The sequence below is a fragment of the Nuphar pumila genome, chromosome 6 (assembly GCF_984573655.1).
Source record: "Nuphar pumila chromosome 6, dmNupPumi1.hap1.1, whole genome shotgun sequence".
NCBI classification, from domain to species: Eukaryota; Viridiplantae; Streptophyta; class Magnoliopsida; order Nymphaeales; family Nymphaeaceae; genus Nuphar; species Nuphar pumila.
This window is the reverse complement of record NC_143254.1, coordinates 124886777-124997583: the sequence shown is the minus strand read 5'-3', so window position 1 is coordinate 124997583 and position 110807 is coordinate 124886777. Positions and strand designations below refer to the sequence as shown.

At 36.2% G+C, this 110807-nt stretch overlaps 3 protein-coding genes across 5 annotated transcripts; all 3 read right to left on the bottom strand.

The window, feature by feature from the left end:
• Nucleotides 1-4501: 4501 nt before the first annotated feature.
• On the bottom strand, nucleotides 4502-10157 carry LOC149836061 (putative methyltransferase PMT24). The gene is made up of 8 exons (XM_090009695.1): nucleotides 8182-10157; nucleotides 7942-8091; nucleotides 6077-6347; nucleotides 5867-5977; nucleotides 5615-5789; nucleotides 5244-5516; nucleotides 4982-5176; nucleotides 4502-4881 (listed from the first exon to the last, which is right to left on the bottom strand). The coding sequence occupies exons 1-8, from the start codon at nucleotides 9481-9483 to the stop codon at nucleotides 4665-4667; spliced, it is 2694 nt and encodes an 897-aa protein (XP_089865821.1). The 5' UTR covers nucleotides 9484-10157; the 3' UTR covers nucleotides 4502-4664.
• An 18329-nt stretch (nucleotides 10158-28486) lies between these two features.
• On the bottom strand, nucleotides 28487-91103 carry LOC149836060 (Transcription initiation factor IIF, beta subunit). 2 transcript variants are annotated; one of them, XM_090008956.1, is made up of 6 exons: nucleotides 90838-91103; nucleotides 72184-72292; nucleotides 55275-55405; nucleotides 55116-55190; nucleotides 54559-54708; nucleotides 28487-28931 (listed from the first exon to the last, which is right to left on the bottom strand). In XM_090008956.1, the coding sequence occupies exons 1-6, from the start codon at nucleotides 91009-91011 to the stop codon at nucleotides 28812-28814; spliced, it is 759 nt and encodes a 252-aa protein (XP_089865082.1). In that variant the 5' UTR covers nucleotides 91012-91103; the 3' UTR covers nucleotides 28487-28811. The 2 variants fall into 2 exon arrangements, with proteins under 2 accessions (XP_089865082.1, XP_089865083.1); XM_090008957.1 differs by lacking the exon at nucleotides 90838-91103 and adding an exon at nucleotides 90612-90793.
• Nucleotides 91104-97780: 6677 nt separating this feature from the next.
• LOC149836059 (putative protein phosphatase 2C 60) lies at nucleotides 97781-104565 on the bottom strand. Of its 2 annotated transcripts, XM_090008954.1 has the most exons (4): nucleotides 103832-104565; nucleotides 102955-103322; nucleotides 99117-99353; nucleotides 97781-98360 (listed from the first exon to the last, which is right to left on the bottom strand). In XM_090008954.1, the coding sequence occupies exons 1-4, from the start codon at nucleotides 104166-104168 to the stop codon at nucleotides 98085-98087; spliced, it is 1218 nt and encodes a 405-aa protein (XP_089865080.1). In that variant the 5' UTR covers nucleotides 104169-104565; the 3' UTR covers nucleotides 97781-98084. The 2 variants fall into 2 exon arrangements, with proteins under 2 accessions (XP_089865080.1, XP_089865081.1); XM_090008955.1 differs by lacking the exon at nucleotides 99117-99353 and having other exon boundaries at nucleotides 103832-104563.
• Nucleotides 104566-110807: the final 6242 nt, after the last annotated feature.

The following is a 110807-nucleotide window of genomic DNA, read 5'->3' as shown; positions in this document are numbered from 1 at the left end:
TGAAGAGCAAAAAAAAGTGATACTTAAAAAAAAAAACTCAAACGCGAGTAAGAGTATTCCAATGGTACTTTCACAACCAAGGCTTTGATACCATGTCACGAGATAATAAAGAGAAGAGATAATGTCACAAAGTGACTAGAAAATGCACAAGCACACAAGCAATAGGCTACTAATGGGCAAGAATACAACAAGCTAAAAAGTGGCAATAAACAAACATAAAATGAGAAAGAGAGATAAAAAATATAAGAAATTTTATAGAGAAAAGCTTCCAAAAGCTCAAGGAATACATGGGGCTAGGCCACTTATTTATACACAATTGGGACCCAAGTAAGGGCTCACATAGAGTCGTTGGAGCCCCTCCAACGGTCATATTTATGACCGTAAGAGGGGTCCAACAACTCTATGGTGGACCCCTCCAATGATGTCAAAAAGCAAAAGGAAAAAAAAAAGAAAAGAAAAGAGGAAAAAACATGTTCTAAATGAATATGCATGTTATAAGTGAAATGACTATTTTACCGCAAATGGGTATTACAATATATATATATATATATATATATATATATATATATATATATATATATATATATATATATATATATATATATAGGACTGATTAATACAATTTAACATTGATATCCCTGAAATTGCCAACACCAAGATGCGAATTGATGATGAAAAACTTCTTGAAGATCCTACTCCTTACCTACAACTTATTGGAGCACACTCTTATCTTTTAATTACTAGACCTAACATAACACACATTGTACATATAGCTAGTCAATTTTAGCACGCTCTCACTTCTGTTCACATGAAAACAACTTTGCGTATTATTAGATATATTAAGACCTCTTTCTCGAGGCCTCTTTTTGTCTGCTTCATCTTCTTTAGATTTAATTGTTTATATTGATGTTGACTGGGGAGGTGATCCCAATAACAAACACTCAACCACGATTTTTTGTATTTTTTTAGGTGAATCTCTGATTTTGTGGCGATGTAAGAAGCAACAAAAGGTTTTGCTTTCATTAATTAAGGATGAATATCAAGCCATGGCAACTACAACTATGGAGGTAATTTGGCTCAGAAGTTTGTTGGTTGATATGGAAGTTCAAGTGACAAGAGCCTTTATCATGTGTTGTGACAACAAGAGTGAGATCTACATTGCCAATAATCATATTTTTCATGAACGTACTAAACATATCAAAATGGATTGTCACTGTGTCCGAGAAGAGTATCTACATGGGACCGTTGATTTGCCTTGTATTATATCACAATATCAATTAGCAGATTTCTTCACCAAACCTCTCATTGCTCCTCGTTTTCACTTTTTATTAGACAAACTTTCAGTTATTGTACCATAAGTTTGAGGGGGAGTGTTAAAATTATATATATATATATATATATATATATATATATATTTCTTTATTTTTCTTTTATTTTCTTTTTTTTATTAACTAGAAAAAAAAAACTAGGGTTAGTTTTTTATTTTTTTATTTGTAATTGAACTAGTCAACACATGTTGACAAGTCAAAAACATAAGTTGTTGGGGTCCTAACTGCTCTATTTTTTGTCATTGGGATACCAACGACTCTCTATGGAATCTTCCTCCTTTGTGTATAAATATGGGGTAAAGTCCTCACATTATGTATGCTTCTTGTATAAAGGTCATTAATAAAATATTGCTTATTTTAGCCTCTTGTCCTTGCCCTTTGTGTGCATTTTGTGAGAGCTCATTTGTGGCTTTTGGTGCGTACACTTTGGCATTGTGGTGGATCTTGTTGGAGTCTTTCATTTCTTTACAGATACAACTTGCACCTGTGACTTCTCACTAGTTAGTTTCGTACCCTCATTAGTAGCCAATATTTACACTATATATATATATATATATATATATATATATATATATATATATATATATATATATATATATATATATATATATATATATATATATACTAATCATCGGTGCAGGTTGGAGCGATGTTTGAGTTGTAAAATGATTCCTCTAGCAAGAAAAGAATATTTTTGTAATATTAACTTTAATTCTTATGTTGGCCCACAAGGGCTTCGCTCATCTGGCAGGGATGACTTATGAATGTCACCCAAGTGGACAGGATGTCACAAGTTCGAAACCCAAGGATGGCGTCCCTTACTGCAAGCTCAGAGCTAGGTTTACTCCCTGGGCAGGGGGACTATCCAAAAAAAACTTTAATTCTCATATTGCAGGAAAAGCAAGTCTCGTGCTCTTTTTGGGAAGCACAGTTTTTAGGATCTCAAAAAGCTGTATGCAACTGTGGTTGAGGTTGCACCTCCCGTTTTTAAGTCTTAGATTAAATTAATCTGTTAATACATGGTAGGAGTGGATTGGTAACTGAAGACTTGTCGTTAAAAGTGACAAATTGTGGTTTTAAGGTTGGCTCTTGTGAGCAATAATGGAATTTTGGAGGTGTTGGGTCTGGTCGGTGTTGTCAAGCATTGCCGAAGGTGACTTGCTTTTGACTAAGTTGAAGGTTTGCACTTTGAGGTTGATGAATCATGGAAAGCACTAAGAAACTGCAACCCTAAGACAGCGACCTCGGGCCAGGTCTGATTCATGGAGTCCCAGTGCAGGAACTTGTCCTGTGTTTGAATACGAAGACAAACCAGTCTCGGCAGGGACTGCTTTGTCACTTTTCATTATTTTTGAAGGGGTAATATGGTGCGCACCAGCTGCACGTGTCCTGGATAAATGTTTCGCAGACAATTGCATCAAACACGCATGTGAGCACTTGAGTCTCCCAAAAAAGAAATGAAAATGACCGTACTGTACTACAAAAATGATGTGTTTCCCGAAAAAACCTACAATTTTCAAAAATCTGCCCGTGTCCAAAATCACAACTTTTCGGTTGTAAAAAAACCTTTTCACCCTTTGCACATGTGAATTTCCTCCAAATATGTGAACTTTTCTCTCAAATATTCAAATATGTCAAACTTCTCCTTTATTTGTAAATTTTCACCCAAATATGTGAATTTTCCCCACATTTGTAAATGTCCTCATGCATGCTTTCACATTTGTGAATGTTTTGACCTTCACACGTGAATGTCCTCACACATTTGCGAGTATCCTCCTGCCTATGCCCCTTATGTGATTTTTAGTAAAAAGTAGTTTATTGAAAAAGATGCTTGAAAAGCGCGATGGTCATTTAGCTATGTTTTTGAGACACTTCAAAAGCATTGCTAGTCTTTAGTGATGACATTCACACATTTTGGAAAGAAAATCACATATTTGGGAGGGCACATTCACATATTCTCATATTTGAGAGGTAATTCACAAATGTGTGGGAGAAAATTTACATATTTGAAAGAAAATTTGCAAATGAGGAAATTTGTATATCTGGAAAAAATTTGCATGTGTGAAGGGTGACAAAGTCCTTTTACAACCAAAAAGTTATAATTTTGGACACATGCGGATTTTTTAGATTTGTAGGGTTTTTTGAGAAACATGTCATTTTGTTGTACAATACGACCAATTTTCAAAATAAAAAACATAATTATGGCAGCAAAGCAGGCAAATGAGCCAACCAGGACTGTGCCTTCATGGTTAGGGGTGACAATGAATTGTCCTCTCGCATAAAAGGACCACGGTTCAAAATCCATCAGGAACATCCATTGTTGTAAGCTCAAAGCTGAGGGTACTCCCCATTGGGTAGGGTTTTTACCAACCGAAAGTGATGCGGGGCTTTCCTAGGCCTAGTTGAGGAAAAAAATGAAAAATGATCGTGCTGTACAGGTAACTTGACATGTTTTACTAAAAACCTTATAATTTTTTATATTCTCATGTCCAAAATTGTAAGTAGCAAGCATTGAAATGTCCCTTTTACCCTTCACATGAGTGGAATTGAAGAAGTTCGCATGCTATATCGCTTTGCTTCTTAAAATGAGGACCACACATTTTTTTTAGAACTTCACGAAGTTCACATAAAATTATATGTGAACTTCCTATTAAACTTGAAATATGCAGACTCCCTCAAGTTCACTTTTATATTATGCGGACTTAGGAAGTCCGCACATATTTTATGCGGACTTAGGAAGTCCTCATATATTTTATGCGAACTTCCTCGAGTTCGCATAAAATATATGCAAAATTCTTCAAGTCCACATAAAATATATGAGGATTTCCTCACTTCATGAAGTCTACAAAAAAAAATGCGTGGACCTCATTTTAAGGAGCAGAGCGATATATCACGCAAACTTTATAAGTTCTGCGCATGCGAAGAGCTAGCTATTTATGATTTTGGATATAGAAAGAATATCGAAAATTACAGGGTTTTTAGGGAAACACATCAAATTACTCATTTGGTCATTTTCCAAAAAAAAAGCAGGCAAAAGAACATGATAAAATAGGATGAATAATGTAACTATCCTGAAGGAATTGACTTGTACTATTCAAATTTTAAGCATTTTTTGCTTGAATGTTAAATTAAGCATTCTTAAATGCCCAATAAAAAGAAAGGGAAAAACAGAGTTGACATAAGACAACCTTCAAAGGATCAGAACCCGAACAGGTTCCACCAAACAATCAGATTACACAAGGACTAAGCCAACTAATGAAATATATTGTTATAAGAGATGTCGTACCCATTGTTTACGTCTGCCAACTGCTGCCAAAAAATGTGATAAAATGGCGATCAATTGTCACTTGAAAGTTTTGATGGCCTCCAATAAGTTTTCTCTGCACAGAGTATCCCTTCATCTTCCTTGGAAAAGGTCATTCTAACCTCCCAGTGGAGAGATTTAATCACACTCTCCAATTGGTTCACTGTACTAGACTCATCACGCATGATCAGTTTACCACCTGGTCTCAAAATCCGATCAACCTCTGCCATTGCAGCTACAACATCACACCTGCCAGTTCACACGAAAACCAAGTTACATGACTCAAAGGTCTCAGCAGTCAGCACATATAAGAAATTTTGCATATTCAAGAACATGATATAATTTCAACCTGTTCTTAAGGCGAGAAAAAAGGTGATCAGCATGCAGGAGATCGTAGGTTCTAGGGTAGGTACTGAATGATTCGCACCAGTCATGGTAAATACCGAAAAGCCCACGCTCGTAAATGATTGGGAGTGTATCTGGTGAGTCTATAGTCACCACATTCATCACCCAGACTTTAAGGTCTCTTAGTGCTGCAGCAAACCTGCATCCATTCATCATCAGTCCCAAACAACGCAGACAAACAAGAAAATTATTGCGAAGGTTCATACCCTCCATAAACTGCTCTCATGTCCATGACATTTCTCACAGTTGACCAGTCTATGCCCATTCCGTCGATATATGATTTTTTCACAACCTTTTTCCAGTGTTCATAATCTGTTTTAAAATCTTCTGGAGCTGGTTTTCCATAGATCCCTATCTGCGAACTGTTCAACCAATAAGGAGGTGTTTGCAGTCTCTGTGGCCACTCCTTAGGCCACTGTGCGCCCCGTTCCATGGGGTTAACTGGTACCCTATGCATACATGGCCGAAAAGGAACATACCTGCAACAGGCACCAAGTTTGAATAAAGTATAGAAAACCACAGCAACAATACCTTGGTTCAAAAACTTCCAAAAAATATGACCATGATATCAACCCACCATGCTGCATTAGGATCATCCTTAACATCACATAAAACTGGGCTATTCTGCTTTCTGTTGTCATAGCATTCATTGGATGTGGGTTTATGAAAAATAGCAGCACCTACAGAATTCATTTTGTCCTTCTTTATGGTCACCAGATCCCAACACATTGATATTGTAAGGGAAGTCATTGCTGAGACAACAAAATCACAGATATGTTAGCCTCCAGTAACTGAAGGAACAAAGAAAATAGACTAGGAGAGATCCCACCTTTCCATATATCAATATCTTCTTTCAACTTCTGGTACACAGGGGTAGCAGACCAGACAAAAAAACTACCAGGCCGTAAAAGACGATTCAGCTCCAAGAGAAGGGTACCACCTGCATAAACATTTCAGTAAATTTGTTTTAATTCTTAAAGGGATGAAGCTTCTGGTCAGCTGAGAAGCATGTAAGGAAAAGTCTTGCTAGAAGCAATACCATCTGCATGCCAAGGAACCCTGCAACGGGCACAATGTATGACATCAAAGACCATGCTTGGAAAAGGCAGACGCTGTGTGCCCATGACAGCAGATATTGCTGGAATGCCCCTTTCAAGTGCAAACTGAACTTGTGCCTCATGCTCATCTTTTGGTGCAAATGACATTGCTAGGACATCTCTTTCAAAAAGGTAACCACCAAAGCTCGCAACTCCACAGCCAACATCTAATATCACACGTGTTCGTTTCCCCCATGCAATGTGGGGCACAGACTGCACAGTTCCCAACCATATGATCACATTACTAAATGAGCAAGTCTTACAAATTCTCTCTGAAGTTCTAATTTGTTGTTAATCTCATTGTGTGAAATTGACTTCCATAACATAATAAAACAAGCAAAAACCATATTATTAGTACTTGAATTGGCTCTATGATTTAGCAATAACACAGATAATGCACATAAGTAGCTTGTCAAGAACACATGGCTTGGTTCAGATTTTTGTCCTGTATTGAACAATCCAGAATCAAGAAAATGTATTTTATTTCTTTCAGAAAACACCACACACACACACACATTATATATATATATAGAGAGAGAAAATCCAACTGTACAAATTAACAAACTATGTCAGATCATACACATATAAAACTAATTTTTAGAAGCCGGTTGCTTATACAGTGGCAAAAATTGATTGGCTTTGGCCATAGTACTTGTTGGCAGAGCTGCTGATGAAATGATCATGAAATACTGTTATCTCAAGGACACTTGCAATTAGCACATAAAGTATAATGAGATTGGCCATCATCCTCTTTATCACTAGTTTCTCGACAGGTGATTGCATTTATCTTACATACACTAGAAGCCTTTTTACATTGTATACACCAAAAGTAGAATCTTTGGTTCTGCAGCATCTTCATCAAGTTAGACATAATTAATCATTTTCTGATTCTCCAGACTGAGGATGTGTTTATGAGGACAAAAGAAAATGAATAATACTTTAGACTTGTCCATTTCTGTACAGGGGTATTTTTACATCTCAAATTCTTATTTTGAATTGTACATGCATGGTATGAAATCATTCTTCTTAGACAGAAGCTTGCTAAAACACAATAGTAAACGTTTTTTACAGTACTGACCTTGTACCAATGGCCTAAACCCCTTGCTTAAATTCCAAGGCATGACATAAATATTTTGCCTATTAGGAACATTTTCTTCCTAATGAATAAAGAAATCCATCATTTCTGCCCTCTTGACAATCACCATCCAACCTACCCGCCCATTGCCACCAACCCACTCACGTCCACCTATATTTCTACTGCAATTCCTTGCCCCAAGTATGTGCAATCATCAAGAATTAGGAAATCTTAATAATGTATCATGAAACTCAGAGCACTTCTGCACTGTACTCGCCTTGATTTCACCAACATGCATCTATGTAAACCACATTAGCAAGATGTACGGGAGCTAGATATGTGACTATCTCCCATTAATGCTGCCACGCTAGTTTTGGTAGTTCTGACCATGTCTCAATTTGCATTCTTATCCCAAGGTATACCCTTGCATAGAATGTTTGGAAGTAAAGCATACGTAAACAGTAACCGATTTTCATAGCAGATCCACCTAATTAAAATTAGACTAGTTTGTAATCTGAGCTTCAGATAGATGCACTTTTATCTAATACTGCAGTACTGCCTCCAATATTCAACATACCACCTATTGTTCTTTGCAATATATTGTCACTGTAACTTTACAAAATTAGAAAAATAGAAAAAACACTCATGGGGGAAAGGCAAACAATGTATGGAATCACCAGGCTAAGAAATACATAATAGAAATTCAAAAAGGAGAGCAAACTCGAAAGGAACCTTCTGAATAAAATCAATGTAGTGTAATGCGCCATGTATGAACTGGGTGCCACCACCAGGAAAAGTAAGATACTCCCCGCTAACTTTCACCCAGTTTTGGTGCCCCTTTACTACAGCAAGTTGGGTGTGGGGAACATTGTTATACCATATCTGCATGCACATTGAAACAAGGAACAAGGCTACATTTCAAAAGAAAAGAATAAGATAGAAACCTGGATTTGGTGGTTTCTCTTCTTTTACCTTATCCCTGCTTTGGGGCCACACAACGGAACGCTTATATCCTTTTGGAAGAGGAACAAGGCATGTTATGCTCTCTTCAGGGCAGTGTCTTTCTCGATGCTCATAATGTCCTCTAGAGTGTAGGGTCTTCAGAAATGCTTCATTGTCGAGACAAGGTATGTAGTCAGGCCCCGCAGTCGAATTACAAAGTTCCCATGTGTACTCGTATGTGCCACTGCTAGTCTCCTCCCCGCTTTCATTTTTTCGAATGTGAGATGATTCATCTTTGTCTGAGGGATGAATGTTTTGCCTTTCATTTTCATTCTCAGACTGATCAGCTTGAGTTGCCCATGTCCCTTGATCTGCTTTGGTTTCATTTTGTAGTTCAGATTGTGCGCCGTCCGGGAACGACTCGCCGGAGGGACTTGTTTCGTGCTCAACCCGTTCATGTGTTTCTCTTTGCTCATCTGTACTGATCACATTGTTCTCAGTACTTCGTCGATCGTCGACTCTTTCTTCCTGACCTGTTACTGGTGTTTCATCTCCATTCTGCTCCAAGTGTGATTCTGCATTTCCTTCATTTTCTTGCATTGATTGAGTTCCACTTTCCTCCTCACTCCGTTGCATGTTTTCATCCAAATGACTCTCCTGATCTCCATTTGTGTTAATTTCAGTCTCTTCCCTTTGAGGCTCTCCCTCTGCTGTCTGGGATTTGTCCTTCTCAGCTTCATCCCCGTCAGCTGATTGAGATAATCTCAATCCTTTTTCACTGTCATCACCATCCTCTGATTGAGATTTTCCCTTATTAGCATCTTCTCCATCAAGGAATTCTTTCTCCTCTCTCTGCACATTTTCAATCACATTTCCGTCGTCTAGCTTCGCGCCGCCATCTTCGTCCTTCCCTACACTAGATCTGTCCACCAACGTCCCAGCATCTTCTTCATGCTCATTCCCACTCTTCTCCTGCGTACCATCTTCACTCGACAGATCTGCTTTCCTACGATAATTCTCATTCTTGTTATCATTATCACTGATCTTATCATCATCCCGCTTCACCAAATCGTCCGGCAGATCGCCGGTGTTATCCTCAAACACCCGATTCCTGAGCGGCTTTCTTTGTTCATATTTAAACACTGAAGCCGCCCGAACCGAAGTAGAAGAGGAGGGGGAAGAAAATCTCTGCAAAGGAATTACAGAAGAGGAGGAATACATCCACAACCCAACCAAACAAAAAGCCACAAAAACGATCACAGAGACGGTAGAACAGTGATATGACGATGAGGAAGATCTCTTACCTCCCCTCTGATTTTTTCCCATACCCATCCTCTCAATTACAGATTTAAGCAACAATAATCCTAGATCTCCCTAAGATCAAACTTCAAACATGAAACAATTCAAGACACGTCAATGTAGAACCAACACACCAAAAAGTCTCTCTTCCATTTCACAACTCCCTCACATCTACTGCCCAAAATCGCGTTCAGAAACCCCAAATAGCAAGAAAAAACGACTACCCACAACGCTTTTCTTGCATCAACCGACAACCAACCAACATTCAATCAAGAAAACGATGTGGGGTATCAACAAACACCCATTTCCTTCGTCCAAATGGTCGAAAAAACTTCACACAGAGAGAGAGAGAGAGAGAGATGGTAAGAAGAAATAAAGTGGGTCGTTGGGAGCGAAGAGATGTAGTAATGGCAAAAAACGGGAGGAGTTGATTGAGCTAAGACGGTTCGTGTCAGCACCACCGGAAACGACGATTGATTGCAAGAAGAATCGGATTTTGTTTGGAACGCGTAAAACTTGACAAGCCCCTCTCTCTCTCTCTCATTACTACGGTTTTGAGGAGGGACATGCAGTAACGGCCCATTGATCTACAAAGATGGTTCGTGTCACCATCACCAGAAGTAACGGTAAGATGGCAAGAAGAATCGGATCTTTGCTTGAACCTGTAAAAGTTGATAAAAAATGTTATATCCCTCCCTCCCCCCAACACATCCTCTTTTCCTAGAGAGGATCTATGTTCCACAATCAATCATAAGACGGATTTGTCATGTGATTGGTTGTGGCACATGAGGGACAGCTTGAGAGATCCCTGGATAACAAGTTCTCTTTTCATGCTCTACCCACAAAAAGAGAGAAATTTGCTATTTAATATGCCATGTGTTGATTTTTTTTAAGCAAAGCCGGTAGGTCTGGTAAACGAGCTGAACCAATGGAACATAGGGCGTTCAAGCTTGGCTCGTTTCCTGTGTGTTGAGCCGAGTCGAGCTTGAGCTAAGCGAGTTAGGCATGAGGAGGCTCATTTACAAAAAAAATATTTTAAAAAGTTGAAAACAATATAATGTGAACCTAAACCTAATAAGCCAACCCAAACTAGCTTATTCACAAAACAAATATTTATTTCAAACTTGTAACCAATAGGATTTGAACTCTAAACTTATTGCTTGTAGGTCAAAAATTTCAACTATCTTCATTTTATAATTTAATATATACAAAAAATATATTTATTATTAACAAATGAGACTATATGAGCCAAACCGAGATGAACATTGGTTGTTCATGCTCGAGCTTGTCGAGCCTATTTGATGAGTTTGAACCAGCTCCTTACGAGCCGAACATGAGTCTCATTTCCCAAACCTACAAGTTAGAAATGCGTTTCTAGTTTTTAAATTTTATTTATGAGTATTTTACATGTTCAATTACTCTTTTATGGCCAATAAAGGCATAATTGGTATTTTTAGAATTATTTCAGATAAATTATTATTTAAAATATTTAATCTATCATTAAAACTATTTATTTTAGTGAGTCATGACTAATCAAGGTGGTTTCTAAGTGTTATGAACCTAAGTAGATGCATTTTGGTGGTTTTCGGAAGAAATTCTATCAAAGGGTTTTTTGATAATAAATAATTTTTGAAGAATATTTTAATCAAATAAACTATGATTTTTTAATGTGCCAAAGTGATGGTTTAGAATTTATATAGCTATTTCGAGTTAGTATGATGAAAGAACTTATTTTGGAAAAAAAATTAAGGACTTTAGTATGGACCCAAATGCCATCTGGGTTTGGACCCAAATTAGGGTTTTATGGATTTTAGAACAACTTAAAAGGGTTTCTAACTATTTTTTAATATTTTATTTGAAATATAAAATAAAATGCATAGATATTTCAAGGTATTATAATTTGTAATGGTTTTTATATATTATAGAAATTGGATTAGGGTTTTTAGGTTTTATGGATCCAAACCTGATCCAAATAGGACCTAGTTTGGAATGGTATTTCTCTTTTCCTCTTCTTTCCTTCTTCTATCACCCTCCTCCATTCTCCTTGGAAAGTGCACCATAGGAATTCATGCCTCTAGATTTTGGGATTTATGCTAGCCATATCTACTCCAACGTGAAGGTGAGTACCCTTTTCCTCTTCTCCTTCTTCCTATATTTCTCAGTTGTTTTCGGGTTTTTAAACTAATCGATTTCCCTAAACTAGGGTTTTCCTTGATTTTCGTACCTAATCTAGTATTGGGAATCATGTCTCGAGCTAGTGTGCCCTCTCACATCCCTATTGATGCGTGAGGTATGCATTCTTCTCTGTTTTCATTTTTTTTTCATCATTTTTTTTCGATTTTGAGTGTTTTACCCTAGCTGATCCATCTAAAGTGGGATTTCTTGATTTTTGTGCTTGATTCTCAGACTTGGAAATTGTGCCCTCAGTGACACCTCCTCCGTCAGCAATTGCATAGTGAATTTCATTCACTTTGCCATCCTCTTTTTTGATTTATCAACTTTGGATTGATTTCCCCAAGGAAATAAGTTTTCTATTGATATTTAGGTGCCTCGGGTTTTATGCCAGCATTGGAGATGATGGGACTGCATGCAGACAGAGGAGAATGCACTTTTGTGCCAGCATTGGAGACAATGGGAATGCATGAAGACAGAGGAGAATGCTCTACTACAGTAGATCAGTCCAACCTTGGTTCATTTGGTGTTGTTCGGGGCCGATATTGGGGAAATTGCCCAACCCAATTGGAGTACGGGGTTTTTTTTTTTTTTGAGGATTTGCTTCCTAATGTTCCACCAATTTTTATGTTGTGTTGTTGTGCTCTCCATCAATGAGAAAATGCCTAGCTGAATCTGTTGTGTTTTTTTGGTGTTGCACACGCACACCTAGTGTTCGGTGAATTGTCAAAGTTGTAATTCATTGCGGTCTTCACAAAACCCCTTAAATTTTTTTAGTTTTCCCATATCTATATTTCCTAAAAACGGACATGATGATTTGATAAATGTAAGAATGCATATCATAGTCATGAAATGCACATGAGTATGCTCTTTTTTAGAAAAAAATGTGAATGCATATATTTTTCATAAATCGGTATATCTTATTTACTTGAAAAGCATGCGTGTATCAAGTACGCTAGAATGGGACTTCGACATATTTGTCATATACAACGTTATAGATTCATATGTTATGTTTGAGAGGAACTCTGATATCCTGACTTATTTGAAAAGCATGTGTGTATATTTCACGCTGGACATGGTCAAATAGGATTTGACCTATTTATATTATGCAATGATACGTGGATTGCTTAATTATTATTCATTTTTGTGAATAAATGTCATTGTTGTGAATGAATGAATGAATGTCATGAATATGAATGAATGCATGAATACGATGTTAATGATTATTCTGGTGGATTTTCTTGAACCTCATTTTATAAATGGTGTGAATTGCACTTTGATTGTACCATTACAAACTTGATTTGTATTCTTCGAGTTTGGTTTTGGGTTTTCTGTGGGCATATAGTTAATGCCCTACAATATTATAGATATCATCCTAAAGAATTAGGTAAAGGTCGAGTTGTTGCATACTCGATGTGACTCTCTTACTCAATATGATCCCTAGAAGATCCAAACTTTGTTTACATTTTTAAGGGTTATAAAACTTTAAATGAGACTTGTAAATATTTTGGAATGTGATTTTCTTATAAATATTGTTTTTTCTTTTATGCAATAATTGTGTATATGATTTCAAATCTCAAACTTTTACGTAACCCCTCAATTATCTCAACCCTTAAATAAATTTTATCTTTTGCATTTTTATATGTGATGGTCCCTAGAGTAATAACCTCAATCGAGTTGTGTCTAAGGTTGATTTAGTATTGTATATGATACTAGGAGGCTAATATATACTCGTGCTTGCGCTTAGGAGGACCGTCAAGTATTTAGAATGGTTGAAATATGGTCATAGGTGAACTTGTTGACACATTACTCTCGGAAGTCATGTAAAACTTTGTTATAATTGAAAAAAATTTAAATTTTCTTAAAATTTTAAGTTTTGAAAAAAGTTTTAAAAATATTAGATTTTTTAGGAATGTTACAATTGGTATCAGAGCAAGCGTAAGAGTGACCTCGGGTTGCAAGCAAGACAGTCTTCCCAAGTAAGATATCTTTTTGTTAATGTTATTGAGATGCACATATGAGATGTGGTGTTATTAAATGTGAAAAAATATTTTGTGATGTATGATGTTTGCATCTAACCTAGAAATATGCTAGGATTCACAAATTGTTGTTATGTTGTCATTTTTTCTGTCCAGATAACATGCGCAGAAAGGGTGAATGGTCTTATGAATACCCTAACCAATGTGGTTGGGGTAGTACAACGGTAGTCAACAACAATAGAGGTTATGGGGGCTAATATGAAAAACTTGGCAGATCATAGTCAAAATGCGGAGGGGGGACTTTGGATATAAGAAGTTCATGAATATTGACCCTCTCATGTTTAAGGGTAAGGTTGATCTTATTGTGGTCGAGGATTGGGTCAAGAAAATGGAACTTATATTATAAGTGCTTTGTGTTTTTGAGGATTGACAGGTGGACTTTGCCACCTATCGATTGAAGGAGCATGCTCTGCATTGGTGGGAGACAATTCACCAAGTTAGATTTGAGAGTTAGGCAGTCACTTGGGCATAGTTAAGTGATGTGTTCTTCAAGGTTTAATTCTTGAAGCATGAGAAGGCCAAGAAAATATGGGAATTCCTAGAGTTCTAGCAGGGAGCCATGTCTCTGCCAGATTATATCACCAAGTTCAGAGGACATGAGTGTTTATGCTTGCATGTTTATGTTACAGAGGATGAGAAAGCTATGAAGTTTACTCGTGGTTTGAAACCTGCACTTTTGTACCAAAGTGGTAATTTAAGGACCTAAGACACTCGCAAGGCCATTGTGCTTGAGGAGGATTAGGCTTTGTATGCAAAGGCTCAAGGAAGATCATATGGGGGCATCAATCTGATGGAGGTCAGCAGCAAAAGAGAAAGTTTTACAAGAAGCAAAGGTTCACACCACCTACCAAGAAGCCATTTGTGAGGGCTGAGGGCAAGCAGCAGCAACATCAGAGGCAGCCTGCCAATGAGGAGTGATGCAAGAAGTGTATGTATCCATGGTGGCACACCTTATCCCGTTGTATCTGTCACTTGATATTAGTCATTTTATTCAGGCTTGCTTTGAGAAGCAAAAGAGTGAGAGGAGAGCAGTCAATCAAATAGAGAAGGGCAAGCAGCCTCAGCAGCATGGAGAGCAGAAGAAGGCAGTGGGTCGAGTTTACACAAATTTTGGATGTGCCCAACAGGATAGTGACTTGATCCAAGGTAGTATTTTGGTTGTGGGCCGAGCTACCTTGGTGTTGTTTGACAGTAGTGCTACTTATCCTTTTATTTATGCTCGATTTGCTTGTTAGTTACACTTGCATATACAACTTTTAAAACATATGCTTGATGTTAGCAATCATGTAGGTGGTAACTATATTTGTGTGTATTATTTGGCTGATTTATTTGTTGATTTGGGTGGGCAAAATTTGCCGGCTTATCTTGTGTTGCTCGAGATGACCGAGTTTGATGTCATCCTTGGCAAGGATTGGCTCTACGATCACTATGCCATTATTCATTGTCGTGAGGGCATGGTGGTTCTATCATGATTTGAGTGTCCCAAGATTGCTTATCGTGTATTTAGACCTTCCATTAGACATTGCATTGTTTCATCTCTGAAGGCTCAAAAATATATAAGCAAAAAAGATATTGTATTTCTGTTGAGTTTGCCTTCTATAGAGCCTAAGATTTCATCTTTGGAGGAGCTAGTGGTAGTGCAAGACTACTCAAATGTTTTTTCGAACAAATTGTCAAGACTTTCTCTATTTTATGTTGTTGTTGAGTTCGACATTGAGCTTTTGTCGGAGACTGCTCCAGCTTTTTAAGCTTTATATCATATGGCACCAACTGAGTTGGAGGAGCTTAAGTTGCAACTCCAAGAGCTTATGGAACATGGATTTATTTGACTGAGCGTATTTATGTGGGAAGCGCTCATTCTCTTCATAAAGAAGAAAGACAGATTGATGAGGTTATACATCGATTATCGAATGTTTAACCAGGTCACCATTAAGAATAAGTATCCATTATCTCGTATTAAAGACCTATTTGATTAGTTACAAAGGGCTAAGGTAAAGTTTCACTTTAGACTTTCGTACTTGTATCTTTTATGAGTTATGCTTGCTTGTGTGACTTTTGTTATAATATATGCATTGTTTGTGATCTTCTAAGGTCTTTTCGAATATTGATTTGAGATCTAGGTATCATCAACTGTGAATTAAAGTAGAAGATATATCCAAGATTGTGTTTCTCACTCATTATAGCACTATGAATTCGTAGTGATGCCATTTGGACTCATGAATTCCCCAGCTGCATTCATGGATATGATGAATCATATTTTTTGACTATTCTTGGAATCTTTCATGATTATTTTTATCGATGATATCTTGATCTATTGAGATAATGAGAGTCAGCGCCAAGAGCATTTGCATATCGTATTGGAGATTCTTAGGGATCACCAACTCTCTGCCAAGTTTTTCAAGTGCGAGTTTTGGCCCAAGGAGGTTTATTTTCTTTATCATGTGATTTCAGCCGATGGTGTAGCTATGAATTTTGCAAAAGTCAATGCAGTGTTAGATTGACAACAACCTTAGATCATCCATGATATTAGGAGTTTTCTCAATCTGACCAGTTATTATCGTCAATTTATTTAGGACTTTTCTCGTACTGTTTTGCCTATGATAAAGCTTCTGACTACGTGAGTCAAGTTTGAGTGGTCAGTAGGTGCGAGAAGAGCTTCCAGATGCTTAAGTAGAGGCTCACATAAGCTCCAGTTTTGTCTTTACCACCAGGCAGTGGTGGTTTTGTGGTCTATTCATATGCTTCAGGCACAGGTTTAAGGTGCATTTTGATGCAGCATGGTAAAGTTATAGCTTACACATCACATTAGTTAAATGTTCACGAGCGTAACTATCTGATGCATAATCTCATGTTGATCGTTGTAGTCTTTGCATTGAAGATATGATGACATTATTTGTATTGTGAGCAATTCAAAGTGTTCACTAATCACAATAGATTAAAGTATTTTTTTTTCAGAAATAGTTGAATATGCAACAACGAGATGGTTGGAGTTTTCATACAAGATTGTGATTTCTCATTATCCTACCATCATGGCAAAGCTAATGTTGTAGCCGATGCACTTAGTCAGAAGCCTAGTGGTGTTTTATCTTGTTGCCTAAGTGGAGGATGGAAACTACTAGAAGATTTGATTGTGTGGAGGATATTTGCAGTGGGTCAAGGCACAATCAAGCTGACTAGTCTAGTTGTGCAACTCGATATTTTTGACAAGATTGTCTCAACGCAACAGAAGGACCCTTAGTTTAAGAAACTTAAGACCCTTACGCAAGTGAGCAACACTTCTTTTCACCTTAGAGAGGATGAGGGTATTCATTTAAAGAATCATATTTAGGTACCTAATGATCCCGACTTAAGGTGTGACCTTGACAAGGCTCACAAATCTTGATATACTATTCATCCTAGCAATACCAAGATGTTCAAAGACCTTCAACAATGGTATTGGTAAAATGGCATGAAGAAAGACATTGTAGTTTATAATTCAAAGTGTTTGACTTGCAAACAAATAAAGATTGAGTATTAAAGACCTGGTAGTCTATTACAGCCTATTGAGATTCTGCAGTAGAAATAAGAGGAGATCATTATGGATTTTATTGTGGGGCTACCCAAGACTCATCGTCAGCACGATGCCATCTCGGTATCGTAGATAAATTGACCAAGTCAGTGCACTTCTTGCCTCTTCATGTTACTCAGTCCTCTAAGAGTCTTGTAGATCTTTATATTAAGGAAGTACTTCGACTACACGGCATACCGATCTTGATTATATTTGATCATGACACTCATTTTACTTTGCATTTTTTTGGCCAATTTTAACATGCCTTGGGTACGAAGTTGAAATTCAACGTAACTTTTCACCCTCGAACGGATGGTCAGTCTGAGAGGACCATTCAAACCCTCAAGGATATGCTTCAAGCTTGCACCTTAAATTAGAGAGGCGATTGAGATAGTCATGTGACTCTCGTAAAGTTTGCATATAACAATAGTTATCATACAAGCATTGGTATGGCATCATATGAGGCACACTATGGGTGGCTATGTAGATCGCATGTTTACTGAGATGATGTTGGCAGTTGCAGTGTTAGTCACCTATGGTAGTTCATCACTATACTGATTAGGTTTGAGTTATTCATGATAGATTGTGCATAGACCAGAGTCATCAGAAGAGCTATGTTGATCATCATCGTAGAGAGTTTACCTTTGAGGCAGAAGACTTTGTGTTCGTCAAAATCTCTTCTACCAAGAGCATGTTTCATTTTGGCAAGAAGGGTAAACTCAATCTGAGGTATGTTGGTCCTTTCAAGATCTTGGAAAGTATTGGCAAGGCAACTTATCATGTGGAGTTACCACCTCAGTACTCATAGTTCATGATGTATTTCACGTATCAATGCTGGAAAAGTATGTTCACAACCCTTCTCACATCATTTAGTATGAAGATGTAGATATTCATGAAGATCTATCAGTTATCGAGAGGTCAATTCGAATTGCTGACTGAAAAGAGCGAGTTATGCGAACCAAAACCATTCCCTTTGTCAAAGTGCTATGGCAACATCACGGTATCGATGAGTGCATATGCAAACCCAATGTGGGTATGCAAGAAAATTAACCTTAGTTATTTGTATCCAAGTGAAATTTTTTAGTACAAAATTTTCTTTTTAAGGGGGTAGGATGTAAAAACCTATAAAGTTTGAATATTATAAATAAATAAAAAAATCAACTTTATTCACAAGTTAAAAATATGTTTTTAGTTTTTTAATTTCATTTATGTGTATTTTACATGTTCAATTACTCTTTACTAACCAATAAGAGCATGATTGGCATTTTTAGAATTATTTCAAATAAATTACTATTAATTTATCATTGAAACTATTTATTTTAGTGATTTACGACTCATTAATGTATTTTCTAAGTGTTTTGAACCTAATTAGATGCATTTTGGTGGTGTTCAAAAGAAATTCTATCAAAGGGCATTTTGGTCATAAATAATTTTTGGAGAATATATTAATCAAATAAACAGTTATTTTTTAAAGTGCCAAAATGATAGTTTAGAATTTATATAGCTATTTCGAGTTAGTATGATGAAAGAATTTATTTTGAAAAAAAAATTAGGGATTTTAGTATGGACCTGAATCCCATATGGGTTTGGACCCAAATTAGGGTTTTATGGATTTTAGAACAACTTAAAAGGGTTTCTAATTAAATATTCTACTCTAAAAAATAAAATAAAACACATATATACAACATTGTATTATAACTTGTAAAGGTTTTTATATATTGTAGAAACCAGATTAAGGCTTCTAGGTTATATGGATCCAAACCAGATCCAAATAGCACCCAGTTTGGAATGGCACCTAATGGGGGGTCACGTGGGGCCCACTAGGGCACTGACCCATCCCCTTTTACTTCTCTCTTTCTCTTCCTTAGAGGGTTTACACCCTCATTCTCTCTTTTCCTCTTCTTCCCTTATTCAATCTCCCTATTCCATTCTCCTTAAAAAGTGCACCACCTAGGGATTCATGCCTCTAGATTTTAGGTATTACACAAGCCACACCAGCTCCAGCATGAAGGTGAGTACCCTTTCCCTCATCTCCTTTTTCATCCTCTTTTTCTTCATCATTTTTGGGTTTTTACCCTAACTGATTTCACCTAAACTAGGATTTTCCTTTATTTTCATACCTAATTGAGCGTTGGGAATCATGTCCCCACTATAGTGTGCCTTTTCACATCCCTATTGACGCGTGAGGTATGCAATCTTCTTTGTTTTCATTTTTTCTTTATCGATTCTTTTTTATTTTGAGTGTTTTACCCTAGTTGATCCCTCTAAAGTGGGATTTTTTGATTTGTGTGTTTTATTCCTAGACTTGGGAACCATGCCCTGTAGTGATGTCACCTCCGTTAGCAGTTGCAGGGTGGATTTCATTCAATTTTCCATGCTCTTCTTTGATTTACATAAACTTCAAACCCATTTTCCCAAGGAAATCAATTTTCTATTGATATTTGGGTGCATTGGGTTTTGTGCCAGCATTGGAGATGCCTGGGACTGCATGCAGATAGAGGAGAAGGCTCTGCTATAGTAGATCAGTCCCGCCTTGGTTGATTTGGTGTTGTTTGAGGCCGATTTTGGGGAAATCGCCAAACCCTATTGGAGTATGGGGTTATTTTTGTAGAGGATTTGCTTCCTAACATTTCACTGATTTTCATGTTGTGTTGTAGCGCTCTCCGTCAGTGAGAGAACGCCCAGCTGAATCCATTGTTGTGTTTTTTCTTGGTGTTGCACACACACCAAGTGTTCAGTGAATTGCCAAACACTTGGCAATTCGTTACGGTCTTCGTGAAACCCTTCAGATTTTCAGGTTTTGCCATATCTATATTTTTAATCTTCAAATGTAATGTCCCTAAATTGAATTTGATGAATGTGTAATTAAATTGTTTGGTAGTAATCTAGTGGGTTTTAGTGTTATATAGAATGATATGCATAGTGTAGTATCATGCTTAGCGAATTAGGTTTTGAGATGCCTAATTACTTAATTATACTATGATTTAATTATTTAATATAATAAGTATATAATTAGCATGATTAAATTAGGTTATTTAATTCTATATTACGTGTTTATAATTCTGAAAATATAGCTTATGCATTGAAAATTATGTCGCACGCTAAGTGTTAGGTAAAATGCCCAAGTGAGTGAATTTTTAAATTTAGAAACAGTTTTGAATGGAATTTCTAATCAGTTTTTAAATATGAATCATGTGTATTTAAGACTCAGTTTTGAAAGGGTTTTATGCATGATTAGATCATGGTTATGATTATGTATGATATATGTCATAAAAATGCATGTGAGTGAGCTCGAATGTGCGTAATTAACCATGTTAACACGTGCATCATAGGTGTGGTTTTGCATATGCTCATGCATTTTTTATGTTTGTATTTGAAAGTACTTAGAAGCACGTGTAAATTTAGATTATGATTTCCAAATACCTATATGTATGTACCATGCAAATATATAAATTGTCATGCAGGTACCACAAATAAATGATACTTAATGCTAAGTATCGCACTGAGTTAAAAAGCTAAAATTCATAAAAATGCAATGCGATATGCAAATCAGGTAAATACTTGTGGTAAGTGAAATGGATGTTAAAGCATCACACAAATGAAATTTGTAGTTTAGAGATCATGTTGAGCATGATTTGAATATATGACAATAAAAGTATTTTTGTGTTATGGATCAAGAAATCATGCTTGACATGATTTTAAATAATGGAATATGAAGTATTTTTGTTGATACATGTGTGCATATACGTAATTGAATTAAAGATTGTGTGATTGATATGAATTCATGGCTAAAATTGAATATTTGTGCAAATATTGCATGTGAAGTATGTCATATATGTAATGAATGTATCATGCATATGAATTTGAATTGAATGAGGTTAAGGGAACATACCTACCCAAGGGATCCACAGGGTAGGGGAAAAAACTCTGCAGAGTAGAAAAATATGTTTTCTTTTATTTTTAGCTCTGGCGGTGTACGCGAGCATACACCGTTACGAGAACTCTATGTCCATCTCTCAATTATTGCATTGCAGGATAGACCTAGTTAAGCCATATGAGAAAAAATAAAATATATAGAATAATAAATACTTCTATGATTGTTTCTGGGTGACTATACCTTCTTTTGTACCAAATGAGTCTGAATAATCAAGATAAACAATATATTAGATCTATAGAATCACTGATATCATGTGCATAAACATATAGATATAGACATGCAGAGTTGCTAATGTTTACATATGTCATTGCATATTAATTTACATGTGAAAGGTCACGTGATTGACCCATTGTTTCCAAGTCAATAACTTGATTATTGCACATGAGGTGCATGTGTATGAGACACACCGGAAAAGGTCGAAAGTAAGGGCATATTCTTCATTTGATTTAAATGCAAAAGTGCATTAAATGTCCTAAGAAAGGACCTAGTGATTTGATAAATGTAAAAATGCATATCATAGTCATGAGATGCATATGAGTATGTGTTTTTTTAGAAAAGAATGTGAATGCTTACATTTTTCATAGATTGGTATGTCGTATTTACTTGAAAAGCATGTGCGTATCAAGTTTGTTGGAATGGTCAAATAGGACTTTGGCCTATTTGTCATATGCAATGTTATAGATGCATATGATATGTTTGAGAGGGACACTGTTGACTTGTTTGAAAATCATGTGCATGTGTTTCATGCTAGACGTAGTCAAATACGATTTGACCTATTTATATTATGCAATAATATGTGGATTGCTTAATTATAATTTATTTTTATAAATGAATGTCATGGATGTGAATGAATAAATGTCATTGATGTGAATGAATGAATGCATGAATGCTATGTGAATTATTATTGGGGTGGATTCCTTTGAACCTCATTTTATAAATGATAGGAATCACACTTTGGTTGTTTCATTGCAAACTTGATTTATATTATTCAAATTTGGTTTTGGGTTTTCTACGGGCATTTGGTTAATGTCCTAAAATATTACAGATATCATCTTAGAGGATTAGGCGAAGGTCAAGCTATTGCATACTCGATTGGACTCTCTTGCTCAGTACGATCCCTTGGGGATCCAGACTTTGTTTACATTTTTAAAGGTTGTAAAACATTAAACCTTTCAGTTCTGGATCAGTACTCTTTTAAGACTTGTGAATATTTTAGAATGAGATTTTCTTATGAATGTTATCTTTTCTTTTATGCAATAATTACACATATGATTGAAAATCTTAAACTTTTACATAACTCCTCAATTGTCTTAACCATTAAATAAATTTTGCCTTTTGCATTTTTATATGTGATAGTTCCTAGAGTAATAACCTCAATCAGGTTGTGTCTAAGGTTGATTTTGTACTATATTTGATACTGAAAGACTAATATGCACTCATGCTTATGCTCAAGTGAGTCATCCAGTATTTAGATTGGTTGGAATATAAAAATAGATAAACTCATGAACACATTACTCTCGGAAGTCATGTAAAACTTTGTTATAATTAAAAAAATAATAAATTTTCTCAAAAATCTGGATTTTGGATAAAGCTTTAAAAAGGTTGGATTTTTTAATGATGTTACAATATGTTACCGAACTAAGCATTAGCCAAATTACATAAGGATCGATGAAAAATGAGTGTATGATATGATAAAAATAATGTGTTTTCTAAAAATCCCATAATTTGTGATATTCTCTCTATGTCCAAAATTGCAAATAGTCAATGTTGAAATCTCCCTTTTACCCTTCGCATGCGTGGAACTAATGAAGTTTGCGCGATATATTGCTCTGCTTAATTTTTTTGTAGATTTCATGAAGTTTGCATAAAACTATATGCAAACTTTCTGTTGAACTTAAACAAAATAAGAGAGTCTGCATATATTTTATGTGGACTTTTTCAAGTTTGCATATATTTTATGTGGACTTCTTCATCCTGACCTATGTTTGTTGTTTGTATGTTTAAGATGAACATTTTATGTTTTATATGACATTTCTTTTCAATCGTTCATTAGATCAAGGTGATCTTGGTGGCAGTGGAAAGCTAATGTCTCGATCTGTCTCTTTCTTTTTTTTTTGTTTTTTGTTTATTTTCAGTGCAAATGTTTGAAAAATAGCATAAAACAGATGAAAAATGTGCAACCATGGAGGGTGCAAAGCATGTTTCTATTCCGGTTTTGAAACTTAAAAATGAGAAGCCTAAAGAGGGTTTCGATTCTGACTCGAAACATGAAAGTTATAGGCCTTACGACTGAAAAAATACAAGTTTTTGACATATGATCAAAGAGATAGAGACACAGAAATAAAGATTGTTATGTAAAAAATAGTCATATATTTGAGAGAAAGTTTGCATATATAGAAGTTTGCATGTGTGAAGCTTAAAAAGGTCTTTTTAAATTCAGATATTTGTTGTTTTAAACATGAAAAAATTATTAAAATTTGTAGGGTTTTTAGAAAAATACATCAAATTACCTCTTCAGTGCGATCATTTTCCGAAGGATCAATGTGAGGACTCCAATTACAAAGCTTGTGCTTTCAATACAAAATATGTGTTGTGGTGACTGTATATAAACAGGATGTAAATGGGTCAGGCTCTATTTGGATCAATGTTATATCTATATCTAATTGTCTCAAACCCGGGACGCTTCCAACTGAACTCAGGATTTAAGTACCCATCTTTGTTGGATCTCAGTTTTTCCACTGAGTAGAGTCTATTTGGATTCGATCTTCATAGATTCATGAATCAAAAATCGCTTCTAGTTAACAGATTGACAAATGGTTTGGCCAGATTTGGTTTAGATGTGTAAACCCCCTTAGAGGATCTCAGGTCAACTGGATATTGGATTTGAACTATCCTCTTCACATTCAGTGATCTTCAACTTGCAATGGGTGCATTAGGCAACCTGTTCAGATCAAGGTCCATGATAATTGGTGAACTAGGCGGGTTTGAAGATGATTGTTGTTGTTTGAGGACTCTCAACTGACTTGATAGGAGTCTTTGGACCCAGCTTGACTTGATCAACTTGTTGATGCCTTAGTTGGGACTCAGCCTTGCTTTTTGCAGCAGTATATTTTCTGTTTTTAACTAGTTCAGATTCTTGGCCTAGCCATTAGCATCCTTTTAGTCAGCTGGGCTCAATTGGGTGAGGTTTTCTAACCAACTGAATCTAGTCTAGGAAAAGACCAACCTCATATTCCAAACAGGTATGCATTGTTCAGTGTGCTGCTGAATTGTGAGTGATCCAATCCAAGCAAGTTTGTTTAACAATACAAAGACTAGATACAAATCAACAGTATAAGCAATTGGACTTGGATAGCAGTAGTACTAGGTTTATCTTTTCCCCTTTCAGATTAAACAAATAAATAATAAACAAAAACAAAAAGTTTAAAACACAAGGAAAACCCCCCCAAAAAAAAAACAGTGAAAGGGTATATCCATTCATTTCTAGAAATGCAAAAGCAGTGCATGAGATTCTCACCCTCTTTGTTACTTGTGTGCCATGCCAGGGTAATGTTGTCTTGGGTGTCGGCCCTGAATAGTTTGGCCAACGATGGAACTGTATCGGCCTATACCGATACTCAAGTGAATCTTTTTGTATCGGCCAAAAAATAATAAAAAATATTATGTGTCGATCAAAATATGACACGTGTTAAAATTATTAATTTTTAATATTTTTTTGCATTTATTAAAAAATAACCAACATTGTGCCAGGATGGATGTCTTTTAACTTTAGTTGCCTTGTACTGCAGGAATGAAACTAAGGTTTGAAATCTAGGCAATTAGATTCAGGTGAATCCTGCAGATACTGATTCTCAAGTGAATCGTTCTGGCTAAAAAATAATTCAAACATATTTTGTGTCAATCAGAATGTGACATGTGTTAAAACCATTAAAATAATATTTAAAAATTAAATTCAAGTATTTTTTTTATATTTTTTAAAACATAGCCTATTCAGGTTAGTATCGTATCAATTTTCTGCCGATACTGACAACATTGCTTTTAACTACTATGTCTGCAGCTTTGTCCACTCCACGGGCACACAGTGCAGGGTTATGTTACGAACAGACAGGTAGGGCCCACACACGACATGAATTTGAGATAATAAACTTTTTGAAAAGTACATGGGGCAAGGATTTTTTAAACAATAAAAGCTGTTTTCTAAAATTTTAATATATGTAAAAAACATTTATACCCAAATACTTAAGAGTTTACATTGGCACCTCGATGTTGATTCTTCATGAGTGCTTTTTGTACTAGAGATTTTTTTCATCCATTAAAGCGGTGCATGAGCTAAGTTCATAATCAAGCTCTTGTTTTCTTCACTTGATAAGGCTTTTTCATTGAAATTAATAAAATTTTATTTATAGATATCAAATTTTTTTTCATATATAGCAAAATATGTAAACTAGTATGAATCGAGATTTTTATAGGAATTTTTATAAATCTAACCCTACCGATGCACTCTCATCTTAATCAAATAAAGAAATGTGATTTTGTATGCTTGAATATTTACAAAAATTTTAAGCCAGTTGCTTTTCAAGCCTTAAAAGATTCTTCTTATACATTTAATGGGATGATCTAAGAGTCTGTTTCTATAAAATCAAGCATCTAAATTGCATCCATACTATAAAATAAATAAAAAATAAAAAAACGAAAAATCTCCAACATATTTTTGCTGGTTTTACATATTTTGGTTATCCGTGTCGCCTATATGAAAAATGAATTAATGATTATGCCCACCGACATACCAGGAAAATCAAAGCAAGTTCACATTCATGGGGAGTGTTTGATTAGAACAGCTAACAAACTTGATTAACTATGCCAGGGTCATGGTATTTTTCATGTAAAACAAAGTGAGATCTTGGCTTTGTCCATTTACTTGAAAGCAACAGTTGTCTACTGCCATAAAAATCAGCTTTATAGGTGGTAGCAATCTAAACATGTTTTGTGGACTTCTCATACATCCCCTTGTTTTGTACAAAATGAGATTTAGTGGTGGTATGGACAATTGGACATCACTCTTCTTTTTTAATAAAGTTGAAGTTTGTGCTTGGTCTGTACTAAACCTGCCTTTTTGAACGGCCAATTTGTTGGAGGCAATGTTGCCAGAATTGTATCGGGTCTTGATTCGATTTTCAAAACGATTCAGCAAATCGGTTGATTCAGATTCCGAGCTGAATTGAGCTGAATCAACCAATTTTTAATCAGCAGATGACATGTAACAATAAAATAGTAAGATGTTATTAAAAATATTCTTAAGTTCTTTTTAAAAATATTAAAAAAAAAGTCCGGTACCTATTTATGAATCGATTTTTCACCGATACAATTGGTTGATTTGCAACGATTTTTGTAACAATGTTTGGAAGGACCAAATGTGGTGATCTGTTGATCGGAGAGATCTTGACCAAAGATTCTCAAATCCCTAATCTGACCTCGCTCTGCCAGACTTTAAATCCATGGATTTGAATGGGCTTTAATTTGCGGTGTGGATTAATCCAAATTCTTGTAGTAAAAGCCGGATTTCTTGTAGTGATTTCAGATCTGAGGATTTGAGATCCTCCGTTGGAGTGAGGATCTAATAAAATATATGAGACCCATGCTTTGATCCACATGTCCGTGGATCTCCTCAATGGGGCATTTGATCTGCGGACATCCCTGAACAAGGACACCATGTCCTGTCATATCCTATACCTCCTGTCCGCAGGTGTCCTTGTTCTCAAGGATGTCTGCAGACACTTTTTTTCTAAAGGGTACGCCAACCCATTTGACCCGTTTAATAAACAGGTTAGGCAGGCGGGTCAACCCGTTTACACGAACCCGTCAACCCGCAACCCATTTATATTTAAAATGGTTCTTTGGCATGATTAAATTCGCAACCCATTTGTAATCCAAACCGGTAATCATGTCGACCCATTTTAAATATACACAATACTTTTTCATATTTAAAACCCATCTTTCAGAGGTGACAAGACTTGAGAGCAATAACATTAAATGTTCTCATCTAAAAAAAACGCTAATTTTTTTTTAACATCAAATCAAGCTAAAAGTATAACTCTTTTTAATTTCTTCTTACTTAAAATAATCGTCCCTTCTTATTTCCTGCTTGCAATATCTTTTAACGAAGAGATATAATCGTGTCGGGTCGACCCGACCCATTTATTAAATGGGTTAACCGTGTCAGGTCGGGTTACCCGTTTAATAAATGGGTCGTGTTCGTGTTTGCTACATCCGACCCGTTTAATAAACGAGTCGAGGTGTTCTGACCCGCCAACCCGACACGATTGCCACCCCTAATCAGAGGCCACCAGCTTGGGTCTATTGATTTTCTTTTGTTAATGGAGGGGACCCTTGTTCCTCCAGCTCTGCTATAGAAAAAAAAAAGTTAAATAGGTCACTTTTGCAGTCAACGTTTCATTTCTTTCAAAATCCATTGGCTTGAAGATCTCAGGAACTTACCATGTTTGAAAATTGCCTTTTGAGAATAAAATGACTGAAAGACGAACACCAAAGGCTGCATAATATTGTTCTATATTCATATTTTGTTTTGGTTGCTTATTTTTCGGTAAACAGCAAGAAGCCTTCTAGTTAAAGGAAAAAAAAAAGGTTTGAAAGGTTTTAAGAAGCCATTTTCTACTTTGATTGTATGACAGAAATTTTCTTATGATTTTCACAGGATGACAAATGACTAATATCGGCCTTAATCACATCAGTACTTTCCAAGGTTCATTCACATTTACTGGCTTGACAAGGAAATTTTTGTTCAGTGTCAGCATGTGTATGTGCATGCACACACACGCACACACAGATGCACGATAGTTGAATCAGAAAAAGATGATCAAGAAAAGCAGGTAATACATTCAGAAACAGCACTACTTTTTATTTATGAAAGAGTATGACCATAGTTACCAAAGAAGAGAATGAAGCAAGAAGCGAGTGTAAGAAATGACTGGATGCATGCATGAAGCATTAAACATTTACGATGCATAGAGAAAAGCAAGAAACTATAAGAGACAAGAAAAATGATTTAAAAAGATAATCAAACAAGTGTTTTTAATTTAAAAAGAGCTTTCATTCTTTTATCACGATTTTTTTTAGTAATTAAAAAAAAAACACCTATAACAGCTATTTCTTTCAAATGGACATGTAACAGCTATTTGACACGAATACTTTTTTTTTAGATATCAACAAAGTTCAATTTGGTGTAAAGTAAGATTTTCATTTAGAAGCGAGTCTCACAAAAGTAGGGAGCATGAGAGAAGCATGAAGTTTCGCACTTCCAAAGCAAGCTTCAGATAGCTATGAGTATGACAATGTAGTTGAACCATAAACAAATATCCAACAGGCAATACATTCAGATGTTAAAGAAGCAGCACTAGTTAGTCTTGCAAAAAGAAAAAAAAGAAAAAGTTGAAATCTAGCAAGACCATGTCAAGATTGAATTTTCTTCACTTACACAGGCATGCAGCCAACTTCTTCATCCTTGCTGCATGGTCTGCATGGTTTACATTCTGCATTATCGACCACAGGTTATGCCAGAAGGCAAGACAACAAGTATCCATCATTCTCAGGAGCAAAGGATATCCACCAATCTTAAAATTCTCATTTTAAATGTCGGCAGCAAGTGAGTCTAATCAGCATCAACCTCATCAGCTGATTTTTTGTACTCTGGCTTAAGCTCATAGGTTCCCTGATTTGTTCCCCTCTTGTTGTAAACGCACAGCTCATTGAGAATTTCCTTCAAGAATTGCTGAAAGCAAAAACAAAAGCATTACAACAAACCATCATGCCACAATTAAAACAAAACAGTTACAGAAATTCTGATGAATCCACTTCCATTCCACATGACAATTTGATGTAAAAAAGATTATTTGAAGGCACAACAGTTCTTGCTCATATAACCTAGTGTCCAGGTAAGTAATCAACATGACTGTAAAATTGTCTACGAAGAGACAATACATAAACAAGCATAAAAACTTTATAAAAGAAGTGCACGAAAGCACTCTCACAACACTTGAACAAAATACGCAAAAAGCGTATAAATAATAAACATGCAATAATGCATGTATTTCAATATATAAAAGCAAATGCTTGAGTCTCTCAAGCTTAGGGAATTACAAGGGGGAACACCCCTATTTATACAAGAAATGAGAGGTGCAAGGGGGCTCCCCAAAGGAGTCGTTGGGGAGCTCCCAACGGTCACAATTGTGACCGTTGGGGGCTCCCCAACGACTCTATTGGGGAGACCCCCAAGGCACCTTTTTGTAATTACAAAAAGGAAAAATATAAAAAATAAAAGAAATTAAAAATAAAGAAAAAGGTACAACATATTCCAAATGGAATATGCGCAAAATGTAAAAGGACTAAAATACCCTTTGCGGGTAAAAAGGGAAAAATGTATAAATATATATACTTATATATAGAGAGATACGTATACGTATAACATATGTATACGTATCTCTATGTATATAAGTATATATATTTATACTTACAATAATGTTTTTGAGTATACATTTAAACACCCCCCCTCAAACTTACGGTGTGATAACCGCAAGTTTGTCAAGAAGGAAATGAAATCTAGGCGAACAAAGAGCTTTTGTGAAGAAGTCCGCAAGTTGATACTCAGACGTCACGTATGGTAGATCAATGATCTTCTTCAAGTATTCTTCCCTGACATAATGGCAGTCCATCTCTATATGCTTTGTTCGCTCGTGAAATGTGTGGTTCTTGGCAATGTAGATTGCACTTTTATTGTCACAGCAAAGCTTTGTTGGTTCTTTGACAACTACTCCCATATCTTCCAAAAGACGTCGAATCCATACTATTTCCATGGTGGCAGATGTCATGGCTCTGTATTCGGCTTCAGTGGATGATAAAGAGACCTTCTGTTGCTTTTTACATCGCCATGAGATCAAAGATTCTCCTAAGAAAATACAAAAACCAGTGGTGGAGTGACGGTTACTAGGGTCACCTCCCCAATCTGAGTCAGTATAAGCAAGCAATTTTAATTCAGAAGAAGAGGATATGAATACTCCCTTATTCACCGTTCCCTTCAAATATCTGATGATGCGAAGCACAACACTCATATGAACGGTTGTAGGAGCATGCTGAAACTGGCTGGCGATGTGTATAGCATGTGACAAATCGGGTCGAGTAATGCTGAGATACATTAAAGATCCTACCAACTGTCTGTAAGGAGTAGGGTCGATTAGAGGAACACCGTCGTCAATCTTCATTTTTGCTCCCACAACTTCAGGAGTTTCGCATACTTTGTCATCAGAAATTTCTGATCTGTCAATAATCTCACAAGCAAGTTTAGACTGAGATAAAAAATAACCACGTTGCGAATAAGCAACCTCAATTCCAAGAAAATATGTCAGAAAACCCAAGTCTGACATCTCAAATTTTGAAGTCAAGACGGACTTAATACCCTTGACTTCTTGAACATCATCACCTGTAATTAACATGTCATCAACATATAGTAATAATATTACAATCCCTGCCTTAGATTTTCTAGTAAATAAAGCAGTGTCAGTATAACATGAGGAGAAGCCATTTTCCAGCATTACACTGGTAAATCTGTCATACCAGGCTTTGGGAGCATGTTTCAAACCATAAAGGGCCTTTCGAAGACGAAGAACTTTATCTTTAGGGATCTCCATGCCAGGTGGAGCATCCATATACACTTCTTCATTAAGATCACCATTTAAAAAGGCATTTTTCACATCCATTTGAAAGATATTCCAACTTTTAATAGATGCAATAGTGATAAGACATCTAACTGTAACCATTCGGGCTACAGGAGCAAAAGTTTCTTCATAATCAATCTCATACTCTTGCCCATACCCTTTTGCAACTAAGCGAGCCTTATACCTTTCAAGGGATCCGACGCTCTTAGTTTTAACCTTGAAAACCCATCGACAACCTATAGTTTTCTTTCCTATAGGTAGAGTTTGAAAATCCCAAGTTTCAGCCCTTTTAAGAGCATTAAGTTCATTTTGCATAGCTTCTTGCCATTCTATACATTTCTTTGCTTCTTCAAAGTTTCTTGGTTCAAAATAAGAATGAATGGCACTAAGACAAGCCCTATATCGGGGTGAAAATGAATCAAATGAGACAAAACGAGTGGGAGGTCTCCTATTCCTCTCAGACCTTCGGTGATCGAGAACAGGAACAAGTTCACTATATTGGTCAATAGCACTTCTAAAGGTGTCTTGGTTTCTACGAGAGTATGTTATAGGATCACTTGAAATCCTGTCTTCTTGTTGGTTATGCTCTTCGATATTACTCTCAATGTTCTCATCATGGTTCGATGATATATCATCATCACTAGATGTATCATCATTACTAGATAATAAGTCAAAAAGGAAGGAATAATCAAAATTTTCTTGTTGAGAAATATTTTTTTCAAATCCACTTTCATTTTCTAAAAAAGTTACATTTCTAGAAACATATAATTTATCTTCTCGAAGATCATAGCATCGAAATCCCTTTTGAGTTTCGGAATATCCAAGAAAAGCGCAGGGGATAGCCTTGGGAGAGAGTTTGTCATTCTTATCCGTAAGTATGAAACACTTACACCCGAAGACTCGTAACCTATTATAATCCGGTTCGAGTTTATACAAAATCTCAAAAGGGGATATTTTTCCTAATATTCTAGAAGGCAAAAGATTTATCAGATAAACAGAAGCAAGAGCTGCTTCAGCCAAAAAAAAATTTGGGATGTTTTGGGAAATAAGAAGGGTTCTAGTGGTCTCAATGATATGTCTATGTTTTCTTTCAGCCAACCCATTCTGTTGAGGGGTTTTAGGACAAGATCTTTGGTGAATGATTCCTTGATCTTCAAGATATACTTTAAATTGGTTGGAGAGATATTCTCCTCCAGAATCACTTCTAAAAATCTTTATGTTACTATTAAATTGATTCTTGATCATTGAATGGAATGTTCTAAAGCACGAAAAAACTTCATGTTTGAATTTAAGAAAAAAGATCCATGAATATCTAGAGAAATCATCCACAAAAATAACATAATAAGAAAAGCCTCCTTTTGAGACAACAGGTGTCGGTCCCCAAACATCGGAATGAACAATTTCAAAGGGTTTTGATGAGAACATAGTTCTTTGCTCAAAAGGTAAACTTTGTATTTTTCCGAGAATACAGTCATTACAAGAAAAAGAACTTTTACATAGGACTTTTGCAAAATGTAAGTACGATAACTTGGTGATATAAGGATGACCAAGTCTTTTGTGCCACATGTTTATATCTTTGTTTCGGGCAACATTACAAAAAGATTTTGGAACTTAAGAGATTCCATGTAGTATAAATCGCCTTTTCTAAAGCCTTCCCCAATCAATTTCCCGGACAGGCGATCCTGTATTAAACATTTATCACATGAAAATTTAATATCACAACCATGATCCGAGAGTTGAGAAACAGAGAGAAGATTTAAGTTAAGTTTAGGTATAAATCTAATTTTTGGAATAAAAAAAACTTGAGTTTCAAAATTACCTATTCCTTTAATTTCAAGAGAAGTTCCATCCGCAGTGGAAACAAAGGATGGAGAAGCATTTTTTGAATAATCGGAAAGTGAAAACATGTTTGGAGACATATGAAAGGATGCACCTGAGTCCAAAAGCCAAGAGACTTTACCTGGAATGGAAGAAGTAGACACGGCGGCACCGGATGTAGCTCCCTTGAGAAGAGGTTGAAGGGCTTCCATTATTTGGTTCAACGAGAGTGACCCACTTGATGATGCCTCTTCCTTTTGTGGTGCGCCGGTGGTGGCCATAGCGAGAAGCTTCTTCCATTTGGGACATACGGGCTTGATATGCCCCGGTTCTTTACAAAAATGACATATAGTCTTGCTATAGTCCCGCTTTCCTCTTTGTCCACCATCTCCTCCTTGATTTTGGAATTTAAAATGAGGAGGACGATAGGTCTTTACATTATTCCCGGGTCTTGATACGGCATTAACCTCATTATTTTCTTCATGATTACAAGGAACCATAAGAACACTTGGTCTTTGTTTACATAAATTCATACGAGTCTCCTCATCACTTAATTTGGTGAGAACATCTTCAAGAGAGGGAGGAGTAAATGAGGATAGAAGTGATGACCTTATTTGCTCAAATTCCGGTCTCAACCCATTCAAAAAATTGAAGAAACGATCTTCTTCAAGTTGCTTGTGGCGGAGTTCAATTGCCTCTCCACTCCATTTTGGTTCAAGCATAGAGAGCTCATCCCAAATAGAGGAAAGATCGGCAAAATATTCCCTAATAGACATTTTACCTTGAGTAAGGGAGAGGGACTTCTTTTGAAGGTAATACTTATGAGATAGATCTCTTGATGTATACATCTTCTCGAGATAATGCCAAGCTTCCGATGCTTTTTTGAATTTGATAATGTTGGCATTAATCTTCGTTTCGACGGATGCGAAAAACCAAGAAAGAATCTTGAAGTTCTTCATTTCCCATTCGTCGTGTTTCTTTGAGTATTCTTCAAGAGCTTTGATCCTTTCCTCTCCCTCAAGAATCTTGATTTCACTTCCGTCCATTATGGTTATCTTGGGTTCCGGTTCCGGAATTGTTCCTTGCACATAACCCCACAATCCTTTTCCTTTTATGTGGGCCTCCATATTCCCGGCCCAAATATGATAGTTGGACCCATTCAACTTGAAGCCAAGGGCAAAGTGAGACTCTTTCTCACCCATTAAGACGTAGAGAGAAGAAGAAAAAAGACGTACCAATACGATGTTTCAACTTCTCCTTAGCACAAGATCCTTCTAAAATATTTGAGAAGCAAGATCCACCACTTCAATCTCAAAAGATCCGAAGGCACGGTTTTCGAGACACTCTAACAAAGGCGGATCCCACGATCTCCAATCACCAACCGAGCTTTGATACCATGTAAAATTGTCTACGAAGAGACAATACATAAACAAGCATAAAAACTTTATAAAAGAAGTGCACGAAAGCACTCTCACAACACTTGAACAAAATACGCAAAAAGCGTATAAATAATAAACATGCAATAATGCATGTATTTCAATATATAAAAGCAAATGCTTGAGTCTCTCAAGCTTAGGGAATTACAAGGGGGAACACCCCTATTTATACAAGAAATGAGAGGTGCAAGGGGGCTCCCCAAAGGAGTCGTTGGGGAGCTCCCAACGGTCACAATTGTGACCGTTGGGGGCTCCCCAACGACTCTATTGGGGAGACCCCCAAGGCACCTTTTTGTAATTACAAAAAGGAAAAATATAAAAAATAAAAGAAATTAAAAATAAAGAAAAAGGTACAACATATTCCAAATGGAATATGCGCAAAATGTAAAAGGACTAAAATACCCTTTGCGGGTAAAAAGGGAAAAATGTATAAATATATATACTTATATATATAGAGATACGTATACGTATAACATATGTATACGTATCTCTATGTATATAAGTATATATATTTATACTTACAATAATGTTTTTGAGTATACATTTTAACAGACTATATATATATATATATATATATATATATATATATATATATATATATATATATATATTATTTATAATGATGTAATAAGTAATACCTCTAGGGGTATTTTCATCATTTCAAAGAATTGTAATAGGTTGTGCCCATTAGGGGTACTTTAGTTCTTTTACTTTATTTTATTTTTTTTGTTCTTTCTTGTTTTTATAGGGACTATTTGGTCAAAGACCAAATAGAGTTGTTGGGTTCTTTTTGGACTAGTCAACATAGAGTTGACTAGTCAATAAAACTCTAGGAACACTCCAACAACTCTATTTGAGACTACCTCTTGTGTATAAATAAGGGTGAACCTCCCTCTCTTGTTTTTCAATGCTCTTCTAAAGTATTCTAACTCACTTTGTGAGTATATTATAAAATAAATGATATTTATTTTATTCTTGCTTTTGTGCTTTTGTGCTTTAATGCATGGTATTACCCTTAGTGGCTGTTTGTATTGCCTATGTTGGCACCTTGTATTATCCCATGGTGGACTTGTGCATGTGCAGGTTGTGTTTATGTTATCGTAAGCCCTTTGTGGTTCTTGCTTCTGTTTTTTCCACATTTTTTGTGACATGGTATCAAAGCGAGGGATTCTTGATCTTGGTATCTTGTTCGAGATTGTGCTTCGAAAGAAAATTTTGGATTGATATATGGCTTGGACTTCAGGCTCTCGTATTTTGGTACGTATCTCTTGTTTAATTAAAAAAAAAGTATTTATAATATATTTCCTCTCTTTTCTTTTCAAAATTTGTTTAAAATATTATGGTTATTTCTTGGATATGTAAAATGTGTTATTTGAATCAATTGGAATTAGAGTTTTGTGAAATGTCTTAATGAAATATTATTTTAATGGCTCTTATGTTTGTTTGTTTTGACATTAACCCATAAGTAGGGGTGGCAAAACCTGACACGACCCGCCAACCCGCCTCTTAGGCGGGTTCGGGTTGGGCTTAAGCCAACCTGTTTAATAAACGGGTCGACCCGCCTAACCCGTTTATTAAACGGGTCGGGTTTGGGTATGCCAACCCGGCTGACCCGTTTAATAAACGAGTTAGGCGGGTGGGTCAACCCGCTAACCCGACCTGCCAAACCGCCAACCCGTCTGTCAACCCGCCAACCCGCCCACCAACCCGACCCGCTACCCGCCAACCCGTTTTCCCGACCCAACCCATTTATTAAATGGGTTGGCGGGTCATGTCGGGTTACCCGTTTATTAAATGGGTCGGTTAGTGTTTGCCACAGCCGACCCGTTTAATAAACGGGTCGGGTTCGGGTTGAGGTATGCTGACACGCCAACCCGCCAACCCGACCTAATTGCCACCCCTACCCATAAGTAGTCTACTCTTGAGCTCCTTTATGGTAAGTTCTCCATATTATTATTTTTAATACAAAAAATATATAATTTTATGATCTCGTGTTCGTGTGTATATATATATATATATATATATTTATTTATTTATTTATTTATTTATTTTGTGTTTCTTAGACACCATTATGATTATTGGTGACTATGAACGTGTCAAAGCATGTTTGAATTCTATTTGGTGCTTTAATTGAGATGTGCTTATATCTTCAATCATCATGATTTTAAATTCACTAGTCATGCCATGGATGTTTTGTATGCTCTCATGAGATTCCTCTATCGGCACATCATCTTCATATTTATGTGTTGTAGATATATGTCTATGCATGTTTTATGTGTCATTTCAAAATTGTTTTTGGTATTTTGTGTTGAAAATTAGACATTTTGGGTATTGTTTTATGGTCTCAAATTAAATTGAAATTAGAAATTTATCTTAAAAATACCTTTTTTTAAGTTAGCTATTGTTTTATTGGCTCTTGCGTAAGCACGATAAGTCAAAATATATTTTGGGTATGTTAGTATCTTATATGAAATCATGGTGTTCATATGCATATCTTATGTGTTCCTTTATAATTTTTTGTGGCTTTAAAGTTATTAGATTATTGCATATACATGATTTGATCTCTTTATAAGTATCCATAATTAGTTGTACTTGTGTATACTCTTGGCTTTCTATATGGTTCTTTAAAAATCTCTATATATGCTTTTGGTCGTCTTTAATGTTGTATGCCATTGTCATCTCATAATAGACTTGCTTACATTGACCATGCATATCATTGCATCATTTGATATCTTGTTGTGCATATGATTGTACTATACTCATTCTAAAGTTATCATCTACCTTTATTGGATTTAATTTGAAACTTTGTTTTTTTAAATTGGTTCTTATATATGAACTCACTTATTTGAAAACTGATTTCAGTAAGTATGTATTGCCTCCTTATGGCATTTGTTTTGTCCGTTACAGATTTTTATATGATGCCTTATTTATTTTTTGCCTTATTGTTATTGAACCAGAGTTGTTTGTTAGGGTGATTTGTGTGCACCTCAATTTTTTGTCAATTTAGATTATTAGCTTATAGTTTGGCTTTAACTGACGATTGTTTGATCTCTGGTTCTATGGATGTGTTGTATCACTTATTTGTTTATTTGGCCATTGTTATTATGGATGCTTATAATTATGTTTATTTGTGATGGATATCCATTTTGAAACCATGATGTTTAAAAAGACTGTTAAAATTGATAATTTTATTCTTTTTAATGACATTGGTTTGTCTTCATTACAAGCTCTCTTATCTCGTGTGTTGCTCCTATTGTACCTCTCTCATCTAAGTGTCATTATATGTAGACAAGAGATGTTTGTTCATACTTTTGTGTGTTTTTAACCCATTGTTGGCATTGTGATAATACTCTTGATCTAGTCGTTGATATACTTGATTTTTAAGTATCATTATATGTAGACAAGAGTTGTTTATTCACACCTTTAATGTGTGATTTTAACCCATCGTTAGCATTGTGATTATGCTCTTGTTTTAGTCGTTGATACACTTGTTTTTTATAAATTTGCTTATGGACTGACGTGTTCCGTTGAAAATATGAGAGAGAGCAAAGGGGAAGGGAAGAGCTTTCAGAAATCGGCAGCCACTATTCACTTGATGGCTGCGGTAATGCTCTATTAGTCTTAATAGGGTTACAATAATTTTTACATGGACAAAAGTGCCCTGTATTAGTAACACATGTTACATTGGAATACAAAACCCGTGAATGGATATGGATCTTTTATCGGATCCATATCCAGTCCATATTCTAATACCCTCCCTCAAGTTGTGCATGGGAGTGAACCATGTGCAACTTGTTCTTCAGATACCAGAAACGGTGACTTGTAAGACCTTTTGTAAACATATCAGCAACTTGGTCTTTTGAAGACACATAAACTAGTTCAATCTCTTTATCTGATGAAATGTTGATCAATCTCAATATGCTTAGTCCAACTGTAATGAATAGGATTGAATGCAATTTGTATAGCACTTCTATTATCACACATAAGTGTCAAATTTGAGATATCCTCTCCCATCTCTGTAAGTAGATGCCTAATCTAGGTCACTTCTGTTGTGGCAGCTACCATAGATCTATACTTTGCCTCTGTGCTAGATCATGCCACAGCCTTCTGTTTTCTACTACTCCATGAGACAAAATTTCTCCCAATGAAAATACAGTATCCTGAAACAGACCTCATCTCATCTGGATCCCCTGCCCAGTCTGCATCTGTATAGGCCATTATATCATGTTTTGGTGACTTCCATGAAGATTGAATATATGTGAGTCCATCACCCACCGTTCCTTTTAGATAGCAAAGAATGTGTTTGACAACATCCATGTGACCAGTCTTTGATTCATGCATGAACTGAGATACTTGATTAACAGAACATACAATGTCTAGTCTAGTAAAAGTAAGGTATTGTAACATACTCACTAAACTGCGATACTTGACTGCATCAGGATATAACTCACCATCACAAATACTGAGCTTGTGGTTGACAACACTGGGTGTGGGTAGAGGTTTACAATCTGTCATTTATGCTTTAGCTAGAAGATCAAGAGTGTATTTGTGTTGAGTTAATGACATTTTTTCATTTTGTCTGTCCACCTCTACACCAAGAAAATATCTCAGTTCCCCAAGGTCTTTCATTTTGAACCGCATACTCAATAAAACTTTAATTTGTTGAATATGGTCTGGAGCATTACCAGTGATCACAATATCATCAACATATATGAGTAAGAAAACCATAGTGGTACCATTCCTGTATATAAACAGAGAATGATCTAGTTGGGAATGAAAGAAACCATGTTTCTGAATTTCAAGGAGAAGCTTTCAAACCATGACCTAGAAGCTTGCTTCAAACCATACAAAGCTCTGGTTAATTTGCATACATATTCTTTTGGGTCTCCCTCTGCATAACCTTGAGGTTGCTCCATGTAGACCTCTTCCTTTGAGTCTCAATGAAGGAATGCATTTTTAACATCAAACTGACTAAGGATCCAACCATGTTCAATTGCCAGGCCAAGTATAATGCAAATAGTTCTCATTTTCACCACTGGGCTGAATGTCTCATCGTAATCCTGACCATATTCTTGAGTGAAACCCTTGGCTACAAGACGTGCTTTATACCGTTCAATGCTACCATCCGGTTTATATTTAATCTTATATATCCATTTGGAACCAACAATATTTTTATCTGGAGGACGGCCAACTATCTCCCATGTTTGACACTCATGAAGTGTCTCGATCTCCTCATTCATCGCTTCAATCCATTTGTTGGATTGGATAGCTTGATGAAAACCGAGTGGTTCATCGTGTTTTTCAATCTTGGATAGAAAAATCTGAAAGTCCATAGAAAAGTTGTCATAACTAACCCAATTTTCAATAGGATGCCTTATCCTGCCTGATCTTCTTGGTGCTTCTCTATTATTAGACAATGCAACGTGTTCTTCAGCAGGTACATTTGTTTGCTCTCTGGGTCTCCTGGTATACACATTACCTTTGTATCTCAGACATTCTGTTTGTGATGCATCATTTGAAACCGTCTTACCATGTATGCTTTCAGGGAACAAATTAGTATGTTCGCCAGTATGTGAAATAAGTTTAGCACTGAGCCATGGATCATACCAATTAGCAATTGCATCAATATGTTCACGATTAACGTCTGCTTTATTTTCCAGAAAACTATTTTCATCAAAAACATTTCTGGAAATTCGAATCTTCTTACTGGCAGGATCATAGCACATGTATCCCTTGTGTTCATCTACATAACCTACAAATTGGCACATAGAAGCCTTGTCCTGAAATTTGGTTCTCATGAATTTATCAATGTGTACATAACATGTGCATCCAAAAACTCGTAAATTATCATAATCAGGATGTACACCAAATAGATCATAATAGGGAGACTAATCTTTAAGAATAGGCATAGGAAGACGATTTATCACATAAGTAGCAGTATGAAAAGCTTATGTCCAAAGACTAATAGGCAGGTTACAACCATGCATCATACTCATTGCACTCTCCACAATATGTCTATGTTTACGTTCGGCAATTCCATTTTGTTGTGGAGTGTACGGGCAAGAAACTCTACGTTGTATCCCATTATCTTGAAGAAAGTCTAAAAGTTCTTTGGAGGAATACTCACCACCTCCATCACGTTGGAGAATTTGAATATTTTGGGAGAATTGAGTTTTAACGTAGGCATGAAAGTGACGGAAAACAAGAAAAACTTCTGATTTATGCTTCATAAAGAATATCCAAGTAAAACGAGAGAAACTGTCAATAAAAGATACATAATATTTGCTTCCAGAAGATGAAGGATTGGGGGCTGGGTCCCAAACATCAGAACATATTATTTCAAAAGGCATAGAAGCTCTTTTATTTATTTGATGAAAGAGAAGTACATGACTCTTGCAGACCTGACAGACAGCTGGAACACACTTCGTCCTTCAGTAATGAAGGTGAGATAGACTCTGAAAGAAAACCATTGGACACTAATTTTTCAATAAAGACTCGACTACAATGACCAAGACGGGAATGCCAAAGATTTGGCGTATTGCATTTGGATATACTCAGGATACTTTTAGAGACATGATCAGACTTTGGTTTCAGGACGCTGGAGGCTGGATCTTCATTGAAAATATACATGTTTCTACGCCACTCTCCTTTAGCGAATGTCTCCTTCATTTGAAGATCCTTAACAAAGACAGAGGTAGGAGTAAATTCCACAGATGAATTTGTAGAATCAGCAAGCTTAGAAACAGAGACAATGTTTTTTTTTATATTTGGTGCATAAACAACATTAGATAAAGGAATGGATGAGGACTCAGATAAAGGAATAAGGACATTGCCTATGTTCGAAATAGGGTGGTGAGTCCCATCTCCAGTTACAATATTAGACTTACCAAAATATGGGGTCAAAGTAGAGAACTTACCTGCATTGTCAGTGACATGAGTTGCTGCCCTAGAGTCCACATACCATACTCCATCATCATTCTGTCTCAAGTTCAAGTCGGCCATTGCAGACAAAAGAAGATCCTTAACAACATCACTGACCCGGAATGTACCTGCAGTTTTCGTTGTTATAACATTTCTTTGGTTTTGCATTTTGTTCCGATTTTGAGGGTTGAACCATCAGTTAGATTTGATATGACCGTGTTTGTTGCACTGGTAACATGTGGGAACACTCTTTGAAGGACCGACAGTGAAATTTGGCGTAGGTAGCAACCCACGTCCACCTTGGATTTGTGTTCCTCTGCCTCTGCCACACCCCCTCTATAGGAAATATCTCCTCGTGTACGATCAACAATCATGCTTGTGGCAAGAACATCATGCGTAGATTATTGCCCTGCTGAAACATCTAACATGGTTTTCAAAGACATCTCATATTGGAACAATTTAGAACGTAAATCCTCAAAACTGGGCAACGTAGGCAAGCATGATAAAGAAGTGACAAGAACATGATACTCAGTCCCCAAAGCACTCAGCGTCTGCTGCACTTTTTCTTTATCTGACACTGGGTATCCGACAATTGCTAATTGATCTGTGATGCTTTTGACTTGATTTAAAAATTCAATAATGTTCATCGACTCCTTTTTTCTTAAGAGCTGGAATTCACGCTTGAGAAATAACACCTTAGTCTCTGATATCTGAGAGTAGGTCTGAGCTAGAGTCTCCCAATATACTTTAGCTGGGCATTCATCAGGAATGGAAACCAATACCTCTTGTGATAATGTGGAAGTGATGTACGCGACGAGAGCCTGATCTCGCTTCATCCAGGCAACAAATGCAGGGTTGTGAATGATGTTCGACAATCCTCCTTCCTCTTTTGCTTCTTGAGTAATGAACTCTGAAGGCGCTGAAATTGAGTCGTCCAAATGACTTGAAAGATCTTGGCTTCGAATGAAAGGAGTAATCTGCTTTTTCCAAGTCAAATAGTTATTTGTATTTAGTTTTTCTGAGACTAGCTGTCCCAGAAAATTGGAAGAAAGACCAGGGTTGATAGAAGTATCCATTTATAAATTTAGGAAATTAATACTTGAAGTTAAGAGGAATCAAGGACAAGAACAATGACTCTGAAAATAAATCTGTGATAGAAAGAATAAAGACAGGCGGTTGGTGAAGGAGAAATTGTAGTTATTGATTTTATACCAGTATGAATAAGGAGAATAGAGATGTTCACGGCAGATTTTAACGACAGCAGATCTGAATTTTATTTCAGACCTGTCGAAAATACACAGCAGATCTGAATACGTTTCAGATCTGCGATGAGAGAATATCTGAAGATAAGAGAACGACAACAAATCTGAATTTTATTTCAGATCTGTTAAAGATGGACAACGGATCTGAAAAGATTTCAGATCTGCAACAGGAATACACGGCAGGCGAAAATAGAAGAAGAAGTAGAAGACAACAGGAGATAAAGTTCAGATCTATTAAAGATAGACAGCAGATCTGAGAAGATTTCAGATCTGCGACAAGAACACACAGCAGGCGAAGATAGAAGAAATAGGATAAAGAAGAAGGAAGAAGAACGTGACCTGTTGACAACAAGGAGAAGTCAACTTTCACGTCGACTGAGCAAGTCTTTCACGCCCAGAAGTTTCACTGCTTGTTGACGGCAAGGGGAAGTCGACTTTCACGTCAACTGAGCAAAGCCTTTCACGCCCAAAAGTTCTGTCGCTCTGATACCATGATAAATTTGCTTATGGACTGACGTGTTCTGTTGAAAATATGAGAGAGAGCAAAGGGGAAGGAGAGAGCTTTCAGAAATCGGCAGCCACTATTCACTTGATGGCTGCGGTAATGCTCTATTAGTCTTAATAGGGTTACAATAATTTTTACATGGACAAAAGTGGCATGTATTAATAACACATGTTACATTAGAATACAAAACCCGTGAATGGATATGTATCTTTTATCGGATCCATATCCAGTCCATATTCTAATATTTTTGAGTGTCATTATATGTAGACAAAAGATGTTTATACACCTTCGTGTGTCATTCGCTCTTTAGTGGCATTATGCCTATGTTCTTGTTCTAGTCATTAATACACATGATTTTTGAGGTTTGAAGGTCTAGTGAGATGATTGCTTGTGGTGATCGAACTATTGTTGATATTTGCAAAATATCATTTCTTGATATTTGCGGGATTTTTAAATCTCTTCATATCTTTCGCAAATTGGTGTTGATTTGCATATATCATTCTCTTTATTATGTAGGATTTTTTAAAATCTTTCTATAAAAATTTTAAACTTTTACTACTTGTTTTTGCTTATATGAAAAATGATTAGCGATAAAATTTCATGCATTTCAATGATAATATATATATATATATATATATATATATATATATATATATATATATGTTTTAAAATTATTATTTGGTCCTCTATACTTAAACTCATTCTAGGATGTGTGAGTGAATTTTAATGAATTGTGATTTATGGGATTGCTCTCATTCATTATTATGTGCATTAAATATATTGCATATATATGTTTCGAATTGATTATCTTGTCCACATTGTTCTATGCATACATTTAATTAACTCCTTTTTCTTGAGGGATCTTTTTTAAAGTGTTATACTTCATATGCATATTGTTTTTAGTATAAATTGATGATTTATTCTATTTGAAGTGTTTTTCTAAAAATTTAGGATATTATTAATACATGATTGTTTATCTCTTCTTGATAATTTAAATATTCTTTAAGTGATTAAATTCTCTTGTGATCAATATTTATGTTTTCTTGACAATATCACCTAGAGAAGTAATATCACCATTCTTGCATTAGAGAAGTAATATCACCTATCATATATATATATATATACTCCCTACTTATTACCTCATATGATAATCATATCATCAACGTAGAGAAGTAATATCACCGTTCCTTCCTGCATTAGAAGACTTAACAAGCAATGCACTGTCATTATAACAAGATTTAAAGTAAAGTTGTGTCATCACACTACTGAATCGATCATACCAAGCCTTGTGAGCTTACTTTAAACCATACAATGTTTTTCGTAACCGAAGAATTTTTTCATGTGCTAAACTTGAACCTAGTAGGGGATCCATGTAAACTTCCTCATTTTGATTACCGTTCAAAAAGGTATTTTTTACATCCATTTGAAAGATTGACCATTTTTTAATTGATACCATAGAAATAAGGGTTTTAATAGTAGTCATTTGAGCGATTGGAGCAAATGTCTCGTCATAGTCTATTTCATATTTTTGACTATATCCTTTGGCTACTAACCTAACTTTATATATTTATAATGTCTCATCACTTTTAGTTTTTATCTTATAAACTCATCTACATCCTATAGTTTTTCTTCATTTAGGTAATGTTTGAATTTGTAAGTTTTTGCCTTTTGTAAAGCTTCTAATTCATCATTCATTGTTTTAATTCATTCTTGATTATTTTTAGCATCACGGTAAGATGATAGTTCCACGTATAAGTGTATAGCCATTAGACAAGTTCTATATTTAGGTTCAAAAGAATCGTATGATATAAATCTACTAGAAGCCTTTGAAATTCTCACGGATTTTCTAACGCTAGAGGAATCTACATCTTGATTTTGAGAATATCTTTCTAAAGCACACAGTGAATGGTCATCGGTATATCAACTATAGGTTCTAATTTCATTATGAGATAGGTCTATATTATCAAGACTCTCACATTCCCATGTGCATCATGAGTGTCCTCATTGTCACTCATGCATATCACGAATGTTATCACATCTTCAATGTTCATTGACAAGGTCAAAAAGAAATGAATAGTCACAATGCTCTTGGATTTTTTCTTTACCAAATCCATTTTTATTTTCAAGAAAAGTAGCATTTCTTGAAACATATAATTTGTTCAGTTCAATTTCATAACATCTATAGCTCTTTTGATCTTTAGCATAGCCTAGAAAAACACAAAGAATAGCTTTTGGAGAAAGTTTATCGCTTTTTGTTGGTAAGTACAAAGCATTTACAACCAAAAACCTTTTATAATCGAAAGATGTTTTAAATAATTTTTCAATAGGAAAAATGTTTTCAAAGGTTTTTTAAGGCATTCTATTTATCAAATAAACTGTCGTAAGAGCGGCTTCGGCCCAAAACACTTTTAGAACATTTCTTGATATAATAAGTGTTCTAGCAGTCTCAACAATATTTTATGTTTCCTTTCGACTAGTCCATTTTGTTGAGAAATATAAAGACATGATTTTTTATGAATAATCTCGTGTAAGTCAAGATAATTTTTGAACTCCTTTGACACAAATTCTCCTCCAGAATCGGTTATAAAGATTTTAATATCAGTTTTAAATTGAGTTTTTGTATATCAATGAAACTTTTTGAAACAATCAAATACTTCGGATTTGTATTTAAGAAAATATATCCAAGAGTGTCTACTATAATCATCCACAAACACAACATAACTCTACTTTTTATATAACCGGAGCAGATCCCCATACATCTGAATGTACCAACTCAAATGGTTTTTTAGATATGAAATGATTAGGCCCAAAGGGTAAATATTTTATTTTACCAAGGATACAATCTTTACAAACAGAATCTCTTTCTTTATAACTTGTAAGAAATGAAAACAAATGTAATTTGGACACACTAGGATGTCCTAGTCTTTTGTGTTAATTTTCTATATCTTTCTTTTCTACAAAATTACAAAAAGTATGTTTTGATAATTAAAGATTGTCCATAACATAGAGATCTCTTCTATGGCCTTGCTCAATCGGCTTCCCGAACTGAAGATCATGTATCAAACAATCATTAGATGAAAACAAAATCTTACATCCATGATCCACAATTTGTGAAACTGATAAGAGGTTTAAATTCAATTTTGGTTCTACTCTAATATGTGGTATAAAGAAAGTGTTGTTTTTTAAAAAACCCAAAACTTTTAATCTTTAAAGAAGTTTCATCGGCGGTTGAAACATAAGAATCATTTGGGTTAGAATGACAATTCAGATAATATAGACTCATTTGGGGTCATATGGAAAGAAGTATTGGAATCAAGAATCAAAGAAGTCTTACCGAGGTCAATGCTTGTGGAAATGACCGAACCCGAGAAGGAAGAAGCTTGATTTTTTAACATTGGTTGTAGTGCTTTCATGAGTTGTGCCAAGGATAAAGAGTCGATGCTTTTAGAGTCGTATACACCATTTCTTTCAAAAGATAGTCCCACTGAAGCTACCTTCTTATCATCTCTTTGATCTTCTTTCCTTATTTTGGGGTAAAAAGGCTTGATGTGACCCAGCTCATAGCAATAATAACATATTATTTTGCCACTCTTCTTGTATTCATGATCGCCTCTTTTATCATTTTGACTTTTTCCATAGTCATTGGAATTTCTTCGAAAGCACAGATTCCTTATTTTTTGAAGAAGATGGTTTTTTCAACCTATTTTTCTCCACAGTTAACTCTTCAAGAGTTTCAACTATGGTAGGTACACCTCCTCTACGAAGAATGGCCGATTTGGTCATTTCAAATTTAGGTTTAAGCCCATTAACAAATTAATAGAAATGCTTTGTTCTAATTTGTTTTTCACTGAGTTCTATATCTTGGGAGCAATGTCATTTTGGGTCTAAAAGAGCCAATTCATCCCAAAAGAGAGAGAAGACATCGTAATATTCCCTAATGTTGATCTCTTTTGGGTCATAGTTCTCACTTTATTTTGCACATTGCATATGTGAGCAATATCGTTTAAGACTATACATATCTTTAAGATACTTTAATGCATCACTATCAAAGTCAAATTTAGCTAAGCTAGGACATTTTTTGATGTCAACATTATTGATGATCCATCCAATTATCTTGGAATGACCCATCCTCCACTCTTTCTATTTTTTCTCATATTCAGTGATGGCTTTAGACAACTATTCTCCTTAAATAACCACTTCTTTTCTATTTTCAATCTTGGTAAGTATAAGTTTAGGCTCTCTTTCAGTGTCATCAACCAAACCACATAGACCCTTTTTCATATTTTATGTTTCACTATAGATGCCCACATCACATAGTTAGTATCATTGAGTCTCACAGGAATTGAGATGATTATTTCTCTTTCATCCTTCATTTTTACAATAATGAGAAAGAGAGAGAGAGAGAGAGAGAGAGAGGTAGCAAGAATTTTGTTGAGATCTTTTGATGGTGCGCTTCTCGATGCACAAACTGATGCTCCAGCAATTCTCATGATCCTCCTCTTGGCCTTTCCAAATGAATAACAACCCAAGAGCATCGAAGCTTTGATACCATGTAATGAAATGAGAACAAAAGCAAACAAGTGTCTCTTATAGACTTACAAGAACACAACCAACCAAGAAGAACATTAATTAATTGATCAATCCACACCACCCACACAAGGGTCAAAAATAAATGTTTTTGTGTTACACAAATGATTAAAAAGCATTAGAGTTTACAAGGGCTTGAAACCCTATTTATAACAAGCAAGAGGAACAGGGAGCAGCCCAACTAGATGTTGGGCTGATTTGTGACCGTTGGGAGTAGCTCCAAGACTATGTCACACGGACTCGGCTAAGGGGTCGACGCACCCGCGTCGACACGCCTCAACACGGGGGCAGACACTAGTGCGGCTTCGGACACGGGGCGGACAGGGTCAACCAAGTGTCGGACTCGGTCAACGCACTGGGGCCGAGTCCATCCACATTTTGGGCTCGGTCAACTTTGACCGAGTTTATTTTTGTCTATTTTTTAGGGCAAAAAACTAAAAAAAAATCATTTTTTTATATATTTTTTTAAATATATATATATAGCTGAGTCTTATTATTGTTATATATATATAGCCATGTCCCCTAATGAGCACAACTTTGACCGAGTCTTATTATTGTTTACATATATATATTTTAAAATATATATACATATATATATAGCCGAGTCCCCGTGTCCAGAAATTTTGAAATTGCGTCGCACCAGTGTCGCACCTGCACCCATGTGACATAGCTCCACGAGCTAGTTGGAGTTGTCCCAATCAATGGTATCAAAAGCAAAAATACAAAAAAAACAAAAAATAACAATTTATACCATCAGCCACTGATGGGCTGACTTCTATTACAAGGTAAAATGATTGAAATACCCCTTATGGGTATTCCGGTTTACATACATATGGACATACATATATATTACATACATACATATAAATATATATTAGAAGTTTATCTTAACAGGGCTTATGGTTGTCTAAAATTGTTTTTATAAATTTTATATCCAAGGTATGCTCCTCTTATCTTACTTGAATTTTTACTATTGTTTTTAAAAATCTTAAAATTATTACTTTGTTGTACTTTAGTGTTATTCTTGTTCAAAATATACATACTAGTTTTTTTTAATTATGTAACTATTTGGTTAGGATATCTTCTTTTTGTGTAGTTGGAATCTGCTGCAAGTTCTTAAAGATTGTGATGGATTGAGAAAGGAATAACTTTGACATATTGTATTATGAATGAAGGCGTTTGGAGATGATCATCAATGAAGACATTCAAAGACTTATATTTGCAAAATTCTCTGATGCATCTTAAAGATGGAAACTCTCAATGAAGACACTTGAAGACTTGGATCCTCCTCATTGATTCTTTTTTGTACTTTCAAACTTTTGGTATATCATACCGTAAGTTTGAGGGAGAGTATTAAGTTGTACATGTGTGTGTGTATATATATATATATATATTTGTTTTATATTGTACATATATACATATATATTCATATATATGTGCATATATATATATATATATATTATTTATAAAGATGTAATAGGTAATACCCTCTAGGGGTATTTTCATCATTTCACAACATTGTAATAGGTTGTGCCCATTAGGGGTACTTTAATTCTTTTACTTGATTTTATTTTATTTTTTTGTCCTTTATTGTTTTTATAGAGACTATTTGGTCAAAAACCAAATAGAGTTGTTGGGTTCTTTTTGGACTAGTCAATAGAGCTGTTGAACTGTTCCAATAGCTCTATTTGAGACTACCTCTTGTGTATAAATAAGGGTGAACCCCCCTCTTGTTCTCCAATGTTCTTCTAAAGCATTCTAACTCACTTTGTGAGTATATTATGAATAAAATATTATTTATTTTATTCTTGCTTTTGTGTTTTAGTGCATGGTATTGCCCTTGTCTATGTTGGCACATTGTATTATCCCATGGCGGACTTGTGCATGTGCACATTGTGTTTGTGTTATCGTAAGCCCTTTGTGGTTCTTGCTTTTGTTTTTCCGCATATTTCGTGACATACTGTTGATTAAATATACTTGCCGCAAGGTACAAAATACACTTGCTCCATGACTTTTCCAAACATTTCATTTTCTCTCGTCCAAAGCCCACCTTCTTCCCTCACCCCCAAACCTGGAAGAAACCACAGTTTTGTTTTTTTTAATAACAAAGGAAACTACCTATGCAGGACAGTTGGGGCTGGATTCACGGGTGTGCCCCCCTCAGGGGCTTCAACCATCCCTTCGCCAACTGCCTCTTGTAGATGTAAAACCTCCAGGTAGCCCGCCCTTGCCCAGTGGAAGCGTCTTCAAACTCATGACGTCCAACTTAGAGCACCTTAAGGCCAGGTGCACAGAGCCCAAGTGGGCATCATAATTTCTTGCTTTAAAACAGTTAAACCCACCATCTTTATTGGGCTCGGGCAGTAGGGGTGACCATCGAGCCTGACCCATATCTTGGCCTGAGCCCAGCCCAATTCAATTATACTCAGGCTGGGGTCAGGATCAGACTGGGCCTGTTGAGCCCTCTGTCAATTGCATAAGGGCCCGACCCAACTTGAATTGGGTCTGGGCTGCATTTTTGCAGCCCGAGCCCAACCCATTGTAGGCCGGGTACCCAACAACCCATTGGGTACCCAGCCCGAAGGCCACCCCTACCCGGAAGTAAGCATAACAAAACTAACCACCTCACCATCAAAATTTTGAGTCAACATTGGTGTGCTTGCACACACACACACATGCATTCATCCATAATGTAAGCACACCTATGTTTTTATCTTTTGCAACTGAACATAAATTTCTTTCCTATGTGTTAGTATTTAAGGAGGAGGGTTGCGGTAGGCCAGTGATAGACAGCATAAAAACTTAGTCATGCCCTATGAATATGAACCAATATGAGAATTTCGTTGGGGCATTCCCTACTGAGCGACGCGTTGTACTCTATAGGCCCGGAGGCAGTGATAAATGGGCAAGGGTTGCTAGGTCATCGCCCAGAAGCGACGCGTCACATCGGCGCCCGGGTGTGGTGTCAAATAGGCAAGGGTTTCCTCACTTTGTTGGACGGGTGGGGGTAAAGAAGTTAGTCCAATACCATAAAATTAGGTTAGCCACTTGGAACATAAGGTCTTTAAGTGATAAGTTGGTAGAGTTAGTAGATGTTATGTGTAGGAGAAAGATTGATATTTTATGTCTACAAGAGACCAAATGGGTAGGTGAGAAGGCAAAAGTGATAGAACCTTGGGGATATAAGATTTGGTATCCAGGAATAAATAGGAATATGAATGGAGTAGGGATTGTTATGAGTCGTGAATTTATAGATAATGTAATTGAGGTCCGTAGGAAGGGTGATAGGATTTTACTTATTAAATTAGTATTAGGTACGAATATTATTAATATTATTAGTGTTTATGCACCTCAAGTAGGTTTAGATGATTCCATTAAGCGTCAATTTTAGAAAGATTTAGATGGAGTAGTACAAGGGATATCTTATGAAGAAAAGCTTTTCATCGGCAGTGACCTTAATGAACATGTAGGCATTAGTAGGGATGGATTTGAGAGTATCCAAGGAGGCTATGGTATAGGAGAAAGAAACGAAAGTGGAGAAAAGATTATAGATTTTGGTTTGTCCTATGATATGATCTTAGCAAACACTTGGTTTAGGAAGAGGGAGTCTCACCTAGTAACATTTAAAAGTGGGGTTAATACGAGTCAGATAGATTTTTTCCTACTTAGAAAGAGAGATAGGGGTTATTGCATCGATTATAAGGTTATACCAGGAGAAAGTATAGCTACACAACATAGAGTCTTAATTTTAGATCTTAGAATTAGACAATGCCGCAAAAGGGATAGACATAAGATAGATTAGGGGTGGCAATCGTGTCGGGTTGGCGGGTCAGCATACCTCAACCCGAACCCGACCCGTTTATTAAACGGGTCGGTTGTGGCAAACACGAACCCGGCCCGTTTAATAAACGGGTAACCCGACACGACCCGCCAACCCATTTAATAAATGGGTTGGGTCGGGTAAACGGGTTCTCAGGTTCACGGGTCGGGTTGGCGGGTTGGCAGACGGGTTGACCTGCCCGCCTAACCCGTTTATTAAACGGGTCAGCCGGGTTGGCGGGTTGGCATACCCCCAACCCGAACCCGACTCGTTTAATAAATGGGTTACGCGGGTCGACCCGTTTATTAAACGGGTTGGCTTAAGCCCAACCCGAACCCGCCTAAGAGGCGGGTTGGCGGGTCGTGTCAGGTTTTGCCACCCCTAAGATAGATCCTAGAATTAAGCGGTGGGCACTGAAAGGAGCTAAGTGGTGGGCCTTGTAGAGCAGGTAGTTAAGGAAGCTGATTGGTGTCTCGAGGATGATTCAAAATCAATGTGGAATAAGATAGTGGGTGGCATGAGAAGGGTGACTAAGAAGGTATTGGGTGAGTCTAAAGGCGGTGCACCGCTAGATAAGGATACATCATGGTGGAATGAGGATGTCAAATTAGCTATTAAGGTTAAAAGAGAGTGTTATAGAAATCTAAGTAAGAGTCATGATAATGAGAATTTGGAGAAGTATATGATAGCAAAGAAGGAAGCTAAAAAAGTAGTTTGAAACGCGAGGAATAAGGTATATAAGCAGGTTTATGACAAGTTGGATACCAAAGAGGGCGAGAAGGATATTTATAGGCTTACAAAGATGAGAGATAGGAAATCGAGGGATCTAGGTATGGTTAGATGTATCAAAGATGAAACGCAAAAGGTTTAGTCAAAGATGAAGAGATTAAGGAGAGATGGAAAGATTATTTTAATAAGCTATTTAATGGAAGTCATGCTCAGGATCTTGGAGACTTCTCCATTCCTTTTCATGAAATGAGTCGTGACTTCATGCGCAAGATTTAAAAGAAAGAAATTGCAGAGGCTTTGAAGAAAATGAAATCAAGAAGGGCAGTTGAACCAGATGGTATACCTATCGAGGCTTGGAAATGCATGGGAGAGAAAGGTTTACAATGGTTGACAAATCTTTTTAACAAGATTTGGCAGACAAATAAGATGCCTAATGAGTGAAGAAAGAGTACTTTGGTGCCTCTATATAAGAATAAGGGTGATATACAAGATTGCACAAACTATCGTGGTATAAAACTCATGAGCCATACTATGAAACTTTGGGAGAGGGTGATTGAGTCTAGGTTGAGGAAGGTTGTCATGATATCAGAGAATCAATTTGGTTTTATGCCTGAAAGATCAACTATGGAAGCTATACATCTTCTTAGACAACTTATTGAGAGATATAGAGAGAGGAACAAAGATTTGCATATGGTTTTTATTGATTTGGAGAAGGCATACGATAGAGTACCTAGGGACGTTCTCTGGTGGACAATGATGAAGAAAGGTGTTTCTCTCAAGTACATTAGTATAATTAAAGATATGTATGGAGTAGTAACCAATGTCCGCACTTGTGGAGGGGTGATAACCAATTTTCCTATAACGGTTGGGTTACATCAAGGATCTGCTTTAAGCCCTTTCCTATTTGCTATAGTGATGGATGAGCTTACGAGATCAATTCAAGAAAATGTGCCGTGGTGTATGTTGTTTGCTGATGATATTGTTTTGATTGATGAGTCTAGAGCTGGGGTTAATGCTAAGTTAGAATTATGGAGACAGACATTGGAAGCAAGAGGTTTTAAGTTGAGTAAGAGTAAGACAGAATACATGGAATGTCGATTTAGTAAGCAACGAAGTAGTGATGGGAGTGTAGTGACGCTTGGTGAGCAAGAAATACCGGTGGATGATTGTTTCAAATATTTGGGATCTATCATTCAAAAGTATAGAAAAATTGATGGAGATGTAAATCATAGGATAAAGGTTGAGTGGATGAAATGGAAAAGTGCAACTGGAGTGTTGTGCGATCGTAGAATGCCATTGCGGTTGAAGGGAAAGTTTTATAGGACGACTATTAGGCCTGCTTTACTATATGGTACGAAATGTTGGGCTGCCAAGAGACATCATATTCAAAAAATGAGTGTAGCTATGCTTAGATGGATGTGTGAAAATACAATAAAAGATAAGATTCGAAACGAGGAGATACGTAAGAAGGTAGGCATTGCACCCATTGAAAATAAGATGAGAGAGAATCGTTTACGGTGGTTTGGACATATTCGACGAAGGCCTAATGATGCTCCAGTTAGAAGGATGGAGAAATGGGAAAATATAATAGTTAAAAGAGGTCGGGGTAGGCCTAGGAAGACTTGGATGGAGATGATAGGAAAGGATATGAATGTTTTGAACCTCACCAAGGACATGGCATTGGATAGAAATGATTGGAGGAGAAGGATTCATGTGGAAGACCCAGAATGATTTTCTTTTTTGGTTCATATCGCCGACACCAATTGTTTTGGGATGAAGGCGTAGTTGTTGTTGTTGTTGTTGTTTGTGTTAGTATTTAATGAGCCTATTTTGTTCGCTTGTTTATTTGGACATTCACATGCACGTATAGGAGATCTCTAATCTCATAAGTCTTTAACAATCTAACTCGTAAAGGTATTTGAGTATGTTCACATGAACTTGGCGGTTGACAATTGAAACCAATTTTCCCATTATTTCAGGTTAACTGGAACATATTAGTAGCCAGAGGAAAAGAAAGCAAAAGTGATTCCTATAGGAGCAGCCTAAGCCATGGGAGAATCCAAAGAAAGAAGTTTATACTTTATACCATTGTCTTGATTTTTTTTTCCTTACACAAATGTCAATAAGCCATGCATCCATGAGATAGAGAATTGGAAGCAGGGAGCAACAGCCTTAGAAGAATTCAACCACTAAGCTGTGACCTAACAAAATCTCAATATTACAGACTAACATACGCTAACAATAACATCAATTTTCATACTTAGCACCTGGACCTCCTTGAACTACTAAGATGAGCAATTTCTGTGTGTGTGTGTGTACACGTGTGCGTTATTCTGTACAGCAAGGCTATTGAAAGTGATCTCAACAACACTCTTGAAAAGACTGCCACAAATGGTGGAGTTTGGCTTTTATAAACCACCATAACAAATAAAACTAACCAGGTTCAAGGAACCAACTCTTCCTGCTCTAATACCTTATAAACGATGCACTCCAAACTCCATTTCATATAAAAAAGGAAACATCGATTTTCCTTCCACCAAATTTTTTAATTCCCATTTAGAACAACAAAATTGTAAAAGAATTGAAGCATTTTAAGATCAAGAAAAATACCGCAGGTTGATCTGTCTCTTGCACAAGCTGCTTTAAAGCCCAATTTGGCTGTCTTTCAAAAAGCTTGAACATGATATCCTCCAGTTCACCACGATCTCTACGTGTTCTTTTCATGTCTTGACCCTTCAATGGAGCAGTTTTCTTCTTATCCTGGGTTAACGAATAGTCAAATACAATAGCTTATGAGTAAGAAAGCATAGAAGTTTGGGAATAACCATTTCCACTCTTTAAACAACTAAGAGCTGATATCTAGTGACCAAGAGAACAAAAACTCGAAAAAGGCTGATATGAAACAAAAAAAGGTTAAACTGCAGAGGAATGTGTTGGACTGCCATCACTTCCCCTTTTTAACAACAAAAAGAAAACTCGTTAAGATAGTCCAGGCCACATGGACAAAATAGAAGCAGCTTTTTTATTACAATGTGAAGCAGCTTACATCACAACTATAGAGAATACTTCATTAAATAGGTTCTAAGTGAGTAGAATCTGCCAACTTCTTCACAAAGGAAATGCAAGTGCATAAAACTCCCATAGTACAAGGCATGAAAAGTAAATGCCTTTGAATTCGAGCCAAGCAAGCCGAGCATTCCAGGCATGGGCCTCATCAGCACTCCACGATCATTGTCAATCACCTTCAACATAAGGATAGAATTTCCTCAATACGCAACAAAAAGGGGAAAAAAGTGAAAACTGCAACACGGGAATACAATGCACACCTGCACTTGTCGACTTTTTATCATGGATTTGTTTGTCCTTTCCCTACACAGCTTTCGGTACTCTTCTATATTTTCATTGTTGGGCTTCATATCGAACTTATGTTCCACCTTCCCTTCCACTGAGACCCGTCCTACAGCATAGACAGAAATGCTTATAAGTTGTCGTACTTTACTGACGAAGCACAAAGTAGCAGAAAAATGCACAAGGACATCGCAAATTGTTATAATCGTGAAAATAGCTTTTTGATAATAATTTTGTCATATTATATTAACGCTCACCAAAATATTGAAAATTAATAGAAACTGGATGTGTTTTTCTCAACTGCAAAGAAAGCTGTGATACAGCCCTCATGTCAAGTACACCGTCAAACAGTTGGCACAAAATGCATCTTTCAGAAATCTGGTATTTACAAGAAGATAATCCATTTGTAAAGAATCGCAACACAACCATCAAGGCCAAACTGCTTGAATGAAATGCTAAAACATGCCCAAATCAGCATAAAAGCTGAAGTGGTTGACAACCATGGCAGCAGACATATAACTTACCCAATCTATGCACCTAAATCCGGTCCATTTCTAGGACTATTCTCATAAATTGCACCAATCTTGGAAAACTATACAAAACGACTGTATCCAATCTAAAATGCATTCTTATAATAAAAAAGCTAGACAGACACTTGGAATCCATCCATGGATATCAATATATCTGTTTAGATAGACAAACACATATAGAGATTCTCAATGAACCATATAAAAAACCAAGAGTATACACTGTTAAAATGTACCTCATATATATATATATATATATATATATATATATATATATATATATATATTACATCAATACCCGATAGGGGTATTTTTGTAATTTTACATAGTTGTTTTAGAAAACAACTATTTTGTTTAAATGTAAATTTCTTTATTTATTTTTTTGTTTTTATTTTTGTATTTTTTAGAACCAAAGAGGGGCTCCAACCATAGAGTCGTTGGAGCCCCCAACGGTCACAAATGTGACCGTTGGGGGCTCCCAACGACTCCATGGGAGCCCCCCTTTTGGCTCTTCTTTTGAGGCCCTTTGGTCCTCCTTTTTCCTCCTCTCCCTCTTGTATAAATAGGGGTAAACCCCTTGTGTATTTTTATTCTTGAGAGCTTTCTCTCTTCTCAATAAGAGGCTTTTTATATTGTTGCCTTCTTAAAGGCTTGTGCTTGTATTGTCCCTTTGTGGACTTGTGATATTGTCTCTTTTATTCATTGTTGTAAGTGCTTGTATGCACTCTTTATATTTCCGCAATATCTCATTACATGGTATCAAAGCCACTCGATTCTTGAAGGAAAGGTGTGGTTCGTGTATCTCATATTTAGTGGATATCTTCTCACTTCTTGGCAACATCATGGAGGCAAAGATTGACCTATCTTTCAAGCTCAATGGAAAGAATTATATGATGTGGGCATCGACAATGGAAAATAATCTCAAAGGAAAGAAGCTTTGGGGTTTTGTCATGTGTACCGTTCCGGAACCTAAGCTTATGCTCACAAAGGACGAAGAAGGTCAAGAAAAGGCTCTTGAAGGAGATGCTCGCCTCAAGGCCATTGAAAATCATCAAAAAGAAGTGGAAGATTGGGAAAGCAATCACGCAAAAATCCTTGCGTGGTTTATGAACAATGTGGAGCTTAAGGTATGTGCTAATATAGCTAAATTTCGTAGAGCCAATGAGGCTTGGTCCTTTATGAAGGGTATATATACCCAAAAGGATCTTGCAAGAGCATACTTCTTGCAAGAAAAGATTAGAACCACCAAGCAAGGTGATTCTAGCATTCAAGACTATTATAGTGCCCTAAACCCACTATGGGATGAATTGGCTCTCTTGGAGCCAAAATGGGTTTCTATGGAAGATATTGATTTAAGGCAAAAACAAATAGAACAAGAGCGATTGTTTCAATTTCTTTTTGGGCTACGTCACGAATTTGAGCAACTGAGATCTTCACTTCTCCATAGATCTATTTTTCCTCCTATTGAGGATGCTATTGCCGAAATCACTCAAGAGGAGACAAGGCTTGGCATGAGTAAGCATGTTGATGAAGTCCTTGCCGTATCAAAACCGGGTAACAATGTTAGAACCTATAAGCCTCCTCATTTTGGAAAACAAGGAAACTATAATGGAGGAAGAAAAATGATTGTTTGTCATTATTGCAATGAGCCGGGTCACATTAGACCCGCTTGTCCAAAGCTTATTGGAACCTTCAAGCCTAAAGTGGCCTCTCTTGAAGAAACCACCACCAAAGAAGATGAAGGCAAGACCAATGACATCAAAGAAACTCTTGGACAAATATCTATGGCTCTCCAACAAATGCTAAAAGTTTCTTCCTCCACATCGGGTGCGGCTATTGCTTCAACATCATCACCCGGTACGTATTCTTGGATCCTTGACTCCGGAGCTTCTTTTCATATGACCCCTCATGAAAATGCACTTATTGATATTTGCACCAATTCAAAGGACTCTTGTGTCTCTACGGCCGATGGAACTTTTTTAAAAATTTCAAGTATTGGCTCTTTCAAAGATTCACAAAAATTTTGTGTTCCAAAAGTAAGAGTTGTTCCCAAACTAAATTTAAACCTATTTTCGGTTTCTCAAATTGCCGACCATGGATGTGAAATATCTTTCTCATCTAATGGTTGCTTTGTGCAGGATCTCTGGTCCGGGAAGCGGATTGGGCAAGGCCATAGAAAGGGAGACCTCTATTATATGAACCATCTTGATCTCCCTACAAATTATTTTTGTTCTTATGTCCAAGAAAAAAACATGGAAACTAGGCATAAAAGACTTGGTCATCCAAGTTATTCCAAAATGTATCTTTTTCCTTTTGGAAACAAATTTTGTAAGGAAAAAGAAATTAATTGCAAAGATTGCATTTTTGGAAAAATAAAGTCTATTCCATTTCCAACTAGAACTTTTCTTTCATCAAGACCTTTTGAATTGGTGCATTCGGATGTTTGGGGGCCTTCTCCGGTTATGTCTAAAGGGGGCTATTAATATTATGTTACGTTTATTGATGACTTTACTCGGTATGTTTGGATTTATTTTCTTAGTCATAAGTCAGAAGTATTTACTTTCTTTAAAGATTTTCATAAAAAAGTTCAAAATCAATTTCAAAGTAACATATCTATTTTAAGATCCGATTCCGGTGTTAAATACTTATCTCACGAATTCCAAAACTATTTAACCCAAAATGGCATTTGCCATCAAAAGTCATGTCCTAGGACTCCCCAACAAAATGGCCTAGCAGAAAGGAAACATAGGCACATTATAGAAACCGCTAGAACATTACTTGTTTCTAGGAATATTCCAAAGAAGTTTTGGGCCGAAGCCGTTCTAACCTCAACCTATCTAATCAATAGAATGCCCTCTTCTAAGTTAAAAAATGTTTCTCTCTATGAAAAACTCTTTAAATTTTTACCCGATTTCAATCGTCTTCGTATTTTTGGTTGCAAATGTTTTGTCCTATTACATAAAAGAGATAAGTTATCTCCAAAAGCAATTGAATGTGTTTTTCTAGGATATGGTGAAAATCAAAAAGGGTATAGACGTTATGGTTTTAAGAATGATAAACTATATATTTCAAAAGATGTAACATTTCTAGAAGAAGAGAACGATTTTGATAAAAAAGAAGAAACAAATGAAATTGATTATATATTCTTATATGATATTGATGACATACAAAAAGATTTTCTTGAAAACATAGACGATACACGTGAGGTATCCCATCTTGACATAACACCCTCAAATGATAGTGATTCAAATATAAATGTTCATGGTAGTGATACCAATATAAGTGTTTACTCAAGAAGAAATCAAGAAAAACCTATTAGTGCCCTCGAAAAATAATCTTAAATTTCTGAATCCACTCAGGAACCACAAGTTAGACATTCTTCTAGAATTTCAGTATCCCCAAATAGGGTTGTATCCTATGATTCCTTAACCCCCAACTATCGGGCGTGTTTAATAACCCTACATTCTTATTTTGAACCGGCTCACTATAATCAAGCTAAATCTATACCACATTGGGTTGAAGCAATGCAAGTTGAACTAAATGCTTTAAAAAAGGCCAATACTTGGGAAATAGTTAATCTACCCTCACACAAAAAACCTATTGGTTGTCGTTGGGTCTTCAAAGTTAAAACTAAGAGCGATGGCTCTTTAGAACGATATAAAGCTAGATTAGTCGCTAAGGGATACTCTCAAGAATATGGCATTGATTATGAAGAAACATTCGCTCCCGTAGCTAGAATGACCAGTGTCAGGACCTTAATAGCTGTCGCATCAACCAAAAAATGGCCTATTTATCAACTTGACGTAAAAAATGCTTTTTTAAATGGAAGTTTAAGTGAAGAAGTTTACATTGATCCGCCACCCGGAATTAATATTAAGCAAGGTCAAACACTTCGGCTTTTAAAGGCATTATATGGTCTTAAACAAGCTCCTAAGGCTTGGTATGATCGTTTCAGTGATATCATGATAAAGTTAGGATTTCATTCTTGTTATACTGACACTGTTCTTTTTGTTAAAAATGCAGGTACGAGTATCGTAATATTGTTACTTTATGTTGATGACATGATTATCACTGGGAATGATCAAAATAGTATTATTGATGTTAAAAATATGTTAAAAAATAATTTTGATATGTCTGATTTAGGTTTTCTTAGATATTTTCTTGGAATTGAAGTTGCATATTCTTCTCGAGGATATATTTTGTCACAGATGAAGCTTGCTGCAGATATCTGTTCTAAGTCTGGGATTTTTTATGACAAGAAAGTAGAAACTCCCGAGGTTATTAATGCCAAATTACGGTTGGAGGATGGGGTTCTTCTGGAAGATCCCACGCCTTACAGACAACTCATTGGGTCTCTTACCTATTTAACCATCACCAGACCAGATATCACTCATGCGGTTCACTCAGTTAGCCAATTTCAACATGCTCCTTCAACTGTGCATATGAGTGCTGTTCTCCGAATCATCCGCTACATTCGGAATACCATCAATAAAGGGTTATTTCTATCCTCCGCTTCTTCCTTGAATCTTCTTGCTTATACTGATGCAGATTGGGGAGGTAATCCCAATGATCGAGTCTCAACTACTGGTTTTTGTGTCTTTTTAGGGGACTCTTTGATTGCCTGGCGATGCAAGAAGCAGCAGAAAGTTTCACTATCATCCACTGAAGCTGAGTACCGGGCTATGGCAACCACGACAATGGAACTTGTATGGCTTCGCAGTTTGCTTAAAGACATGGGAGTTGATATTACCGAAACCTCAAAGCTATGTTGCGACAACAAGAGTTCCATCTATATTGCGAGCAATCATACTTTTCATGAGCGTACAAAACATATCGGAATGGATTGCCACTATGTTCGTGACGAATTCTTACGAAGAACTATTGCTCTACCATATGTCACTTCAGAATATCAGTTGGCGGACTTCTTCACTAAAGCTCTTCCGGCTCCTCGCTTCATGTTTCTTCTTGGCAAACTTTCCGTCATTTCCCCGTAAAGTTTGAGGGGGGTGTTAAAATGTACCTCATATATATATATTACATCAATACCCGATAGGGGTATTTTTGTAATTTTACATAGTTGTTTTAGAAAACAACTATTTTGTTTAAATGTAAATTTCTTTATTTATTTTTTTGTTTTTATTTTTGTATTTTTTAGAACCAAAGAGGGGCTCCAACCATAGAGTCGTTGGAGCCCCCAACGGTCACAAATGTGACCGTTGGGGGCTCCCAACCACTCCATGGGAGCCCCCCTTTTGGCTCTTCTTTTGAGGCCCTTTGGCCCTCCTTTTTCCTCCTCTCCCTCTTGTATAAATAGGGGTGAACCCCTTGTGTATTTTTATTCTTGAGAGCTTTCTCTCTTCTCAATAAGAGGCTTTTTATATTGTTGCCTTCTTAAAGGCTTGTGCTTGTATTGTCCCTTTGTGGACTTGTGATATTGTATCTTTTATTCATTGTTGCAAGTGCTTGTATGCACTCTTTATATTTCCGCAATATCTCATTACATACACAAGAACAACTAATCATGGATACTCACAAAGATATCAAAATTCATGTATATGCAATACTCTTATGACTTTAAAGTCACATGTCCTATACAAAAGCTATGAAGGATCACATAAGATATGCATAGGAAGACTATGATTTCATATAGGATACTAACATACCCAAAATATATTTTGAATTAAAATGCTTACGCAAGAGCCAATAAAACAATAGCTCACTTAAAAAGAGATTTTCAGAAAAACTTTAAATCCAATTTGAGAATACATCTAATTTTTTAACCCAAAATACCAAAAACGATTTTAAAATGCCACATAAAACATGCATAGACATATGTCTATGACACATAAATATGAAGATAATATACCAATAGAGCAATCTCACGAGAGCATACAAAACACCCATGAACTTAAAATCATGATGACTCAAGATATAAAATATATAAGAATTTAAAAATTCTTAAGGAGCACATTTCATTAAAAGCACCACATAGAATTCAAAGAACATGCTTTGACAGATGCATAAAGTCACCAATAATCATAATGGTATTAAGAAACCCAAAATAAATATATATACTTTGAATGAACACATATCCAAGAGCATACAATTATATATTTTTGTATTAAAAATAATAATAACATGGAGAACTTATCATAAAGAGATTAAGAATAGACTACTTATGAGCAAGCCATTAAAATAATATTTCATTAAAAGACATTTCGTAAAAACTCTAATTTTAATTTATTTAAAAAACATATTTTACATACCCAAGAAATAACCATAATGTTTTAAACAAATTTTGAAAAATACATAAATACCTTTTAAAGATTAAACAAGAGATACACACCAAAACGCAAGAGCCACGAGTCCAAGCCATATATCAATCCAAATTTTCCTTTCGAAGCACGAACTCGGACAAGATACCAAGATCAAGAATTCCTAGCTCTGATATGATGTAATGAAATAGACGAAAAAATAAAACAAAAGCCTCAAAGGGCTTACAATAACATAAACACAAAAAAGACATGTACAAGTCCACCAAGAGACAATACAAGGTGCCAATATAGGCAACACAAACAGCCACTAAGGGCAATACCATGCATTAAAGCACAAAAGCAAGATTAAAAATAAATAACATTTTATTCATAATATACTCATAAAACGAGTTGGAATGCCTTAGAAGAGCATTAGAGAACAAGAGAGGGTTCACCCCTATTTAATCACAAGAGGTAGTCTCAAATAGAGTTGTTGGACTATTCCAACAGCGCTATTGACTAGTCCAAAAAGAAACCAACTGCTACAGTTGGTCATTGTCCAAATAGTCCCTATAAAAACAGAATAGGACAAAAAAAATAAACTAAAGTAAAAGTATTAATGTGCCCCTATGGGCCAAGCCTATTACAATGTTGTGAAATGATGAAAATACCCCTAAAGAGTATTACATATTACATCATTATAAATAAAATATATATACATATATATATATGTATATGAATATATATATATATATGTACAATATGAAACAAATATATATATATATATATATGTACAACTTAACAGTATGCACCTCCTAGCTTTCTTAATGGTTATCTAGTATTTTTAAAAATTATCACTACTTTGCTCAAAAAAAATTTCCTTGAGCGTTATTCTCTCTCTCTCTCTCTCTCTCTCTCTCTCTCTCTCTCTCTCTCTCTCTCTCTCTCTCTCTCTCTATATATATATATATATATATATATATATATATATATATATATATATATATATATATATATATATATATTTGTTTTGAAAATTCATAACTATTTGGTTAGAATACCTTTTTTTGTAGTTGGGACTTTTGTTTTGTTTTTTCTACAGGTTCTTAAAGATGCGATGGATTGAGAAAGGAATATCTTTAATGCATCAAGAAAATGGAGATATATGATGAAGGCGATTGGGGATGATCACCAATAAAAGACATTTAAAGACTTGTATTTGCAAAACTCTCTAATATGTCATAAAGATGGAGATTCTCATTGAAGCCATTTAAAGACTTGGATCCTTCTCATTGAATCTTTGTTGTATTTTAAAACTTTCGGTGTACCTCACCGTAAGTTTAAGGGGCAGTGTAAAGTTGTACAAGTATATATATGTATGCATTGTCATACATACATATTTGTTTTATATTGTACATATATATATATATGTATTCATATATATATATATATGTATATAATGGTGTAATAGGTAAATATCCTCTAAAGGTAATTTCATCATTATACTCGTGTAATAGTAATGTTCATTAGGAACAATTTTTCTCTTATTTATTTTTTATCTTTTTATTTAAAGTCTTTTTTGTAAAGAGTATGGGCTATATGGTCAAAAGACCATAGAGTCATTGGGAGCTCCCAACGACTCTATTGGGAGCTCCCCAATAGAGCCCCATGCTCTTCCCTTGTGTATATATAGAGGTTAAACCCCTCTCTTGTATCTAATGCTTCTTTTAAGCATTTATGCTCAATAAAGATGAATATTTTTTATTTTTTGTTTTTCTATTTAGTTCCTTAATGTGTTATATGCACTTAATGCTCGTGTTGTTGCCCCTTGTTGGCTATTGTTTTATCCTATAGTGGACTTGTGCTTATGCACATTATGATTGTGATCTTGTAAGCCCTTAGTGGCATTGGTTTGTACTTATGCACTTTTGTGATCGTGATCTTGTAAAGCCTTTAGTGGCATTGTTTTTGTATTTTTCGTTACAATAGAGATGGAGTGCCATTATGTTTGTGATGAGTATTTACGTGGAACTATCGAACTGTCATATGTCACCTCTGAGCACCAGCTTGCAGATTTCTTCACAAAAGCTCTTACTGCACTCCGGTTCATTTTTCTTCTCAACAAACTTTCGGTGATGCCACCATAAGTTTGAGGAAGAGTGTTAAAATATGTATATATATGGTTATATACATATATATTTATGTATATATACATCTATATTTCTGATTATGTAATTTGTATTGCCCATCAGAGGCATTTTGGTCTTTTTCACTCTTATAATAGGTATTGTAAATTAGGGACAGTTTTGTCTTTTATATTTATTCTTTTTCCTTTATTTATTTTTATGTCTTTTAGTTATTGTATGAGGGCTCTATGGTCAAAAGACCATAAAGTCATTGGGAACAATCCCAAAGGTCATATTTATGACCGTTGAGAGCTCCCAATGACTATTCGGAGCTCCCCAATGTCCCCTACTTGTGTATAAAGGGGTTGTTTACACCATCTTGTTAGGGATGCTTTTGCTTAAGCATTTGTTCAATAAAGACATATTCTTTTACATATTTTTGTAGCCATTATTGGCTCTTGTATTGTCCCATAGTGGACTTATGCATGTGCACTTTGTGTTTGTGATCTTGTAAGCCCTTAGAGGCTCTTGTTTTGTATTTTCGCATATTTAGTTACAATAACCATATAGCAGACATTTTCTAAGCAGCAAAGCAAAGGGTTTTAAACTTGTAAGCACTTTGTAAGGAAAACACCAGCTAATCAGCAGTAGTAACTGTGGAGAAACCCAATACTGCACAGGAACCGAGAGAGAGAGTGAGCAGCTGAGAGGGAAAAATCGTAATCACATTTAGGGCTAAACACCTCTTGTTTAAATAGAGGTTTAGCCTAATAAACAAATTACAAGAAGGTCCCTCATTATTTGTAAAATTCTAAAGAACCATCTTTTAAGAATAAATAACTTTAAGGATAAAACACTTAAAAATAACTAACAGTCGACTAGTCTTAACACTCCCCCTCAAGCTGGAGCATAGATATCGATCATGCTCAGCTTGCAGCAACATTTTGAGAAACTGGGCCTAGCAAGAGGCTTTGTAAACATATCTGCAACTTGATCCTCCGAGTTCAGATGCTTGGTAGAGATATGTCCAGCTTGAACCATATCTCTTACATAGTGGCAGTCAACTTCAATATGTTTTGTCCTTTCATAAAACACAGGATTATTTGCTATATACGTAGTTGCCTTGTTATCACACATCATCACCATAAGAGATGAGACCTTCACTTGAAGATCATTTAATACATTTCAAACCCACATCAATTCAGTTGTTGTTTGGGCCATAGCCCTATATTCTGATTCGGCACTCGACCTAGCAACTACGGTTTGTTTCTTACTTCTCCATGAAATTAAATTACCTCCCATAAACACACAAAATCCAGTGGTAAATTTTTTATCCTTAACAGATCCAGCATAATCAACATCAAAGTAGGCAACTATCTCTAGGGTTCCCCCTTTCTTGAATAATAACCCGTTTTCAGGGGAAGATTTTAAGTACCTGAGAATCATCATTGCAGTATTCCAGTGTACTTCATTCGGATTTTTCATAAATTGGCTAATCTTGCTTACTGCTAAAGCAATATCCGGTTTAGTTACAGTCACATATAGTAACTTCCCTACTAATGAGCGATAACTTTTGTTATCCACAGGTTTTGACCCTTCTTCCAACAACTGAACTTTGTGATCCATGGGAATATTTGTTGGTTTGGCTCTCAACATTCTTGTCTCCTTTAATAAATCAAGAACATACTTACGTTGAGACAGAACCAAGCCTTCACTGCTTCTGGCAACTTCTATACCCAGAAAATATCTAAGAGGACCAAGATCTTTTATAACAAAATGTTTTTGAAGATGAGCCTTCGTTGTTGTAATATCATTCATATCATCTCTTGTAAGGTTGATGTCATCCACATATACCACCATAACAACTAAACCTGAGTTAGTTTTCTTGATAAATAATGTGTGGTCTGACGCTGTATGTTTAAAGCCAAACTTTTGACATCACGTCAAACAACTTTTGAAACCATGCACGAGGACTTTGTTTCAGACCATATATCGCCTTCTTTAACCTGCACACCTTCTGACACTCTCCCTCAACCTCGAACCTAAGAGGATGTTGCATGTATACTATTTCTAACAGATCCCCATATAGAAATGCATTTTTCACATCTAGTTGACACAGACACCATCTATGGTGAACAACTACAGAGAGAACTAGACGGATGGTACCCATTCGTGCGACAGGAGAGAAAGTTTCAAAGAAATCAACACCATATGTCTGAGTATAACCTTTTGCTACTAATTTGGCCTTGTATCTTTCAATAGAGTCATCTGAGTGGTACTTAATGGTATATACCCATTTACATCCAACAATGTTTGCATCCACTGGGGGATTAACCAGGTCGCACGTCCGTTGAGACAATAAGGCATTCATTTCCTCTTGCATTGTCTGCTTCCATCTACTATCAAGCTTTGTCTGTTGATAGTTCAAAGGAATAGTTTTAGCAGATAAGGCGGAAATTAAAGCTTTCATCTGACTTCCAATTTTGGCATCGGACACAAAATGAGATATAGGATATAAGGTACATTGTCGTGTCCCCTTACGTAGAGCTATTGGCCTGTTATCATCAACATGAGGATCACTGTTATCAGAAACACTTACCTCAGGAGAAGAAGAAAGAGAGGGCTCAGGAGGAGGTGGAGCTCTACGCACATATACCAATGGGGGATTGTGAAACCGTGAGGAAGGTAGAGTGGAACCCGGTAATGGAGGTATAGATTCCAAAGGGAAAGGAGGAATAGAAAGGGGAAAGGAGTCATTTAGATCAACTTGCATTTGAGATCTAGTATGAGAATAATATGGAACGGACTCCAGGAAAGATACATCCGCACTGACATACTCCCGATGAGAAATAGGGTCATAACATCGATAGCCTTTTTGGTTTTTTGGATAACCTATAAAAATACATTTAATTGCATGAGGAGCTAATTTATCACGGTCAGGTCCAAGTTTATGCATAAAGCAAATACACCCAAAAATTTGGGCAAGAAAGAGAAAAGATGAGCATTGGGATTCAGGATGTGCAAAGGAATTTTATCTTCCACGGATGATGAAGGCATACGGTTGATCAGATAACAGGTTGTGATAACAGCATCACTCCAATAGGAAGCAGTAACATTGGATTGAATCATAAGGGTACGTGCTACATCAAGAAGATGCATGTGTTTTCGTTCAGCCACCCCATTTTGTTGGGAAGTATAGGCACAGAAGGTTTGAGGTTGAATGCCATGGTCTTAATAAAATTGCAACAAGGCTTTTGTTTTGAACTCAAGCGCATTATCAGTGCGGATAATCTTAACAACATATTCAAACTGAGTTTTTATTTCAAGAATCAATGACTTAATAATATTAAGAACTTTAGATCTTTCTTTTATTAGGAACACCCAAGACAACTTAGAAAAATCATCAACAATAACAAGATAATATCGACACTGAGTCCTAGTAGGAATCTTACTAGGACCCCATACTGCATTAAGAAGTTCAAAAACCATATGACTGGACTGACTCTGACTAGAAGGGAACGAACTCAGATGATGCTTGCCCAATTGACATGCTTCAAATTGAAATGAAGTAGTAGACGGAATTTGAGGAATGACATGACGAAGCTTTGACAATGACGGATGACCAAGACGACGATGCCACTGAACAGGACTCGAGGAATAGTCGACTGCAGCAAAATTGTTCCTTACTGGATGATGTAAGTAGTAGACTCCATTTTCTTCAGAGCCTCCACCAATCTTCTTCCCCATCAGCAAATCCTGAAAATGACAACCAACAAGATCAAATATTACTCTATAGTTTAGCTCTTTTGTAAGACAACTCACTGAAAGTAAACTTTGAGGAAATGAAGGAGCATGAAGAACATTTTTCAACTGCAAGGAAGAAGATATAGAAACATTTCCCTGACCAACCACCAGAGAAGAGCTCCCATCTGCTAATGAGACTCCCCGAAGAGTAGTAATATCCTTTAGATCTGAAAAATAATGAGAATTTTCACACAGATGTCTAGATGCACTTGAGTCAATAATCCACTTACTATCATTGAGATGAAGATGGTTCCCTATTGCATAGGCCACACCGGCTACAGGAGAAGAGGAGCTTGAAGGACGATGAGCTACCAGTTCTTCATATTCAGCACGACTAAGGGAAATGCAGTCACGGGGAGACGAGGCTTCATTTGCATTTTCTACCTCTAGTTTTATAACATTAGCTTTTGGAACATTAGGCCTCGATGCAAGAAAGGCAGGCCATCCATATTTATCCCAGCAACGGTCTTCTAAGTGCCCGGATTTTCCACAAAATGTGCATTGAAGTTTACCTCTACCTCCCACACCTCTTCCACGACCACGTCCTCTAATGTTCGAAGTATTTCCACGACCATAACCAGAAGGAACAACTAAGGCAGATGTCTGGGATATAGGATGAGATTGTGGGAGAGAAAAAACAAGTCTGCTCAAGCGATTGTATGCATCAGCTAGAGTAGGTACATCAGATCCAGTTAACATTTGGACTTTAGCAACCGAGTCCCACATTTGTTTAGTTGTATTATAATAGATTAGACCATCTGCAATATGAGGTTCAACACTTTCCATGATCCATGACATAACAATGTCATTATCTTCATCCCAAGTAACATATTTTTCCACTTTATCACTCGGTTCAATTTCCAGCAAAATATGCTTTCTACGATGTCCAGATACCGACATCATAAAGGTTCTACACCTGGCATAGTTAGTTTCATTTAATTTCACCGAAAACCCATAAGAAAAAGGATTCGCAAAAGCCTTAAATTCCCCAATAGATTCAGTCTTAGAATCAACCTTCGGAGCTTCAGCCATAATGAAGAAAGCTTATGCAGGAAATGATAACATTGTTGCAATACAACAACTACGCTTTCATCCCAAAACAATTGGGGTCGGCGATATGAACCAACAAAGAAAATCATTATGGGTCTTCCACATGAATCCTTCTCCTCCATTCATTTATATCCAATGCCATGTCCTCGGTGAGGTTCAAAGCATTCATATCCTTTCTTATCACCTCTATCCATGTCTTCCTAGGCCTACCCCGACCTCTTTTAACTAATATATTTTCCCATTTCTCCATCCTTCTAACTGGAGCATCATTAGGCCTTCGTCGAATATGTCCAAACCACCGTAAACGATTCTCTCTCATCTTATTTTCAATGGGTGCAATGCCTACCTTCTTACGTATCTCCTCGTTTCGAATCTTATCTTTTATTGTATTTTCACACATCCATCTAAGCATAGCTACACTCATTTTTTGAATATGATGTCTCTTGGCAGCCCAACATTTCGTACCATATAGTAAAGCAGGCCTAATAGTCGTCCTATAAAACTTTCCCTTCAACCGCAATGGCATTCTACGATCGCACAACACTCCAGTTGCACTTTTCCATTTCATCCACTCAACCTTTATCCTATGATTTACATCTCCATCAATTTTTCTATACTTTTGAATGATAGATCCCAAATATTTGAAAGAATCATCCACCGGTATTTCGTGCTCACCAAGCTTCACTACACTCCCATCACTACTTCGTTGCTTACTAAATCGACATTCCATGTATTCTGTCTTACTCTTACTCAACTTAAAACCTCTTGCTTCCAATGTCTGTCTCCATAATTCTAACTTAGCATTAACCCCAGCTCTAGACTCATCAATCAAAACAATATCATCAGCAAACAACATACACCACGGCACATTTTCTTGAATTGATCTCGTAAGCTCATCCATCACTATAGCAAATAGGAAAGGGCTTAAAGCAGATCCTTGATGTAACCCAACCGTTATAGGAAAATTGGTTGTCACCCCTCCACAAGTGCGGACATTGGTTACTACTCCATACATATCTTTAATTATACTAATGTACTTGAGAGAAACACCTTTCTTCATCATTGTCCACCAGAGAACGTCCCTAGGTACTCTATCGTATGCCTTCTCCAAATCAATAAAAACCATATGCAAATCTTTGTTCCTCTCTCTATATCTCTCAATAAGTTGTCTAAGAAGATGTATAGCTTCCATAGTTGATCTTCCAGGCATAAAACCAAATTGATTCTCCGATATCATGACAATCTTCCTCAACCTAGACTCAATCACCCTCTCCCAAAGTTTCATAGTATGACTCATGAGTTTTATACCACGATAGTTTGTGCAATCTTGTATATCACCCTTATTCTTATATAGAGGCACCAAAGTACTCTTCCTTCACTCATTAGGCATCTTATTTGTCCGCCAAATCTTGTTAAAAAAATTTGTCAATCATTCTAAACCTTTCTCTCCCAAGCATTTCCAAGCCTCGATAGGTATACCATCTGGGCCAACTGCCCTTCTTGATTTCATTTTCTTCAAAGCCTCTGCAATTTCTTTCTTTTGAATCTTGAGCATGAAGTCATGATTCATCTCATGAAAAGGAATTGAAAAGTCTTCAAGATCCTGAGCATGACTTTCATTAAATAGCTTATCAAAATAATCTTTTCATCTCTCATTAATCTCCTCATCTTTGACTAAAACCCTTTGCGTTTCATCTTTGATACATCTAACCATACCCAGATCCCTCGATTTCCTATCTCTCATCTTTGCAAGCCTATAAATATCCTTCTCACCCTCTTTGGTATCCAACTTGTCATAAACCTCCTTATATACCTTATCCCTAGCGTTCCGAACTACTTTTTTAGCTTCCTTCTTTGCTATCATATACTTCTCCAAATTCTCATTATCACGATTTTTACTTAGATTTCTATAACACTCTCTTTTAACCTTAATAGCTAATTTGACATCCTCGTTCCACCATGATGTATCCTTACCTAGCGGTGCACTGCTGCAATGTACAACCAAAAAAAAAAAACTTATCAGATTGAATCTGAATATGTTATGAACCCACAGTAAGTTCGACACACTGCATAAGCTACGACACCCCACGATATTTTGAAGAAACACTACATCAGATCTGAGATCAGATCTGAACCATTCCAACCACCTCTACAGGAGCAACCAACAGAAAATCTCCACGTCATCTCTGACCACGACCAAAAATTCTATGTATTTAATCATAGCTATGTTAGAAGCACAGTTCCAATGCAGACTGCTCACGGTACAGGATTCACGACAGATAAAACATTGAAACATGCGATACTCCATTTACGGCAACACATTTCCGATGAAGACTGCTCACGGTACAGGATTCGCGACACAAAAAAAATGAAACATGCGATACTCCATTCACGGCAACCCCAGATCGATCGAAAGGTTCCAACAGAATAACAGAAATTTCTTTTCTCATCCAGATCCAGGATTAACAGTATAGGATTTTCTTCAGATTCATGACTGAATCCAGGTCCAGTTGATAAAATCACAGCTTTTGCGCATCACGGTTGACGATATACAGTCCAGATGACAGCGATATTGCTGAGCTCTATGGATCTGATTACAGATCTATGTCTTGACTCTTGTCAGGCAATAAATCTGTTATCAGATCTATGCCACCCAAATTAAAGAAGGTAGAGCACACACCTTTTTCCTTCTTTTTTGGCACAGATCAAACTCGGGTTCACGCTCCCACGACATTCTGCTCTGATACCATGTGGAGAAACCCAATACTGCACAGGAACCGAGAGAGAGAGAGAGAGAGAGAGAGAGAGAGCAGCTGAGAGGGAAAAATCGTAATCACATTTAGGGCTAAACACCTCTTGTTTAAATAGAGGTTTAGCCTAATAAACAAATTACAAGAAGGTCCCTCATTATTTGTAAAATTCTAAAGAACCATCTTTTAAGAATAAATAACTTTTAGGATAAAACACTTGAAAATAACTAATAGTCGACTAGTCTTAACAGTAACATTGAACTTCCACTCAACTTTTTCTCCTCAGAGATGCATCCAAAATTCTATTCTTCAGGCAACATTAATACCTTCAGTTTTCCCCCCATAACAGAAAAGAGCAAGGACAGAGAAAACTCACCTTGGCTTGTCTCAGCAAAGACACACATAGGAACAAAGTCTTTAAACATGTTCAAGGAGTAACTCTTTGGCATATTTGCATTATCAGTGGTAGTCAGTTCCATATCAAACTGGAAGAAGATCAAAATGAACATACAATCAGCCAAGACAGCTCAAAAGCCCACTTGAATTTCAAATAAAGAAACCATCTTCTTTTTATATTCAGAAGTACTAAGAACCAAGATTATTTACAAGTTATCAATGTCTGATTTAGATCATACGATCACTTAGTAAACCACTAAATCTTTTTTGAAAGAAAGCAAGCCACTAAAATTTGATACATCAAGCTTAAAATATGAAGAACAGCACAATGTTGATAAACATGATTTTAAGTTCCACCATATTCTAACTAACCAGCAGCTTTTTGATATGGTACAGTAAGGTGAAATCAATCCTAGTGCATCTCCTAGTAAGGCTGGTTGATATACATATGCATATCTTAAGAGAATTTGTAACATGTAAAAGAAATCTTTACCCAGCAATGTGACAATAATATCTTCAAAGCAAAATCACAAAATTTTTAACTGAGAACTATCCCATGTGCCAGAAAATCATGCACTCTACTCAAAACAGTACTGCTGAACTTGATAATTGTGATCAGAGAGCAGCAGACATGTTATAGATCATTTTACTTATACCAATAAGTCTGGTACAGTGGCACGGAATTGACTTATAACTTTAGAGAACCATAATCATGTTGATTCACATGAGAATGATTTTAAAAAAAGTAAAAAAGAATACTTGCCGACTCATTTATGCAGAAGACTTTTTGGTCTAAATAGCTCCTGAACACTTGCCAAAAGTTGATTAGGCCACTTTAAATATGCATGCTCTGGAGGAGTCATCACTCAGTAAACCAGAAAATTTTTTATAGATGATACAAATGATAAAGAAAAACGGAAGTGAAAAAGTAGTGAAATATTTTAGCTACTGCAACATTTGGATAGACATTCAAGATATATCCTCACGATACTTACAAGTTACAATATATGTCACAGGGATTCGGCCAACCAGGTCCACACCCGCGTCGATGCGATGCGACACGGGTGCGTGTGCGGGTGCAGCACCCGGTACGGTCAACCCGACCCTAGGTGCGGTCAACGCACCCAGGGTCATTTATGTCCAACTTTTGGACTTAAAAAAAACGTCCGATGAAATAGGCTGAGGAGAGGAGGATTAGGGCAAATTTTTTTTGCCCTAATCCTCCCTTCCTCTCCTCCCGACCTCTCCTCTTGAAGCTGACGATGACCTCTCCTCCTGAAGCCAGCGAAGGGTATCCTTAAGTACGTACCACTACATCCTCTCTCTCGTTTCATCTCTCTGTTTCTCTCTCTGACTTTCCTTGTTCATCTCTCTCACTCGCTTTGTCTCTCCTCTCTCTGTCTCTCACTTGCTCGCTCTATCTCCCCATCTCCCTTCTCTCGCTCAATCTCACTCCCTCTGTCTCTCTTCTCATTAGTATTACGGTTGTTAAATGTTAAAACTTAAAAATTATATAATATATATATATATATATAATTTTTTATATTTTTGCCGCACCCCCGCACCCAAGTTTTTTTAAAGTGCCGCACCCGCACCCATGTGACATAGCTTACAATGGTTAACTAACCAATTATTTTCATATACTGGAATGCATTTAAACACAAGAAAACAAGATATTTACCAAAAAACTCTTTAAATAGCATAGATAAGCCATCTTAGTTCGCGGTTTTGAGCCTCAGAAACCTCTTCTACTTAAAAAAAACAAAGACCCTGATATATATATATATATATATAGAGAGAGAGAGAGAAAGGCCATAGTTTAGGTGGTTGATGTGTTTGGTTGCAAACAAGAGGTTGGGTGTTCCTGTCTCCTCAACATTGGTGCCCTTTTTGTTTTTTGATAAATGAACCAGCTTATCCTCAACTCAAGCTAGTGGTGAGTGAAGCCTTAGCTGTCTATGTCAAGGCTCTGAGTCTAAGTGAGCCAAGCCCAAACGTGGGACCATCCTCATGATTTAGGGAGGAAAACTGGTGAATCTAGAGAACACAATGGTATGCACATTAGATTGTGATTGTAAACAAATGTGAGGGAAACATCAGAGCACACCTTATGGAATGCTATGCCTGTCATTCTTCACTCAGTATGCAAAAATCATTGGAATTTTTTGGGGACTCTTTTAAGAAGCAATTTTGTAAGTATTTGCCAGATGTAAATTGTCTCGATAACGTTCTGTTACCTCTAGCTTGAAACTTATTTTTCTGTTTATCTATTTCTATTGTGCACTCAGATAATTAAGGTCTGACGTCAAAAACATCAGTCTTATATTGTGGATATTCTTTGATGTATAAAAAAAGACAATGGAAAAAAATGAAGGGCAAAAAAAAAACAAAAATATTGGGTACATGCCGTAGCCATGGAAAGAGGTTCCTAATGAGGGCTTTGAGGCAGGTGAGAGTATCAGAGCCAGTTTTAATGGCCCTAATGAAGAAGAGGTGCAGATTCTTCAGTAGCAAAGGAGCAAAAATGGCCGACAAGGGCTCGGGTCATCTGGGACGTCACAAGTTCAAAACCCACAGATGGGCATTTTTCTATAGATATACATGTCAGTCAATGCAGCAAGTTCAATTCAATTCCAGATTATGGTTGATGCTATTACGAGCATAACGATTGATTATAAGATGCCCTCATATCACACAATTGGGGGGGTGGGGGGGGAGTGGGGGGATTTTAAAGCAAGTTGTTGTAAAAGAACTGCAATAATGTAATGAGTTCAGAGACTCCATAAAGTCTGAGTTCCACCATTATGGTAGATAGATGGACAGACAACAGCGACATTTCATAATTTCTTTAATCTCTTATTCTAAATGAGTGATGCATTTGAAGTTTATTGATATGTCAGACAAATCTACGACAATAAAAAAGTTGACTGAGATATTCTCAGAGGTGACATAAGAGGTTGAGCCTTGTGCAGCTCATATACTGATAACGTGAAAACTCTCGAGGTTGCTGGAAAAGTGATTCAGAATCAGTACAAGTGTTCTGTTTAGTATCCATGTGCGCTGAACCTTTTTAGACCTTATGATTAAAGACACTAGAGAGATTATTCGAATTTCTGATATGTCAGACCTTATGCTTAAAGACACCAGAATGATTTTCTTTGTTGGTTCATATCGCCGACCCCAATTGTTTTGGGATGAAGGTGTAGTTGTTGTTTGTTTGTTGTTGTACTGAAACATACAAAATATAACAAAATTCATATGCAAACATTCGTGAATATTGAACTTGATGAGGAGCTATGTCACATGGGTACAGGTATGGAGGGTATGACACGGCAATTTCAGAAAACACAACTATATATAGGGCTAATATTTGGTGCTATTGAAGGCACAGAACTATTGAGCTGGATATCATATTTTCAAGATTTATTGACTCAATCTGACCACATAGATGTGTTCAGCATCGTTTGTTTGCTAAAGATCAAACCTTGGATTGTGTTTATTTGATCCCAAAAGATGATTTTTGAGCCATGAAATTTTAGTGCATTATGGGCATTGAATTTTGAAGCTCTTAAAAAACCCACTTACATGTCACAATCACATGATTCAAAACGCATTTTCTAGTAAATAAACCTTCTAGATCACATCCATAAGGTTCGATCCAAAAAAGAAAATATAAAAAATATAAAAAGAAGGTGATTTGTACTCAATAGTAACATGCCTTCAATAGCACTAAATGTTAACCCATATATATATATATATATATATATATATATATATATATATATATATATATATATATATATATATATATATATATATATATATATATATATATATATATATATATATATATATCATCATCACAGATATCGCCAATATTTTGAAAATATTGTGATATTATTGTTGTAAAATGAACAAATGATATTAAAGGCAAAATATCACGATATTTTCAAAATATCGGCAACTTATATATATTGTGATATTATCGCAATAATATCGCTGCAGCAACCCAGACAGCAGCTTTTTTTAAAACTGTAGGTGCAGAGGTATTCGGGAGTTTTTTTAAAAAAAAGGGATACATGTGTCTTTAGTTTTTCTTTATTAGGTTACTTTGGGTATAAAATATATATATTTTTGTTAGGGTTTGAGCTACTTTTAAGAGACCCAAAACAAAAAGAAACCTAAGGAAGAGGCTGCAGTCAACGTGAAAGTGAAACTGATAGAAGAAAGAAGAGAAATGTTAACAGGGAGCTGCGCCATATCCTCCACTTCTACAGCAGTCCAGTCGAGTTCTCCAGCAGAACAACGCTCCACCGTGAACAGGAAAAGAAAGAAGAGGAAGGAAAGAAGAAAGAGGAGGGAAGGAATAAAAGAAGGAAAGAAAGACAAAAGGAAGGAAGAAAAAAAAAAGAGGGAAAGGGGGCTTTACATTTATTTTTTTTCTTATGTTTTCTTTTTTTATTTTTGTATTTTATCTTTTAAATTCTGAGATTTTCCCGAGATTTATTAGAAAACCGATAATATCCCGATATTATACCTCGCCGAGATATAGCCGATACAGATATTTGTGACTATGATATATATATATATATATATATATATATATATATATATATATATATATATATATATATATATATATATATATATATATATATATGTTCTGGATTTGGATTGAATTAAATTCCAAATCCATTGAAAAGTACAAAAGTTTTTACTTTTAAAAAGATAGAAAAAGGTGGGTTGAACGAAGGTTACGGAAGCGGGAAACGATACAGGAAGCAGAAGCGAGAAGCGATGCATTTTAAAATGTATAGGAAGCGAGAAGCGATGCATTTTAAAATGTTTAGGAAGCGGGAAGCGAGGAGAAAAAAAGAAATATAATAATTGAATGTGAATCATAATGAAACACAAATAAAAACTAAAATAAAAGTGACTAATATTAAATTTCATGATTTTTTAGTGTAAAAATTAAATTTTTAACAAAATCTAAAATTGATGATTACCAATTTAGAGAAAGTACATGGAAATGAGTGAGAAGAGTGAGAGAAAGAACATAAAAAAATGAAAAGTTGAGTAAGAGAACATATAAGATGAATAAATGAAGTGTGTGGAAAGCATACGAGAAGCATGGGGGAATCGAGGTTCTCATCAAGTTTCACAAGCGAGGAGTATCACGCTTCCGAAGCGAGCTTCCCACCTATCTAAGAAGCTTCTGGTAACTCTGGGTTGAACACCCTTTCCCTTCTCTTTGTCTCTCTTTGTAAAAAGAAAAAAAAAGGTATTTTCGAGAATCCCACCACACCTCCTTTAATATCTCATGGAATTTTCCTAATTATAAATTTAATAAATATGATTTTATTACATAAATATATATTTTTCATTGTTTGAAGTGGTATAATATAGATATATGTATATATAGGGGCTGACGTTAATTTGGACATGGGTCATGGATCCATTAGCCGAGACCCATAGTCAATCCATGATAAGATAAGTAAGTTTTAAAATAAATAACAAATTAAAACTATATAATAAAGATAAGATATATATACAAGCATATATATATATATATATTTTAAAGAGTTAAATTAGAAAGAGTTCTATTTCCTTGGGGAAATATCTAATTCTAGAGGGGTGCATCACCTCCTTGAGGAGCCCTCCTCATGTTATAAAACATTAGAGAAAGCCCTCTCTCTCAACATCGGTTTTGAGAGAGAGGGAGAAGGAGAGCTGAACACAAGGGAGAAAAAAAACAATAGAGAGTTGTACCATGAGGAAGAGAGAGACTGAGAGGGAGCAGCGTATGTGAGATGCAGTGTGCTCACCTCCTTAATGCCACCTTCTTCTTCTACTTCTTTCTCCGCGAATCTACAAGAAAAAGTACGTGATTTTCTCAGTCCAGCTTGGTGGGATTTAGTGTAGGTTGATTCAGGCATGGGTTTAGGGTTGGAAATAAAAATCTGGTTTTATCTTGGTATATACATGTTTTTCGCAGATTGAAATCTGAGTTTTATTGAGCTGTATTCTTTTATGTTAAACCATGTTGAAATCTGCATTTTAATGAAAAAAAAATCTGTATGTTTTTTTTATGACAAACCAGTTTGAGATATGCGTGTGGACTGGACTGTATATATTTTTATATTAAATCAGATTGAAACCTGCGTTTTGATTAACCTGTAATCTTTTTATATTAAACCAGATTCAAACTTGTGTTTTGATTAACCTGTAATCTTTTTATGTTAAACCAGTTTGTAATTTGTGTTTTGATTAACCTGTAATCTTTTTATGTTAAACCAGTTTGAAATCTGTTGAACCAAGAATAGGTCTTATGAATTCAAGCCAGATTCTTGGGCTGACATATTCAAGACAGGTTCTTGAGTAAGCCAATATCTATATATATATATATATATATATATATATATATATATATATATATATATATATATATATAGCTTATCTTGTTCAACTTGATAAGTTGGTGCATCAAACTGGTGCCTAAAGGTCAAATTCAAAACCATGATAAGTACAGTCAGGTGCAACAATGCAAAACATGTAATAACTGTAACGAGATATTGCGGAAATATAAAGAGTGCATACAAGCACTTACGATAATGAATAAAAGAGACAATATCACAAGTCCACAAAGGGACAATACAAGCACAAGCCTTTAAGAAGGCAACAATGTAAAAAGCCTCTTATTGAGAAGAGAGAAAGCTCTCAAGAATGAAGAATATACAAGGGGTTCACCCCTATTTATACAAAAAGGAGAGGAGCAAAGGGGTGGCCAAAAGGCCTCAAAAGGAGAGCCAAAAGGGGGCTCCCATAGAGTCGTTGGGAGCCCCCAACGGTCACATTTGTGACCGTTGGGGGCTCCAACGACTCTAAGGTTGGAGCCTCTTTAGGTCCTCAAATAAAATAAAAAAAGAATTTAAAAAATAAAAAATAAAATTACATTTATTCAAAAAAGAAAAATAGTTGTTTTCTAAAACAACTATGTGAAATTACATAAATACCCCTATCGGGTATTGATGTAATATATATATAGATACATTTTAACACCTCCCCTCAAACTTTACGGGGAAATGACGGAAAGTTTGCCAAGAAGAAACATGAAGCGAGGAGCCGGAAGAGCTTTAGTGAAGAAGTCCGTCAACTGATATTCTGAAGTGACATATGGCAGAGCAATAGTTCCTCGTAAGAATTCATCACGAACATAGTGGCAATCCATTCCGATATGTTTTGTACGCTCATGAAAAGTATGATTGCTCGCAATATAGATGGAACTCTTGTTGTCGCAACATAGCTTTGAGGTTTCGGTAATATCAACTCCCATGTCTTTAAGCAAACTGCGAAGCCATACAAGTTCCATTGTCGTGGTTGCCATAGCCCGGTACTCAGCTTCAGTGGATGATAGTGAAACTTTCTGCTGCTTCTTGCATCGCCAGGCAATCAAAGAGTCCCCTAAAAAGACACAAAAACCAGTAGTTGAGACTCGATCATTGGGATTACCTCCCCAATCTGCATCAGTATAAGCAAGAAGATTCAAGGAAGAAGAGGAGGATAGAAATAGCCCTTTATTGATGGTATTCCGAATGTAGCGGATGATTCGGAGAACAGCACTCATATGCACAGTTGAAGGAGCATGTTGAAATTGGCTAACTGAGTGAACCGCATGAGTGATATCTGGTCTGGTGATGGTTAAATAGGTAAGAGACCCAATGAGTTGTCTGTAAGGCGTGGGATCTTCCAGAAGAACCCCATCCTCCAACCGTAATTTGGCATTAATAACCTCGGGAGTTTCTACTTTCTTGTCATCAAAAATCCCAGACTTAGAACAGATATCTGCAGCAAGCTTCATCTGTGACAAAATATATCCTCAAGAAGAATATGCAACTTCAATTCCAAGAAAATATCTAAGAAAACCTAAATCAGACATATCAAAATTATTTTTTAACATATTTTTAACATCAATAATACTATTTTGATCATTCCCAGTGATAATCATGTCATCAACATAAAGTAACAATATTACGATACTCGTACCTGCATTTTTAACAAAAAGAACAGTGTCAGTATAACAAGAATGAAATCCTAACTTTATCATGATATCACTGAAACGATCATACCAAGCCTTAGGAGCTTGTTTAAGACCATATAATGCCTTTAAAAGCCGAAGTGTTTGACCTTGCTTAATATTAATTCCGGGTGGCGGATCAATGTAAACTTCTTCACTTAAACTTCCATTTAAAAAAGCATTTTTTACGTCAAGTTGATAAATAGGCCATTTTTTGGTTGATGCGACAGCTATTAAGGTCCTGACACTGGTCATTCTAGCTACGGGAGCGAATGTTTCTTCATAATCAATGCCATATTCTTGAGAGTATCCCTTAGCGACTAATCTAGCTTTATATCGTTCTAAAGAGCCATCGCTCTTAGTTTTAACTTTGAAGACCCAACGACAACCAATAGGTTTTTTGTGTGAGGGTAGATTAACTATTTCCCAAGTATTGGCCTTTTTTAAAGCATTTAGTTCAACTTGCATTGCTTCAACCCAATGTGGTATAGATTTAGCTTGATTATAGTGAGCCGGTTCAAAATAAGAATGTAGGGTTATTAAACATGCCCGATAGTTGGGAGTTAATGAATCATAGGATACAAACCTATTTGGGGGTATTGATATTCTAGAAGAATGCCTAACTTGTGGTTCCTCAATGGATTCATAAATTTGAGAGTATTTTTCGAGGGCACTAATAGGATTTTCTTGATTTCTTCTTGAGTAAACATTTATATTGGTATCACTATCATGAACATTTATATTTGAATCACTATCATTTGAGGGTGTTATGTCAAGAGGGGATACCTCACGAGTATCGTCTATGTTTTCAAGAAAATCTTTTTGTATGTCATCAATAAGATCATATAAGAATATATAATCAATTTCATTTGTTTCTTCTATTTTATCAAAACCGTTTTCTTCTTATAGAAATGTTACATCTTTTGAAACATATAGTTTATCATTCTTAAAATCATATCTATACCCTTTTTTATTTTCACCATATCCTAGAAAAACACATTCAATTGCTTTTGGAGATAACTTATCCCTCTTATGTAATAAGACAAAACATTTGCAACCACAAATATGAAGACGGTTGAAATCAGGTGAAAATTTAAAGAGTTTTTCATAGGGAGAAGCATTTTTTAACTTAGAAGAGGGCATTCTATTGATTAGATAGGTTGAGGTTAGAACGGCTTCGGCCCAAAACTTCTTTGGAATATTCCTAGAAACAAGTAATGTTCTAGCGGTTTCTATAATGTGCCTATGTTTCCTTTCCGCTAGGTCATTTTGTTGGGGAGTCCTAGGACATGACTTTTGATGGCAAATGCCATTTTGGGTTAAATAGTTTTGGAATTCGTGAGATAAGTATTTAACACCGGAATCGGATCTTAAAATAGATATGTTACTTTGAAATTGATTTTGAACTTTTTTATGAAAATCTTTAAAGAAAGTAAATACTTCTGACTTATGACTAAGAAAATAAATCCAAACATACCGAGTAAAGTCATCAATAAACGTAACATAATATGAATAACCCCCTTTAGACATAACCGGAGAAGGCCCCCAAACATCCAAATGCACCAATTCAATCTTTGCAATTAATTTCTTTTTCCTTACAAAAATTGTTTCCAAAAGGAAAGAGATACATTTTGGAATAACTTGGATGACCAAGTATTTTATGCCAAGTTTCCATGTTTTTTTCTTGGACATAAGAACAAAAATAGTTTGTAGGGAGATCAAGATGGTCCATATAATTGAGGTCTCCCTTTCTATGGCCTTGCCCAATCCGCTTCCCGGACCGGAGATCCTGCACAAAGCAACCATTAGATGAGAAAGATATTTCACATCCATGGTCGGCAATTTGAGAAACCGAAAATAGGTTTAAATTTAGTTTGGGAACAACTCTTACTTTTGGAACACAAAAATTTTGTGAATCTTTGAAAGAGCCAATACTTGAAATTTTTAAAAAAGTTCCATCGGCCGTAGAGACACAAGAGTCCTTTGAATTGGTGCAAATATCAATAAGTGCATTTTCATGAGGGGTCATATGAAAAGAAGCTCCGGAGTCAAGGATCCAAGAATACGTACCGGGTGATGATGTTGAAGCAATAGCCGCACCCGATGTGGAGGAAGAAACTTTTAGCATTTGTTGGAGAGCCATAGATATTTGTCCAAGAGTTTCTTTGATGTCATTGGTCTTGCCTTCATCTTCTTTGGTGGTGGTTTCTTCAAGAGAGGCCACTTTAGGCTTGAAGGTTCCAATAAGCTTTGGACAAGCGGGTCTAATGTGACCCGGCTCATTGCAATAATGACAAACAATCATTTTTCTTCCTCCATTATAGTTTCCTTGTTTTCCAAAATGAGGAGGCTTATAGGTTCTAACATTGTTACCCGGTTTTGATACGGCAAGGACTTCATCAACATGCTTACTCATGCCAAGCCTTGTCTCCTCTTGAGTGATTTCGGCAATAGCATCCTCAATAGGAGGAAAAATAGATCTATGGAGAAGTGAAGATCTCAGTTGCTCAAATTCGTGACGTAGCCCGAAAAGAAATTGAAACAATCGCTCTTGTTCTATTTGTTTTTGCCTTAAATCAATATCTTCCATAGAAACCCATTTTGGCTCCAAGAGAGCCAATTCATCCCATAGTGGGTTTAGGGCACTATAATAGTCTTGAATGCTAGAATCACCTTGCTTGGTGGTTCTAATCTTTTCTTGCAAGAAGTATGCTCTTGCAAGATCCTTTTGGGTATACATACCCTTCATAAATGACCAAGCCTTATTGGCTCTACGAAATTTAGCTATATTAGCACATACCTTAAGCTCAACATTGTTCATAAACCACGCAAGGATTTTTGCGTGATTGCTTTCCCAATCTTCCACTTCTTTTTTATGACTTTCAATGGCCTTCAGGCGAGCATTTCCTTCAAGAGCCTTTTCTTGACCTTCTTCTTCCTTCGTGAGCATAAGCTTAGGTTCCGGAACGGTACCCATGACAAAACCCCAAAGCTTCTTTCCTTTGAGATTATTTTCCATTGTCGATGCCCACATCATATAATTCTTTCCATTGAGCTTGAAAGATAGGTCAATCTTTGTCTCCATGATGTTGCCAAGAAGTGAGAAGATATCCATTAAATATGAGATACACGAACCACACCTTTCCTTCAAGAATCGAGTGGCTTTGATACCATGTAACGAGATATTGCGGAAATATAAAGAGTGCATACAAGCACTTACGATAATGAATAAAAGAGACAATATCACAAGTCCACAAAGGGACAATACAAGCACAAGCCTTTAAGAAGGCAACAATGTAAAAAGCCTCTTATTGAGAAGAGAGAAAGCTCTCAAGAATGAAGAATATACAAGGGGTTCACCCCTATTTATACAAAAAGGAGAGGAGCAAAGGGGTGGCCAAAAGGCCTCAAAAGGAGAGCCAAAAGGGGGCTCCCATAGAGTCGTTGGGAGCCCCCAACGGTCACATTTGTGACCGTTGGGGGCTCCAACGACTCTAAGGTTGGAGCCCCTTTAGGTCCTCAAATAAAATAAAAAAAGAATTTAAAAAATAAAATTACATTTATTCAAAAAAGAAAAATAGTTGTTTTCTAAAACAATTATGTGAAATTACAAAAATACCCCTATCGGGTATTGATGTAATATATATATATATATATATTAGATACATTTTAACAATAACTCTATTGGAAACCATGAATAGCGGTTACGGGAGAGCGTGAGGATACTAAACACTGTGTGCATTGTTTGCCCTAAGAACCCAATGTGTGGTTCGTGTTTCCGACCACGGTTGTAAAGAACTTCTGCCACTTTACTTAGGGGTAGTGTTGTTAGAGTCAGTTGTAATTATTGGTATACCAAGAAAGTGACGTCAATAGATATGGATTTTCTTGTTGTCTCAGCATTAGGTGATGATTTCTAATGTTCTGATTGATGGTGATGATTTCTGATGTCGATCGAAGAATATGTGTAGAACTCAGTAAATAAAATACAAATTGTATGTTAAGCTACCACTGAAAACTGCCTTGAACCTCAAAAATTTGGCTCATTTTTTAGTATCTGCAGGTTTTAAGAAGGCAAAAATTAAACTATGTGCATTAAATAGAGACATACATGCAACAACAATTCCGATAATTGAACTTAAAAAATTATTCATGAATGTTGCATTGGCTCATACATCCCTAAATGTTTAATATAACATGAAATTGATGGTTGTTTTATTTGGACTGCTTAGATTGTAAGTTTGTTCTGAATGTGTGTTGTTTGTAAAATCCTCTTAAACTTATATTTGATTTAATCTACGTTAATTTTTCTTACTGTTGGATTTTGAGAGGGTCGCGTACGAGAACTTCGGTTCTTACCCTGTTTTTAAAAATCTTTTTAAGGTATTAAGGCACAGTGATGGAAGAACCAGCTTAGTGGAGGGATCGAGAGTTATGATCTGATGGCAAGGGTTCTGACGTGTTCGAGAGATTTTATTTTGGAAACTATATAAACCCTCAATGAGGATTATTTAATTTCAATAAATTCAATTTCAATTCATGGTTTGATTTATTAAATTTGTAATGTGCCCTAGGTCCCTGGGATATTTTCCACAATTTTTTAAAAATCATTTATTTATTTAAAAAAAATCAATAAAATTTTGAGGGTCGGTTTAGGGTCGTTACACCTCCTCATAAATGAAAAAGGAAGAGGAAGAGGGGCAAAGTCGAAAACTCTCTCTCTCTCCCTCTCTTAGGAAAAAGGGAGGGGCATTTCTCCCTGCCCCCTCATAAATGAAAAGAGTGGGAGGCAGGGAGGGTATTTTCGAGAACCCCTTGCCCTAAGTGAAAAAGAAGAGGGGTGAATGGTTTTTCAAGAATACCTTGTCCTCTATCTTTCACTCTCTCTCTTCTTAAAAGGAAACTAGATCAATGATCCATCCTCAGACAGGGCAAAAAAATGCTCAATTCAATTTAAAGGGTGATCATCTGATGTAAAACAAATTTTAATATATACAAAATTGAAGGAAGAGAAGAAAAATAATATGTATTGGTCATTTGTTAGTTACTATTGGTTAGCACGCTCTAGTAATCTATATCTAGGTTCATTGATGTTCTAACAATTTTAGTGCTTAAATGTTTTTTTATGGTTTTTCTAATTTATATGGTTTTTATTTTATTTATTTCCTATTTTTATTTTTTAAAACTCTTGGTAGCAAATCTTATGATGTACGGTATGATACACTTGCATCTTAGGCCCTTTCAACACGCCTCTTGATATGATTTGTCCAACATTGGTTTAATCTCTGCCAAAAGATAAGATCATAAGACACTAGGCCCCCACTGACCTCATATTACCATATAGTCATAGATATCGGCAATATTTTCAAAATAATGAGTGATGTTATCACTGTAAAATCAGCAAACGATATTAAAGGTAAAAAGCACAGTATTTGAAAATACTGATAATTTAAATATATAACGATATTCTCATGATATTATCAATTATTTTTACTTTTTATTTACTTTACATACTAAATATGTTTTTCTTTTCCATTTTTTACTTATTTATTTTATTATATGTATTTTATTGTCTAAACCATAGTTACTAGAAAGCAAAATGGACACGAGAAGTGAGTGAGGCGGAAGCAAGGAAGCGAGTGTTAAAAAGTAGCATAAAGCATGAAGGAGGGATTTGTTTTGGAAGCCATTGTGAAGTGTATAAGAATAGGAAAAGGAAACGTGTAAGAAGCGAGGGGTAAGTGAGTGGCAAGTGAAGGGGAAGTGAATACAAGCCTAACTTTTGACCAAGGTTGTTAAATGCGATGAGACGAAGCGAGGCGTAAGCCTCGAGGCGTTGAAGCGTAAGATTCATGATCAGAATAATAAAATATATAATATTAATAAAATAATGAAAATTTTAAATAAAATAATTCGCTTTTAGTTATTTTAGTACAAAATCATAAGAAAATAAAATAAAGATACATCACCGATCTCTGCGTCTGCCATTAACTGAACACACCAGATCCATATCCAAATCTGACTTTTGTGTACAAGATCCCAACCCAAATCCATATCCAAAATTTGATAAAGGTAGAGTTTAATATGGATCCAAAACATACATGATAATTCTGGAACTTCTGAAATAAGACCAAAATTTATTGTTTTTTACGTGAAAGCTACAAATGGATCAGATTAGATCCAAACCTGAAAACAGATGGGATCAAATCCAAATTTAATCAGAATATACTTTTGGATAACAAAGTAATGAACTATCACATTGGATCTCTCATTTATCAGGACCTATAGGATGAGATTCTGGATCTGCCAAGTTCAGGGTAAATTATATAAGATCTCCACCATACCAGAGAATCTCACACAGAATAGTTGTTAGAAAGATCTCCACTCCACATATACATACTCAGTGGTATGGATCCAATATCTAACTCTCATCTTATACAAACATGATAGAGAATTTACACTCTCCATAAGGGTGCGTATGGAATATAGGATTTCAGTGGAATTTGAATCCATATCCACTTAATTCCTCTTTGTGGCTGGAATGAAGGATTTAGTAGAACTGGATTACAATTCCACTAAATTCCCTAAATCCAAACACATCCTAAGGGAGCCAATATGGTGCAAGAAGAGAAATGTAACTTACATCGCCTCCAATATTTTATTGGTTTGTGCTTGGGAAAAGCAAGAGGATTTTGCATTGATAGCCAAACTAAGTGCACACCATAGTCACAAATACCGACCATTTTTTTAAATATCGTGATTTTATTGTGAGATTTTAAAAAAACTGACACAATCTCGAGAAAAATGTGATATTTCAAAATATCGTCAATTTTGAAAATATCACATCTTTTATCACAATATTTTCTTGTTATAATGTGATCTTGGCATTTTTATATTTTTTGCTTATATTTTTCTATATAGTTTATCTGATATATATTAAAATTTTAAATATACCAATATTTTTTGAGATTTTCCTGAGGAAAATAAATTTTACTGATTATCATGACATTTTCCTGTCAAGAAAATCGCTAATTAGATTTATGACTATGGAATACACACGCATCCAGACGGGTGCATGCTAGCATATCGGTAATCAAGTACACTTTGTTCTTTTTATTATATCTCAGGTGACGTCACATAGATACACGTATACAAACATGGATGTGATATATGGATTCGAGACATGAGTACATTATATGATTTTTATGCAAGGTCAAACACTGTGATGATATATATTTCTTAAATTTAATATATAACTTTTGATCTTTTTTATTATGAAAATCTACTAAAATATTATACATAGTGTCTATGTAGGCCTTGTCATGTCTTCTAGACACGCGACTATCGTGTCCTTGTGACAGAATTCTCAAAGTATTAGGAGGTCATAAAAGTCATCTTATGAACAAATGAAATATAAAAAGGCTAAAAGAAATATCAATGCTTCAGCAACTGAGTGTGTGCCTCGCCTGTGAGGCGTACGCTTCAAGTACTGAGGCGCACGCCTCTCACAACACTGCTTTTGACATATTTACAACAACATGCCTTAGTTTTCATATATTACAAATACACACCTAGATTACCAAAATAATTCTCAAACACCTGCTCCTCTGAGCTGAGTTTACCCTGGTCAAACCCTAGTTACCAAAAATAAGATTACCTAATTACCCTTTCTCTAATTCATTCACCATTAAACAAAAAGGAGGGTTTCTCCCTCCCATCTGCCTGAACCTCACTGCCCAAAATACCTCATTCGTCCCAATTTCAGATGCACCAAGATACTAACAACAGAATCGCTAAACCCCAATTTGTAAATCCCACCATTCCCAATCCTTCCGCCCTTTCTGATCAGATACCCAAGAAACCCACATCAAAACCCCACATTTCTCTTCAACACAAAAAAGAAAACCCCACATTCAGAATGTGACCAACCAAACCCTAGAGAGAAAAGACCAATTCAGAGACCCTAAAGCCTTAAATTTTCTGTTCCTTCCATGACCACCAATTCAAAACATAATCCATTGGGAGAGATACTTAACTCTTAATTGAATCCACAAACTCAAGAAGAAAGAGTTAGGGTTTTGTTTCTTCCTTCTATATGAGAGAGAGCGAGATGCACCTGACCAAAAGAGCCTTCGCTCCGACGACCGACAACCAATGGTCGACGGGATGAGATGAGCTCCGGCAACTAGTGGGCACAATGAGTCCCAACAAGAGAGAAAGACTTGTTTTAAGCAAAGGGGGTTTCGTAAAGCACTTATAATGGCAAATAAAAAAGCAAAGGTAATTAGGTAATCTTATTTTTGGTAACCAGGGTTTGACCAGGGTAAACTCACCTGAGTTAAGAGGAGCGGGTGTTTGAGAATTGGTAACCTAGGCATGTATTTGTAATATATGAAAATTGAGGCATGTCGTTTAATATGTCAATTTAGATGTGTATCTGTAAATTTTTCTAATATATATTACTATGAAAAACATAAAAAAATGAGGGGGAAGCAAAGGAGAAGTGAGTGGGAAGCGATTCAAGAAGCAGATGGCAAATGTGTTTCACGTACTATAAAAGCATGTGTCATGTAATATAGGTAAACGTGCTTCCCACAAATGGGAAGGCAATTTCCCGACGCTTCCCCCTCTTCAGAGTAAGTGTGGTGCTTCCCACTTCGGTCTTTCCCAACCCTAAGGGTGCTTCCAGTAACTATAGTCTAAACTTGTTATTTTCTAACTTATTTTTGTTACTTTTATATTTTTAAAGTTTTTTAAGCCACGAGATTTATCAACCTATCCTATAATGTCGCAAGAAATTGTCTCACCGAGATATAGCCAAGATCAGCTATTACACACAGCTATAACATGAGATACGTTCTAGAATGGCATTTTCCAGACTTCATCTTATCTCCATATACATGAGGTACTAGAGAGAGATTGTTCCTTGCACTTGAGTTTCATCAATGAGATGACTATGGAGGTAATACTACAGGGAAGGGTTAGGAAACAATCGATGGTGTGAGAAGGGTTTAGGAAATCAACCGTGCAAGCCAGAGTATCATTGACTTTTTTCTTGAGTTTATGCATGTTTCAAACCATATCACTAGCTCTATATCCCACAAAGTTGGTCAAGATCTAGCTTGTCTAAAACCCCAAAACTGCAATAAATACAAGCCAATGGAACTCATGTTCCCAATATATTTTCAACATCTAAAAGGAATCCCATCTCCAATAGTCCATAAAACAGGTTTAACTACTTGAGATGTGAACAAACTTCCTACCGAAAACAAATGACAAATCCAGTTGCTCTCACCCATAAATGCCACAGTAAGCAGTAATATGCAGAAAAGTAAATGCTTAATAAGAAAAAGGTTTTCAAATCTATATTTTTTAATGTCCCATAGGGGGAGAACAAAACTCATAAAGCACTCATTATACAGTTGTTTAAGAAATAGTGCAAAAAGAAACAAACTGAGGCCATGCTCACATGATTTCCATAGCAAACTGAAGCAACATTGACAATGACAGGAAATTGGAAAACTAGAAGGAAATATCTATATCGATGGATGCAAGAGTAGACCTCCCATGCACCTAGCTAACCGAACCCTTTGAATGAATAGTCTCATAGTTACAAGATTCAATGCTTTGGGCTGCAACCATCACCCACTACAGCCATTCTGGTTATGCCAGACTCCCTTTTATCTTAGACAATCCTGCCCAACATACTGGACTCTTCGGGCACTTGGCAAGCTTTGTATGATGCCCATGACCCTCCTAACAATGTGGTTTACCAATTTGGATACCTAACTCACCGTTATCCTACAGCAATTCCAGAGAAAGGAGCATATTTATAAAAAATGGTCTTTTCTCAAAAGCTATGAATTGAATTGATGGGATCTTTGCCAATTTCATGTTATTATAAGTGGAATTAGGATTTCAGCATTTCATTCTGAATTTAATAATGTTGATTGTTAATTATGTATTGTATTTTAAAACTGTTTTTTACTCAGGAAAAAAGAAAGAAAAAAGGAAAACGATGTGATTAAAAGGGTGATCGCCTAGGCTTCGCCCAAAACATGCCTAATGTGAAGAAACAGCAATAAAACAATACTTAACAGGCAGTTTGTAAGCGATTGGGGCACTATAGTCGCTTCAATATAGCAAATAGAGGCCTTAGCATCCTCCCTCTTCACAGCAATCTAAAAGAAGCATATAGTCCTCAGAAGTCACCCATCCATATACTCAACCCCCATAAGTAATAAGCACAACCATGAATCAAAATAACAGAAAAGACCAAATCAGCTATTTTTTTCATCTAATGAACCAATATCTTAGAAAGGAGCAACACCCACGTCATAGAAACAGACACCCATCATCCAAAAACGCAAGAATTCTCCATTGGAAAGAATCATAAGCCAAGACATCGCAAGTCGGGTTCCAGTCAAAAAACAACTACCCATAATCCAAAAACGCAATGAATCGTCCACCGCAATGAATTGGATGCCAAGAAAGTGGGGGGAACGATATGGGTAAGTGGAATTCGAGCAGAAACGGGGGCGGAAAAGGGTTGGGACCGACCTGGAGAGAGCAGGAGGCGTCGGTTTGGAGGGGATCAACGGAGAGGACGACCTTGGCGACGGGATGGGGAGCATCGGCGTGGTTGTGCCAGGTCTGGGCAACCACTGGCGGGGTTTTCATCAGCCATACCGATCGCTCCGCCTTGCTCGTCTCCAGCATCGATTGCTCGTCCATCTCTCTCTCTCTCTCTCTCTCTCTCTCTCTCTTTCTTTCTTTCTTTCTTTCTTTCTTTCTTTCTTCTCGAGTTCGGAGGACTCGAGTCGAGGTCCTCGAGGTGGTGGAGGTAGGCTCGTGGTGTCAATTTATACCCAAGGTGCTCCTCGACGCTAGGGGATCCTGTACGATGAGCGGTACGGGATCGCTAGTGCTCAATGTTGGCATGGATGATGGTTTTGTCCCCGCTAATTGATAGGTAACAGTGGCGATATAAATATCACACCGTCATTACTTTATTACAATCATGAATCTCACCGTTATTACTTCATCAGTAACGGTAAATTGGATAGGATCTTCAATGTCTTTCTGCAGTACACATCTTGTTGTTGTTGCTTATATCTTATAACAGCGGCACCAAAATGTCATCCTTAAATGTTTTTTTATAGCAATGTTAAATATTGTCATTAAAAATCTTTAACTATATTTGACAGTTTAAGGATCTCGTTGTTATATTATAGATCAATAAAGGCAATATTTGAATATCGATGTTATATGATTTTACTCTATAACGGTGAAAGTTATATCACTATTAAGGATATATGTATAATAACGAGATTTGTTGCTGTTAAAGTACTTTGCTGACAATATTTAATGGCCAAAGAATTTTGTTGTTATAAATCAATAAGGGCAAGATATAGATCACAACTTTATAGGTTTTTACTCTACAATGGTGAAACTTATTATCGTTGTTATAGAGTTGTATTTAAAAAGGGCTCCAGGAGCCCTTTTTTATTTCTCTTTCTCTCTCTCTTTGTGATCTTGCCGGGCTGTCGGACCACCTCTAATCCGCATCCTTGCTCGGGTGACACTGCCAGTTAGTGTTCTTTCTCTAGATTTTCTAGGGCTTTGTTATTTCTCTCTTTGATTTTATAGGGTTTCAGCTCTCTCTCAATTTTTTAGGGTTACATGCATAAGAGATTAGGCTATTAGTTCTGCATGATTTACTTGACCCTTTATTTGCTTTTCTGATAGGTAGATTGTTAACATAAGTTGAAAGTAGAATACAGGACTATGAAAAAACAAAAATGTCTAACGATTTTGTAGACCCTCCTCCATGAACTTGGCAGAGAGAAAAAGGTCCAGTGATTCTGTAGGCACTTCTCCATGAACTTAGTAAATTATGAAGCCAGTTATTTTTCAATGATTGAACAAATACTTTCTGAGACAACATTTTTTCCAATAAAATATCGTGATTAGCCACAACTCTTCTGTAGCGTGTCTAAATAGTTTCGCCATTCTGCTACCAATTAAGTACTAATAATTCCTTTAATCCCTATTAGGCAAATTTTATGTTCCATTGTTCATACAATAGCTTAAACAAACCCTGGCATCATAACAACTTAGATAGTCAACTTTGTTGCACGCCCATGTTCAATGTTGAGTTTGTGGTTTTTAAAGGGTTTCATCTTATCATTTGTGTCCTTCATCTATACCAGTGTTGGTGCCACTTAGCTGATTTTGCATTGTTTTCACGAGAAAAATCAAAGATCGAGAATGCCAATGTCATCAATGGTACTATATTCATTGGCAAATTTAATGCTATAATACTTTTTTATATGAGGGCCACACACTCTTTCATGTCTACATGATTTGCTAGAATGATTGATATGACACCGATTACATTCAGTTATATTTTGAAAATTATCATACCTTCGAGCGGTAGATCATTATTTGCACTTACTTTTCAGACTTAGAAGTTATCATTTCAAGGTTGAACCTCTCTACCAACCTGATCGTATTAGATATGATTGTGTATGATATAACTCTGAGTATGGATTGGATCTACGAGCACTACGCTTGTATGGAATATCACAAGCGACACATACGCTTTAATCATCCCGATCAACTTGTTCTTAAGTACAAATCTAATAAGACAGAGAGAATGAGAAAATGATCTTAGCATTGAAGGCCCAGAACTATATGGAGAAGGGTTGTGAGGCCTTTTTGGCCAGTGTTTCATTGATAGAACTCAGCACGACCCTGATGGAGGACCCAGACGAGGTTCAAGAATTTGCAAACTGATTTTACGGTCTTTATTGAGAAAACATGTTCTCTATGTAAAACGTTGGACTTAAGCATTTAGATTCATGATATGTGTCATACTTCTATGTTTACAACATAATTAAATATTTGTATGCATAAATTTGATGTGTTCTTGATGGATCAAAATCATTGAATGTATTTTTTTGATGATTTTTGTTGGAAAGCATGAAGTTCTTGTTTTATTTATTGAAAAACTGCATGTTGCTCTATGTATTTTGGTTCGATCAGTCTTAATGATAAATTTGGTTCTCCAAAACCATGAACCCATAGATCTTATAGAATTATGAGGATGTTTCATATATATATATATATATATATATATATATATATATATATAAGCAATCCAAGTCTAAATTCTAAACTCAAATGAGTCAAGGTTTTGAAGATATAACTTCTGCAAGTCAACACAGGAATCCTATCGACAATGATTTTATGGAGACAAAAAAACTTTATAAAAATTATATCTCCCAGAATACTCAGGATCTATTGCTGAAATTTTAAGGTGTGGTAGTCTGTATATAGAATAACACACAATTAAAATCTTGGATGTTTATTTCTCATGGGTTGAAAAAGAAAAACCGGGGAAGTTTCTCCAGAATCTATAATTTTCTAGATTATATTCTGTCAAATAACATAAACAATAGATATTATGTGATTTTTAGTTCTTTGCTAGAATTGAATTTAATCTGAGTTTTTGGATACTTGAATAAGACATATCAAGTCACCCACAGTAAAATCTTAGCATTTAATTTGTTATATATGATTTATGATTGATTTTTTTATTAGAAAGACAAATTTGGACAAGACTGTTTTGTGAATTGAAAATAGTCTATGCTTACATGATTTTAAAATTTTGATCTGTAATGAGTTAATGTCTCAATTTTTGCTTGTATGCATGTAACATATGTGAGAATTTTTTGTGAAAATCTTATATCCAAATTCATTGTGGATGATTTATGTCAAAATTTACAATAACGGGTAAATCTTGTGATAACAGTCTCAAATTGAAGAATTGTGTGAACCAGATGGACACATGACATACTTATAGTATGTGGGCCTATGGAGGTAGTGTAATTATGCCATCACTTGAGAACATCTTTTGAATGCCATGTTGTAAATTTTTGTCATAATGTTATAATGTGAATCATGATGGTATGTTATATGATGTGCTATAAGACATGAAAATCATGTATGCATATTTGGATGCTTATGAATAAGCTTGTAGTTTAAAAGAACGAATATGTTGTGACATATGATGATAATATGCTGTAAGGCATAAAAAGCATGCATGCACATATGATCACTCATGAAAGAGTAAGGGGTTGAAAGAAATTCATGAAGTGCTAAAAGTGCACCAAGTTATAAAAAGGAATATAATGCGCATACAACATAATGAATGTCTAACTGGTTTAAAGGTAGTGGGGTGCATGAATGTTTGATTAGTTTAAAGACATTGAAACATACTGAATGGGTTATCAACATGAATGAGCTAATAAAATTGTATAACTACCATAAATAGATAGTATAATGCTCATGCCTAAAAGGCGATGTGGAAAGTCACTTTGGAAGGGTATTTGGGCTAGTGAGTCATAGAGTATTGAATGATAAATAGCACATGTGATAAAATGCAATGAACTCTTATCTTTAATAAAAACATCCAATAATCCATTTAAACTTGAGCTTACCTTAGAGATGGTAAATGTTACAAAACTTAGTTAGATTGTTATATGGTTTGTGAGAGCAATGCGCCTCATTCAGTTCTCAGTCCTCGAAGTTAAGGGGTCTGACTACCAATGTGTACTAGGTAGTATATCCATGTCTTTTGTAAAAATTTAGAATACTTATTGTTGTTTTTAATGGTCACTGGTGGGATTTCTCTCAGTCACGAATTGCCTTCGGTGGATCCATTTCAGTAAGTTATTCGTGAGAACTAAAATTCATAGCAAAATATACATCCGAGTGGTCTCCTCTGATTTGTGACAGTGGCTTGCAAGTACTTGCAGAAAATGTAAAAAAGAAAAACAAAAGCCTTACACTTGAGTACATTTATTTTGTGGTAAACTTGTATTGGAAACATTTAATATTTTATATGCATAATCATGAATATGTTCTTGTTGTGTAACATTATGCATGAATAGTTGTCTAGTTGAATGCCTTATGATTATCATATTGAATTATACAAGTTCTGAAAAAACATATGTTTTATGTATGCTTGTCTCTTTATATATACATGTAATGTTATCGTGTTCTTATTAAGACTTGATGAGTCTGACTCCTATATCACAAATATATAGATAATGAGTAAAAAGTTGAAGCGATGGTGGAATGTTGCGGGTGGTGTCAAGAACCAACAATTTTAGATCTGAGATTTATTTTGGACAATAGTCTATTATTTACTATGACCTATTAATTTCTCTTGACAGTATTCTAGTCTTCAAGTACAATGGTTGCAAACAATTCATTTAATTGATAAATGATTTAAATTGATTTATGAATTATAAATGTTAGTTTATATCTTGGATTCAGATTCCTGAGTTGAAACTGATTAACGATTTGGATTTGGACTTGGACCCAAGTCCAATATGAAAATTAGATTTAGTCCCACGTAGATTTATCATATATGTAACCTAATCAAATTTTTAACCAAAACCAAAATGAATGTTTTTTTTGTATTTTTGTTTTTCTTTGATAAAGGTTTTTTTTCCTTGGTTGTTTCTTTCAGGAATTTAGTTTTAGTGAGCTAATATATGCTAGCGCTTGTGCACAAGCAGGCCCCTAGTGCTCAGTTTGGTTAGAGTGATGCCATCGATAATGCCTTGCATAAAAAAAAGCAAGTTTTTTGGGTTAAAATTTTTGAACGTTATATTGTTTAAGTGTAACTTTTTGTGTTTATCAAGGGTGAATTTTTTATAGAAAATGTCTCACACCTAGAATTTTGGTTTTGGATGTGGCTTCCTCTCTATTCACTTGTGAATACTAATCTGTGCTTCCAAATAATCAGGATGACTCCGTTCGTAATTCTTCATTGGATTTTGTTATTGTGCTCCAATATTAGAAAATGACGTGGGTGTGGACGTCTACGACATAGTTTTCTCAGTGGTCATATTGTATTAAACAAATTCAAAATTTTCTATAATAACAAGACAAAAAATATTAAAGAAACATTGTGAAAAACAAACAAACTATTTGCAAGGATGGGTGTCTCCTAATCAAATAGTTTTCCCTAATCATGCTTATAATACAAGCTATGCAAGATATAAACAAACAGACTTGATTGGAAAGGCATACGAACAAATGAAACAGGCTATTGAACATACAAAGATAACTTGTTGGAGACCACTAAAAATAAGATGTGCTTACCAAAAAAAAAACTTTCGTCGATGGTTCTACCGTAATGGTGCTGCCTATGAATCACCGAAAATAATTATCAAAAATGGTTGCCGAAAAAAGTCACTGAAAAGTGGCCGAAGAGAAGCAGTTTGAGGACCGTTGGTTGAAGACCACAAAAACCCTAGTTTATGTGGAAATAGCTCTGAGCGCAAAAAATCAATTTTTATAGTATCTAAGAGCCACATTTATTACACAAACTTGGCACCAAATAACGAATTTTCATAATATTTACCTCAAACATTTACGTTGTTTCAACAAATTTGTCAAAAAATCCACACATATATAGAGATAAACGCATATATGTCATCATTGCACAAATATTTAAGTAGGATATTTGCGAAGTTGCGACATTCTATTTAACTATAAATTCACACATATTTTTATGTGAACTTTGTGATATATATAGACTGAATATGATATTTGTGATGTTAGAGGTTTCAGTCTAATAACAAATAAATTTATTTATATATGCAACTTAAGTAGGATATTTGCAATGCTTAAGGTTTTAGTCTAAACGGATGTTCACAAAAAAATTATGCAGGCTTCACGAGGTCCTCATAAGAAAACATTACGTTTTTAAGATGAGCCTTTGGAGAAAGCCACCCCCAAGAGCTTCCCAGCTAGTTCTTTGATAAAGTCATCCCACATTCATGTCACTGTTCATGTAAAATCGGGATAAAAGTAACATATCTGGAAGGTTAGATATTCGTACTTTCCATCCATCTGCACCTTTGTCCCAAGAAATTGGTTTGAGCATTATCTAATCATTCCAATTTTGCTCTTTGGTAGTCTGGGAACAGTTAAGTTGTTTAACCCTGCATGCACATCCGGTGATCGACATTATCATCTCACCAAGAGTCGAAAATGCCTGCCATTACCGGGCAGGCACAGCAATGAAATTCTGCCATCTGCTAGGCTAGCCCACCTTTCTCTGGTAGTCCAATATGAGATTTATAAGCAAGGCTCTCTCTCAAACAGCAAGGAACCAAGGCTGTCTGCTATCCTCTGCCAGAGTTGGCACATCACCACTTCTACCGCATGTAACACGGTACAAATCAAATATGCCTGGCTCTTATTTAGACTCAAACTACTTTGACAAGAAGCACAGATACCCACCACAGGCAACAGTAGGCAACCACCAAATGACTGAGGAAGGAGGCCTTAAAAAAAGTGAATTCGGGGTGGACAAAGTGGGAGTTCATATAATAAGTCAGTATGATAGGCACCACGTGATAACCACCAGTTATCAATTACCGTGGGTGGGTCTCAGGTGTCCAGAAACAGGATGGTTTACCATAGAAGGAACTCTAAAACAAGTTTCTCAACAAGATGTAAACATACAACCAGAGAACAGACAGGCTAAGATTGCCCGCCATCTTGCACAAAATATACATAGATTAATATACCAGAAATAGATATTGCCACAGGTTACTATGATGAAACTTTGAAGATCCTTCCCTGGTGGTCACAGGATACTCAACTCCATGTCTCTAGTTGAAACTTGTTAAAGAAGGGTTCTCGCTTGATCAACGTTAGTGTACATGAAAAGAATTGAAGGCTGTTCATCTCCCATATAGGAGTCTGAACTTGGGCAACGTTCAGCGGGAATTACTATGTTCCACAGGTGTGCCATAGGGAGCTAAAGAATTTGCAGGTACAGTTATCCCACCACCTCTTATGGACACATTAGAGCCACCACGATTTGAGCTTGCTTTGCTTATGAGATGGGGGTCAAGAAATACAACAATAACTGAGATGTCATCATGAAAGTGTCGTCTCACTCCTCGCTCAATCCTTTTTAGATCAGAGTACCGCATTTCTCTCTTCTTTGCTGCTTCTTGGAGTGCAGCTTTGACAAGCCTCCTTGCACTTCCCTGCATGACAAATATCAGTTTCTATAAGTGTTATGATGCCGTGCTGCTAATCACACAGTGCATTATTTGAAGTCAACAAATATCTCACTGATTCAAGCAGTGTAATATTAAGACATTACATAGTCTAAAACAAGAACAAAATGAAAAGGGAAAAAGATTCAGATCAATTCTAAATCATCTTAAGCAGTGGTTTTCTTTTCACTACATAAGTACATATTAGGAAACTAAAAAAACAAAAGGTAGAAAGCTTCTTGCTATAATATTCTGAAATATAGCAAACGCTCTGTTGTGTGTAAATCAGAATTGAATAATGATTAAATCCAACAATAAACTAAACTACAACTTGGATGGCTTGGTCAGAACCAGAAGTAAGCTTTTGAACAACATGGTCAGACTAGAGTGAAGCTAATGACAATTAGAGTGGAATATAAAACTTTGTGGATAGCAAAGCTCAGAAAGGATGACAAGAATATCAGTAATTTGGTGAACGGTTTCATATTAAAGATACATATATTTTTTTGCTGTCTGCCATCTCCATGACATAATACCTCAGCATTCAAGAACTGGCTCAAAAGGTAATTTCTATTTTTTTCTGAAAGCTTCAGGAAAGAAAAGCTTTATTCAATGTAGGCAATGCAAGGTTTTAGTGGCATCAGGAAAGAAAAGCTTTATTCAATGTAAACAATGCAAGGTTTTGGTGGCACCATGTAGAATTAAGAGCAAGAAGAAAGCCATCTTTTTACTATTAGATCTTACACTGTGTGGATGATTATGAACAAGATCAACTGCATCCTGATTACTGAGATGCTCCCAAAGCCCATCAGAAGCAAATATAATAAACTGATCATATGGTTGCAGTGTGTGTACTGCAATTGATGGTTCAGCACTAAGTATTGGTCTCCTAAAAGGTTCAGGCAGACGAAATTTAGAAAATAAAGGTTCCCTGTTGAATTCAGCCTTTTTAAGATATACGTCACCAACTGATCTAGAAACCTGCATGACAAGTGTGAGCAGTTAGAAGATAAACAAATATTGTCATTTTATGCATCCACCAATTTTGTCATAACACTATCACCAAGTCAAAGTAAGCAAACTGAAATGCTGGAAAAAATTACTCATACACCAAATCAAGTTATTCTGAGGAGTCCTCAGCAATGGACTCTGTAACCATGTTTTAGCTTCTATTTTTACCAGTACAATGCTTATTAGTTCTTGTTTAGTATTATTATTTTCCCTTTTATTTGATATAACCTTGCACGCTGTGGGTTATCCTTTATTTTTTCTGTTTTGATAGACAGGCTACTGGATGGCCCCTATGACATCAAGTGTGTTATCTATTCAATAACATACTATACCACCTTTCCTTATCGTTAAAAATAGGGGTAAGCATTAGAACCAGCAAGCATGACCAACTTTTTATGCCTCAGTCTGGCCTGGCCCTTTAAAAGGCCAGGCAATAGGCTGCCTGACCTAGTCAAAAATAGAAACAGGCTGAGCTGCCCAGGCACGGCCTATGTGTTTCACTTTCAGAAAACAGGACAAGCCTGTATCCTGCCCATGGCCGGCCTGGGCTAGGGCTTTGACCCATGGCCTAGCCTAGCCTAGCCTGTGCAGAAAACTGGCTGGGCCCATTTCCCATACTAATTATAAATCTAATGAGAGCATTGTGATGGCTTTATTCATAAATGTCTCATGTACACGAATGTAGTTGGATGTAATAGGGCAAAAATGTTTTATTATTGATCAACTCTTGAACATGACCATGATTTTTGTTTTGGAGCAGCAACAAGTGAATATCATCTACCAACCAAATCTTTTGTTTTTAACATGGCATCAGAACCAAACATCTAAAATCATCCATTTTCTCCAAATGGAGTGGACCTGAACAAAGCACCCTTCTATGATTTTCCATTCTTCTTCTGCTTAACATTTTTTTAGTGAAAGGACCTGAATAGAAATAATTCAGGCATTTACAGCAAAAGGAGCTTTAAATATATAAAACAATTCATAAACCATCATTTAATAAAAACAAGAAATGGTTATCTTGGACTTTCTCACCAAGATATCTTACCTCAATTCCTGAGTCTCCTGTAACATAAACTGGAAAATAGTATTGTGATATTTTTTCAAAAGGAGGTGTATCGATAGCTTTACGTAAAGTCAAGATCCTCTTTCCTATTTAGTAGCATATACTTACTTTACTAATATCCAGTTCAGAGTTTACCTACTTCCACACTACTTTATACTAGCTTAATGCTTTACTGATCATCACATATAAATCTAGGTTCACATCTTATGCCTGCCTCTCAAATGATCAAACATCTCCAGTTACCATAGAAAATAGTTCAGCAGGGACTTTTAAATTGTGGTGGTTAGGTTACCTCTCATTCAAGATGCAGCTGAACACTTGATTTTTTCCTACAGCTTGAAAAAATTTTCCCAGCTAAGTAATGAAAACCCCAAGAGGCATCATGTTATGAGAAAATTTGACACACACAGGGAGGCCGTGTAGTGCAACATAATCATCAATCAAAGATACAAACACAATTGTAATATCCATCATAATTTAGGACGTATTCAATAAATTGAAGTGACAAAGCATTCATTGTCGTTTATATTATAAAAAAATTTGGATCCAAAAACCCAGGAAAAGATCCATTTATCTGACAGTGCATGTACATAAAGCTAGGTTGCACAGATACTTCACTTAGCATCCCTGTCCCATGTGAAGTTTTCAACACAGCATGACATTGACATGGATATCAGATTTGATACTTCACAGACATGGTCAAGCCTGTGTTGACTAATGTCAAGACCATGTAGCTCACTTCATCTTTTCTTTTTTCCATTCCAGATTTTGATCCTGGCTCATACCTAGCTTGAGATTGGGCTCAAGTTTGTGCAAGCTAAGCTGAGCTTCAGCTGGCTCATGCATGCCGCACACGTGTCTATGTGTTAGTAACAATGGGAATCGAACATTATATCTCTCTTTTGCAGTCACATAGCTTAACCGTCAAATGCAAGATTATGTGATATGTGTAACACCTGTACTGATCAATGCCGGCAAGTATAGATCATATATGCTGATATGTATCACAAGAAAAAAACAAATGTTGCCAACAATTTTACTTATTCATGTGGATATGATCCACAATGAAAGAGCAAACATAGCCGGCAATTTCTTACTCATTCATATGAATATAGCTTATCCCATATCAGTGACCGGCACATTGATAACCAAAAGAGGAAAATGTGACAACCATTGTCTCATGGATCCACCTTAGTCAGATGTGGAGTTTGTTGATAATTGTTGAGGACTAAAGTTTAAAAAAAGGAAAAAACACTTCCACTCTCATTGACTTGAAGGAGAGAGTTCCATCAAGTATATAAACAGTAAAGAAAGAAGAAAAATAAACTGAAAATGAATGCTATACACACATAAAAAGCATGCACATATGGCAAGAGAAAGAGCTTTCTTTAAAAATAAAGTTCTTGGGAAAGTATCACAAAAAATTCAAATATGCCAATATATTAAATTTCTCAACAGGCCCAAACCATTTATCCAAAAAATAAAGAAACAAAAAACTAGAGACCTTTTCAGGAGAGAAATATTTGATCAAATTATCAGATTGTGAAAATCAAAGAGAAGAAAAACAGGATTTTTAGTCACATCCTGTCATTTTCCGTGAATTAAAAAAAGTACTTTTCCAATGGTATGAAAAAGGTCGAGGTCAAGCCCAAGTACAGTTAAAAAAATGTGGAATTTTTAACTAGTACATAATATTACACCTTGATTGTAGACAAAGAAACAAACATTAAACTGGAACCAAATAGAGACAAAACTTGTATCTGAATTTACTGAAAACCTACGATTTTACATGAGATCCTGATGTACTTTTCCAATAATAAAAACAGAAGAATGGAAAAGAATCACAGAGGACTTGTGACCAAAAAACTCTATAACTAGAAAAAAGTCATCATAATAACATAACAAATTGAGACTGAATGATGAGGCAGGAAGATGAGAACCGCATGCGTTACTATCCCCTTCACTAGAAATAAAAAAAATTACATATCTTTGGTCTCTAGCATTTAAAGTAAAAAAAAAAAAAAAACTTTCACGTAGGGATCAAAAGCCAAAAGCGTTCACCTACGCTCTCTTCCCTTCCACTGTGAAAGAAGAAAAGTTCCCACAAAACATTGCAGGAAGGGCAGTGTCTTTATGAAGTGTAACACACTTAATCTTACATGATCTTTTTCAAACAAACTTTTCTTATTTAGTATACAAGTATAGCAGCAAAAAGCTGCCAAGCCCTAATAATTAAGGAGCTTGACGCATAGAAAGCTTATCAGGGGATGTTATAGATAGCGAACTAAATGTCATGACCATTAACAAGAAAATTGCATACAGACATCTTTTCAATTAGATTAAAAATGAACATGTATTATGAGCTCACATATGATATCATTAAACAGAATATAATCTACATGATGAGGCTTCCAACAGTATGAGTAACTAATTGTTCAATATTAATATTTATCAATAAAGTTCAAGTGTCAAAATTTATTGCTTAAGGAGGAGAAACAACAATACCTGTATAAGGCCCTTCACACGCCACACATTATGCTTCAAAACTACTATATTTGAATCATCAGGATGCATCGAACGAAGCTCCTGTCTTATAGATTCAAAACTTGCATTGTGTTCAGTGGACAATTGGATGGGCAAGACCTCTCCAGTTGCCTTGACTAGCCTCCCTAAAACCGCACGAGAGTCACCTAGATTTGCGACATAAAGCGTGCCATTGCAGATCACTCCAGCCAGACAACATGAACCAACTGCAGCAATTTGTGGTTTGGTAGGCCATTGTTTGGAAACGAGAGAAAAGAACCCTTCTTCCGTTGCCAGGAATGCCTTCCTGATGACATCTGCTGACATTGACTGCTGCTCCGTTGTGAATCCTGCATACAAATAAACCCATTCATCACAGTTCCTCATCATTCACATAACCCACCATTTACCATTCAACCCCAATTAGAATCCCCACAAATTATTGTCCCAATTATGCAAATGAAATTAGGAAAATAGAAAAAATGGAAAAAAAATGAAACGAAAAACCAGCATCAAGTGATATCCCAAACAGTGATTGCCTGATTTAATAAAAAAAACCCAACAAAGCAAATTAAAACTTAAACTTAAAGTCACATATTGGATAAAAATATCACTAAATCAACTCTATGAAACGAAAAACAGGAAAACTACGTTAAAAAATCTCGCTGATTATCTGCATCCCAACAGTCAGATCTATAAAAACGATCCACCATACCAATGAATTAATCCGACAAAATCAAAAACACCAAATTGGATCCCACTACTTTGTGAGCTAATTAATCCTTTAAAAGAGATATCCACACAATAAGAGCGCGAAGAAACGAGCTAATGTAGCGAGGTTCGCTCCGTGAGGTCTTACTCTTTAGGTGGTGGAAGAGATGATCGTTGATATACCGAGACGTCTCGGGCCCACCATGGCCGTCGTAGACGCCAACGAAGGTGCCGCAGGGGCCAGAATCGAGCGAGCTCAGCGCACCCGACTCGATCTGGCTCTGATCCTCGAGGAGGTTGTTGGCCTGGACGACGGCCATCGAGAATTCGCCATTGAGGTGCTGACCGGAGTCCTTGTACCAGAGGAGCCCGTCCTGCCGGCCGACGGCAGCGGCGTCGCCTCCTCCGGAACTACCGTTGGCGTATCGGTCGGCGGCCGACGGCCGCCAGCAGGCAGTGACGAGCTTCATCAAATCTGATAACATCCCTCATCACACCAAAACGGGCCTCAAATTCTCCTTCCACATCAAAAATGAAGGGGCGGAGCAGAGGACACCAGACCCTGACCAGAAAACCCTAAAATGGTTAGATGGGGAGGCGCCAATGGTACCCCTCTTCCCTCCTTCCTTCATCAACGGATCATATAGGGAGAGATGGAGGTGGAATAATTTACAGATCCAGAGAGAGAGAAACCAGGAAGAGAAAGAGGGTGAGGGTGGAAAAGGAGGGGATTATTTTTTTGGGTGTTTTTGTATCTCTCGCTTTTCTTCTCTTAGCAGACAAAGCCCAATAAAAACCAACAGGGAGCTAAGGAGACAGCAAGGCAGGAGCAAGGGTTACAGAGAGAGAGAGAGAGAGAGATACCACCACTTTATTTAACGCGGAAGAGAGAGAGAGCCACGAAGCCCAAAACGGTTTGGCATCAGGGGAGCTTTCCAAGTTTGAGTAGGACACCTTTTGTGGGACCCACGAACATCTCTTCAATCGATGATGACCCAACATTTTTATGTAACAATTTACCACGCCCCTTTGGCCTCCTCTGTGTTACTGTTACATTGTCATCGGCTTGTACCAAAAAAAAAAAAATTTGCTATTATCTTAATAAATTAATCTTTTCATCAAAACCCAGCTTGGAAACTAGGAGCTGGAATAAGAAGTGTCATTTGATAAACTGGGAACCACCAAATCCTGGATTTGACAGCTACCACCTCCTAGATGTGGATTCCATTGTTTAGTGTAAATACAATGGTGAGAGGACCTCACTTTTCATACCATTCTTTGGCTTAAATATAAAGGTGAGAGGACCAAACTTTCCATATGAGTGTTTATCCATATAAACACCCATATGGAAAGTGAGGTCCTCTCACTTTTGTATTTACACTAAAGAATGGAATCCAAAGCTACCACCTCCAAGAGGTGCCAGTTGCCAAATTCAGGATTTGTCAGTTCCCAGTTCCTCAAATGACACTTCCTATCCCAGCTACCAGTTTCCGAACATGGTGAAATCCAAATCCTTCAAATCCATGATCCTGATCAGCTAAATCAAGTGTATTGATTTTTTTTTTTATGTAGAGTGATTAGCCATGTGCTTCAAAGAGGTTTGGGCAGTCTAGGTTCACATCATGCGGCTGAAACAAGGCAAACTCTATGGGGGTGAGGGGTGTGATACTATTTTACGTCATTGCAGAGACGATAGTAGGTTGGCAGGCATAGTCTAGCATGACCAGGTCTCTTACTCCGAGGGTGGTTTCTCCGTTCTTCATGAAACAAAAAAGTGATTAATTAGCAGTGTGTTTAAGATTGATAATCATGGTCACTATCGGGCCGTGTGCTGTTTAAACAAGTCCAGATTGGCAAGTCATGTTAACAATGTAGTTCAAGGTAAAGCAACTAAGGAAACCTCTATTGACTAGTGCCCTACAAAAACCAAAGAAGAATGTTGCATTGATTATCATTAATATGGATTTTTCTATATTGATTAGACTTCAAGATGGTTCATTTATTTGGTTCTCTTTGTTTGCTTTGTAGTTTAAACCACTACATTATGGTCATGACAGCTCAACCCGACCTTTGATTGTAACCTCTTGGATTAAGGTCCAGCTGAGCCTATTGACTGGTCACTGCTCATACAAGTCGGCTGAGTGATGCTACTACTAGATCCAAGTCAAATGACAAGCTGGCCTTCTGCTGGCATCTACAAATGCATTATCAACCACAGTGCATTTTAGCATCATGTCAAACTTGTCCAAGTTTATAGAATACATCACTGTCATAGAGTCCATGAACTTGGGCACTTTTCTTATGGTGACAAACATTACCATAGAGTAAATACCTATTACAAAAAAGGATGACATAATTTTTGTATTGAATGGAAAGAGAAGAGCTCAATGAATGGAATTATTGGTGGACAGTAGATGAGACCACAGTGATTGGATATGTTCTTGTTGCTGATTGGAGGATCTTCCTTGCAATTAATTCATTTGGATTTTGAGGAAGCACTCCAATTCACAGAGGAATGACAAGAGGCTCAGTATCTGCATGTTACTTGAAGCCAAATGACTGAAAGTGCCCTTTTGAGGTGATCTCTTTCTACAAGTAGCATGGTTCTTTTTGGACAAAAGGCCACTAGTGACCGTGTTAAAGAATTGTTATGGGCAGGGTATTGTCAGTCGTTTCATGGAGTAAACTTGTGCAGCAGTAGAGACAATAGATCATCTGTTCTCATTTGGCTTGGCTTAAATTAGCTAGCAGTGGATCTGTTGGAGTGTGACATCTTTTTGTATCATCTTCTTTCTTTTACCACCTTCTCTTTTTTATGCTCTTAACTTGAACCACATAAACTCTTTTTGGGTTTCTTATTGTAGAAAAACGAAGAACGGGAGAAGATTGAAGAAACGATAATCTCATTTACGTTTTTCTTAATTACAACATTTACGAAGAATACAACTTATACTTATACAGGTCGGCCAGAACAGGATAACTGTTATCAGATGAGCCCACGAACACAGAGGTGATAACTCGTGATCGAGTTATCTAAAAGTAACTAACCCACATACGTATGGCAACTCGTTATCAATAGATAACGAGTTAGCTATGGATAACAAAAATCCACATATGTAGATGATAACTCAATTATCTAAAACAACTAATAGATAATGAGTTATCTATTGATAATGAATATCCTCATGTAGATGATAATAGCTGATAAATAATACGCCCCCCTCAAGTTAGAGCATGTGGATCGAGCATGTCCAACTTGGTCTTCAGAAGTGAGAGTTGTGCATTGCCCAAGGCTTTAGCGAAAACGTCGGCACATTGTGAATGGGTAGGAATGAACTAAATACAGATTAACCCATTTTAAATTTTCTCTCGAATAAGATGACAATCAATTTTGATGTGTTTGGTGCACTCATGGTAGACAGGGTTAACAACAATATACAATGTTGCTTGATTGTCACAAAATAGAGTCAAGGGTTGAGGATGAGAGATTCCGAAATCGGTCAATGAATATTTGATCCAAATAAACTCACAAGTTGCTAATGCTGTAGAACGATATTCGGCCTCTGCAGATGATCGAGAGATAGTGGATTGTTTCTTTGATTTCCACGAAATCGAACTCAGGCCAATCATTATGCAATACCCGAAAGTAGACCTACAAGTGGTTGGACAAGAAGCCCAATCTCAATCAGAATAGCCGAGAACAATAATCTTACAAGGTGAATTCTTTAGAATCCCTTGGCTCGGAGTACCTTTGAGATAGCGCAAGAGGTGGAGGGTCGCATCCATATGAAGAGTGCGTAGTTAGATAAAGAATTGGCTAAGAACGTGGATGGCATAAGAGATGTCAGGTTGTGTGATGGTGAGATCATATAGGAGTCGACCAACCAACCGTCGATAAAGATTCAAATCTTCCAAAAGAGGGCCATCTTCATTATTGAACTTGGAATGTTGCTCCATGGGAAAGAAACATGGCTTTGAATTCAGATATCCCATGTCTTCCAATATATCTAAAGTATACTTACGTTGAGAAAGAAAAATCCCTTGCTTGGATCGAGCCATTTCAATGCCCCAAAAATATTTGAGAGTACCTAGATCTTTAAGGCAAAATTGAAAACTCTGTTTGAGGGCACTGATCTGATCAAGATTATCACCTGCGATGATGATGTCATCTACGTACACCAAGATGAACAAGTGGTGAGTGGTCACAATTTGGAAGAATAAAGAGTAGTTGACCTTGGATTGAACAAAACCAATTTTCTTTAAGTAAGAGAAGAACTCCACAAACCAATTATGCAAGGATTGTTTGAGGTTATAAAGAGATTTATATAGGCATCAAACTGGGTGCACCCCCTGACGAGAGAATTCAGAGGGAGTCACATGTATACCTCTTCATCGAGATCACCATGAAGGAATGTGTTGTTGATATCAATTTGAAAAAGGTACCAATTATAGATAGAAGCAATGGCAAGAAGGCAATGAACAATGACCATCTTGGCTACTAGAGCAAACATCTCATTGTAATCAAGACCTTCAATTTGAGTGTACCCTTTGGCAATCAAGCAAGCTTTATAACGTTTAATGGAACCATCAGACTGAAATTTAACTTTATAGTCCCATTTGCAATTGTCAGGATACTTACCTTCAGGTAAGGTTATCATTGTCTAAGTATGATTCGCTTCAAGTACTCAGATTTCAGCAACCATGGCATCACACCAATGTTGGTGTTTCATAACTTGAGAAAAAGTCTTTGGCTCAAAAGTTTAAGTGATGTTGGCTAAGAAAACTCGATGGGAATAAGAGAAGCGTTGATATGCAAGGTGATAGTTGAGAGGATGGTGAGTACTTGGAGCCACGTCACACGAAACATTCGATTGGAGTAGGGGGATGCAGAGTAACACTTAAAATCCTTAAAGTAAAGAAGTGGTTGGCAAGAAGGATAAAATCAACGAAGGGGAGGCATGACTTGGGTATTGTGGGTGGCGACAGGAATAAACAGATTGTCGAAAATAGATGACGATGCAAGAGCATTAGGGGCATTTGGGACGGTGGAAAAAGGCTCAATGACTTGATGCTGTGGGGATAAATCTTGGGGTTCAAAGATGGGTATGGGTATAATATTATTGGCATCAATAGAAGGAGCTTTATGATCTTGAAATGAAAAAACAGTTTTATAAAATTTGACATCTTGACTCATAAAAATCTTGTGAGAATCAAGATCATAAACCTTATAACCAACTTGACCATATGGATATCCTACAAAAATGCATTGTTTGACATGTGTATCAAATTTGTGGGTATGATTGAAGTTAAAAGCATAACATAAGCATCCAAATATGCATAAATGAGCATAATTGAGTGCTTTGTTGTATAACATCTCATAGAGAGTTTTATCCATCAATGGTTTTGAGGGGAGGTGATTGATAAGGTATGTGGCAGTAAAAACACATTCTCTCCAAAATTTGATTGGTAAATTTGATTGAAATCAGAGGGCCCCAACCACATTCAATAAATCTCTATGTTTGCGTTCAATAACACTGTTTTGTTGTGAAGTTGCTACGCAACTATGTTGATGGGTGATCCAATTTTCTCTAAAAAAAATTGCATGTCATTTAAAAAAAATTGGGTTCCATTATCAGATCTAATGTTCAAAATGTTGGTTTGAAATTGATTTTGAATCAACGTAATTTTTTTTTTATAATATTGAATGTCTCAAATTTATACCTCATGAGATACACGCACTGCATCTGCTGTAGTTATCGGCCATGGTTAAGAAAAAATGCACTCCCCATATGTCACAATGTAGTAACTCGAATGTTTTGGAAGAGGATATGGTACCATGATAAAACAGTAGTCTGGTTTGTTTAGCTTTATGATAAATGGAACAATGTTCATGAAAATTTTTGTCATTAACTTTATTAGAATTAATAACAATTTAAAGTCAGAAATTTGATAAATGTCCAAGTTTAAAGTGCTAGATGGAAGGAGATGAAGCATTCAAGGCATGGTTACCACCGCTCCCAAGGATGTAAAGATTCTCTTGCAGCCTACCCGTTCCAATTGTCATCTTTGAGTGCGGGTCCTGAAAAATATAATGATTTTCTTTAAAAACAATGTCATATTTCAAATTATGACTTAATTTACTAACGGAGATGATGTTGAATTTGAAATATGAAACATATAAGACATTGTTTAAAGTAATTTTAGAATTCAATATGACACTGCCAGTATGAGTGACAGGGGTAGATGTCCCATCAGTGAGGCCGATGGGTGGGAAGGAGATTTGCATTGAGGAAGAACGGTTGGATATAGAGTTTGTGATGTAATTACCTAAAATAGCCAAATCACCATCTTTCAACACCAAAAGAGATACCCTCTTTTTTTTTCTCTTTCTCAAGTAAAGAAGTACCTCTCCTCCTTTAAAAAAAATCACACACCCTTTATTTATAATTATCAAATGTACCGTCATTATCCATCAAGAAACATCATATAGTTTCTATTTTCCATCTCATATAAGATTCTAAATAAAAGTCTAAAAGAAACTTCTTTATGTGAGTATTCTACGAGAAGACAAGAGAGGGATTGCAATGTTTAATTTGTTAAAACTAGTGGCCTTGGATCATTCTCAAGATTGGTTACCTAGCATTGCTACTACATCTGATTATTGGATCTAAAGGAAGATCAGGTGCAATGTGATTGCACACTTTTGGTGTGCTGCTGCACCTGATCACCCTCCATCTGCTGTTGAGGCCCACAGTTGACAGTCTGTACCCCAAAGATGTAGGGTGATAAGGTGCAGGCGTCCAGCAGCACAATAAGTGTGCAATCACATTGCACCTGTTCCCCCCTACTGGATCCTGTTTCCACAACTTGGGATCGGATGTCCTGATTGTTCAATGACAGGAGATATCACCACCCAAAAAATTGATGTACATTGAAAAATTGAGTAGGTTCATCTACTTATGGTTTAAAGGAAGAGCAAGGGCATAGTTATTGAGCTTAAGGGGGGCATTGTTATTTTTTTATAGGCAGGTTGGGGTTAGGACCCCACCAGTTATACATCATACCATTGGGATTTGAATTTGCAACGTCCCAACACAAGGTGACGTGCACTAACAGCTCCTACC

What these genes read in the sequence shown, in the direction of transcription:
- LOC149836061 (XM_090009695.1), bottom strand. Translation starts at nt 9,483, where the DNA reads ATGGGTATGGGAAAAAATCAGAGGGGAGGTAAGAGATCTTCCTCATCG. An exon ending in GGCCCCAAAGCAGGGATAAG is followed by an intron (nt 8,092 to 8,181) that starts GTAAAAGAAGAG and finishes ATGTGCATGCAG; the next exon opens with ATATGGTATAACAATGTTCC. An exon ending in ATGAGAGCAGTTTATGGAGG is followed by an intron (nt 5,177 to 5,243) that starts GTATGAACCTTC and finishes GAATGGATGCAG; the next exon opens with GTTTGCTGCAGCACTAAGAG.
- LOC149836060 (XM_090008956.1), bottom strand. Translation starts at nt 91,011, where the DNA reads ATGGACGAGCAATCGATGCTGGAGACGAGCAAGGCGGAGCGATCGGTA. An exon ending in ACGCCTCCTGCTCTCTCCAG is followed by an intron (nt 72,293 to 90,837) that starts GTCGGTCCCAAC and finishes ATCTTCTTCCAG; the next exon opens with TTTGATATGGAACTGACTAC. An exon ending in TAAAAAGTCGACAAGTGCAG is followed by an intron (nt 55,191 to 55,274) that starts GTGTGCATTGTA and finishes CTTATGTTGAAG; the next exon opens with GTGATTGACAATGATCGTGG.
- LOC149836059 (XM_090008954.1), bottom strand. Translation starts at nt 104,168, where the DNA reads ATGTTATCAGATTTGATGAAGCTCGTCACTGCCTGCTGGCGGCCGTCG. An exon ending in TCTCTTCCACCACCTAAAGA is followed by an intron (nt 103,323 to 103,831) that starts GTAAGACCTCAC and finishes ATTTGTATGCAG; the next exon opens with GATTCACAACGGAGCAGCAG. An exon ending in TTCATAATCATCCACACAGT is followed by an intron (nt 98,361 to 99,116) that starts GTAAGATCTAAT and finishes TTTGTCATGCAG; the next exon opens with GGAAGTGCAAGGAGGCTTGT.